At 44.0% G+C, this 123463-nt stretch overlaps 1 protein-coding gene and 1 non-coding gene across 2 annotated transcripts; both read left to right on the forward strand.

Annotated features, from left to right (window-relative positions):
• The first annotated feature begins 20191 nt into the window (after positions 1–20191).
• Positions 20192–117196, forward strand: LOC144481086 (uncharacterized protein C7orf57 homolog). Its single transcript, XM_078200725.1, has 7 exons — positions 20192–20291; positions 33892–34086; positions 52024–52126; positions 71117–71252; positions 82392–82489; positions 95507–95637; positions 117027–117196. Exons 1-7 carry the CDS (start codon positions 20192–20194, stop codon positions 117194–117196), a joined length of 933 nt encoding a protein of 310 aa, XP_078056851.1.
• On the forward strand, positions 40725–40923 carry LOC144481514 (U2 spliceosomal RNA). Its single transcript, XR_013495745.1, has one exon. It is a non-coding gene; the product is annotated as a U2 spliceosomal RNA (small nuclear RNA).
• Positions 117197–123463: the final 6267 nt, after the last annotated feature.

The following is a 123463-nucleotide window of genomic DNA, read 5'->3' on the forward strand; positions in this document are numbered from 1 at the left end:
TGTTTTTGTTTGATTCCAGCATCCACAGTAATTTGCTTTTATTTTAATTCCTGGTTTGCTGTGTATGAGAATACTTCCATGTGTTTGGCTGCTAAGCTGTTGAGAAGATCACCATTGCTGGACACCTGAAGATCCATTTGAATTAGGACTAGATTCAAACTAACATAGATAAATTAGAAATCTACATCACAGTGGTTGCTAGATCTTTGTGGCAGCTTTCATTCAAGGCAGCGATGAGACCATAAAAGTAGATGTCCCAAGTCTGTATGCATCAATCCATCATCTGAACTATGACAGGCAGATATTAAGGACAATCTAACTACATAATTTGTGGTTGATCTAAATTTTGCAACGTATTTTAGGAATGATCACTTTTTACAATGTCCCATTTACTGCAAAGGCTTGTGAACATTTCTCTGTGGGGGACTCCTGAAAAATAAGGCCTTGCTGATAAGGGATCCCTAAATCTACTTCCCAAAGAAATTGAAGCTATGCGAAGTAAAACTTTGCTAAAAATGTTTTTAAGCACTTAAGAAATAATTTTCTTAAATCACCAGTAGTGGAAAATGATCTGGTGAAATTGAATGAAATTTTACACCTCCGGAGCTCGTACAGAATGATATAAAAATACCTGAATTGAGAAGTTGTGTGTGGTCAGCACCACTCAAGAAATGTTGAATTCAATGTAAAATTAGATATGGGAAACAAAAATTAGGAATAAACTATCTGAAGGAAATTAATTTTCAGTGTAAGAGATGCTATTTTCTACCACTGTTAGAAATGTGCCATAACTTTCTCTGGCAAATTTGGTCCATTGTATAGGAGATACCCACAGCAGCTCCCTGCCATTTAGTGTATTTGGAAGGCAAGTGAAATGCTGTCATACAGCTTTTTGATAAGCAGAGCAACTCAGACATCAAGTTCCACGTTTAACTGCAGGGTGACTATAGTGATTGCAGTAACTATTGAGGCATTGCTGCGCAATGTGCTCGCTTTCCTTGACAACATGATGGGTAAGGTAAACTTTGATGGTGCAACTTCAGAACACTTGAGATCTGTAGTGGGGTCAGACAGGGTTTTGTTCTGGTTTATTCTCTAGCATATTCTCCTTGTTGTTGTCATGCCTTCAGGTCATTTACTTGCATTCCAGAACTGACGGAGTATTCAGCCTTAATTGCCTAAGATCCAAGATAAAGGTGTGCCAAGTCCTCAGAACATTTCCTGTGCTGACAATGCCACACTAACAGTCCATACGGAGGGATATTTGCAGTGACAAATGGACAGACTGTCATGCTTATGAAAAGTTTGGCTTGACCATCCATATCAGGAAGATAAATGTTATGATCCAGGATGTTGCTCTGCTGCCATTAATCAGCAGTGACGCCGCAGCCATTAATCAGCAGTGACAATCTGACATTGGAGGTTGTTGATAGTTTCACATATTTAATCTGCACAATCACCAGCAATCTATCATCTGATGTTGAAATTCACATACGCTTCGCAAAGGCTGCAGCTGTTACGTCCACATAAATAAAAGGGTGGACTTGACTGTGAACACCAAACTTAGCCTACCAAGCCTGTATTCTCAGTACACCTATCTACAGTGGTGAGACTTGGACAACATGTGCTAAGCAGGAGAAAAGGCTGAGCAGATACCACCTTTGTAAAAAGGCAAACAGAAATTAAAAGCCCAGCTCTTCCTCGGCAGCAAATGTAGCAGAGACTGTCTTGCCGGAGTGGTGTCCTAAGCCACACCAAGACATTGTTAATACACTGTTCACCACCATGGTGCAAACTGTCACCTTAGCCTTTTGGCTAAGATCAAGCCCAAGATGAAGTGCAATGCATTACCTTGTCAGCTTGGATCTTGTTTGTCTCTCTTGTGGGTACCATGAAATTTGAATTTGGAGCAAGCAAGAAAATGGATTTGAATCTGCCCGATCCATTCTGAGCTTTGGCTTTGTAACTTTAAGAATGGAGTAAAAAATGCAAAAAAAATAGTTGTTTGATTTCAAAGTAAAGGGTGAGAGCACTATATGTCTGTTACTTCTACTACCAGAATCCCACCTATTTTCAGTCTTTGTACTGTTGGTGAGCTTAAATTCTGCGCTTTGAAAGGTATGCAAAGCTAAATAAATGTAGGATCTGACATTACAGTTGCAGCTGCATAGACTCTGGTTACCTATCCCCAGGTAGGTAAGGCTGGGGGTAGGTAACCAGTTGGACTGGCCAATTCAACACCAACTTGTGTCAACTTACTCCACCCTGTCGCTGAGAAACTTGCCATAACCAACCCTTTATTGATGACATGTCCTCCTCGTGTTTTTTTTGTATATATAGTGGTGCTAAAGATCCAGTTGCAATGAGAATTGATTGAAACCGAGCTCGAGCTACCGGGTCACCACATGGCACCAAAGTGGGCGAAGAGTTTTCTGTTTAATCCTGCAGTCTGTTCTCACTCAGAGAGGAGACAGTGGGAGTAATAAAAGAACAAATACAGCACAGGAACAGGCCCTTCGGCCCTCCAAGCCTGCACCGATCATGTGTTCCTAACTAGACCATCTGTTTGTATCCCTCTATTCCCAGTCTGTTCATGTGGCTATCTAGATAAGTCTTAAATGATCCTAGCCTCAACCACCTTGCTTGGTAGTGCATTCCAGGCCCCCACCACCCTCTGTGTAAAATACGTCCCCCGCATATCTGTATTGAACCTTGCCCCCCCTTACCTTGAACTTGTGACCCCTTGTGTTTGTCATTTCTGACCTGGGAAAAAGCTTCCAACTGTTCACCCTATTTATGACCTTCATAATTTTATAAACTTCTATTAGGTCGCCCCTCAACCTCCGTCTTTCCTGGAAGAACAACCCTAGTTTACTCAATCTCTCCTCATAGCTAATACCCTCCATACCAGGCAACATTCTGGTAAACCTTTTCTGTACTCTCTCCAAAGCCTCCATGTCCTTCTGGTAGTGTGGCAACCAGAACTGGATGCAGTATTCCAAATGTGGCCTAACCAACGTTCTATACAGCTGCAACATCATATGACAACTTTAATATTCTGCAATAAAGGCAAGCATGCCATATGCTTTCTTCACCACCTTTTCCACCTGTGCTGCCACCTTCAAGGATCTGTGGACTTGCACACCCAGATCCCTCTGTGTCTATACTCCTGATGGTTCTGCCATTTATTGTATAGCTCCCCCCTGCATTAGATCTACCAAAATGCATCACTTCGCATTTATCTGGATTAAATTCCATCTACCATTTCGTCACCCAATTTTCCAGCTTATCTATATCCTGCTGCATTCTCTGACAATGTTCAACACCATCTGCAACTCAAGCAATCTTCGTGTCGTCCGCAAACTTACTAATCAGACCAGCTACATCTTCCAAATCATTTATATATATCACAAACAGCAGAGGTCCCAGTACAGAACCCTGCGGAACACCACTAGTCACAGACCTCCAATCAGAAAAAGACCCTTCCACTGCTACCCTCTGTCTTCTATGGCCAAGCCAGTTCTGTACCCATCTAGCTAGTTCACCTTTGATCCCGTGAGATTTAACCTTTTGCACCAGCCTGCCATGAGGGACCTTGTCAAATGCTGTACTAAAATAATGGGAGCAGCAGGAGCAGTAATGCAGTGGCAGTAACGGGAGCAGCAGGAGCAGTAATGCAGTGGCAGGAGCAGTGCAGTAATGCAATGGGAGCAGTAATGCAGTGGCAGTAACAGGAGCAGTGCACTAATGCAGTGGCAGTAATGCAACAGTGGCAGTAACGGGAGCAGCAGGAGCAGTGGCAGTAATGCAGCAGTGGCAGTAAGTTGAACAGCAGGAACAGTGGCAGTAATACAGCAGTGGCAGTAAAGGGTACAGCAGGAGCAGTGGCAGTAATGCAGTGGGAGCAGTGGCAGTAATGCAGCAGTGCCAGTAAAGGGTACAGCAGGAGCAGTGGCAGTAATGCAGCAGTGGCAGGAACGGGAGCAGCAGGAGAAGTAATGCACTGGAAGCAATGGCAGTAATGCAATGGGAGCAGTAATGCAGTGGAAGCAGTGGCAGTAACGGGAGCAGTCGGAGCAGTGGCAGTAATGCAATGGGAGCAATAATGCAGTGGAAGCAGTGGCAGTAACGGGAGCAGCAATGCAGCGGAAGCAGTGGCAGTAACGGGAGCAGCAGGAGCAGTAATGCAGCAGGAGTAGTGGCAGTAACGCAGTGGAAGCAGTAGGAGCAATGGCGGGTGGACAGAGCGCGGCGAGAGAGCGCGCGTCCCCGTTCCCATGGAGACGCTGCGTTTGGATTGTACACGGAGAGCTCGAGACCAACCGCCACCCCGAGAGAGAGAGGCGACAGGATCAACACACACCGGTAAGGAATATATACCCGACTCCCCAACACACACCGGTAAGGAATATATACCCGAGTCCCCAACACACACCGGTAAGGAATATATACCCGACTCCCCAACACACACCGGTAAGGAATATATACCCGAGTCCCCAACACACACCGGTAAGGAATATATACCCGAGTCCCCAACACACACCGGTAAGGAATATATACCATAGTCCCCAACACACACCGGTAAGGAATATATACCCGAGTCCCCAACACACACCGGTAAGGAATATATACCCGAGTCCCCAACACACACCGGTAAGGAATATATACCATAGTCCCCAACACACACCGGTAAGGAATATATACCCGAGTCCCCAACACACACCGGTAAGGAATATATACCCGAGTCCCCAACACACACCGGTAAGGAATATATACCCGAGTCCCCAACACACACCGGTAAGGAATATATACCATAGTCCCCAACACACACCGGTAAGGAATATATACCCGAGTCCCCAACACACACCGGTAAGGAATATATACCATAGTCCCCAACACACACCGGTAAGGAATATATACCCGAGTCCCCAACACACACCGGTAAGGAATATATACCCGAGTCCCCAACACACACCGGTAAGGAATATATACCATAGTCCCCAACACACACCGGTAAGGAATATATACCCGAGTCCCCAACACACACCGGTAAGGAATATATACCATAGTCCCCAACACACACCGGTAAGGAATATATACCCGAGTCCCCAACACACACCGGTAAGGAATATATACCCGAGTCCCCAACACACACCGGTAAGGAATATATACCCGAGTCCCCAACACACACCGGTAAGGAATATATACCCGAGTCCCCAACACACACCGGTAAGGAATATATACCCGAGTCCCCAACACACACCGGTAAGGAATATATACCCCAGTCACCAACAGACACCGGTAAGGAATATATACCCGAGTCCCCAACACACACCGGTAAGGAATATATACCCGAGTCCCCAACACACACCGGTAAGGAATATATACCCGAGTCACCAACACACACCGGTAAGGAATATATACCCGAGTCCCCAACACACACCGGTAAGGAATATATACCCCAGTCACCAACACACACCGGTAAGGAATATATACCCGAGTCACCAACACACACCGGTAAGGAATATATACCCCAGTCACCAACACACACCGGTAAGGAATATATACCCGAGTCCCCAACACACACCGGTAAGGAATATATACCCCAGTCACCAACACACACCGGTAAGGAATATATACCCGAGTCACCAACACACACCGGTAAGGAATATATACCCCAGTCACCAACAGACACCGGTAAGGAATATATACCCGAGTCCCCAACACACACCGGTAAGGAATATATACCCCAGTCACCAACACACACCGGTAAGGAATATATACCCGAGTCACCAACACACACCGGTAAGGAATATATACCCTAGTCCCCAACACACACCGGTAAGGAATATATACCCGAGTCCCCAACACACACCGGTAAGGAATATATACCATAGTCCCCAACACACACCGGTAAGGAATATATACCATAGTCCCCAACACACACCGGTAAGGAATATATACCATAGTCCCCAACACACACCGGTAAGGAATATATACCATAGTCCCCAACACACACCGGTAAGGAATATATACCATAGTCCCCAACACACACCGGTAAGGAATATATACCCGAGTCCCCAACACACACCGGTAAGGAATATATACCCGAGTCCCCAACACACACCGGTAAGGAATATATACCCTAGTCACCAACACACACCGGTTAGGAATATATACCCCAGTCACCAACACACAACGGTAACGAATATATACCCGAGTCACCAACACACACCGGTATGGAATATATACCATAGTCCCCAACACACACCGGTAAGGAATATATACCATAGTCCCCAACACACACCGGTAAGGAATATATACCCGAGTCCCCAACACACACCGGTAAGGAATATATACCCTAGTCACCAACACACACCGGTAAGGAATATATACCCCAGTCACCAACACACACCGGTAAGGAATATATACCCGAGTCACCAACACACACCGGTATGGAATATATACCATAGTCCCCAACACACACCGGTAAGGAATATATACCCTAGTCACCAACACACACCGGTAAGGAATATATACCCCAGTCACCAACACACAACGGTAACGAATATATACCCGAGTCCCCAACACACACCGGTAAGGAATATATACCCCAGTCACCAACACACAACGGTAACGAATATATACCCGAGTCCCCAACACACACCGGTAAGGAATATATACCCGAGTCCCCAACACACACCAGTAAGGAATATATACCCGAGTCCCCAACACACACCGGTAAGGAATATATACCCGAGTCCCCAACACACACCCGTAAGGAATATATACCCTAGTCACCAACACACACCAGTAAGGAATATATACCCGAGTCCCCAACACACACCCGTAAGGAATATATACCCTAGTCACCAACACACACCGGTAAGGAATATATACCCTAGTCCCCAACACACACCGGTAAGGAATATATACCCGAGTCCCCAACACACACCAGTAAGGAATATATACCCGAGTCCCCAACACACACCGGTAAGGAATATATACCATAGTCCCCAACACACACCGGTAACGAATATATACCCGAGTCACCAACACACACCGGTAAGGAATATATACCATAGTCCCCAACACACACCAGTAAGGAATATATACCCGAGTCCCCAACACACACCGGTAAGGAATATATACCCGAGTCACCAACACACACCGGTAAGGAATATATACCCCAGTCACCAACACACACCGGTAAGGAATATATACCCCAGTCACCAACACACACCGGTAAGGAATATATACCCCAGTCACCAACACACACCGGTAAGGAATATATACCATAGTCCCCAACACACACCGGTAAGGAATATATACCCGAGTCCCCAACACACACCGGTAAGGAATATATACCCGAGTCCCCAACACACACCGGTAAGGAATATATACCCGAGTCACCAACACACACCGGTAAGGAATATATACCCGAGTCACCAACACACACCGGTAACGGATATATACCCGAGTCCCCAACACACACCGGTAAGGAATATATACCCCAGTCACCAACACACACCGGTAAGGAATATATACCCGAGTCCCCAAAACACACCGGTAAGGAATATATACCCGAGTCCCCAACACACACCGGTAAGGAATATATACCCCAGTCACCAACACACACCGGTAACGAATATATACCCGAGTCCCCAACACACACCGGTAAGGAATATATACCATAATCCCCAACACACACCGGTAAGGAATATATACCCCAGTCACCAACACACAACGGTAAGGAATATATACCCCAGTCACCAACACACAACGGTAAGGAATATATACCCCAGTCACCAACACACACCGGTAAGGAATATATACCCCAGTCACCAACACACACCGGTAAGGAATATATACCCCAGTCACCAACACACACCGGTAAGGAATATATACCCCAGTCACCAACACACAACGGTAAGGAATATATACCCGAGTCCCCAACACACACCGGTAAGGAATATATACCATAGTCCACAACACACACCGGTAAGGAATATATACCATAGTCCCCAACACACACCGGTAAGGAATATATACCCGAGTCCCCAACACACACCGGTAAGGAATATATACCATAGTCCACAACACACACCGGTAAGGAATATATACCATAGTCCCCAACACACACCGGTAAGGAATATATACCCGAGTTCCCAACACACACCGGTAAGGAATATATACCCGAGTCCCCAACACACACCGGTAAGGAATATATACCATAGTCCAGAACACACACCGGTAAGGAATATATACCCGAGTCCCCAACACACACCGGTAAGGAATATATACCCGAGTTCCCAACACACACCGGTAAGGAATATATACCCGAGTCCCCAACACACACCGGTAAGGAATATATACCCCAGTCCCCAACACACACCGGTAAAGAATATATACCCGAGTCCCCAACACACACCGGTAAGGAATATATACCCGAGTTCCCAACACACACCGGTAAGGAATATATACCCGAGTCCCCAACACACACCGGTAAGGAATATATACCATAGTCCCCAACACACACCGGTAAGGAATATATACCCGAGTCCCCAACACACACCGGTAAGGAATATATACCCGAGTCCCCAACACACACCGGTAAGGAATATATACCATAGTCCCCAACACACACCGGTAAGGAATATATACCCGAGTCCCCAACACACACCGGTAAGGAATATATACCATAGTCCCCAACACACACCCGTAAGGAATATATACCCGAGTCCCCAACACACACCGGTAAGGAATATATACCATAGTCCCCAACACACACCGGTAAGGAATATATACCCGAGTCCCCAACACACACCGGTAAGGAATATATACCCGAGTCCCCAACACACACCGGTAAGGAATATATACCCGAGTCCCCAACACACACCGGTAAGGAATATATACCATAGTCCCCAACACACACCGGTAAGGAATATATACCCGAGTCCCCAACTCACACCGGTAAGGAATATATACCATAGTCCCCAACACACACCCGTAAGGAATATATACCCGAGTCCCCAACACACACCGGTAAGGAATATATACCCCAGTCACCAACACACACCGGTAAGGAATATATACCCCAGTCACCAACAGACACCGGTAAGGAATATATACCCGAGTCCCCAACACACACCGGTAAGGAATATATACCCGAGTCCCCAACACACACCGGTAAGGAATATATACCCCAGTCACCAACACACACCGGTAAGGAATATATACCCCAGTCACCAACAGACACCGGTAAGGAATATATACCCGAGTCCCCAACACACAGCGGTAAGGAATATATACCCGAGTCCCCAACACACACCGGTAAGGAATATATACCCTAGTCACCAACACACACCGGTAAGGAATATATACCCCAGTCACCAACACACACCGGTAAGGAATATATACCCGAGTCCCCAAAACACACACCGGTAAGGAATATATACCCCAGTCACCAACAGACACCGGTAAGGAATATATACCCGAGTCCCCAACACACACCGGTAAGGAATATATACCCGAGTCCCCAAAACACACCGGTAAGGAATATATACCCGAGTCCCCAACACACACCGGTAAGGAATATATACCCGAGTCCCCAAAACACACCGGTAAGGAATATATACCCCAGTCACCAACACACACCGGTAAGGAATATATACCCCAGTCACCAACACACACCGGTAAGGAATATATACCCCAGTCACCAACAGACACCGGTAAGGAATATATACCCGGGTCCCCAACACACACCGGTAAGGAATATATACCCGAGTCCCCAAAACACACCGGTAAGGAATATATACCCGAGTCCCCAACACACACCGGTAAGGAATATATACCCGAGTCCCCAAAACACACCGGTAAGGAATATATACCCGAGTCCCCAAAACACACCGGTAAGGAATATATACCCGAGTCCCCAACACACACCGGTAAGGAATATATACCCGAGTCCCCAACACACACCGGTAAGGAATATATACCCGAGTCCCCAAAACACACCGGTAAGGAATATATACCCGAGTCCCCAACACACACCGGTAAGGAATATATACCCCAGTCACCAACACACACCGGTAAGGAATATATACCCGAGTCCCCAAAACACACCGGTAAGGAATATATACCCGAGTCCCCAACACACACCGGTAAGGAATATATACCCGAGTCCCCAAAACACACCGGTAAGGAATATATACCCGAGTCCCCAAAACACACCGGTAAGGAATATATACCCGAGTCCCCAACACACACCGGTAAGGAATATATACCCGAGTCCCCAAAACCCACCGGTAAGGAATATATACCCGAGTCCCCAAAACACACCGGTAAGGAATATATACCCGAGTCCCCAAAACACACCGGTAAGGAATATATACCCGAGTCCCCAACACACACCGGTAAGGAATATATACCCGAGTCCCCAACACACACCGGTAAGGAATATATACCCGAGTCCCCAACACACACCGGTAAGGAATATATACCCGAGTCCCCAACACACACCGGTAAGGAATATATACCCGAGTCCCCAACACACACCGGTAAGGAATATATACCATAGTCCCCAACACACACCGGTAAGGAATATATACCCGAGTCCCCAACACACACCGGTAAGGAATATATACCCGAGTCCCCAACACACACCGGTAAGGAATATATACCCGAGTCCCCAACACACACCGGTAAGGAATATATACCCGAGTCCCCAACACACACCGGTAAGGAATATATACCCGAGTCCCCAACACACACCGGTAAGGAATATATACCCGAGTCCCCAACACACACCGGTAAGGAATATATACCATAGTCCCCAACACACACCGGTAAGGAATATATACCCGAGTCCCCAACACACACCGGTAAGGAATATATACCATAGTCCCCAACACACACCGGTAAGGAATATATACCCGAGTCCCCAACACACACCGGTAAGGAATATATACCCGAGTCCCCAACACACACCGGTAAGGAATATATACCCGAGTCCCCAACACACACCGGTAAGGAATATATACCATAGTCCCCAACACACACCGGTAAGGAATATATACCCGAGTCCCCAACACACACCGGTAAGGAATATATACTCGAGTCCCCAACACACACCGGCAAGGAATATATACCATAGTCCCCAACACACACCGGTAAGGAATATATACCCGAGTCCCCAACACACACCGGTAAGGAATATATACCCGAGTCCCCAACACACACCGGTAAGGAATATATACCCGAGTCCCCAACACACACCGGTAAGGAATATATACCCGAGTCCCCAACACACACCGGTAAGGAATATATACCATAGTCCCCAACACACACCGGTAAGGAATATATACCCGAGTCCCCAACACACACCGGTAAGGAATATATACCCGAGTCCCCAACACACACCGGTAAGGAATATATACCCGAGTCCCCAACACACACCGGTAAGGAATATATACCATAGTCCCCAACACACACCGGTAAGGAATATATACCCTAGTCCCCAACACACACCGGTAAGGAATATATACCCGAGTCCCCAACACACACCGGTAAGGAATATATACCCGAGTCCCCAACACACACCGGTAAGGAATATATACCCCAGTCACCAACACACACCAGTAAGGAATATATACCCCAGTCACCAACACACACCCGTAAGGAATATATACCCCAGTCACCAACACACACCGGTAAGGAATATATACCCCAGTCACCAACAGACACCGGTAAGGAATATATACCCGAGTCCCCAACACACACCGGTAAGGAATATATACCCCAGTCACCAACACACACCGGTCAGGAATATATACCATAGTCCCCAACACACACCGGTAAGGAATATATACCCCAGTCACCAACACACACCGGTAAGGAATATATACCCGAGTCACCAACACACACCGGTAAGGAATATATACCCGAGTCCCCAACACACACCCGTAAGGAATATATACCCCAGTCACCAACACACACCGGTAAGGAATATATACCCCAGTCACCAACAGACACCGGTAAGGAATATATACCCGAGTTCCCAACACACACCGGTAAGGAATATATACCATACTCACCAACACACACCGGACGGAATAAATACCCTAGTCACCAACACACACCGGTAAGGAATATATACCCGAGTCCCCAACACACACCGGTAAGGAATATATACCCGAGTCCCCAACACACACCGGTAAGGAATATATACCCGAGTCCCCAACACACACCGGTAAGGAATATATACCATAGTCCCCAACACACACCGGTAAGGAATATATACCCGAGTCCCCAACACACACCGGTAAGGAATATATACCCGAGTCCCCAACACACACCGGTAAGGAATATATACCCCAGTCCCCAACACACACCCGTAAGGAATATATACCCGAGTCACCAACACACACCGGTAAGGGATATATACACTGAGGGAGAATTTAGCATGGCCAATTCACCTAACCAGCACGTCTTTGGAGTGTAGGAGGAAACTGGAGCACTCGGAAGAAACCCATGCAAACACAGGGAGAATGTGCAAACTCCACACAGATAGTTACCCAAGCTGGGAATCGAACCCGGGTCCGTGGCGCGTGAGGCAGCAGTACTAACCACTGTCGCCACTGTGCCGCCCCAAACTTCAAAGGGGTATGCTCACACCCGCAGCTTCTGACACAGAGAAAGGGAAATCTTTGTTGCAGAATGGAGTACTACAGTGATTTAAAGACCTGTCAGGTGACTACTAGGCATGGAGATTAAAGTGACCAGACCACTTCAAATTTGTACAGCTGACAGGCAGGAATGAAGATGTTAATGGCAGAATTGCCTGAAATCAGCATGTCAGGGGTGATCTTGAGGTATGCCAGCGCTAGCAGGGGCAGTCCAGCCACCAGACCACATCGCGGGAAAGTGGAGAGGCCAACCCCTCACCTCCAACCCGAGCCCACCCACTGCAGGACCCTTGAGGGCCCTTCCTCTGCAGCCAGGCAGTGGCAGAGGGGCAAATGGCCACTGGACCTACCTCCTTGACCCCTATAGAGGTTGTGAGTGCCAGGGTGTCATTGGTATGGGGTCCAGCAGGCCAGGTCTATGGTGGTGATGACTAACACCAAAGCCCGTCTGGTGCGTTTCTCACTGGAGAGGCGGTTGAATGGCGGGGTGCGGTGACTGTCAATTATGATACAATTAGTGGATTTGTATATTAATTGGTTGTAGCCCCCTCTTGGCAGGAACTCAATCGGGGCCGATGGGGGTGGGTCACATAAATCTTGAAAGCGCTCACAGCCAGTGAGAATCCCGTTTTTAGCCCTGACGCCCAATTCAGCAGGCAATCAGGATTCCCACCATCAGCGAATGGGGCTGGTGAATCCTTCCTGAGATGCTTTAAGCCCTGATTTGAAGAGTTCCCAATTATTGATTAGGCTATTTTGTTAGCAATATCTAATAATTCAACATTTATCTACCACCTTGGTGTTGACAAATTTCTTAATTCTCTGATTGTTAAAAATCAAGAGATACCAGGAAGTCTGTGAAGACACCAAAAAAACTGGTGAAGAAGCAACCGCTGTACTGATTGTTAGGACTGGTAACAAAGTAATATCATTTTTAAATTGGGATAAGATTTCTGGAACTGGTCTAGTGGAATGTGTGTTCTTTAATTTATTGTAACAGTACGTGAACTGAAATTGTACTGATTCTACTAGTAAATCTCAACATTTTCAATGTTCTGTATGTTTTGACCACTGTGCTGTAAAATATCTTTCAAAGTCAGCCAAATGATGCATCAATTCATGTTAACTCAGACCATGTTTCAGAGAGATTAAAGGAATACATGTGCTTAAAACATGGAAATCCAATCTAGATCACAAGGGGATTTGTTGTAAGATTACCAAGTCATGTGCTGTTTCAGGACATTAAGGACTGAATTTTCACTTTGAGGAAAGGAAACAGGAGTCGAGACTGTTTCTGTGTTCTGAGGGGAGACAGCCACTCTTTGGGATTTTTATTGAGGCAGAGCCTTCATTGGTATGAAGACAGCTTCTCTGTCAAATTAAGAGAAGCAGGTGGGCTCTTGAAACTGGAAGGCCTATTAGAGGCATAAAAAGGGAAGCAACTGAGAGACCACTTCAACATGAAGCTGCCAGCAATTAAAAATACATCAAAGAAAAAACAGAAAGGCAACCATTGTGACAAATGGTTGTGCGGGGCAGGGAGGGGTGTTGGGATTGGGGCAGGGAGTTCTCTACAGGGCAGCAGACAGGGAAGGCCTGTAGGCCTGCCTGGAATTCTAGCACACTGGCTTGTACCTAAGTGCATGCCTCCGGACAGTTTAACTGCACCCACTCTCCCCCAGCTTTGTGTTGGAAACTGAAGGTTAACTGAAATATGCCAGTTGGCCTTCTTTGAATATTGTTAACAAGGTTTCTAATGAACCTAACTTTCTGCCCAGCTCATAGGGAATGCAGCGCTCCTCGGCCCCAAATTCACCTCCCTTAAAATGACCAGCATCAGAAGCATGGTCAGGAACCCTGCAGGTGAATTGACGATAGTATTTTTGGATCCTGTCTGCCTCTGTTCCTGATCTTAGTGAAAAATTTTCCCTGGGAGGCAACTTCCCTTAAAAACAGGCAACCAGATCCTAAGGAAGGACTGAGAGCTATAAACATGAGTAGATACCTGTAACCGACTTGAATTTGTATCTGACTAATTTTGCGATTATATACAACTTAACACAAATATGGAGGTTTGGTTAAAGTGTTGAAACCTTTGTATTGCTCCTCCACTGATACTTTGCCTTAGTCAAACAGGGAAATGGAGCATGTTTCCTTACAAGGGTAAACACAGACTACTGTAAAAATCTGAGGTAACTTACAAAATATATTTGGCTAAACTCATAAAGCAATGTTCTCCAAAAAATAATACCCATATTTTGTTCTCCAGGGTTACTTGCAAGAGACAGATGTCTTCCTCTAGCCAATACAGTGACTGCGGTAAGTCTTTTTCTGTCTTTCCAAACATGTTAAATTAGCACACACAATTGATTTCTTGATACATCCTGCCTTTTTAAAAATTTGCTTGCTTTGAATCTGTGGTAAGATGGAATGATCGAAAGGTTTATATCAATTATAGAGTACTTGATCACAGATGTGCATGTGCTGGAATTGGTGATGGCTCTAAAATGAACTAAATTGTGTGTGATGGTTGAAAAATCTAATTTCAACAGAAAGTTTCTTTATGGCTGTTTTTTTTTCTATTTTTGAAATGGCATCTTGTACCAAAGGTTTGCAGATTGTTTGATCCTGATATATTATGTATCAAGTATCCATTCTTGGCCCCCTCCCAATTCTCATTGACACGTTGATAATTGGTGAAAGTTTCTAAGTCTATTCAATAGCCAAAAATCGAGGCAGTGCTTTGTGTTCTTGTTGTCTTTTGGATTCCTGATGTTGGTAATAATCCACACTTTAAGCTGGGAAAGATGAGATCTATTTATATTTAATATTTACCATTATGCCTTGTACAGAAGAAGGGTTGGTTTGAACTGTTACATATCGCATGATTCTCCAGTGCAGCTATAAAATGTGACTCCCTGAATACCCACACATAACAGTTCATTCCTAGCTCTTTACAGACATTTCCAATAATACAACAATAGGCAGGGCTTTTATATTAAATTTGGAAGCTATATTTTTCTGAAAATTAATCAACCAGTATACATAAAATGTACTTTTTACACATGGGCTTTGCTGACAAGGCTGACATTTTTGTATGTCACTTTTACACTTTTTATTGTTATACATGGGGTACATAGAGAGCAGTACCTTTTGGGATGGAGCTGACAGGCTGTGCCCATATGCATATGGAAACATAGCAACCCTGCAGTGCAGAAGGAGGCCATTCGGCCATTGAGTCTGCACCGACAACAATCCCACCCAGGCCCTATCCCCACTTAGTTACCCTGCTAATCCCTCTAACCGATCATATCCCAGGACACTAAGGGTTAATTTAGCATGTCCAATCAACCTAACCTGCACATCTTTGGACTGTGGGAGGAAACCAGAGCACCGTGAGGAAACCCACACAAATATGGGGAGAATGTGCAAACTCCACACAGACAGTGACCCAAGTCAGGAGTCGAACCCAGGTCCGTTGAGCTGTGAGGCAGCAGTGCTAACCACTTGCCATTTTGCTGCCCCTCTTCCTTTGTTTCTGCTCCACTGCACTTTCACTGAGAATTTTCAATTATTTACTTTAAGTTTTGATACCTGGTTTCCTTTTGATTCACTGAGGTCTTTTTTACTAATATCTGGAGAACATGAACCAAAGAGGCACCAAGATTGATGTTCCCTCTTGAGCTGCTTGATACCAGTTTGATTGGCAGTATGTTCTGCAGCTGGCTTATTTGCTGTCCCTGGATTAGGCTGGGAAAAATCTGTTGGGATGCCACAGTTATTGTCCAGTGACACTCTTCAAGACAGCACTAGATAGATGACAGAATCAAATCTGGTTATGATTTTCCCTCCCCCAGAAACCTACTGACACTCCTGCTTACACATGAATTGTAGCTATGTGGTTATGAATTGGAACTGTTTCTCGGGAAGGAATTCAATGCGTTAGAATGGAAGGAAGTGAAAAATTGCCAAGAAATGACAACAAAAGTTTTTAAATGTGTCTTTCTTTTATTGCAATGTCTCTTTTGTTCTTCAATTTGAACTTGTCTGGGAATGGTTCTACTTTAAATTATGTCCTGATTGACTGGGGTAAACTCCAAAAGTATTTTGTTCACTTATAATGAAATTAATTATTTGAGCCAAATGAATAATTAGCGTGACTAGACCACACTTTCACACCATTTCTGCACGAGCATTTGAAAAGTCAAATTGGCCCAAGCATCCAACAGAGTAATTTTTGGCAGAAAATGCAGTTGAGCATGATGAAATGAGCCATCTTGTTGATAGAGCTGATAGGAGCCTGCCCTGTCCATTCTCACATAATGGGTATGACAAATTGCTTTAAAAAAATTCAATAATTGGATGTGGATGCCTCTGACAAGACCAGCATTTATAGCCTCTCTCTGATTGCCCTTGAGAAAATAGTGGCGAGCTACCTTCTTGAACAGCTACAGTCTATAGAATAGTGAAGGCATTTCCAGCATCCTGCTAGGGTAGGCAATTTTAGGATTCTGGCCCAGCGATACATTTCCAGGACAGAATGGTGTGTTACTTGGAGGGGAGCCTACAGGTGGTGGTGTTCTCATGCACCTACTATCTTTGTCCTTCTAGATGGTAGAAGTTGTAGGAGTGTTTGGTGCTGATGAAAAAGCCTTGATAAATTGCTGCAACATATCTTGTGGATGGTACACACTGAAGCCACATTGTATAGTGTTGGGAGTCAATGTTTAAATTTTGGATGGGGTACCAATCAATGGCACTGTTTAATTGTTCCGGATGGTATGTTTGAATATTGTTTAAGCTGCCTTCATCCAGGCAAGATTATTCTATCGCACTTGTTTGGCCATGTAGGTGACTATTGGAATCAGGAGGTGAGTCACTTCAGCCTCCTCTGGTAGTTGTAGTATTTATTTGACTGGTCCAGTTCAGTTTGTGCTCAATAGTGGCTCCCGGGTATATGGGATATTTGATGCTGATTATGCCATTGAATATCAAGGGGAGGAGGTAGTTAAACTCTGCCTTGCTGGGCATGGTTATTGCCTGATACTTATATGACATAAATGTTCCATGCTACTTATCAGCTCAAGTTGGGTGCTGTCCAGATCTTGTTGCATGTGGACACAGACTACTTCATTACCTGAGGAGTTCAGAGTGGAAGTGAACATTGCGCAGTCTTTGCTGAACATTTTTGACCTTATAATGAGGGAAGATCATCGATGAAGCGGGTAAAGATGATTGAGCCTAATACAATGCCTTAAGGAACTCCTGCAATGATACTGTGGGGCTAAAATGATTGGTTCTTAATTAATACAATCATTCTTTGTGCTAGGTATGACTCCAACTAACTGATTGCCCCCTTTTTCCCATCAGTTTTCCTTTTGATCCCCTTGGTTTTTTAGAGGGTTCCTTAATACTGCACCTGGTCAAATGTTATCTTAATATCAAGGGAATTCAATCTCATCTTGAAAATCAATCGTTTTCCTTGTTTGGACCAAGGTTATAATGAGGTTGAGAGCCTATAACAATATTGAGTTGCTATTCAGGCTTTAAACTTGCAGATTGTTTCTACATTTAGAAAGATAATAAAAATCCTGATTATAAATTGACCTTATACACAGTACAACCCTTCAAAATGACCTAGTAAGCCAGTCAGTCATATCAAACCAATATAAATAATACAAAAAATGTAAAAATGTTTAGCTGCTTGTTCCAGCTATGACACCTGTTGTGAATATTCTTAAAGATTTGAGGAAAAGATTGATGAAACACACAGTGAAATTATCTGAGGGTCAGTTGACTAAGACAACCATGTCTTGCATGGTTGTCTTGCAGTATAATGTTGAAGAGTTCACCAGAATTACTTATTTTTATATATTTGTCATGCACTCCAGCAGAATCCATCCATTGTTCACAGAATGTATGTTAATCACTACTTCAATGGGCATGGTACTAAGCAACCTCAGGAAAGACTCCAGTAAAAATCTCTATGTTCACCACCATTTCTTTTTTTATTTAGTGTAACAGTAGCACAACTCACTGTGAGAAATTACCCTCATTATGTCAAGTATTGGCAGTGCTGTAGGTTTTAGCGGTTTTGAAGTATAAAACCCTTTAACTTAAGTTCCAAATTCTTAACTTATGGCAATGTGATCTTTAATTGTACCTGACTTAACAAAGTATGAATAATTTGTATTCATGAATCAAGTAGAATTTATTAAGCAAGATGTAATATATACACCACAAAAATTAGCAAAGACTAACATGGAAGGTTTTACTCCTCAAGATCCTAGGATTCTACCTCTAAAATAATGGGGGGGACTCACCGATCCTCGTTTGCTGATGGCCATAATCCCGATCGCCCGCTGAATCGGTGTCAGGGCTAAAAACAGGATTCCCGCTGGGATTCACCCGACCTGCCCCGCCGGCCCAGATCGGATTCCCGCCCGGATCAGGTGGCAAGCTGATTAATATGCAAACCTGCTAAGGGAGAGCTGCTCTGAGTTCAGGGCTTCTTTGAGGCTAAGATTAGATCATACTCTGAGTACAGAATTGGTACAAGTTTACAGGGGTGCAGATGGCCTTGGTGCATATAGGTTTATATCGAGCTTATAGCAATGAGCTGAGAGAAGATACCATTTTAAGTACTATTGAAACAAACATGGATGGGGTACCTGCCAAACCTCGGAAACTGAATGAACGCGGTCTGCCAAGGCTTCCCCATTACAGGGGCGGGGGCGGGGGCGCCCCCCTGAAACATCACCCCCTTCCCTTTAACTCAAACCCCCCCCTTGCCTCAGTTGAGATGCAGAACTCCCCCCAGCAGTTTTTAAATGTTCACTTATCTCCTTGTTCCCCCTCAGATGTCTGCCAGGTCCCCGCTTTTGAAAAACAACACCAAATAACGCCTGCATGACTTCCGGCAGAGAGGCGGGGTGCATGGCTGGAGGACACTACATGGGCTGACTGGCCTGCTAATGACATTGAAGCAAGGGGTTTTGAATAATTATTGGGTTGCCGCTGCTCTGGGCAGGAACCCGATTGGAGTTGCTGGTGTAGGTTGGGCGAATCCTGATTGCCTTGACAGCTGTCGGGAATCCTGATTTTTACCCGACGCCCCAATCTATGGAGTATCAGGATTCCTGCAGGCCATCTCATGAGGCTGAAGAATCCCACCCAATGTCAGGAAATAAATTACTTTTTTTAAAATCCAGATTTCTGCCCTACAGTTATGATTAATCAATGAGGCATTTAGTAGGGGGCAATATGTTGAATGGTTAGCATCATTAATAGTAGTCTACACCACTTAAAGTTATGGGAGATGCATTGTAGCTAGCAGGTGCTGGGTGGGAGTGGTTGTTGAAGAGAATCTGATATGCAAAAGGATGAGGAATGATACCACAGGGGCTTCAAGGTTTTCAGATGCTACACAGGAGGCTTTGATGGAAGAGGTGGAAAGGGGAGAGATGGCATAGAGGGAAGCTCTCTAGACACACCATCAGAAAGCAATGGAAGTAGATAGATGTGGAAGCCACTGTCAGTACTCAAGCCCTGAGGACCTGAATGCAGTGCCCCAAGAAATTCAATGGTCTCACTTGCTTTATCAAGGTAGGTGAATGAATTTTCAAATGCCATATCCTATCAACTGCACCAGTAACTTCAGCCACTGATCAATTCACAATACCCCATCATACATCTAACAACAATATCTATCAATCAGGGCTCAAGCTTAACATTCATATGTATCACCTCACCTTCTCACACTTAGAACTGCTGCAAGCCCCACACCCACATTTCATAGATTGTGCACGCTGCTGGCTATTCACCCATGACAGCAAATCCCTCAAATAGATGGTGCATTACACTCAATGTACACCTCCCTCTCACTTGCAGGACAAGGTGGTGCACAATTGGAGGGAGCAGAAACTAACCTTGCATCCAATAAAAGTTAACCATATCATGAAACAAACATATGCATGGGAACACAGCACTAATAGTAATACAATTCAATAGGCTACAAAACAAACACATCAATACATGGTCAGTCAGCAAAGAAGAAGAAGACTGGTTCACATTTTGTTCATCTGCACTTCCTAACTTCCATGGAGGGGACCGTGGTGGCCATTATTGAGATACCCATTCCAGAATCCCTGGTGAGCAGTGAGGCTAAAACCATCAGGGATGATGGTATTGTCATACCTAATCTTCTTTCGCACATCCCAACCTTCTCACTTCCCGTTCATCTAACATTCTTGTCTGTTCTTTAAGCAGCAGATAGTTTAAATATGCACATTTTACTGCCTCACTTTTGAAGTCTTATGCTTTCTACTTTCTAATAGTCAAGAGGTGCAGCCTGGACAGGTGGAGGAGGAACAGTGAGTGATGACAGCATCATAATTTGATTTCACATTCACAGCCACCAGCTCAGAATAGAATTCTGACAGTGTGTGTATCTTGGGGATAAATTTGAGGCTGGATCTGCATGTGATGAGACACCAGATATGAATTGGCTGCAACCAGGGTAGGGGGAAAGGATAGAGTAGGTGCCAGTTTACCTGGGGAAGATTTCACACTTGAGTTCCATTGCAGAGTATGCAGATGACAACATTGATGAGACAGCAGCAGGAGATCACTGATGGGAATGAAAACCGAAATGTTCAATGGAAAGCTTGCCAGACAACTTGTGATTAATATCAAGGAGTATGAAGGCATCCAGCATCATACTGGCACAGAACTTCGCATGTAAATTAGAATCCATCATTGCCAGCATGGAAATAGTGGGCAACAGCATTTTGCACACTCTTGGATCCAACCGTGATGGTGGGTGGGTGGGACTTTACACACCCTTGTGGTGCGTTTTGTGGTGGCAGAGGTGGCCCACCATTGGCTGCCATTCTTCTGGTCCTCCGCTGTTAATGGGGTTTCCCGTTATTTGCACCCTCCCCAGCCAGGGACCCGCAGTAGTGGCTTGCCGTTGCCGGGACTGGGCAATCCTGCTGATAGGAACAGCCGGAAAATCCCTTCCATAGTGTCTTGTTGTAGCTGCCAATGCAGCATTAGCAGCAGCTATCCAGCATTTGGGTTCTCCAACGAATGTTCAGACACCTGTGATGCAAGATCAACTTGATGCTATGCAAATACAGCCTGCTGCCACCATGTCTGTGGATTATAGTATGCAAAAAAGTTTACAGACTGTCCAGCAATCTATCTTTTAACATACTACTAGGATTACTGACACATGACCTTGGGGTAGTGGTGCCTTGGAGCACAAACCTGTTGTTCTCTCCCAGGGAGACAACATTCATACTTCCATCCCTGGTATACCACCCACCTTTGCAGTTGCTCTGTCAGTCAGCCAGCCCAGACTTCTACTGCCAATGGTGAGAAGTAGAGTCTCCAGCCAGGCCTTCTAGGTCCAGAGCTACTCAAGTTTGTTCTCCAAGACCATCTGTAATCTCCTCCACTGAAAGTTAGCATTCTCCAGCAGCCATGCTCCAGCCAGTAGGGTAGCACTTTGTAGCAGCACTAGGACAGTCATGGAAAACAGGCACTAAGAGAATGTAGAGGTGTAATTTGTTGACCATTGTATGGAACATTAAATGTTTTGATTTATAAAGTTTGTATGGGACGTTTATTTTGTGATGGGTTGAATATTTGCATTGTAACCAAATGCATATTATGATGGTCAGTGATAGAGGGAAGGGAAGGTATGAGACTGTGAAAGGAGAATTGGGTTGTTATTAACAGACTTGAATATATTCTTCATGGGCAGTGGAAACAAATATTAGTGGAGGATGGTCTGCTGAATCATCTCAATGTTTTTACTGCTAGTTTCACCTGGCAGGAAAGCAACAATTGTTTCCCCGTTAAGGCCACTGGTTAAAATAACATTGGGTATTGATAATGTAATTGGAACCCAATTTTCACTTTTAAAGAAGAACCACACCAGATTCCTGTTAGTATCCTTGTTGTTTGCTTTAAGGGCAAGTTAAAAATAAAGGCCATGGCAAGGGAGCAGGATATCAGTATCATCTCTCAGGTGATTATAACTGGTCACTTAACCAATTTCTGCCAGGCAGACAGGGTTAACCTTTAGCATGATTTGTATATTGACTGACTGGAAAATAGCTAATTTGCTCATCTGTAGATATTCATGCTGCATTGTAGATCTCACTTCACTCATCTGAAATAACTATATTACTCATTTGTGACTTCATTACAGAAGTGCTCCAGCTGTGTGTGTGTCTCAGCTATGTTTTTGTCACTACTATGTGTTCCCCAGCTCTCTAATTTATGTTCTGATTCCTCCAGTAGATTTCTATTTTGACCATGTGCTTTTTGTTTCAGTGCTCCCCAAAACCTGTTTAAAAAATCCTAGCTGTATTTCTCTCTTACCTTAATTCTGTTGTGATCTATGTAACTATTTTCTAGTCTCGCTTTGTTTTGTTTACCATTTGTCTATCTGTTTTCTAATATCACCTATCTCTCTGCTAATGTACTTGCTGAATGCTATTCTCTTGGGCTGCCATGGAATGATTATAGCTTGTACTCACTTATCAGTTATCTTTTCTCTTGTAATTATTTCAACCTCTTGCCCAGTCTTATTTCCCAATGGTTTCTAAACATTTATGAAGCAGATCTGAACTCTGAATCATTTTTATCAGGCTCCACTTGAAGATGTGTGCTATTTTTACAGCATATCCCTACTGAGGGATAATTTAATGAATCTTCACCACTGACAAGGGTCTTGGCCATTGACAGCACATATCAGAAATTCGACTGCGCTCTGCCAATAATTTTTTAATCTTTAATTTCTACAGAAATTGAGCACATAATCTAGATTGATATTCTAATACCGTACTGAGGGATTATTGTGTTGCCAGAGATGGTGTCCTTTCAATGAAATGTGGTTCCATCTGTATTTTTCCATGGCACAAATGGACATCAAAATTCCATTGGACTGTTCAAGATAAAGCAGCAAGTTATCTTGATATACTAGCCAACATCATTCCCTCAACCAACATCACCAGAATTAAATTAATTAGTCATTGATCTCTTTGTGGGATTTGGCTATATGTGAAAATTAGTACACATCTGAATTTCTGCTAGGTTCTGCAGCTGAATTGGTAGCGCATGCTTGTAAACTGATTCCTCCAAACTCTACATTGCAGTATTGTTCATTAACACCCAAGTATTTTTGATTCTCCAGTATATTCAATGGCTCTAGTAATTTTAAAGATCCATGACACTGTACACAAATGAGTAGGAGGTTCTTTAGCGATCCTAACAAATGTTTTTCCCTCAACCAACACCATTAGAAGAAGTAAAAAATAAAGATGTGTTTATATAGTGCCTTTCACAACCTTAGGTCCTACCAAAGCACTTTGAGGCCAATGAAGTAATTTCTGAGGCACAATAAACATGCCAACCAATTTGTACCCAGCAAGCTCCCACAAACAGCGATAAGCCACTGGAACTGGATGAACTCAGGATCATTCGGGAGGCAGAGACAGCTATAGATAAAAGCTACAGGGAGGTAGTTACTCCTAGAAATGAAGAGACGTGGGTGACTGTTAGAAGGGGTAAGAAGCAGTCAGAGCAGCGATCCCCTGTGGCCGTTCCTCTGTATAACAAATATACCGTTTTGGATACTGTTGGGGGGGGGGTACTTAACAGGGGTAAGCCATGGGGTACAGGTCTCTGGCACAGAGTCTGTCCTTGGTGCTCAGAAGGGAAGGGGGAAGAGGAACAGAGCATTAGTCATTGGGGACTCCATAGTTAGGGGGACAGATAAGAGATTCTGTGGGAACGAGAGGGACTCGCGGCTAGTGTGTTGCCTCCCAGGTGCCAGGGTCCGTGATGTCTCGGATCGTGTTTTCAGGATCCTTAAGGGGGAGGGGGACCAGCCCCAAGTCGTGGTCCACATAGGCACCAATGACATAGGTAGGAAAAGGGATGGGGATGTAAGGCAGAAATTCAGGGAGTTAGGGTGGAAGCTTAGAGCTAGAACAAACAGAGTTGTTATCTCTGGTTTGTTACCCGTGCCACGTGCTAGCGAGGAGAAAGAGCAGTTGAACACGTGGCTATAGGGATGATGCAGGAGGGAGGGATTCAGATACCTGGATAATCGGGGCTCATTCTGGGGTAGGTGGGACCTCTACAAATGGGATGGTCTACACCTGAACCAGAGGGGAAATTTGCTAATGCTCTTCGGGAGGGTATAAACTTATTCAGCCGGGGGATGGGAACCTGAATTGTAGTTCCAGTGTACAGGAGGTTGAGAGTAGTGAGGTCACGAATAAGGTTTCAAGGTCGCAGGAGTGTACCTGCAGGCAGGAAGGTGGTTTGAAGTGTGGCTACTTCAACGCCAGGAGCATCCGGAATAAGGTGGGTGAACTTGCAGTGTGGATTGGTACCTGGGATTTCGATGTTGTGGTCATTTCGGAGACATGGATAGAGCAGGGACAGGAATGGTTGTTGCAGGTTCCGGGGTTTAGATGTTTCAGTAAGATCAGGGAAGGTGGTAAAAGACGGGGAGGTGTGGCATTGTTAGTCAAGGACAGTATTACGGTGGCAGAAAGGACATTTGATGAGGACTCATCTACTGACGTAGTATGGGCTGAGGTTAGAAACAGGAAAGGAGAGGTCACCCTGTTGGGAGTTTTCTATAGGCCTCCGAAAAGTTCCAGAGATGTAGAGGAAAGGGTTGCAAAGATGATTCTGGATAGGAGCAAAAGTAACATATACAGAACATAGAGACAGTCCATCTGAACATTATGAATTATGCAGTCATTTCATTTCACTTCAGAGAGGACTCAGCAATTAAATTAAATGTAGATGGCATGATTATTGAAAGTAACATGCTTAAGATTATGAACAATTTAGTTTGATTTCTCGGCGTCTTCCACTTTATGCATGATAAAGTTTAAGTGATGTCCAGGGAGTTTCTATTTCACACAGATTTCTTGCAATGCCTAGGTCTATTCAATAAACTGTGATGCTGAATACACAATATTGGTCACAGACATTTGCTGAACGCTGCATATAATGCACTGTGACTATCGGGGTTACTTTATTTGATTCATTTAATCGAAATAACCGATTTTATAAATTTCACATTTTAACCTGAAAAATAATTGTGGTCTGGATTCTGATGCTATAATAATTTCTTAATTTAGTTGGGATAATATAAATTTAATCCAAGAAACTTGATGTTGGATATTGTATTTTCGACAATGTGGAGTTGCCAGCGTTGGACTGGGGTACGCTAGGCACAATAAGTAGTCTCACAACACCAGGTTAAAGTCCAACAGGTTTATTTGGTAGCGTGAGCTTTCAAAGCCACTCACCTGATGAAGGAACAGTGCTCTGAAAGCTTGTGTTACCAAATAAATCTGTTGGACTTTAACCTGGTGTTGTGAGACTACTTACTGTATTTTCAATAGTTTAGTCTTATTGTCCTAGCCTGGCAATTACATCTACAACACTTCTGTCCCTGTTGAAATTACAATTACAAATTGTTGAAAAAATATATATGTTGGATTCATAGAAATCATAGAAACACTACAGTGCAGAAGGAAGCCATTTGGCCCATCGAGTCTGCACCGACCACAATCCCACCCAGGCCCTACTCCCACATATTTTACCCGCTAATCCCTCTAACGCATCCCAGGACCCGAAGGGGCAATTTTTTTTTAACCTGGCCAATCAACCTAACCCGCACATTTTTGGACTGTGGGAGGAAACCGGAGCACCCGGAGGAAACCCATGCAGACACGAGAAGAATGTGCAAACTCCACACAGACAGTGACCCGAGCCGGGAATCGAACCCGGGACCCTGGAGCTGTGAAGCAGCAATGCTAACCACAGTGCTACCGTGCCGCCCTTACATTATCAGGATAATACAGGCCATTTTTATCCCTCAGAATCATTCACTAATATCACAGCTCAATCACTTCCATTTATTAAGTTTAGTTATTAAATAAAATAATTTTGAATGGACTTGCTATAGGTACATATTCTGCCACAGAAATTAAATATTGCTCATATGATAACTTTTTAGAGCAAACTTGTGTGCTATTATATTAAAATGTTTATTATTAAAATCTGTGTGAAAAACCCTGGAATAATTTGATGTGCCATACTTTATGGAAGTGATCATTTGCTGTCTGAAAGTATCCATGAACAAATGAGAAAATATTAATAATCATTTGTGTTAAATGGTGCTGAAATCATGTTCTCAGAACAACAACAGAAGCATAGCAATAAAAAATACTAAAAGTAACAATGTTTGAATGTTTTTTAAAGAGCCATTAAAGCATGGGTGATCTATTTAGTTTGCCTGCATTACTTTACCAAGATATCAGCAGACTGAAATCCATTAATTAGTAAAAGTGAATGCTTCATATATATTTACATCTAACAAAGAACTTCTACATTAAAACAAAGTTGTATCTATCAGTATGAATGAGGGGGGGATTTGATTGAGGTATATACAATATAATATATAAAATACTCAACGGGATTGATAATGTAAATGTTAACAAAATGTTCCCCCCCTTCTAGAATAGTCTAGGACAAGATGCCATTGTTGCAGAGTAAGAGGGGGGAGGTTCAAGACAGAGATAAGGAGCAGCCACTTCTCAGAGGATTGTGAATCTATGGAACTCCTTGCCCCAGAGTGCAGTGGATGCAGAATCAATCAATGGATTCAAAAAAGAGCTAGATAAATATTTGATCAAAAGCGGGATAAAGGGCTATGGGGAAAAGGCAGGGAAGTGGAATTAGGATGAGATGGAGTTCAACCATGATCATATAGAATGGCAGAGCGGGCTCGAAAGGCTGAATTTCCTACTCTTGCTCCTAATTCCTATGTTCCTATGTTCCTCTGAAGGTGACGAGATAGATGTTGCTGTTGGCTGCTTTCAATTAAGACTGAAATACCACTCAAGTGAGAGTTGCCTCAAGGTTTGGGGTACATCAGTCGGGGGAGAGAGAAAAATTGAAGGGACCCAACATATAAAACTGTAGTCAGGTCCTCTTTGGGAAATTGAGTTAGTGTCGATTATCAAAAATGTTGGTTCCATGTTTACAACCAATCAGAGAATTCTTAGCTGATCTCTTGCAGGACCACAAGAATCCAGTGAGTGGCGCTGACGGAACATGGTACAGAACAGTGGGAGGCTGAGATCAGAGTGAGGGTAGGCTGCAGATAACAGCCCGGGAGTAAATCATTTTCAAAGTTAATTACATGTGTTGGGGGTGAGGTTCACTGGGTTTGCCTAGAGTTACAGATACACTTGTGTTGGCCCTGGTTAGAATTCCATCTTTTGTCAGATCTATCACACTCACCTTCCATGATTGGTCAGCAAACTCAGAAGCGAAATGCTAATGCCATGGGTGTGGTAAAGAACCACAGACCTACCTTCTCCCAACCCTGGGATGTTCTGCTATAGGCTTCTGTACCTGCTCTTGACAGGATTGCAGTCTGCCTTGTTGCTGTGGATGGAAACCCAACCAAAAAAACAGAAAACCCATTCTCCTGGGTTTCTCTACCTTGGAACAGACCCCAGATTAAAATCCAGACAAGTGCTAAATGCACTGTTGATTCATTTAAATGTAAATTTGATCCCCCCATCAGAGGCACAATAGGATAACATTTGATATTAGTGTAATTTGTTAGTGCAGTCTGCATGGTGCTACATTGAAAACATGATGCCACTTTAGAATTATGTATCTCTGACATTACATTCCAATCAAGCCATTTTTCTGCACATTACCTTTGTTTCCTAATTCTTGGATTGATCTGTTTCTGTTTGGAAAATGCTGTTCTAACACATTGATTTATAGGCAGCAGAGAAAGGCATATACAGGAGATTAAATTTTTGACTAATACTGCTCCTCAATCATACCTGTACATGATAATTCTCCTTATAGAGATTATGAATGAATACACCAGTGTGATAAAATGAATTAAACAAAACGCAAATGCTTCAATTTCACTCTAATGAGAAAAGTGTTGATTTTCAAAACACTTATTTATATTGCTGTATGGTTGACTTTGGGCCATTTGCATCCTTGCACAGATTATTAAAAACAGAATTGCATTAAGCTACAAATGACTTTCAAACATCACAGACCTCAGATGAACAATCAGCAATTCATCGTTTTGATTTTTCAGACTGTTAAATTATGACAAATCACTTTGGACTAGAATACTTCCTAGAAGTTATCAGATCGTACAGCATTTAAAAAATATTATCTAGCTTGACTAGTGTAGGGTAGTCTGATTGTATGTGTGGTCAAGGAACATAGTCAAAACGTTTGGTTCAATTGTTCATGAGCTAAAACTTAAAAACACATGAGTTGAGGTGAGTATGACGCCCTCAACATCAAGGCAGCACTTGACCAAGTGTGGCATCAGGGAAACTAAACAAAGTGGGAATTAATGGGAATCATGGGGAAGACTCTCCATGGGTTGGAATCATACTTAGAACAAAAGAAGATAGTTGTAGTTATTGGAGACCGATCATCTAGTGCCAGGTCATCACTGCAGGAGTTCCTCAGGGTAGTGTCTTAGGCCCAGCTATCTTCAGCTGCTTCATCAATGACATTCCCTGATGCAAAGTTCAACACTATTCATGACTCCTCAGATACTGATGTAGGTCCATATCCAGATGCAGCAAGACCCGGACGACATTCAGATTTGGGCTGATAAGTGGCAAGTTACATTCCTGTCACTCAAGTGCCAGGCAAGAAGAGAGAATCTGACCTTCCCTTGATTTTCAATGGCAATATCATCACTGAATCTCCCACTGTCAACATCCTAGGGATTACCATTGACAAGAAACTGAACTGGACTAGGGTTATAAATACTGTGGTTACAAGAGCAGGTCAGAAGCAGGGAGTTCTGTGGAGAGTAACTCACCTCTTGACACCCCAAAGCCTGTCCATCATCTACAAGGCACAAGTCAGGAATATGATAGAATACTTTTCACTTGCCTGGATGAGTGCAGCTCCAACAAAACTGAAGAAGCTCAACACTGTCCAGGACAAAACAATGCACTTGATTGGCACTCAATTTACCTCCTTCAGCATTCACCCCCTCCACCACCCATGCACAGTGGCAGCAGTGTGTATGGTATAGGTGCAGCATTTCACCAGGCCTCCTTCTTCAACACCTTCTTTCCTCCTTCTTCAACACTTTCCAAACCTGTGACCTCGACCATTTAGAAGAACAGGGTAGCAGATGCATGGGAACACCATCACCTGCAAAAGTTCCCCTTCGAGCCACATATCGTCATGACTTGGAACTATATCGACATTCCTTTACTGTCACTGAATCAAAATCCTGAAACTCCCTTGCTAACAGGTGTACCTCCACCGTATGGACTGCAGCAGGTCAAGAAGGTGGCTCACCACCACCTTCTCAAGGGCAATTAGATGAATGCTGGCCTAACCAGCCATGCCCATACATCCCGTGAAGGAATAAAAAAAAACTATATCAACAGTTAGTTAAACAAATGTAAACAGGACAGAAAATCTAAATATTAACCTCAGTAGAAAGAATAATGTACAGTTCATGATAATTAATGCCTAGAAGCAACTGAGCTGCACAGTAGGGTGCACTATTACATTTAAGTTGAATTAACCTCTTGGAGTTTCGTTTGTTTAATTTCAAGGTAACAACATTTTTCACAAGAGTTTTGCCTTAGAAATTTCACTTGTAGTTGGTTGTCTACTTAAAGAAATTAACTGGGTTGGCTACAGACCTCTTTACATGATCTGTGAATGGATTAACTGACCACCTGCTCTTTTCTCATTCTATGCTTTCCTTCCTTCACTTAAGGCATTCACTTGTAGAGAGGTAGTATTCAAGTTCAATAACAACTTGCATTTGTATAGCATATTTAACATAGTGATTATAGAGAAAGGGAGGGTGAGATTGTGGAGGGATTTGAACTGAAGGATGAGAATTTTAAAATTGAAGCATTGTTGGACTGAAAGTCAATGTATGTTGGTAAGCAAAGGTTCTTGAGATTAAGGTTCTTTTTACATTGAGTTTTTAGTCAAAATATGAAGCACTGATTGATTTATAAGCTCATGCATCTTTCCACGTGTGGATCAGTGAGATCTGACTGTAAATTGCTAGATTATTGGATATTAGTGTTATCATAATCCATATTGTGAAAACTCTAATAAAGTGTTCTGTGGCATTATTTTTATCGCTATATGTTCTTTCAATGGCATGCAAAGAGAAAATATTCCTATAGTGAGGAAAATGTGTAAAGGAGTAATTGTGTTCAACTGGCATGAGAGATTTTGTTAATATGCTTACTTCAAATTATGATGTTTTAGCCAGAATTTGGAGGAAATGCAGTTTATTATTGGAATTGTAAGGACAGCTTTGAAGTTTGTCTGAGTATACTGATTTGCTTCATTGACTGTGAATGGTTGGCAAAAATCAAGTCCAATACCTGTTAGAAATGTTAATGCTTGTTTGTATTATGATGGTGGGTTTGCAGATAATCTGCCTCATTATAATATAATTTATTTACACAGCAGTGTCCTACAATTTTGGGCAATTGAAAGTTAAGTGTAGGGAGGGCGATTCTTTGCTCCCGCTAGCCGGAGGGGGGGATTGCCACTGGCCCATTGAATTGGGCGTCAGGGCTAAAATTGGATCGCGTTGGGCATTAAACTCATTGCCATTTTACTGGCTGGCCCAATCAAGTTCCTGCCTAGAACAGGCAGGAATCTAATTGATATGCTAAAAAATGTAATTTGCCTGATATTACGAGTTTGAGTCTGGATGCTCCGGCCTCCTCATATGCTGCTACCCCCCCCAGCTTGAAATCCAGCGGACAGGATTTGATACAGGTCCTGACAAATGTGACCTAGCGCCTTGGACTCCGAGGGGGGGGGGGGGGGCGGGGGTGGAGAAAAGAGATAGATGCTGTGCCCATGTGCTCCTGTGGTCCTGCCAGGCTGCAGAGGGAGAGTCTCCCAAGGGACCTGGGATTTGGGTGGTTCAGACTTGGGGAGAAGGGGTTGATCTTGGGACTCTCTTCTGGGATGGGGGTCTCATGGCGGGACTGCCTCTTCCATCCCTGGTAAAGGTGAAGATCACTTTTAGAATGGAGATCTCAGGCAGCTTTCAGTTCAAAATCTTCATTCTTGTCTGTATACTGTGAAATCTTTGAAGTGGCCTGGTCATTTTAATATCCATGCCCCTTGGACACCTGGAAGCCTTCAAAGTCTCAGCAGCACTCCATTCTGCAGAAGGGATTGCACTTTCTCTTTCTCAGAAGATCCGGGTGTGAAAAGACCCCTTTGAAGTCTCTAACTGACAGGAGATATCTGCTTCACTGGGGGATTCCTTTTTGTTGCCTGAATGAACAGTAGGTGCAGCCTACTGCTCTGGTTGACATCTCCAGAGCAAATCAGACTGTTCCTTGCTGATGCAATTCAATAAGCCTCAAGAAGCTCCTCCTTCCATCAGACCTGCTCATTCAGCCCCATTCTGTAAACACTGCCTTTTTTGTAGGTCTCTGAACCTTCCTGGAAAGTTCAAGTGTCTCAAAAAGCTTTGTGTTCATTCAATTTTGTGCACCAGTGCCTTTAACTAGCTTTTGATTGACAGATTGGATCAGTAACATACCAGGCAGGAGCTTTGTTTGTTTTTCTTTCCCTTCACAGTTGAATGTATCTCAAATACTTGGTTTTCTTCCCAACTTCAATGTTTATAAACATTCTTATTCCGATTGACAGGTTGGATCAATTACACACCAGACTGGAGGTTTCGCTCCCTCTTTTCTGACGTTATGTTTTAAAAGTGCACCGGATCTTTGTGAAGCTGGGCTGGCCAGAGTCATTTGTGCAGTGCATGCTTTTACATCCTACCTGACAGGCACTGCTAACGCCAGTGGGAAACAAATGGGAAAATCACGCCCTAAGCTTTGTACACCGCCTTTTCAGATATTAAATCATTCCCCTCTTCTGTCCATCTAAAAGATATATCTAAAAGATATATTTAATTATTCAATAGCTTTGTTTTTTAAAGTTTTTGAAGAAAATTTAATAGCTAATGTGGCCAGGATTTAAAGAAAAATGTATTTATCTTGTTATTTGGCTTTTATATTGCATATTTTCAGGATTATAAGAATAAAATTCCAGAATCCAATTGAGTGAGCTTATTGCAGCTTTATAATAAGCAGGAAAATAATTAATCAAAAGTCATCTTACTGAGATTTGAATTCTTGTCTTTAATGAAGCTTCCAGTGATACCAGGTAAAATGAACAATTTTCCACAATGGATTTTAAGGTAATTATGAAAAGGGAAAGAAAAGCTTCCATCTATACAATTGATGGTCAACTTATTCTAAAGAGCTTTACAGCCAATAAAGTCACTGTTATGATGTAGGTAATCTGGCAACCAATTTGTGCACCACAAGATACCAAAACAATAATGATGATAATGATCAGAAAATATGTTTAAGTGATGACGGTTCAGAGATAACCATTGGCCAGTATACCAGGGAGAACTCCCTGTTGTTCTTCTTAATACTGCCATGGGATTGTTTGCATCTATCTCATCTGAAAGACTAATGGTGCAGCACTCGTTCAGTACTGCACTGGAGTGTCATATGAACATGTAATTTAGGAGCCGGAGTAGGCAGTTTGGTCCCTTGTGCTGAAGCTGCCATTCAGTAAGATCATGGCTGAACTGATTAGATTACCTTGTTAGTTAAGAATCTATCGACCTCTGCCATAAAAATATTCAATATCCTGCTCTGCCACTCGGGGGTGGAGTTCCAAAGATTCCCTCTGAGAGAAAAAAAATGTTCTCACTTCCATCTTAAATGGGAGACCCCTTTTTTAAAACTGTGTCCCCTAGTTTAGACTGTCCTACAAGTGGAAACATCCTTTCCCCACCCATCCTGTCAAATTCCCAACCTAGATTTTGTGCTCAATCTGGAGTGTGGCTTGAACTGACAGCTTTCTGACTCAAGAGGTGAGTTTGCTACCAACTGAGCCACAGCTGACAGAATAGTAAGATTATTTGTTGCAAAACATCACCAAAGCGGAACAATTTTTACGATAACATTTTGAGAAGATGATTTTCAATTTATTTCAAATTTGGAGCCAACTGGAAAAGAATTCTGACAACACTGTGCTACAATGTTCTAACATTCTTTACTTTTTGCAGATTGGTTTTACCACATTCCCCAGAAACCAACCAAAACAGACAAGAGTCAAGTACAGCTTCCTCCAACTTCACAGATCCCAGGCTTGAGTAAACTTGCAGAGCCTCACAAGGAGGCCACCTTTGCGAGCCGTAGATTATGGATTAAGGACTCAGACTCAGACTATGTAAAATTAGCCAAACAAGGAGGCAGGGCAGGTAAGAAGACATGCATTCTAAGGTAACTACAGATAAGAATTCTACTGTATTTTCTTTTTAATGACCACTTTGTTGGAACGTTATATGGTGATTCCTGATTAGAATTTGAAGGGTCTTTAGGCTGAGTTCTCCAGCCTCATGAGACAGCCCGCAGGAATTCTGATGCCCTGCAGAATGGGGCCCGGCCAAAATTCAGGATTCCCGACAGGCGTCAGAGCAATTGGGATTCATCTGACCCACCCGCCAGCCTCAATTGGATTCCCGCCCATAGCAGGTGGCAACCCCATAATTATGCACACCTGCTAATTGTGATACAATTAATGGATTTGACTGTTCATTCATCTGTCTCACCATGCACCCTTGCTCCCAGTGAGAACGGCACCTGTTGGGCTTTGGTGTTGCTAAGTCGGGACACGGTGTGAAGGACCCACCAATCCCTTGGAAATGAGGGGCATCTTCCCCCCACCACTCAAATCATGGGTTACCCATCCCACAACAGGATGACCCAACCTGACCCCTCCCTCAGCCCCTCTCCCTTCTCAGACCACCCAACACAGGCCTCTTTCCTCCTCAGATCCTCCATTATCAGGACCCCTCAGACCCTCCATGGCCCCCTTCTTCTCAGACCCTCTACATGGCCCCCTCCATCCTCAGACCCCCTACTCAGGCCCGCTCTCCACCCTCAGAACCCCACAGGCCTCCTCTCCTCCTCAGAAACCCCATTCAGGCCTTCTCCCCCATCAGATCCCAACTCAGGTGCCCCATTCACACTATGAGCCATGGCAATCACAATGGTGTACTCACCCTGGCACTGACACCCTGGCCTGGTGCCTTGGTCCCTGAGGCCATTTGCCCCTCTGCTGCTGCCTGGCTCCAGAGGAAGGGACACTCAAGGTTCCTGGAGGTTGAGTGGGCTCAGGCTGGAGGCAAGGGGTTGACCTTGCCACTGTCACTTGGGATGGGAACTCGTGGCAGGACTACCCCTTCTAGTCCTGTTAGACCTGAAGATCACCCTGGCAGGATAATTTCAGGCAGCTCTGTGATCAATATCTGCATTCCTGCTTGTCAGCTGTGAAAATGTTGAAGTGGCCAGGTCACTTTAATCTCCATGCCCCCTAGTCAACTGTCAGGCTTTTAAATCACTGCAGTACTCCATTGTGCAGAGATTTATCTTTCTCCTGTCAGAAGCTGCAGGTGTGAGCAGACCACTTTGAAGTGCTCTAGCATAGAGGAGATGTCAGTTTCACCTGGTGGTGTTGGTGGGGAGGGGGAGGGTTCCATTCTGCACAGCTGTGTACTCAGCCCCAATGTATTCACTCAACTTAGATTCAGTGTCTCTGAGGCTTCCTAGCAAGCTGAAACATTTGAAACCCTCTCTAGGCCATTGGAAACCCTTGATCTCTGTCAATTTCGGCATGCAGTGCTTTAAAATAGTCCTGCATTGACACCTTAATGGATTTCTACTCATGCCCAGTCAGCTGTTCTTATTTTCATTTCCCTTCACGCTTGAATTTCCCTCAAGTACCTCTATTGATCCTAACCACAATGTTTACGAAGATTCTAAGCCTCATTGACAGCTGTGGTTTCTTCAAAAGGAATAAGTGGTTAACTTCCTCTTTTGCAAACTTAAATTTATCTTGTGAGACAAGGAGATGCTGATAATAACCAAATTTAATAAACTGTTACCTCTCCAGCTGTCACAATACTAGTTAGCTAGGGTTCATTACAGAAGGCCCTGCAAATCACAGGGTGGAAATTTCCCAAAATCTGGCAGAGTGTCAGGTTCAGACTGAAAACTGGCGTGTATCTCTAGATGCAAAGCTGAGTGTTCACTCCAGATTTTCTGGCACCAGTGTGCAGAGAATCTGCATGGGAGCATGCTTTGCCTTGTCACTCTGGCTGGGCACAGTTTAATAAAGCCAGCAAGGCTCCACAAATATTGGGGCTCCATCTTTAAAGGGCACCCCGATCAGCACTATAAAATAAAATCCCCCTCCCACGGACACAAAGGACCCCCACAAACATTGGGGTGACCACTCCCAACTTTACAAGCATCGGGGCATTTCCCTACTCTCTGCCCTCCATCACGCAAGCATCAGGGCACTCCCGTCACACATCACTGACTGATGTGTCCAGAGTGCAGGAATAACTGATGTACAACACGAATGCATTGGGATTCATAAGTCTTAAAGAATATTTGTAAAAGAGTGTATTGCTGAACTATTGTTATGCTCACGCCATACGAATATATGAGCTAAATATGAAATGACGAAGTATAGACCTAAAATGGACACTAAACAAAATGCAGTTCAAATGGAGTCCAATGCACACGGAACTATAAAGACCCTGAGTTAACCTCCACATCTAGACAAGACTTGATGAACTTATTAAAATGCAAATGACCTTTCTGAACATATCTTTGGGAAGTCAACAAAAGGCAAGCTCCTTCCTGTGGTTATTGGCTGCATTTCTCAAACTAATTAAGGGACTGGTTTCACAATACTGTTTTCAGACCCTTTGATTCCAAAGTTGATAGCTAGAAATTGGGTGTAAAAGGTTCCAGCTTATCAAGATGGCATGTGGATGAGTGATACTGGAACACAATTCTCCCTTTATAATCCCTAGGCCAACCACTGCCTCTGCACCCACCCCCTCATATTTTCACTGCCAATCTAAGCAACTCCAACAATCCCCCAATACCTCTTTGCCCTATGCCCTTCCACCCACCCCAAACCTCCTTATAGCCCAATGCCAATTTAGTGCCAACTCATGCTAATCTATGCCCCTCACCCATCAATCTTTGCCCTTACACCTACCATGCCAGCTCATTCTGTATCCACCATATATAGACCTGAGGGTCCATACTGAGATTAAATAAAGTTCTTAAATGTCTATTGATTAATTCATCGTTTAAAAAAAAATCACTACCATTAATAAAAACCCATTCACAACATTTAACTTACTTTAATCTCTTTAAAAAAACAAGCATTGGAATCTGTGGTCTCATTTCAAAGAGTTTACAATGATTTAGAGCTATCAATAAAATGTGAATTGGCAGGCACCCCACTGTAATAAGGAAAGGTTGTGAAATCAATCATGTAGCATTAATCCTGCAATGATTGCCCTCAGGCTTATGTCAACAGACAGAGTGAAATAATAAGTACTGATTTGCTTCGCATTACATTCATTTTCATTTAAAAACATTTAAAGGGATTTTTAATGCTTTGACAGCTTGACAGCTCCCTTTGACAGCTCTCTTGGCAGCACCTTTGGATAGCTGTCATGGATCTGTCTGGTAACATCAGTAACAAGAATTTAACAAGGCATGCTAGGATGTTACCTGTCCCACAACAGGTAGAACTCTGTCTAGCAATAGCAGTAGCCAGCTTTCAAAAAGCATTTGAAGGATGTGATTTTCCAGTAACAAGATTAGCAGGCATCTAGCCACAACCAGGTGTAAATTGCCCTATTAGTAGGGAACAGCTTACCTAGATGACACAGAGATCAGTGGAGGCATACACATGCTCATTTCTAGAGTCCAGGAATTTGAGAGATGCAGACAGACAAATACACAGAATGAAGAATCAAAGAGGAAAAATTATATAATTGTAGGCACCTAAGAAGCCGCAGGCCAGTTTACATTTAGTAGCTAGAGGTCAGTCCACAATTCACAGCCAAAACTTCGTAAAGGCAGTTTAAATTTTTTCACTGGACCAGGAAAAGATATTTTCCCAAACTTGATCTTCAGTTGTAATGTATGGCAACTATAAGCTGAATTTGACTTTTAGATTTATTTAATTTGGATGTTGGTTGGGAAGGGGGAAGTCTTAAGGAGTTCAGGGATCATAGATATATTTTGGAACAAGGGATAATTTCCACATAAACAGGGTGTGTGTTTCATAATTCATATACTTAATTGTCTTAGAGTGTTGTAGTCTTGTTCTTGTGTATTTGGCTTTAATTTAATAAAAAAAATAGTTTTTAATAATTGTTAAAGGATGACTGGACTGGTTATTTTCACTGGGGTTTCACGTGGGTCCTCACACCATTCCAAAAACAGAACTATTCACACAATGAATGATGTTTCAAGTTGGGACACTCTCTCAGATAACATCAGCGTGGTTTGTGACAGAAAATTTGGGGCTTGAGTCCAGGATCCTAAAAAAAAGCTTAATTCCTTGGGGAATTTTGACTTTTTAAACATAATGAGAGTGAGGACCACGTGGAACTAAGTGAGAACGTGTTATTTAAAGGAAGAAAGCTGTCAGAAATAATGGTTCTTGATCTAGCTCGATCTTACCTGGAAGTAGACAATATAACTGTAGCAAGTTTGAAAAGTGTGCCTAAAACTAAATTGATGGAATTGGCAGATACATTGGAAGCAATCAGCTCCAGGGGCTAAGGAGGCTGAGATCATTGAAAACATAGCAACGTATTTTAATATACGAGAGGGGTTAGCCAGACCCATTCGTTTGAGAAGTGAGGAACTTGAATTAGCTAGGCTTCAATTACAAAGAGACATAGATATTAAGAAGTTAGAGATGCAGGAAAAAGAGGGAAAGGGAGGAAAGAGAAAAGGAGAAAGCTTTCCAACAGGAATGAAAGGAAAGAAAGAAGTTTAAAAGGGAAATGTAAGAAGCCATAAGGGAAGAAAGGGACAAAGAGAGAGAAAGACTTCCAACTTCACAAACAGGCAGCAGAAACAGAAAGGTTAGAGCAGACTGTGGAGTAAGGTGGTTCTAGGTGGGAAACTAGTGGGAGATGTTCAGATATGTACAAGCTCTCCCAAAATTTGACGAAAGGGATACCGAGACATTTTTTTGTGCTTTTGAGAAAATAGCTAAACAAATGAAATGGCCACAAGACATTTGGACCCGACTCGTACAGATTAAACATGTAGATAAGGCTAGTGAATTCTGTGCGTCCCTGTCAGAGGGATTATGAGAAAATGAAGAGAGCTTAAGAGCTGGTACGGGAGGCTCACAGACTAAAGTTTCGAGCTGTAAGAAAACAGGCTGGACAGACTTTCATGGAATTCGAAAGGGTTAAATAAACTCATTTTGATAGGCAATAAAAATAGAAGATAATTTTGTTGGGGGAATTTAAAGATTCTTTGCCTAGAATGATTAGAACTCATGTTGAGGAACAGAAAGTTAAAACTTCCAGACAAGCCACGGAGCTTGCGGACGACTATGAGTTGGTTCATAGACCCCAAAACCTTTCTTTAGACTCACTTTTAAATCAGAGAAAGCTAGAGACTGGGAAGGTGAGAGAGAGGACAGGTCAGCAAGAGAGGGAGTGGTCGGAAACTTGAAGGTGATTTCACGAAAAAATAAACCAGTGTTTTAGAGGCTGAGAGTTATGTAAAGGGTTAGATGCTTTCACTGTAATAAAATGGGCCACACAAAATCATTATGCTAGAGATTAAATGGTCGGATAGTTGGGGTTATTAACCTTAAACAGAAAAAAGTGAACTTAGACACTGGAGAACAAGAGAAGCCAGTCATATTGGTACACCAAGAATCATAGAATCATAGAAACCCTACAGTGCAGAAGGAGGCCATTCGGCCCATCGAGTCTGCACCGACCACAATCCCACCCAGGCCCTACCCCCTCATATTTACCCGCTAATCCCTCTAACCTACACATCCCAGGACTCTAAGGGGCAATTTTTAACCTGGCCAATCAACCTAACCCGCACATCTTTGGACTGTGGGAGGAAACCGGAGCACCCGGAGGAAACCCACGCAGACTCGAGGAGAATGTGCAAACTCCACACAGACAGTGACCCGAGCCGGGAATCGAACCCGGGACCCTGGAGCTGTGAAGCAGCAGTGCTAACCACTGTGCTACCGTGCCGTGTAGAAAGGGTTGACACTAGGGAAAGAAATGTGTGCACAGCTTGTTCAGGGGCTAGCAGGTGGCGGATGTGTTTAAAGATTTTGGTCGTGATTTTACTGCTCACCGTGTCGGTTGGTCGGTGGTGAGCCAGTAAGATTGTTTGAGGGGCCAGAAATCCGGTTCACACCAGGTGCGAACTGGTTTGGTCCCACAAGCAATCCTCCCAGCTGTGTTTTGATGGTGATATTTGCATGGATTGAATATTTTTCAATCCCTTTACTGTGTTCTGCACGGCATCTTCTGGCCTCTGGAATCTTCCCTCGCCGGCAAGAATCACTGCTGGTCTGAACCAGCGGAGAACAGGCACCATGACAATGCTGGGTGACCGGAGACTATTGAAACTCCTGGGTGGTTGGAGGCATGGTAGGGTGAAGAGAAACATCAGCTTAATATATGATAGGACCATTCATAAGTCTGATGACAGCGGGGAAGAAGCTGTTCTTGAGTCTATTGGTATGTGTTTTCAGACTCTTGTATCTTTTTCCTGATGGAAGAAGATGGAAGAGAGTATGTCTAGGGTGTTTGGGGTCCTTGATATTGCTGGCAGCTTTCCCGAGACAGTGGGAAGTGTAGATAGAGTCAATGGATGGGAATGGTAGAACGGGGTTAGCCAAGCATGATGTAGGTGTGGGTGGCACTGTTCCAATCAAACATCAATATAGGTTAAGTCCAGATAGGTTATTGCAGATATAAAAGGAAATTGAGTATATGCTCCAGAAAAAAAAATGCTCCAGAATGACGCTTCTCAGCCTTTTGGCTAAGATCAAGTGTAGTATCGACATGCTGTACTTGGTTGAAGTCATTAGGTTACATTTTAGCTTCATTTGAAACAATTTTTAAAAGCGGCATCTCGGCCTTTTGGCTAAGATGCAAATGAGATCAAGCCTTGGAGGAGGTGCAATGCCTACTCCAATCAGCTTGGATCATGTAGATCAAGCCCAAGACAGGAGATGAGAGCCCTGTCTTGTCAGCTTGGATTGGGAATGTCTCACTTGTTGAGACTCTGAATTGGACTTGATTTGATTGAATTGGATTTTTAAAAATGCTCCAGAATGACATTATTGAATTGAGTTCTAGTTATTGTCATGGTGCCTAAACCAAATAGAACCCAGAGATTGCGTGTGAACTACAGGTGGGTGAGTGCCGTAGCCAAGGGGGATTTGTTTCCTATTCCACATTTGGAGGACTGTATTAAAAGCATTGGATGGTTGAAATTCATCACCAAAATAAACTTGCTAAAGGGCTTTTGGCAAGCACCTTTGACTGAGAAGACAAAGAAGATTTCCACTTTTGTGATGCCAGAAGGACTTTATCAATTCAAAGTTATGCCGTTTGAGATTTACAGCATCCCGCAACTTTTCAGAAGCTCATGAACAAAGTGATTTGAGGATTGTGTCACTGTGCAGTTTAGATTGATGACTTAATGGTGTTCAGCCAGAGTTGAGAAAAGCATCTGCACCACCTAAAGAAACTGATTGCTTAGAAAAGTTTATTTATTAGCCACAAGTAGGCTTACATTAACACAAATGAAGTTACTGTGAAAATCCCCTAGTTGCCACATTCTGGACCCTGTTCGAGTACACTGAGGGAGAATTTAGCATGGCCAATCCACCTAATCAGCACATCTTTCAGACTGTGGGAGGAAACCGGAGCACCCGGAGGAAACACATGCAGACCTGGGGAGAATGTGCAAACTCCATACAGACAGTGACCAAAGCCGGGAATTGAAGCTGGGTCCCTGGCAGTGCGAGGCAGCAGTGTTAACCACTGTATCACCGTACCGCCCCAAGAAGCCAATCTTGTGATGAATCTAGCAAAAAGCGAATTTGCTTATTACCAAATTTCATATCTGGGACACATAGTGGGACGTAGTCAAATGGCACCATGAGATGCAAAAATACGGGCCATTTGGGACTTCCCGGAACCCACAACCCGAAAAGAAATTTTAAGATTTCTGGACATGAGCGGATTTCACCTCATGTTTGTGCCAAACTTTAGTAGTGCAGTCGTATCACTCACAGTGCTCTTAAAGAAAAACAAACACTTTAACTGGATGGAGGACTGTCAAACAGCATTCAACCATTTAAAAACTGTGTTGACGACAAACCCAGTGTTAGCAGTACCCAGTTACAACACAGTTTAAAATGGCGGTGGATGCTAGCAACATTGGTGCAGGAGCGGTGTTATTGTAACAAGACAAACTTGGCCTTGAGAAGCCAGTGGGATATTTCTCAAGGAAATTAAGTTGTTGTCAGCAGTAGTATTTGACCATTGAAAAAGAGACGTTAAGCCTGGTACTGGCATTGCAACATTCAAGATTTATGTTGCCAGCAGAGAAAATTATATATATGACCACGATCGTTTGAAATTTTTGGAGAAGGTTTGAGATTGGAACACCCAGTTATTCTGATGGAGTTTGCTATTGCAACCATTTAACTTAAAAATCTTTCATGTGGCCGAGAGAGAAAACATCATTGTGGATGCTTTATAACGAGTATAAAAGAGACTTTTGGGAACAGTGGATGTGAATTAACTGGGATATCTTCAATGTTGATGAATGCATGTGACTTTTGTAATGTCTAATAAGATAGAACTAATAAGAAAAGGGTTGAGAAATGAAATGTCTTTCAAATTAAATCATTTTATTTTTAAAAAGCGGATCTGTCTAGTAACCGCAGCAGTAGCCAACATTGAAAAAGCATTCAGCGGATGTGATTTTCTCAACAATGAGATTAGCTGGCATCTAGACAAAACCAGGTGTAAATTGCCGTATGAGTAGGAAACAGCTTACCTGGATGACTCAGAGATCATTGGATGCATACACATGCTAATTTCTAGAGCCCAGGAATTTGAGAGACGCAGACAGACAAATATACAGAATGAAGAATCAAAGAGGAAAAATTGTATTATTGCAGGCACCCTAAGAAGCAGGCACAAAAACAGAAAATGCTGGAAAACCTGGGTCCAGTTCTGGCGAAGGGTCATCTGGACTCGAAACGTTGGCTCTATTCTCTCCCCACAGATGTTATTAGACCTGCTGAGATTTTCCAGCATTTTCTGTTTGTGTTTTAGATTCCAGCATCTGCAGTATTTTGCTTTTAAGAAGCAGGCACACTAGTTTACATCTAGCAGCCCAGAGGCCAGTTTACATCTAGCAGTCAAGAAGCCAGTTCACAATTCACAGTCAGGAGGCTAAGCCTGCATCTAAGTCTTAGAGCCAAGTCAGTTCAGAAACCTTTGTAACGGCAGTTTAAATATCTTTGCTGGACTAGGAAAATACGTTTTCCCAGACTTGATCCTCAGCTGTGTTGTGTGGTAACTGTAAATTGGATTAGACTTGTAGATCTATTTAATTTGGATGTTGTTTGAGAAGGTGGAAGTCTTAAGGAGCCTCAGAGATTGCAAATATATTTTGGAACAAGGGGTAATTTTTACATAAGCTTTGTTTAGTAATTTGTATACTTAATTGTCTTACAGTATTGTAGTCCTGTTCGTGTATTTGTCCTTTATTTAATTGAATAAATAGTCCTTAATAATTGTTGCATGATGACTGGACTGGTTATTCACATTGGGATTACATGTTGACTCCTCACACCATTCCAAAAACAAAACTATACATCACCACGAACCAGTGTTTCAAGTTGGGACACCCTCGCAGATAACGTTACCATATCTTGTGACATAGCTCTCAGATAGTTCCTTTTGACAGTTCCAATTAGTTTTTGCTTTTTATGCACAGCTCTACTTTTAACAATCTTAAAGGGCAACTTACCCCTCCTAGGGGTAAGGAGGGAGGGGGGACCCACTTCGCACTCTGCACTAGGGATTGGTGGGGAGAGGGACAATCGAGTCCCTGCGGTAGCTGGGGAAGGTGCTTTGTGCAGGCCATGGAGGCTGGCTGAGAGCAGCAGAGGCTAAGTGACATGTCTCTGCTGCTACAGACCTGCACATGCGCAATGGCACCCTCTGCTGCTCTCAGCCAGCATTCTTAAGCCAGCATGACTTAAGCCCTGCCTCCTCCCTCTACAGACAAAAAAACATTTTTCTTCTTTTGTCATGCATTGAGTGCCTAACATCACGGATTTGAACTCGCCCAAAAAACGGATCTGAAACTCTCCTGTTTTCATGCCTATCCTGGACTTCGAATTTCTTTGGTAAGATCGCCCTCGTTGTCTTTGGTCAGCCAAGAGGTCAGCCTGTTATCTCTACTCTGTCTATAGCACTGTTGACGATACTTAATTTTGTTTTGTGCATTCACCCATGTTTTCAAATGAATTTGATAATGCACACTTTCATGTCTTAGCACTAGTTCTTGCATGCTTTATGTCAGAGACATTTATATCTGGTTCACACACTTTTGGTTAGGCATTCTAAAATTAAATTCTAAAATTAAATTCTAAAATAAAATTAAAAAAGATAATCCAGAAAATTCCCAAATCCAGAAATGCTTTATCCCAAGGATTCTGGACTGCAGAGGTTACAGCAGGGAATTTTCTAAATCTCAGAAGAACTGTATTTACAAATTAATTGAAAGTAGATAGACAAACAACTATTGAAGTTTAAACATAAAACTTAGGAAATTGCTATAATGAATAGGTTCTCTTTTGTAATGTGCAAATCTTTAATTTGAAGTTTGGTAAAGCAGATTTTTGGATGTTAAAGAAACAGGACCCAACTTGAATGAGTTTAATTGCATGACAGCTTAATGGTTTGCATCAATAAATTGCATGCATAATTTATGTGTAATTCAATTCATTGATGAATTTGAGAGGCAGTTTCTCTCTGCTATTCAACTGAGCTCATCTGAACAATAGTCAGTTCTGAGAATTTTCAGTGGCAAGGTAAAACAGCCTGAATTGACTGCTCGAATTTTCATCCTCATGGACAGCAAAAGTTGATCTATTTTGGACACACACCATCACCTAGTGGACAAAATTAAAAAGACAAACCGAAAGATAGGACCACAGGAGTGTTTTTGATAACTCAGCATTTAGTATGGAGAAATATATAACACACTGCCATACCACCAATGCATGAGTATAATACATGATGTGGAGATGCCGGCGTTGGATTGGGGTAAACACAGTAAGAGTTTTAACAACACCAGGTTAAAGTCCAACAGATTTATTTGGTAGCAAATGCCATTAGCTTTCGGAGCCATGCTCCTTCGTCAGATGGAATGGATATCTGCTCACAAGCAAGGCACACAGAGACACAAAATCAAGTTACAGAATACATAAGAACATAAGAAATAGGAGCAGGAGTAGGCCATCTAGCCCCTCGAGCCTGCCCCGCCATTCAATAAGATCATGGCTGATCTGACGTGGATCAGTACCACTTACCCGCCTGATCCCCATAACCCTTAATTCCCTTACCGATCAGGAATCCATCCATCCGCGCTTTAAACATATTCAGCGAGGTAGCCTCCACCACCTCAGTGGGCAGAGAATTCCAGAGATTCACCACCCTCTGGGAGAAGAAGTTCCTCCTCAACTCTGTCTTAGATACTGATTAGAATGCGAATCTTTACAGCTAATCAAGTCTTAAAGATACAAACAATGTGAGTGGAGGGAGCATTAGGCACAGGTTAAAGAAATGTGTATTGTCTCCAGACAGGACTGCCAGTGAGATTCTGCAAGTCCAGGAGGCAAGCTGTGGGGGTTACCGATAGTGTGACATGAACCCAAGATCCCGGTTTAGGCCGTCCTCAAGTGTACGGAACATGGCTATCAGTTTCTGTTCAGCGACTCTGCGCTGTTGTGTGTCGTGAAGGCCGCCTTGCAGAACGCTTACCCAAAGATCAGAGGCTGAATACCCGTGACCGCTGAAGTGCTCCCCCACAGGAAGAGAACAGTCTTGCCTGGTGATTGTCGAGCGGTGTTCATTCATCCGCTTTCGTAGCGTCTGCATGGTTTCCCCAATGTACCATGCCTCGAGACATCCTTTCCTGTAGCGTATCAGGTAGACAACGTTGGCCGAGTTGCAAGAGTAGGTACCGTGTACCTGGTAGATGGTGTTCTCACGTGAGATGATGGCATCCATGTCGATGATCCGGCACGTCTTGCAGAGGTTGCTGTGGCAGGGTTGTGTGGTGTTGTGGTCACTGTTCTCCTGAAGGCTGGGTAGTTTGCTGTGGACAATGGTCTTTTTGAGGTTGTGCGGTTGTTTGAAGGCAAGAAGTGGGGGTGTGGGGATGGCCTTGGTGAGATGTTCGTCTTTATCAATGACATGCTGAAGGCTCCGGAGGAGATGCCGTAGCTTCTCCGCTCCGGGGAAGTACTGGACGACGAAGGGTACTCTGTCCACCGTGTCCCGTGTTTGTCTTCTGAGGAGGTCGGTGCGGTTTTCGCTGTGGCACGTCGGAACTGTCGATCGATGAGTCGAGCGCTATATCCTGTTCTTATGAGGGTATCTTTCAGCGTCTGGAGGTGTCTGTTGTAATCCTCCTCATCCGAGCAGATCCTGTGTATACGGAGGGCTTGTCCGTAGGGGATGGCTTCTTTAATGTGTTTAGGGTGGAAGCTGGAGAAGTGGAGCATCGTGAGGTTATCCGTGGGCTTGCGGTACAGTGAGGTGCTGAGGTAACCGTCCTGAATGGAGATGCGTGTGTCCAAGAATGCAGCCGATTCCGGAGAGTAGTCCATGGTGAGTCTGATGGTGGGATGCAACTTGTTGATGTCATCATATAGTTGTTTCAGTGATTGTTCACCATGAGTCCAAAGGAAGAAAATGTCATCGATGTATCTAGTGTATAGCATCGGTTGAAGGTCCTGTGCTGTGAAGAAGTCTTGTTCGAAACTGTGCATGAAGATGTTGGCATATTGAGGTGCGAATTTTGTCCCCATGGCTGTTCCGTGTGTCTGGATGAAGAACTGGTTGTTGAAGGTGAAGACATTGTGGTCCAGGATGAAGCAGATGAGTTGTAAAATTGCATCTGGAAACTGGCAGTTGTCGGCGTTGGGTACTGAGGCCGTTGCAGCAATGTCATCATCGAGGGGGATGCTGGTGTAGAGTGCCAAGACATCCATTGTAACGAGGAGTGCTCCTGGTTCAACTGCTCCATGTGTGTTGAGTTTCTGTAGGAAGTCCGTAGTGTTGTGACAAAAGCTGGGGGTTCTTTGTACAGTGGGTTTCAGGATGCCCTCGACATAGCCGGAGAGGTTCTCGCACAGGGTCCCATTGCCCGATACGATGGGACGGCCGGGTGTGTTTGCCTTGTGTATCTTCGGGAGGCAGTAGAGATCTCCAACGCGGGGAGTACGTGGGATGAGAGCACGGAGGGTGCTCTGAAAGTCCGGATCAAAGGTCTTGATCAGAGTATTGAGTTGACGGGTGTGTTCTTTGGTCAGATCTGTGGGTAACTGTAATGTTCCTCGTTGTTCAGTTGTCGGTACACCTCTTTGCAGGAATCCGTTCTGTTCAGTATGACGATGGCCCCTCCTTTGTCTGCTGAAGAACACACCCGTCAACTCAATACTCTGATCAAGACCTTTGATCCTGACCTTCAGAGCACCCTCCGTGCTCTCATCCCACGTACTCCCCACATTGGAGATCTCTACTGCCTCCCGAAGATACACAAGGCAAACACACCCAGCCGTCCCATCGTATCGGGCAATGGGACCCTGTGCGAGAACCTCTCCAGCTATGTCGAGGGCATCCTGAAACCCACTGTACAAAGAACCCCCAGCTTTTGTCACGACACTACGGACTTCCTACAGAAACTCAACACACATGGAGCAGTTGAACCAGGAGCACTCCTCGTTACAATGGATGTCTCGGCACTCTACACCAGCATCCCCCTCGATGATGGCATTGCTGCAACGGCCTCAGTACCCAACGCCGACAACTGCCAGTTTCCAGATGCAATTTTACAACTCATCTGCTTCATCCTGGACTACAATGTCTTCACCTTCAACAACCAGTTCTTCATCCAGACACATGGAACAGCCATGGGGACCAAATTCGCACCTCAATATGCCAACATCTTCATTCACAGGTTCGAACAAGACTTCTTCACCGCACAGGACCTTCAACTGATGCTATACACTAGATACATCGATGACATTTTCTTCCTTTGGACTCATGGTGAACAATCACTGAAACAACTATATGATGACATCAACAAGTTCCATCCCACCATCAGACTCACCATGGATTACTCTCCGGAATCAGTTGCATTCTTGGACACACGCATCTCCATTAAGGACGGTCACCTCAGCACCTCACTGTACCGCAAGCCCACGGATAACCTCACGATGCTCCACTTCTCCAGCTTCCACCCTGAACACATTAAAGAAGCCATCCCCTACGGACAAGCCCTCCGTATACACAGGATCTGCTCGGATGAGGAGGATTACAACAGACACCTCCAGACGCTGAAAGATACCCTCATAAGAACAGGATATAGCGCTCGACTCATTGATCGACAGTGCCGATGCGCCACAGCGAAAGACCGCACCGACCTCCTCAGAAGACAAACACGGGACACGGTGGACAGAGTACCCTTCGTTGTCCAGTACTTCCCCGGAGCGGAGAAGCTACGGCATCCCCTCCAGAGACTTCAACATATCACTGATGAAGATGAACATCTCGCCAAGGCCATCCCTACACCCCCACTTCTTGCCTTCAAACAACTGCACAACCTCAAACAGACCATTGTCCGCAGCAAACTACCCAGCCTTCAGGAGAACAGTGACCACGACACCACACAACCCTGCCATAGCAACCTCTGCAAGACGTGCCGGATCATCGACACGGAAGCCATCATCTCACGTGAGAACACCACCTACCAGGTACACGGTACCTACTCTTGCAACTCGGCCAACGTTGTCTACCTGATACGCTGCAGGAAAGGATGTCCCGAGGCATGGTACATTGGGGAAACCATGCAGACGCTACGACAACGGATGAATGAACACCGCTCGACAATCACCAGGCAAGACTGTTCTCTTCCTGTGGGGGAGCACTTCAGCGGTCACGGGCATTAGGCCTCTGATCTTTGGGTAAGCGTTCTGCAAGGCGGCCTTCACGACACACGACAGCGCAGAATCGTTGAGCAGAAACTAATAGCCAAGTTCCGCACACATGAGGATGGTCTAAACCGGGATCTTGGGTTCATGTCACACTATCGGTAACCCCCACAGCTTGCCTCCTGGACTTGCAGAATCTCACTGGCTGTCCTGTCTGGAGACAATACACATTTCTTTAACCTGTGCTTAATGCTCCCTCCACTCACATTGTCTGTATCTTTAAGACTTGATTAGCTGTAAAGATTCACATTCTAATCAGTATTCTGTAACTTGATTTTGTGTCTCTGTGTGCCTTGCTTGTGAGCAGATATCCATTCCATCTGACGAAAGAGCAGGGCTCCGAAAGCTAATGGCATTTGCTACCAAATAAATCTGTTAGACTTTAACCTGGTGTTATTAAAACTCTTACTGTGAGTATAAAATAACCACATGATTGCTTCTTAACCAGCAGATGGCAGAATTGATCTGCCATAGTTGGGCTAATTGTCATCCCCACAATGAATATATACGAGCACCTACATGAAATGCAGATATTTGAGGCATAATTCATTGCTTTTCTTTCAGTTATACAGTAATTATTCAAAATATAAAGGGTGGGGAAGGGTCATATTTAAGCACCAAATAGTCTTAGGCACAATTATGTATGATCCTGATTTCTGCGTAAAAAGGGGATGTAGCCCTTTCAGTCAGTGAAGCTGCAGTGTCAGATGGAAAGGGGAAATCTGGCAAATCAGTCCTAAGGCACCTGGATGATTTAAAAAAGACATAGTGTAGATTTTCCAAGCCCTCGCTCTGGTGAATGTGCCTATTTCACCGTAAGTGCAATTTATAAATATATAGCCAGCATATCCATAATTTTCTGATCATGCTAGACTAGGTGCCCCGATGTGAGAGAAGCCACCAAAAATCAACCCTATTAGGATGTTTATAAAACTAGTTTGTAATTCCAAAGTTGTGTTTGGGAGAGCAGTGCTTAAATTTGGCTGCGCTTTGCAACTAATGAAATTAAAATAATCTATGTAGTTTGATGCAGCAAATAAGAATCTTTGATTCTTCAACACAAGAATATCCTTCTTAAGTCTTTACATATTTGAGTATGATTTCAACATGAAAATCTGTCATTCTCATATAAATACAGAGGCACAAAAACACAAGTACAGCGAGATGTCATTTATCTGAACAGTTTCAGAAACACTCCCAATTACATAAGTGAACCATTTAGTTTAATGATCTATATTAAATCAAGGGTAATACTGTAACTCAGCATAAAACCTGATATCCAGTATCTACCATTATACAATATGGATTACAATAGGTATTCCACATTGTATAATGGCATCACCTCCAAGCATTGGCTAAGCCTACCACCAAATTTCTGTGCAGCTTCTTAATGAGGGTTGGCAACAATTCCAGTCTCTTAATGATCATCCAGAAGGCATTGCTACAGCAAGCGTCAACTCCTTTTTCCAAGATGGTATTCTGCACTAAACATTGGCTAAACCTATATGCCATTTAATTCTCCATTTTGGAGGTTCTTCAGTGCCTAAGGGAAAAAAACATACCACTATGTTTGTTCCCAATATGAACTGTCCACACTCTTGCTATCTGGATACATGCTACTTGTCTGAGTCCAGAGAATGTAGACAAACATTGACAGAACCAAGGCTTCAGAGATCCATCAATTGTGGACAGGAACACTATTGGAGTATAATCCGTTGATAATGTTGCTACCTGCTGCCTTTTCCAGTTCATTCATTATTCATGTGCTCTCTGCCCAAAGGGAAGTTCTTGGCTTATTGTCTATTGATACTTCATTCTGTCCTATTTTCTTGGCATTTTTGTTGGTGGTGGTTTGTCATTGCCTTCCATTCTCAGGGCCAGGAGGCAGGTCCCAAGTTTGCCTCAACTGGAATGTGAATCAAACCCATGCTTTTGGCACTATCCTGAACCACATGCTAGCCACCTAGCTAACCAAATAAACTGGCCTCCCTCTTTTCCAGTTAGAACCCCTTATCCATTGAAGGCTTGTCTTTCAAGGTTTTCGTGGGCCAACTCAATGTTGGCAGATCTGCTTCTTCAGCATCACTGAGTCACATCAGATGGTCAATTATTAATAGTATTTTTGTACTCAGGACCTACCTAGTTCAAATATGAGACTATATCTTATACAGAAGTTTGTCTTGATTCCAAGTTTTTGTTCTTGCATCTATAAGTAGACTTAAGCCTTTTGAAAGAAAGAAGAAAATAGTTCATTGCACTTATTTTGTACCATTCATGACTTCATGGCATCCAAGTGCTTCACAGATAGTAAAATACTTTTTTTTACGGGTGTGGCCACTGTTGTAATGTAGAGCGCCATGCTAATGAGGAGACAAAATTCTCAGCCTCCTGTCTCAGATATCTGAAGCAACTTTCACTGTGATCCCCGATAGGGTATCGCAACAGGCCAAAGATAGATGAGTAAGGATGTCATAACTTCTATATCACTCCAAACATTTTGTCATAGTCAGAGTTTTTCAGACACTGATCTGTCTATTAGCGCTCAGAATTGGCTTTGATCTTGGATGAATAACATATAGCTGCCACTTCATAGGCATGGAATTACCAGTCTCTCTTAATGGCACTATATCCAGGCAAGAAGCAGCTTGGTGTCAGATGTGTACCCATATCACATTAAGAGCTGAAAAAGAAAGTTCTGTTGTTCCTAGGCTTGGGCCAGGGTGGAATACTGGATAGCAAAAAGTCAAGCAGGAAAATAATCTACTTAATCTCCTTTCCATTAATTAAATGGATGCAAAATTCAGCATGTTTATGTATAGGTGTATAGTTTTGTCTCACTGATTTTCCTGTGATCTCTGCCCGGATGATCCAATATGCCTAGGTGCATGATCCAGATTTCAGTTTGTTGTCAAAAACATCTCTGATCTTAAGTAGTGTTTTCATCTTTTAATTAATTGTTTGGCTTTTAAGCAAACTAAAAGTATTTTGTATTCTTACAAATGTCTAGATTTGCTGAAGCATCATTCCCCTCCCCCAAGGAAGTCACCCCCAGTTCCCTGCTCGCAACCAGAATGGTTTGTGCATGCACCACCATCTTCGAAGAACAAGGAGTAAGTACAAGTGTTTTCCTGTGTACGATCTTTGCTTTGAATTTGGAGAAATATGCAAGTTCAGAAACATTTTTGGCCTATTTTGGTTGGAAAAAAAATTAAGATCTAATATTTGGATAAATATGTGTTAATATTAATGCTTTATTTCAGATGACTGTGTGAAAAAGTACAACATTTAATCAATGCACCTTCAGGTATATGACAACCTAAGGGATGAATTATTCTGAGTTGCTCTTAAAGACAATTAACAAGGTTGTCCATCTATCTTTTTTTGTTGGAAAATAGTGCGTAGAGGGGAATTTCAAAGAAGAAGGAAATTAATAAATAAAAATGAGGACCTGGAAAGAACAAGTAACAGCTAAAAATGAATGTTACTTGTTGAAAATGTAAAATTTGAATCAGAAAATACTGGGAATATGCAGCAGGTGCATCAGCATTGTAAAGAAAATGCCAATTTAATTATTCCAGTGGAGATGTTTTTGCGGGTTTTTCTACTCATGATGCTTGATTAACTGACATAAAATAGGTGAAACTGATTGGAAAAATGGGAACACATCTGCCGCCACAGACCTCCCATTTAGTCTCCCATCCAATTTTATGCTAATATCAGAAACAGATAGTGATTGGCAATTAATTCTATTAAAATTAGCTCTCAATCACAACATTATGCAATTTCCAATGTCTACAGCATGCATGGTATTCAAGTATCTACCCACCCATATATAACGTGAACATCCAGGAGTGTAAGGGTGCATTGTTTCTGAGTATATGAGGAAAATAATGCCACAAAAGAATGACAATTCTCTAGGACCCGAAAGCTTCCATCTTTGGGTTTTAGGGGAGGTTGGTAAGAACATTGTCAATGTTCTAACTATAATCTTCCTAAATTTTTTGGATTCAGGACTGTCCCCTTAGTTTGCCATGCCAGTCTGCTATCTAAGGAAGGTGAAAGAGATAGGAGTCATAGAACCATAGATCAGTTAGTCTAACACTTATTGACTAGAAATTCTTAGAGACTGTAATTAAAGATAAAGATACTAAACTCTGAAACTTTTCAGCTGACCAGAGAGAGCTAATATGGATTAGTAAATGGGAGTCAATTCCTGATGAAGGTGATTGAATATTTTGAAGAGGTGACTAAAGTAGAATATCTTTGGACATTCTGGACATTATTTGTCCAGAAGACATTCAATGACTACTGTCATCAGAGAATATCACGTTGTGGCGGTGGTGGAGACCTGGAACTGTATTTTCAGAATGACGAGCACTTGGTGCTCGTATTCCCACCTGACTTCAATCGGCCTGCTGCCATTTCAGGCTGAAATGAGTGCTGTTTGACAACAGTTTGGACTTGGCCCGCACTTGGAAGGAAGTCCCTCTTTGGAGAGCTGTGGGCCAATCAGATTGGCTGACAGCTCTCCAGCCCATCCACGCAGTGGCTTGAAGAAGTACTACAGTGCCTTGCCTGAGGTGAAGTCCCGGGAATCACAATGCTGGTAAGTACCGGGGGTCCCAGAGAGGGGGAGGGGATGCCCCTGGTAAGGAGGGGGTAATCTCCCTGTATGTGTATTGGAGGGGGGCGGGGGGGGGGGGGTGGTGGTGGGGGGGGGGCGATGGTGGTGGTAGGCAGGATTGCAGGGAGAAGGATGAATCTAGAAAGTTCAGAGGGGAAGTAAAAAAATAAATGAGACAGTAAGAGAGTATGAGAACAGACTGGGCTAACATAAAAGAATATTCAAAAGTCTTGTATCGGCATATAAATAGTAAATGGGTAATAGGAGAAGTGGTATGACTAAGTAGGGACCAAAAAGGGAACCATTGAATGGAGGCAGAGGGCATAGCTCAGGTACCAAGTGAGCACATTGCATCTGTCCTTACCAAGAAAAAGATGGTGTGGAAATCACAGTGAAAGTGGAGTTGGTTGTTACTGGCTAAAAGAGAAAGAGGAGATATTCGAAAGGCTGGCTATAGCTTTATTTGAAATGTCCCCAGGACCGGATGAGATGTACCTAAGCATAATGAGTGAAGTAAGGATGGAAGTTCCTGAGGGAATTATTCAATTCTCCTTAGATTGAAAGTAGTGCAAGGGGACAGAGAGAACAGTAGAAACTTAAAGCAGTTTGTGAAGACAGAGAGAGCAGTGAGAACGTAAAGAGTTGTAACAGGGAGAACATAGAACATAGAACATTACAGCGCAGAACAGGCCCTTCGGCCCACGATGTTGCACCGACCAGTTAAAAAAAAAACTGTGACCCTCCAACCTAAACCAATTTCTTTTCGTCCATGAACCTATCTACGGATCTCTTAAACGCCCCCAAACTAGGCGCATTTACAACTGATGCTGGCAGGGCATTCCAATCCCTCACCACCCTCTGGGTAAAGAACCTACCCCTGACATCGGTTCTATAACTACCCCCCCTCAATTTAAAGCCATGCCCCCTCGTGCTGGATTTCTCCATCAGAGGAAAAAGGCTATCACTATCCACCCTATCTAAACCTCTAATCATCTTATATGTTTCAATAAGATCCCCTCTTAGCCGCCGCCTTTCCAGCGAAAACAATCCCAAATCCCTCAGCCTCTCCTCATAGGATCTCCCCTCCATACCAGGCAACATCCTGGTAAACCTCCTCTGCACCCTCTCCAAAGCCTCCACATCCTTCCTGTAATGTGGGGACCAGAACTGCACACAGTACTCCAAGTGCGGCCGCACCAGAGTTGTGTACAGTTGCAACATAACGCTACGACTCCTAAATTCAATCCCCCTACCAATAAACGCCAAGACACCATATGCCTTCTTAACAACCTTATCTACTTGATTCCCAACTTTCAGGGATCTATGCACACATACACCTAGATCCCTCTGCTCCTCCACACTATTCAAAGTCCTCCCGTTAGCCCTATACTCAACACATCTGTTATTCCTACCAAAGTGAATTACCTCACACTTCTCCGCATTAAACTCCATCCGCCACCTCTCGGCCCAACTTTGCAACCTGTCTAAGTCTTCCTGCAAACTACGACACCCTTCCTCACTGTCTACCACACCACCGACTTTGGTGTCATCAGCAAATTTGCTAATCCACCCAACTATACCCTCATCCAGATCATTAATAAATATTACAAACAGCAGTGGCCCCAAAACAGATCCCTGAGGTACACCACTTGTAACCGCACTCCATGATGAATATTTACTATCAACCACCACCCTCTGTTTCCTATCCGCTAGCCAATTCCTGATCCAATTTCCTAGATCACCCCCAATCCCATACATCTGCATTTTCTGCAGAAGCCTACCATGGTGAACCTTATCAAACGCCTTACTAAAATCCATATATACCACGTCCACTGCCTTGCCCCCATCCACCTCCTTGGTCACTTTCTCAAAAAACTCAATAAGGTTAGTAAGGCACGACCTACCTGCCACAAAACCATGCTGACTATCACCTATCAATTCATTACTCTCCAAATAACTATAAATCCTATCCCTTATAATTTTTTCCAACATCTTGCCGACAACAGAAGTGAGACTCACCGGTCTATAATTCCCGGGGAAGTCTCTGTTCCCCTTCTTAAACAATGGGACAACATTCGCTAACCTCCAATCTTCTGGTACTATACCAGAGGCCAACGACGACCTGAAGATCAGAGCCAGAGGCTCTGCAATCACTTCTCTTGCCTCCCAGAGAATCCTTGGATAAATCCCATCCGGACCAGGGGATTTATCTATTTTCAGACCCTCCAGAATATCCTGCACATCCTCCTTATCAACTGTAATACTGTCTATTCTACTCCCCTGCAACCCAGTGTCCTCCTCAGCTATATTCATGTCCCCTTGCGTGAACACCGAAGAGAAATATTGGTTCAATGCTTCACCAATCTCCTCCGGTTCCACACATAACTTCCCTCTGCCATCTATAACTGGCCCTAAACTTGCCCTAACCAACCTTCTGTTCTTGACATACCTATAGAACGCCTTAGGATTCTCTTTCACCCTGTCCGCCAAAGTCTTCTCATGTCCCCTTTTAGCCCTTCTAAGCTCGCTCTTCAACTCCCTCTTAGCCAATCTAAAGCTTTCTAGTGCACTACCCGAGTGCTCACGTCTCATCCGAACATAAGCCTCCTTTTTCTTTTTAACCAACAAAGAAACTTTTTTGGTGCACCACGGTTCCCTAGCCCTACCAATTCCTCCTTGCCTGACAGGGACATACCTATCACAGACTCGCAGTAGCTGCTCCTTGAAAAAACTCCACATGTCGGACGTTCCCAGTCCCTGTAATCTCCTAGTCCAACCTATGTTTCCTAATTCTCTCCTAATAGCCTCATAATTACCCTTCCCCCAGCTAAAACCACTGGCCCGAGGTTCATGCCTATCCCTTTCCATCACTAAGGTGAACGTAACCGAATTGTGGTCACTATCACCAAAATGCACACCAACTTCCAAGTCTAGCACCTGGTCTGGCTCATTTCCCAGCACCAGATCCAATATAGCCTCACCTCGAGTTGGCCTGTCTACATACTGAGTCAAAAAACCTTCCTGCACGCTTTGAACAAAAACTGACCCCTCTAACGAGCTAGAGCTATAACAATTCCAGTCAATATTAGTCAAGTTAAAATCCCCCATAACAATTGCCCTATTACTTTCACTCCTAAGCAGGATTGACTCCGCAATCCTTTCCTCAACCTCTCTAGAACTTTTAGGAGGTCTATAAAAGACTCCCAACAGGGTGACCTCTCCTCTCCTATTTCTAATCTCCGCCCATACTACCTCAACAGATAAGTCCTCATCAAACCTCCTCTCTGACACTGTGATACAATCTCTGACCAATAATGCTACCCCTCCCCCTCTTCTACCTCCTTCCCTACTTCGACTAAAACATTTGAACCCCGGGACCTGCAGCATCCATTCCTGCCCCTGCTCTATCCATGTCTCTGAAATAGCCACAACATCGAAGTCCCAGGTACTGATCCACGCTGCAAGTTCACCCACTTTATTGCGAATACTCCTGGCATTGAAGTATACACATTTCAAACCCTGCTCCACCCCACCTCTGCAATGCCGTGCATTGCAGTCCCCATCCATGCATCCCTCACTTTCAGCCCCACTACTCAGGATCCCTCCCCCCCCCCGAATCAGTTTAAACCTCCCTGCATGGCCTTAGCAAATTTACCCCCCAGGATATTGGTCCCCTTCTGATTAAGGTGTAGACCATCCTTCTCATAGAGGTCACACCTTCCCCAGTACGAGCCCCAATTGCTTAAGTACCTGAACCCCTCCCTCCTGCACCAGAGAGCAAGAGCGGTGAGAACCTTACAGAGGTGGGAGTGAGAGAGAGCAGTGAGAACTTAAAGCAGTGAGAGTGCGAGAGAGAGAGCAGTGAGAACTTAGAATCATAGAATCCCTACAGTGCAGGAGAGGCCATTTGGCCCATCAAGGTCTGCACCGACTCTCTGACAGAGTATCTTACTCAGGGCCTCTCCCCCACCCTATCCCAGACATTTATCATGACTAATCCATCTAACCTATGCATCTTGGAACATTAAGGGGCAATTTAGCATGGCCAATCCACCTAACCTGCACATCTTTGGACTGTGGGAGGAAACCAGAGCACCCCGGAGAAAACCCATGCAGACATTGGGAGAGTGTGCAAACTCTATACAGACAGTCACCCAAGGCCGGAATTGAACCTGGGTCTCTGGAGCTGTGAGGCAGCGTGCTAATCACTGTGCCACCATGCTGGAGGAGAGCGAGAGAGATGGTGAGAACTTCAAGAGGTGTAAGGGGGAAAGAGAGAAAGAGAGAGCAATGTGAACTTAAAATGCAAGAGAGAGAGAGTATGTGGTGAGAACATAATGCGGTGTGAGGGGGAAAGAGCGAGAGCAGTGAGCACTTCAAGTGTTGGGAAGGGGAGAGAGTGAGAAACTGGTGAGAACGTAAAATGGTATGAGTGGGAGTGAGAGAGAGAGAGCAGTGAGAACTTACAAAGCTGTGAGGGGGAGAGTGAGAGAAAAAGCAAGCAGTGAGAACATAAACAGTTGTGAGGGGGAGAGAGAGCGAGAGAGCAGTAAGAACTTAAACAGGTATGACGGGGAGAGAAGGATCAGTAAGAACTTAAACAGGCATGAGGGTGAGATAGAGTAAGAGAGAGCAGTGAGAACTTAAACACGTGTGTGGGAGAGAGAGAGAAAGTGAGAGTGGTGAGAACATAAAGAGATGTGAGGAGAAAGAGAGAGCAGTGAGAATTTCAAGAAGTGTGAGATGTAAGGAGAAACACAACAGTGAGAATTTAAAGTGCTGGGAATGGGGAGAGTGAGAGAGCAGTGTGAATGTAAAAAGTGAGGGGAGAGGGAGAGAGATAATGCAGTGAGAATTTTAAACAATGTGGGAGAGATAGAGCAGTGAAAACTTAAAGTGGTGTGAGGTGGAGAGAGAGAGAACAATGAGAATTTATCGAGGTGTGAGGGGGACAGAAAGGGCAATAAGAATCTAAAGTAGTGCGAGAGGGAGAGAGTAAGGTGAGAACTTAAAACAGCTTGAGAGGGGAAAGACAGAAAACACTGTGAGAACTTGAAACGCCACTTTAGAGGAGGGAACGGCAGATCAAGCAAGCAGTGAGAACTTAATGTCGTGCAGGAGGAGAAGGAGAGAGAGAGTGCCAATCCCAGTCTGTAGACCAACCAAGTTACGAAAAGATCAAAATCTGATATCACAGGGAAAGTTGATTGGTGGGTATTTTGTTTATTTTACTTAGTCTTTCATTGAAAGTTTGTGTAATTTATTAGCAATTGTGACATTTTATTACTTGCAGTATTAATGCTTATTGGGTGTAGTAGGGTATATTAATTATAAATTAATTTAGAAAATAAATTAATTAACACAATAACAATAGCAGGGCAGGTGATGTGTTGGAACTGCAGAATGTGGGAACTTCTGGGCATCAGTGTGTTCCAGGGCAAACACGTCGGCAGTAACTGTCTGTGGCGTGAGGAGCTTTGTCTCAGAATTATTGAGCTGGATGCCAACCTGCAGACTTTGATGCATCAACTGGGGGAAATTTACCTGGACATTTAATTCCAGGAGGTGGTCAACTCCCTTAGGATAGGGTCTTCTGAATTGGTTAGTGGTCAGGAACAGGAGGGTGTGACTGTGAGTGAGGCAAGTATAGGGACCCAGAAGGTAGGAATGGAGGGGTTTCAGTCCCAGTAATTGTTCAACAGGTTCAAGGTTCTTGCAGCCTCTATGGGTGAAGGCAAGAGCTGCAAGGTAGATGAGCAAACTGACCATGGCATCATGGTACAAGCCACCATTCAAATTGGGGGAGTTAATACAAATGTAGTGGTAGCAGGGGACAGTACAGTCAGAGGCATAGACACATTTCTCTTCAGCTGAGAGCCAGAGTCCAGACAGTTCTGTTGCCTGCCCAATGCCAGGATTTGGGGCATCTGTCTGATGTTGGAGTGGTATTTGCAGTGGGAGGAGAAAGATCCAGTTGTTGTGATCCATATTGATATCAATGACATTGATAGGATTAAGAAAGAGGTTCTCTTTAGGGATTATGAGCAGCTAGCAGTTAAATTAAAAAGCAGCATCTCAAAGGTAATGATTTCTGGATTATTAGCTGAGCCATAAACAAATCGGCATAGTGTAAATAAGATTAGAGAGATGAATGCATGGCTCAAAGACTAGTGTAGGTGAAATGGGTTTCGATTCATGGGGCACCAGCTCCAAATGGGAGCTGTATCTTTGGGATGGGCTTCACCTGAACTGTGGTTGGACCAATGTTCTGGTGAGTCACATAACTAGGCAGTAAGGGAGGCTTTAAACTCCGGTGCACTGCCCCCTGGCACCTTGGCACTGACGCACTCTTCTAGCCCCTTGGGGGCTCAATGAGGTAGATCCAGTGGCTATTTGCCCCTCTATTACTGCCAGGCTCTAGAGGAAGGGTCCCTCAGTAGTTCTGGGGGTTGGGTGGGCTCAGGCTGGGGGCAAGGTGCTGACCTCATCTCTCTCCCCAGGGATGCAGGTCTCATGGCTGGACTGCCCCTTTTCTCCCTGGCAGACCTAATAATCACCCCCTGGCATAGTGCTTTCATGATGTGGAGATGCCGGCGTTGGACTGGGGTAAACACAGTAAGAAGTTTAACAACACCAGGTTAAAGTCCAACAGGTTTATTTGGTAGCAAAAGCCACACAAGCTTTCAGGCAGCTCTGTGATCAACATCTTCATTCCTGCCTGTTAGCTGTGAAAATTCTGAAGTGGCTAGGTCACTTTAATCTCCATGCTGCCTGGTCACCTGGTAGCACTCCATTCTGCAGCAGAGATTTTCCTTTCTCCCTGTTAGAAGCTGTAGGTGTGAACAGACTCCTTTGAAGTCCTCTGTCAGAAAGGAGATGTTAATTTCACTTGGGATTTGTAAAAGACAAACTATTTATTCCTTTTGAAGAAACCACAACTGTCAATCAAGCTTAGAGTCTTTGAATTTTCACAGTCAATGGTAATTCCAGGATGTTAATATTGAGAGATTCAGTGATGGTGTTGCCATTGAATGGTTGGATTCTCTCTTGTTGGAGATAGGCATTGCCTGGGACTTGTGTAGGGCAAATCTTACTTGCAACTCATTAGCCCAAGCCTGACTGTTGTCCTGGTTTTGCTACATATGGGTAAAGACTGATTAGTATCTAAGGAGTTGCAGTTGGTGCTGAACACTGTGCAATCATCAGCAAACATCCCTACTCTGACCTTATGTTGGACGGAAGGTCATTGATGAAGCAGCTGATGACGGTTGGGCCGAGGACACTAGCCAGAGCAACTCCTGCAGTGATATCCTGTGACTGAGATGATTGACCTCAAGCAACTACAACCATCTTCCTTTGTGCTGTGTAAGATTCAAACCAGTGGAATGTTTTCACCCAATTCCCATTGACACTTTCATGCCACATCAAATACAGCCTTGATATTGAGAGCACTAACTTTCACCTCACCTTCTGAGATCTTTGGACTAAGGTTGTAATGAGGTCAGGAGCTGAGTGACCCTGGAAGAACTTAAACTGAGTGTCAGTGATCAGGTTATTACTAAGTGCCGTATGATAGAACTGTCAACAACACTTTCAGTCATTTTGCTGATATTCAAGAGTAGATTGATCAGGCAGTAATTGGTCAGGTTGGATATATCCTGCTTTTGTGGGCAGGCGATACCTGTTTTCCACATTTCCAGGCAGATGAAAGTGTTGTAACTGTACTCAAACAGCTTGACTGAGGGTGCAGCTGGTTCTTGGGCACAAGTGTCCAGCATTATTGCTCAAATGTTGACAGGATCCAGTGCCTTTAGCCGCTTCTTGATTCCTTGTGGAGTGAATCTAATTGGTTAAAGACTGGCATCTGTGGTGCTGGGGACCCCAGAAGGAGACCGAAATGGATCATCCATTTGACACTTCTGGCTGAAGATTGATGCAAATGCCTTGTCTTTTCCACTTATGTGCTTGACTTCTTCTTCATTCAAGGTGGGGATATTTGTGGAGCTTCCTCATCCAGTTATTTGTTTAATTGTTCACCACTATTCATGACTGGATGTGGCAGGACTGCAGAACTTAGATCTGATTCATTGGACGTGGGACTGCTTAGCTCTGACTGTTGCACACTGCTTCCACTATTTGGCATGCCAGCAATTCTGTGTTGTAGCTTCACCAGGTTGACACCTCATTTTTAGGTATGCCTAGTTTTGCTCCAGGCATGCCATCCTGTACTCTTCATTGAACTAGAGTTGATTATCATGCTTGATTATAATAGTAGGGTGGCATATGCTGGGCCATAAGGTTACAGTTAGTGGTTGTATACAATTCTGCTGCTGTTGATAACCCACAGCACAGCACATAGAATCATAGCATCTTTACAGGGCAGAAGGAGGCCATTCGGCCCATCAAGCCTGCACCGACAACAATCCCACCCAGTCCCTATCCCTGCAACCCCACATATTTACCCTGCTAATCCCCCTAACACTAAGAGTCAATTTAGCATGGCCAGTCAAGCTAAGCTGCACATCCTTGGAGTGTGGAAGGAAACTGCAACACCCGGCGGAAACCCACACAGACATGGGGAGAATGTGCAAATTCCACACAAACAATCATCTGAGGCCAGAATTGAACCCGGGTCCCTAGTGCTGGATCACTGTGCCACCATGTCACTCAGTGGTTGCCCAGTTTTGAGTTGCTATATCTGTTCGAAATCTAACCCAGTCAGCATGGTGGTAGTGCCACACAATACGATGGAGGGTTTCCTTAATGTGAAGATGGGGCTTCATCTCCACAAGGACTGTGCCTTGGTCACTATTATCTGTACAGTTATGAACAGATGCACCTGCTACAGGTAGATTGTTGAGGACAAGTTCATGTAGGTTTTCCCCTCTTGTTGGTTCTCTCAACACCTGTCACAGACCCAGTCTAGTAGCTATGTTATTTAGGACTTGGCCAGCTCTGTCAGAAGTGATGCTACCAAGCCACTCATGGTGATGGACATTGTCCTGGTGCTATGAGACTTCATGAGGTCTCAAGTCAATGTTGAGAATTCCCAGGGCAACTAACTTCTGACTATACCACTGTGCCACCATCATTTGTTGGTCATACCCAGGGATGGTGATGGTAGTGTCTGGGACATTGTCTATAAGGTATGTTTCCTTGGGTATGACTATCTCAAGCTGTTGCTTGACGAATCTGTGGGACAGCTCTTCCAATTCTGGCAAAAGCCCCAGATGTTAGGAAGGTGGACTTTACAAGGTCATCAGGGCTGGGTTTGCCATTTTATATATATAAACTACAAATGGTCATGAATGTAGCCCAATCCATCACACAAACCAGTCTCCCATCCACTGACCACTGTCTACACTTCCCGCTGTCTCGGCAAAGCAGCCAGCATAATTAAGGACCCACGCACCCCGGACATACTCTCTTTCACCTTTTTCCGTTGGAAAAACGATACAAAAGTCTGAGGTCACGTACCAACCGACTCAAGAACAGCTTCTTCCCTGCTGCCATCAGACTTTTGGATGGACTTACCTTGCATTAAGTTGATCTTTCTCTACACCATAGCTATGACTGTAACACTACATTCTGCACTCTCTCGCTTCCTTCTCTTTGAACGGTATGCTTTGTCTGTAAAGCTCACAAGAAACAATACTTTTCACTGGATACGAATACATGTGACAATAATAAATCCAATCAAAATTATCATTTCTGGTACCACAGTCCATACTGGATGTTCATCCAGTTTCATTCCTTATTTTAAGAATCAGCAAAGAATGACTTAAAAAAGAGGGAGAAAGAAGAGTTGAGAGAAAGCCCGTTAGTAATATAAAAGCAGAAAGAAAGTGTTTCTATGAGTATTTAAATAGGAAAAGGGTAACTAAAACTAGTATTGTTCTTTAGAGATCGAGTCTAGTGTTACAAGTCAGGTTGGGTACTTCAAGGTGTTCTATGAAGCTCGCCTGACCTGTAACATTTTACGTAGAATTTGGTTAGGATGTGCATGAGATGTTTCACTCCAGGTGTGATTCAACTGACTCACAAGGAGCTTTTATCAAAAACAAAGTTTAATTAAGAATATTGTTGACATATTTAGTAAGACAATTAGCAAGAACTTTTAACAGTTACAAACAAGAAACAGCAACCACGATACTGTATAACTCTTAAGGAAATATCTCCAATGTGTTCCAACCAAAACCAACAGCCAATACACAAAACCCTTCAAATAAACACAATACAGCATAGGTTAATGTCCACTTGTTACAGGAATTCCGCCTCCTGGGTTGAATGCTGAAAATCTCTTGTGAAGAAACTCAGAAGAGGTTGTAATCAAATCTGTTTCCCAAAACACAGCTTCTTTAAGGCAGAACCAAACAAAGAGGAAAAAAACAGGGAGAGGAAGAGACTGTTTCTTAGCTTGCTGCTAAACTGCTTCCAAAAACTCCCTAAAACGAAACTGAAAGCCCAAAGGAGAAAACCCCTATCACATGACTGCCACAAACGAAACTGAAAGCCCTATCACCTGACTGCCACAGCTTAGCTCCATCACCCAATGACATCCCTGAAGCTGTAAGCTGCATGATTTTTAAAAAAACTTTCTTAAAGGTACACTCACACAACACTAGGAATTGAAAATGAAAAACAAGGAAAAGCAAGAGATGTTGAACACATATTTTGTATCTGTCTTCACTGTAGAAAACCTCCCAAAGATATTTGAAAACCAAGACGTGAACAAGAGGAATTAACTTAAAAAATTCACCATCATTAGGGAAGAAGTGCAAGGAAAACGATTAGATTTAGAGGCTGGCAAATCCCCAGTGCCCTGCAGCTAAAGGTCTTAAAAGAAGTGCCTACAGGGATACTAGATGCAATGGGTATAATCTTCCAAGATTCCTTAGATTCCAGAAGAGCCCCAGTGGATTGGAAAATCGCTAATATAACATCTTTATTCAAAAAAGGAAAGAGACAGAAAGCAGGGAACTACAGGCCAGTTAGCTTAACATCTGTCAGAAAGAAATTGCTAGAATTCATTATTCAGGAGGTTGTAGCAGGATACTTAGAAAATCATGATTTGATCAGGCAGTGTCAACATGGATTTGTGAGAGGGAAATTGTGTTTAACTAATTTAATAATAACAAATATGGTGCATATGTTACAAATTAGGGAAAATTAGGATTAAAAGATGAAATTGGCATAAAATAAAAAGGGGGATTGTTAAGTGCAGCTGTCTGAAGGGGTGTTTTGATATGTGAATTAGCATACAAGTGGGAACAACTAGTGTTTACCTATGGCACTTATACGCTAAAGGCCAGATCCACAGGGTGAGTAACATCAAAGGAAAATAATGATATATCCATAGTACAATGACTGGAGAAAGGCACATAGTAGAAACAGCTACTATCACAGCCACACGCTGCTGCAGAAAACTGGCTCCCTTGAAAACAGGTTATTGCTAATAGGGCGCTAGTTAAAAGATGTGCGGGTTAGATTGTGAAAAGATGTCCAAAGATGTGCGGGTTAGATTGATTGGCCATGCTAAAATTGCCCCTTAGTGTCCTGAGATGCGTAGGTTAGAGGGATTAGTGGGTAAATATGTAGGGATAAGGAGTTAGGGCCTGGGTTGGATTGTGGTCGGTGCAGACTCGATGGGCCAAATGGCCTCTTTCTGCACTGTAGGGTTTCTATGATTCTATGAGTTAAAATCCAAAACTCGAATTAAGAAGAATATGCCTTCACTGAATCCGAAGACAATCATCCCAAATGTGGACAGATAACTTGTCTGTGGTAACTATCTGCTGGATTTAGCTCATAGAGTTGGATAACGTTAGATGTTGTTTGGGAAAAAGGCATCTCAGATTTCAGGAAATGTAGGCAGTTGGGAACAGAGGGGTAACTTCATGTGATACAGCCTATGTATAGCCGTCAGGGTAGTTAAGTGTACCGTTGTAGTGTATTATAGCACTATTTTTTTTTCTTTTAAGTTGATAAATATTCTTTATTAATTGGTCACAAAACGAAAAGACCATTCCTCCCTGGTTTGCACTTCTTTTCCCACAGTGTATCAAATTGAAAATATACACCATTAAGAACCGGTGTTCCAAGTTACCTTTCTGAGTTTTAGGATACCCTCACATTTAACATCAGCGAATTCTTAACAGATAAAGGGACACCTATAGATGTGGTGTACTTGGATTTCCAGAAGTCAAACAGGAAGTGGAGAGCAGCGATAAATGGGTCCTTTTGGATTGGCAAGCTGTACAAGTGGAGTGCTAGTGGGGTCAGTGCTGCGGCCTCAACTATTTACAATCTACATCAATGATTTGGATGAAGGGACCGAATGTCTCATATCTAAATTTGCCAATGACACCAGGAAAGGTAGGAAAGTATGTTGTCCAGAGGAGGTAGAGAGTCTGCAAAGGGATATAGTCAGGTTAAGTGAGTGGGCAAAATTTTGGCAGATGGAGTATATTGTGGGAAAATGTAAAATTGTCCACTTTGGAAGGAAGAGTGGAAAAGCAGTATACTATTTAAATGCAAAGATATTGAAGAACTCGGTGGGACAGAGGGATCTGAGTATCCTGGTAGGTGAATCACAGAAAAATAGTATGCAGGTACAGCAAATGATTAGGAAGGCAAATGAATGTTGGCATTTATTGCAAGGTGAATGGAATATAAACATAGAAGAGTTTTACTGCAGCTGCACAGGGCCTTGGTAAAACCACATTTAAAGTACTCTGTACAGTTTTGATCTTCTTATTTGAAAATCAATATAATTGCATTAGAGGCTGATCACTCAACACATTCCTGGGATGAGAGGCCTATCCTATGAAGAAAGGTTGAACAGGTGGGACCTATACCTATTGGAGTTCAGAAGAATGAGAGGTGATTTTATTGAAACATATAACATCCTGAGGAAATCTGATAGATTAGATACAGAGAAGATATTTCCACTTAGAGTCAGAGAGTCACAGAGGTTTACAGCATGGAAACAGGCCCTTCGGCCCAACTTGTCCATGCCGCCCTTTTTTTTAAAAACCCCTAAACTAATCCCAATTGCCTGCATTTGGCCCATATCCCTCTATACCCATCGTACCCATGTAGCTATCTAAATGCTTTTTAAAAGATACAATTGTACCCGCCTCTACTACTACCTCTGGCAGCTTATTCCAGACACTCACCACCCTCTGTGTGAAAAAATTGCCCCTCTGGACACTTTTGTATCTCTCCCCTCTCACCTTAAACCTATGCCCTCTAGTTCCAGACTCCCCCACCTTTGGGAAAAGATATTGACTATCTATCTTGTCTATGCCCCTCATTATTTTATGGACCTCTATAAGTCACCCCTCAGCCTCCTATGCTCCAGAGAAAAAAGTCCCAGTCTATTCAGCCTCTCCTTATAACTCAATCCATCAAGTCCCGGTAGCATCCTCGTAAATCTTTTCTGCACTCTTTCTAGTTTAATAATATCCTTTCTATAATAGGGTGACCAGAATTGCACACAGTATTCCAAGTGTGGCCTTCCCAATGTCTTGTACAACTTCAACAAGACGTCCCAACTCCTGTATTCAATGTTCTGACCGATGAAACCAAGCATGCTGAATGCCTTCTTCACCACTCTGTCCACCTGTGACTCCACTTTCAAGGAGCTATGAACATGTACCCCTAGATCTCTTTGTTCTGTAACTCTCCCCAACGCCCTACCATTAACTGAGTAAGTCCTGCCCTGGTTCAATCTACCAAAATGCATCACCTCGCATTTGTCTAAATTAAACTCCATCTGCCATTCGTCAGCCCACTGGCCCAATTGATCAAGATCCCGTTGCAATTGGAGATAACTTTCTTCACTGTCCACTATGCCACCAATCTTAGTGTAATCTGCAAACTTACTAACCATGCCCCCTATATTCTCATCCAAATCATTAATATAAATGACAAATAACAGTGGGCCCAGCACTGATTCCTGAGGCACACTGCTGGTCACAGGCCTCCAGTTTGAAAAACAACTTCTACAACCACCCTCTGGCTTCTGTCAAGAAGCCAATTTTGTATCCATTTAGATACCTCACCCTGGATCCCATGAGATTTAACTTGATGCAACAACCTACCATGCGGTACCTTGTCAAAGGCCTTGCTAAAGTCCATGTAGACAACATCAACTGCACTGCCCTCATCTACCTTCTTGGTTACCCCTTCAAAAAATTCAGTTAAATTTGTGAGGCATGATCTTCCACTCATAAAGCCATGCTGACTGTCCCTAATCAGTCCTTGCATCTCTAAATGCCTGTAGATCCTGTCTCTCAAAATACCTTCCAACAATTTACCCACCACAGATGTGAGGCTCACTGGCCTGTAGTTCCCAGGCTTTTCCCTGCAGCCCTTTTTAAACAAAGGCACAACATTTGCCACTCTCCAATCTTCAGGCACCTCACCCGTGACTATCAATGATTCAAATATCTCGGCTAGGGGGCCCTTAATTTCCTCCCTAGCCTCCCACAATGTCCTGGGGATTTATCTACCTTGATGTGCTTTAAGACTTCCAGCACCTCTTTCTCTGTAATATGTACACTTGTGGGGAAGACTAGAAGCAAGGGACACAGTTTAAGAATAAGAGGTCAAAAGTTCAAGACAGGTGAGGAGAAATCATCGAATTGTTTTCTCTCAAAGGGTCGTGAGTATGCTGAATTCTCTTCCCCAGAAAGCAGTGGAGGCTAGGTTGTTAAATTTATTCAAGCCAGTTAGACAGAGCTTTGATAGCCATGGGAGTCAGGGATTATGGAAGGTAGATGGCAAAGTGGACTTGACACCACAATCAGAGCTGATTTTATCCAATCACGGAACGGAGTTTTACCTGTATTTGGCAGTGTGTGACAGTGGGCGGGAAAAGTGGGATAAAGCCACCGGCACCAACAGTCGCTTTCTCTGCTGTATCATTGGGAACATTGCAGAAAAAAATGGCAAAGGTGGATTCCATGACATCACACTGGCGAGATGGACTCTGTTTGCACCTGCCCTGCCAACAACTTGTGGGGGGATTCTCCAGGCTAGTTACTGGCGAGAATCGTGATAGCCTGGAGAATAGGGCGTTGGTCAAAAAATGGGTTTGTGCTGGATGCCAAACTGATCATGATGCTCCCTAGCCCATCCTGCCAGCCCTGATCGGGTTGCTGCCCTTAGCAAGCAGCAACTCAATAATTGTGCAAACTCACTATCTGTAATACAATCCTTCTTCATAGGATCGCTCCCCCCCACCCCCCCCCCCCCCCCACTCCCCAGCCCTTGCTCCCCCCATCATCAGCAGCAGTGTAACCCCCCTGTGGCAACACAGATTACCAGCATCGGGGCATCAGGACCTTCCCGATGAGTCCCCTGTCAAACCCCTTCACAGCCCACCCCTTCCGCAGACCCCAATTTGTTGATCACCCACCACCTCCCTTGCAGGCCCAGCTCCTTCCCTCCCCCCCCCGCCCCCCACACCTTGCCTCCCCCTCTGTAGAGCTCCCCCCATTGCCTCCCCCCACCGCAGAGTTCCCCCCCTTGTCTGGCCCCCTGCGGACCTCCCCACCTTGCCTCCCACCTCCCCACCTGTCCCCCCCCCCACAGAGTTACCTCTCTTGCCTTCCCCCCCTGCTGAGCTCCCTGCTTGCCTGGCTAACATACAGAGTTCCCCATCTTGTTTTTATCCACTGTTATAGCCCACCCCCTCAGGCCCACCCTCTTAGCATTGTCTCCGGCGCTGTTACGGTACCTGGTGGGCACTGCCTGGGTGCCTGGTGGACAATGCCAGGCTGGCAATGCCAGATGGGCACTGGCTGGCCATTCCCTGACCACCCTATGGCTTCAAAAGCCACCGATCCCGACGAGGAAGGAAACATCCAGGAGGCCACAAATGGCTGTGCCATATGCATTAAGGTCATGTTAGTGATGACATTAATAGTTAAACTGGCTTCAGCGCAAAGCCGAACATGCGGTAAAACAGGGCCAGGAAGAGGGCTTTCAGTGCGAGACCGGTTCACACCCGGCACAAAATCCTCGCATGCTAGCATCAAGGTCTGGTGCGCCGATCAACCGGCACAGCGGGCCGGAAAGATCAAGCCTATCATCGTAGTCAATTATTTTTGCATCCACTTCACAACCTTGTATTTTTTCCGAAAGTACAGGCTCAAAAACAATGATTGCTTCGGTTCATCATTACCACCTTGCTTTTTACTCTGTACACCCATTTGTAAAAACTAGGATCCCAAACATTTTTATCAACTTGTTCTCCTCCTTTAAAAGATGTTCCTATGAACAAAATTATTATCACTCAGTGATACTTAGAATTTGTGCTAATTTTAAAACACAGAGCAAACTTAAGATACAGTATTTGGTGTCATTGCTAAAGTGGCTAAAGTAGGGGGGGTGGGGAGACCGATTTTCCATCCCGCTGCGCTGCTTCTTTAGCGCAGCGGGCCAGGAGACTCTAGCGGTGGCCGACTCGCGCTGGGCATCCGGGCCTCCACGTGTCTCCCAGCGCCGGATTTCCGGCGCCATCAGCTCCGCACTGATTACTGGCGCAGAGCTGCATAACGTATGCAGAGTCTAATTTTAACACAATTTAAATCCCATTAGAAGGCCGGGGACTGAAATCTCGAAGGCCCGCTAGCCTCTCTCCTCCGCGAGGGGTATTTTATCCAGCGGGGTTACTATAGCTCCCCACTTGCGGGAAGCTGGTTGCCCAATCCCGCTGGAGTGAAGGGGAAGGAATCGAGGGCCCCCAGAGAATTGGGTGCCGGGGGGATGGGGGGGATGTCACCTGGCATTGCCACTTGCAGCAGTGTCAGCCTGGGCCCCCAGCACTGCCTAAGGGGCAAAGTGCCAATGCCCAGGGGGATACGTTGGCACTGCTCATCGGGCATCTGGTAGTACCAAGGGAGCAGGGCCTAATAGGGGCAGGGCCTGATGGGGCAGGGCCTCTGGGGGCGATCTGTGGGGTTGGGGGTTCCCGCTGCCACTCTGCACTTTGGACTGAGTGACAGAGGGAGGGAGGCCAGCAATCGGGGCTGCCTGCGGAAGATGGTCGGCGGGGGCGGGGAGGGGGGGGTGCGGGGGAGGCGGGGCGGGTTCAGGAAGACCGGCAGACAGGGCATGAACACACTGTGCATGTGTCGATCCTAGCACTGACAGATCGGCGCATGCGCAGTGGCCAACTCAGCACTATGCTGCTGGCACTCCAGTGGGAATAGGCCCTGCTCACAGCTTTTTAAAGTGATTCACATCAGTGCACTCAGCAGTGCACAGTGTGTGGGAGGTTCATTTTCAAACTCCTGCTGAATAAACCTGCGTGATTTACTCCAATTTTTACGTGAATTCGACACTTAACATTTTTTTAGGAGAATCTCGCCCCAATGTTTGTCAAAATGTATAGTAATGGATAAAATATAATGCATCCATTTTAAAAGCAGCCATGTAAACAAGTTGAATGTCACTTTACTTACAGTGTTCCTAAATGGTATTTGCCAGAGTACATGGTTCATGAGGAGTTCGTTCCCAGCCCTCCTAGAAAATTACATGATCCTGATAAAACTGCATTGGAGAAGGAGGTAGAAGACAATGAGAAGGAAAATAAAGGAAAGGTAACCTAATAGTTAGCAAGCATAATAACTTTAATGATATGTACTTCTTCTTAGTTAAATCATTGACACTTAAGAAAGTGGAGTCTCCCAAACTCCAATGATCTAGGGATATAAATTGTTGAGTGGTTTACAATATCTGAATGGATGGTGGGACAGAATATGCTATTCTGGGATCTTAGCATGCTAATCTGACTTAACTTTGAAAATCTACTGCTGGGATGTGTCTGATTAAAGAAACTTAATGATCCAACATACACATGTTCAAAAAATTTTGAAGTAATATATAGATGGTTGATTGCAATTATGGTCTCCCTCTATTTGACGTGTTTTCTTTTCACTGTTCATGCAGATTTGTTTTTCAAAACTAGAAACAATACATTGGGGTAATTTTAATCCCCATTGAAGCTAGTGGGGTGTAAAATAAGGTGGGGTACAAAATAACTTTGCTCAGAGTTGAAAATATGTTCTGTCATTTGTAGGGCTGAATTTTTCAAATGAGTCCAGCACCAGAATCAAAAACAGGAGACAACTCCGCTCTGGCAGGCCCTGAGATGGTATTTTGCAGGCGACAGCCAAATAACAGGCTGTACTGGGTTTGGCATCCAGTTGAGGATGACAACCCATCACCCAGCACTGCCAACCCAATCAGACGGCCAACTGCTCAGCAGCCTCAGTAGTGCCATCTTTAGCGGTTGTGAATGCTTATGCTGGATCATCAGAAAAAAGGGCTCTTCAATGACAATCTGTGGGGCACGTGTGTGTGTGGGGTGGGGGGGGGGGCGTGGTGGAGGGAGGTGTCACTTAATTGAGCAATTAATAACCCAAATTGGCTGTCCAGTGATTGATTGCGCCACTAAGGTTACTGTGACTGGCATTATGCCATGGTCTCAAAAAGGAGTCAGAGTCCCCTCCTGGCACCTTACCACGGCACCTTACCATGTTTTATTGCCCTCTGCCTCCCAGTTTGTCTCCAAAGGGTTGGGAAATTCCTTTTTATCAAAGTAAGATCTTTCAGTCAGCTGTTTTGCACCTGCACTATTAAAATTATTAATATGTAGAAGTTGTGTTCACATTACCTTGTTTCCCAGAGGTTCTCAGGCAGTTAGACTTAAAGCTCAGGGCAAACTGATGATGATCACAAGGTCATCTTCCTGAAATAATGTTGAAAATACTTTATTTTAAGGTGCCACTGAGAACCTGTCAAACTAAGTATAGCGAATGGAATGGATTTTGTTTATTTTATATTCTACTTTTGACAATTTGGAGATGTTTCATATTTGTATCATGTTGTCACACTTGAAAATATGAAGGCTAGATATCCTCTAGTGGGTCTAATAAAAGACTGGCTGAATATAAGTTTGTTTTGAGAGAAAACTCCAGGGATGGTTTGCATGGATGGTTTTACTGTTTAATTATATATTCACTTGCTACATAAGTTAGAATCATATATAATAGAACAAGGCCACTCAGTCCATCATGCTTGTGTTCACTCTTTTAAGGAGCTATCTATTTAGTCCTACTCCCATGCTTTTTTCCCCATAGCCCCATAATTTTCTCTCCTAATATTTATCCAATTCCCTTTTTAAAACTACTAGTGAAGGTGCTTTCACCACCCTTTCAGACAATACATTCCTGAGCATAATAAGCCACTGTGTAACAAACAAAATCACCTTGTTTCACTTCTGGCCTTTTGAAAATTACCTTAAACCTGTGTGTCATCTGGTTAATAACATTCCTATCCTGCCAGTGGAAACAGTTCCTCCTTTCTTTTCTCTACCATAATCCTTCATGATTTGATTGCCTTTATTAAATCACCCATTAACCTTCTATGTTCTCAGGAGAGCAATCTCAACTTCTCTAGATTCTCCACGTAAACAAGGGGGAATTTTCCACTCCCATTTTTGAGGCGTGGAATCGGTGCGGGCAATCCCGTGGGAGTCCCAGAATTGATTTTACGACTGCAGGATTTCCCGTTGTGATTGTCCTCGCCCACCCCCCGCCAATGACAAAAGGATATTGGAACTTTATCCATTTGAATATATTTAAATATAATTATAAGATCTTTACACCTGATAGTCCCCCACCCTAAACTGTCCATTCACATCCGCATGACCTCACACTGATATAAATCAGAACAGGTCTCCCATAAGGTGCACGTGGCGAACAGAACCCACCAGAGGTGAGTACAGCCCCTGGGAAGAGAAGGTCATTCCCAGGCAGGAGCCTGGCACTGTTACTGGTACTATTCAGGCAGTGCCAGGGGCAGTATCAGGACAGTGCGGGGGATGGATTCTGTATCCATGGAGTGGGGGAGGGGGGATGTCTCTGTAGTCAGGGGCGATGGGGGAGTTCCATGGTGTGGGGGGGGGGGGGTCTCCATGGTGGGGGAGTAGGGGGAGGAGTGTTCTGTGGTTGGGGGCTCCATGGTTTTACTTATTAAAATCAGGGTAGATCTTTTCAAAACCTAAATTGCTGACAGGGTTGTCATGGGATCCGCCCCTTACCATTCTGTCGCTGAGTGCCTAAAATGCCGCAGAGGAAGCCATCCTTGGGGCCGGCGGCTTCCACATGGTTTTTCCTGTCCACTACGTCAGTCGAAGAAATGAGAAAATTCCACCCCAAAAGCATTTTGAATGGATTTTGAAGTAGAGATAGATCTATCTTTAAGGTTTTAACCCCATCCCCATTGGTTGCATACATGTTCCTCTACTTTACCTGAATAAAAATAAAAATTGAGCTATGATACAGATATTTCTTGTCTATAACATGGAACTTCACTGGAGAATTTATATTTTGATTGACCCTATTCATATACAAATTGCAGAGATGAATGGGTATTCTACAATTTATTTTCAGTACCTTGGGAGCATTATGCAGACATTTTGACCAGATAATTAAAAAGAGGTACACAGAGTATTTATATACTGATCAATGGAAAGAGTGAATTTGATGGATTAAATTGCTTTTTCCTGTTCCATAATTTGTTATGTCTTTACCAATGCATTTTTGTAAGATCACTGTTACATAAGATCACAAGAAATATATTTTAATAGTCATAATTGTCAACATCCTTGGGGTTATCATAGACCAGAAACTCGACTGGACACGCCAGTGGCTACAAGAGCAGGTCAGAGGCTAGGAATACTGCAGTGAGTAACTCACCACTTGACTCCCCAAAGCCTGTCCACTATCTATAAGGCACAAGTCAGGAGTGTGATGGAATACTCCTCACTTGCCTTGATGGGTGCAGCTCCAACAACACGCAGGAAACTTGGCACCATCCAGGACAAAGCAGCCTGCTTGATTGGCACCACATCCAAAAACGTCCACTCTCTCCACCATTGATGCTCAGTAGCAGCAGTGTGTACTATCTACAAGATGCACTGCAGAAATTCATCAAAGATCCTTTTATAGCACCTTCCAAACCCACAACCACTTCCATCTAAAAGGACAAGAGCAGCAGATACATGGGAACACTACCACCTGCAAGTTCCCCTCTAAGCCACTCACCATCTTGATTTGGAAATATGTCACCATTCCTTCACAGTCGTTGGGTCAAAATCCTGGAATTCCCTTCCTTATGGTATTGTGGGTCAAGCCATAGAATGTGGACTACAGCCTTTCAAGAAGGCAGCTCACCACCATCTTCTCAAGGGCAACTAGGGATGGGCAATAAATTCTGGCCAGCCAGCAATGCCCATGTCCCATGAATGAATAAAAAAAAGATTGTATTCAACTGTCTATGGAAAAGTTAAATTGCAATTGATCATTCACAGCTAGTGAGAAACGATATCTGTGGAGGAAATATGTCCAATTACTGACTGACATGAGCTCCCATGTAATACAGTGTCCCCCACTAATAATGGGCATGTTTGTGCAGACATAATCTGCCCATTCTATATATAATGGTTGGTATAATGCGATAAAGCTATATATATTTAAGATAACAAAATACTGTGAGTGCTAAAAATCTAAAATGAAAACAGAAAATGCTGGAAGCACTTAGGTTTGGCAGTATCTGTGAAGAGTGCTATATTATACATTATATAGTTCTTGCTCATCAGCATCCACAATGCCCTAAACCTCTACTTGATCAAACATATTTAATATTGGACCTGACACTTGACAAAGAGCTTGCTTATTTCAATTCTTTTTAACTTTCACTGGAGCTGTGGCTCTCCAGTGACCAAGAAGCATCACTCTATTGCTCCAAACAAAATCACAGCAAGGCAGTTTTTTCACTATCTTTTTGATGTCTTGCATCTGAAGGACAAATCAATACTAAACTGTGACAAATACTAAACAGTAATGCTTCAAAATCAGAATCACGATAAGCAGGTCCTTCACCAGGGCAGAGGAACTGAATCATATCAATGATAGGCATGGTGTCAAAACAGAAACCAACTTGAATAGTTTTTTTTAGATTTTGTTCTGTTTAATTTTCTAGGATATTACAAATAAGGTTTTACAACATTTGTCCTCCATGTATTTCCCTAATTATTTTATATTTGCAGATATAATGAAAAAATTGATCCATATATAAATATATATATACATTCATGCATACTTCGCAATGCAATATCATAATAAATACAGTTGTTTCTGCCCAAAATAGAGCACTTAAGATATTACAATCAGTTATTTTAAAATTGATATTAATGTAAATTGTTCTCAATTTTTGGTTGATATCTGCATCTATCTGTTTTATAGGTGGATATTTAAGTGGAAGAGGACTGTAGGTTTCTGGTCATTCATTGGAAATATTCTGGAAAATAACCTGTTGAAAGGCTAAATCTGGATGTTAGAATTACAATTAAATTGCCCTGTAATGTAACTGGATCACATTTTTGTGGAGGCCAGCTTCTCTTTTTGATATTTCAGGGCTCTTTGAAATACTTTGCACAATATCTTAATCAGTTGCATTAAAGGGAAGGTAATACAATATTCCTTGGATTCCCTTATGTTATGATTTGGAGACACCTGCAGCTTTCTATGGTACATTAAGGACCAGATCAGAAACTCCAAGGTATATTATGAAGTTAGCCTAGGTCCTAACTTTTACATTTGATTTTGGCATTAGGTGTTTCGCTTCAGCTATGTTTCAAATGACCCACGAGGAAGCTTTTATCAAAACAAACTTTATTTAGGAACAGTTAGATTATAACAAAAAGAATTAGCATAACTTTTACCAGTTAAAATACTTAAACATGACAAAGAATCATTCTTAACAGCTAGCTATCTCCATTGTTCCAATTTAGCAGTATCCCCACAGACATGAATCCCTTATTTAGAACCAGTTAGCATAGAAACCAAGGATGCTTACATAGGTACGAGATGTCCAGCCTTTTGACACTTCTGGAGAGTGATCCAGATAGACACCTGTCTTCTAATTCTCATGATGTGGAGATGCCGGCATTGGACTGGGGTAAGCACAGTAAGAAGTCTCACAACACCAGGACGAAGGAGCTGTGCTCTGAAAGCTTATGGTATTTGCTACCAAATAAACCTGTTGGACTTTAACCTGGTGTTGTGAGACTTCTTACTGTTCTAATTCTCATGCAGCACCGTCCAAAGAAAGCTTCACCCGAGACATTAGAATCTCAGAGAAAAAGGCTTATTTCTTGACAGATTCCAGTCTCCACTTCAAATACAGCAAAAGATACAGAGAAAGCAACGTCTCTTTAAAAATCCCAAAAGTAAACTGCCTTAAGTTCTCTGTGAAAGCCTAGCTGTACCCAGTCATATGACTTTACCTGTCAATCAACCTAATCAAACCCTACTCTGCAATCCCAGGGGGAAACCCAAAACACCAGAACTCTATTATGTTAGATTAAAACAAACATTGCATCCATTAAGATCAATTATGCTGCTGCAGAAACAATACAGTGCTGCGGGAGCCAGACAAAATGGCTTCGATAAAATGGAAGGAACTAATAAACATGTTCAGCACAGAAACATGACTAAAATACATTTTTTAAAGGCACAGTATCGTCACAAGTAGGAAAGGAAGAAGAGCAGAAAATCATCTGACACTCATCTTTATTCCTTACTCTCAAAGGAAAGGAAATCAGTCTCAGGGAAAAAATAACATTCAGCTGAGTGAGACTATTCATTCTTTATTGGTATAATCCAGGTGCTAGGAGGTTACTTTAAATTTATTCCAGTACAAATCTTGCACAGATCATGCAGTCCTGTCAGCTCTAGTCATTAATGGTGGTGGACAATTAAACAACTAACTGGAGGATGAGCCTCCACAAATATCCCAACCCCCAACGGTGGGAGAGCCTAGCACACCAGTGTGAAAGACAAGCCTGAAGCATTTGAAACCATTTTCAGCCAGATGTGCCAAGTGAATGATTGAACAGGGCTTCCTTGAGGTGCCCCACATCAAAGATGTCAGTCTTCAGCCAATTTGATTCATTCCATGTGGTATCAAGAAACAGCTGAAGGCACTCGATATTGCAAAAGTTATGGGCCCTGACAATATTCCAACAATAGTTCTGAAGACTTGCTCCAGACCTAACTGCACCCCTATCCAAGCTGTTCCAATACAACTGCAACACTACGTGCAAAATTGTTCAGGTATGTCATGTCCACAGAAAGCAGGACAAATCCAACCCAAGCAATTACTGCCACACCAGCCTACCCTCGATCATCAGCAAAGTGATAGAAGGTGTCATGGACAGTGTTATCGAGCAGCATTTTCACAGCAACGACCTGCTCACTGATGGCCAGTTTGGGTTCCCCAGATTCCTCCTGATCTCATTATAGCCTTGGTCCAAACATGAACAGAAGAGCTGAACTCACTAGGTGAGGTGAGAGTGACTGCCCTTGACATCAAGGTAGCATTTGACAGAATGTGGCATCAAGGAGCTCTAGCAAAACTGAAGACAATGGGAATCGGGGAGATTATCCAGTGGTACAGTCATGCCTAGCACAAGCAAAAACAGTTGTGGTTGTTGAAGGTCAATCATCTCAGTCCCAGGTGATTGGTGCAGGAATTCTCAGAGGAATGTTGTAGGCACAACCATCTTCAGCTGCTTCATCAATGATCTTCCCTCTGTCATAAGGTCAGAAGTGGGGATGGTCGCAGATGATTGTACAATGTTCAGCACCATATGCAACTTCTTACTTTCTTAAGAAGCCTACGCTCATATGCAGCAAGACCTGGACAACATTCAGGTTCAGACTGATCAGTGGCAGGTAACATTCGCGCCACAAAAGTGCCAGGCAGTGACCATCTCCAACAAGAGAAAATCTAACCAATGCCCTTGCCATTCAAAGACATTACCATTGCTGAAACCCCCATTGTTAAAATCCTGCGGAGGGTGGTGGGGTGGTTACCATTGACCAGAAACATAACTTGACTAGCCATATAAATTCTGTGGCTACAAGAACAGATCAGAGGCTCAGAAACCTGTGGCAAGTAGCTCACTTCCTGACTCCCCAAAGCCTGTCCACCATCTGCAATACACAAATCAGGAGCGTGATGAAACACTCTCAACTTACCTGGATGAGTAGCTCCAACAGCACTCAAGAAACTTAACACCATTCAGGACAAAGCAGCCTGCTTGGTTGGCACCCTACCACCTTGAACATTCATTCTTTCCAACACCGACGCATAGAGCAGCGCTATGTACCATATTCAAGACGCACTGCAGTAACTCATCAAGGTTCCTTTGACAGCACATTTCAAACACACTATCTCTACTACTTAGAAGGACAAGGGCAGCAGATGCATGGGAATACCACCACCAGCATGTTCCTCTCCAAGTCACACACCATCCTGACTTGGACGTATGTTACCTTTTCTTCATTGTCGCTGGGTCAAAATCACGAAATTAACAGCAACGTGGTGTACCTAAGCCATGTGGACTGCAGTAGTGTGAAGAAGGCAGCTCATTACCACTTTCTCACGGGCAATTAGGAATGGGTGACAAATGCTGGCCTACGTAGTAACTCCTACATATCATGAAAGAATTAAAAGAAGACCCTTCTTCAGACCTGAGCTTACATATTTTCTGCTGAATCTTGGTACTCTGCTCTCACTTTAGCTATTAATAACCTCTGATAATTGTCAATAGTATTTTTATTTGTTCACTGAACTGATGAGATCCACAGACTAAAACTAACTTATGGTAATTCAGTCATAAAAAACATACACTTTCATAGAAAAAAGCAGCATGAAAAATTTACAGCACAGAAGAAGGGTTATTCATTCCATTGTGTCTGTGCCAGCTGAAAAAGAGCCTAAACATGCTTTGCATGCCCCCTAGTTTACAGGGATTCAAGTGCATACACAAGCACTTTATAAATGCAATCAATGTTTTTGCTTCTATCACATTTTGGGCCATGAATTCCAGACACCCGTCATCCTCTGGGTAAAGAAATTGCACCTTAACACTCTTCTAATCTTTCTGCTAGTTGCTTCAAATCTATCCCTTCTGCTTATTAACCTTTCTACTAGGGGAAACAGGTCCTTCCTTTTCACTCCTTCATTCTCCTCATTATTTTATACACCTCAATTAAATCCTCACCCTAGCCTCCTCTGTTCCAAAAAAAACAATCACAGCTTATCCAATCTACGTCATAGCTAAAATTCTCCATTCCTGGCAACATGCTCTTAAATTGCCATTGAATCCCCTCCACTGCAATCATATACTTCCTGTAAGACAATGGCCATAACTCTACCTGTGGCCTGACTAGTCTTTTATACAGTTCTAGCATAACATCCTTACTTACATTCTATGCTACAAGCAATAAAATACAATATCCCATGTGCCTTCTTAACCACCCATCTACCTGTCCAATCAACTTCAAGATTCTCTGGGTGTGTACTCCTCTGTCCCCCTTCCCATTATCCTATCATTACCTTTGCCACTGAAGGTGGATGGAGGTAATATTTTTGATCCTGTTAGTCTCTCTGTAAACAATACATCCCAAGAACTTTCAACAAAACTTGGTACAGTATGGCTCAAGGAAGAGTTGATTAATGTTTGGCAAATTTGCAGATATGGATCCAGATGCTGAATTTTTTTTTTAAAGGACCCATCTGTTAACGTTGGAAAATAGGGCGGATCGACTTTATTTAAGATGTCATAGGTTGTTTGATTTGGAATGTTGTTGATTGTTTTGGAGTGTTACGGATTGTCTCAGTTGTTGTGGTATGTTTTGTCACAGTAGCACCTCCATCCCAAGGGACAGTGCTGAGATCAACCCCTTGTCCCCAGCTCGAGCCCACCCAACCCTGAGGACCTTTAGGGGACTCTCCCTCGACAGCCTGGTAGCGGCATAAGGGCAAAGCTTTGTTGATGCCAAGTTGGTGCTGGACTCCTTCATGCTCCATGGCATAATGTGCAGGCTTTCTGCAGGTTTTCACTGCATCAAGCAGTTGGTTATGTATGCCCACCAGCTTTCTTCTGTGACCTGGCTGATTGAAGTCCCTATCTGACCCTTATGCAGTGATGCAGTGAAGTAGTGTATGATCAGGCCCTGTAGCAAGCTAGCATATATGGCATTCATCATCCCAATCCTGACTCCTGCATATTTGTGCCTGGTGGCTACCATGTGTAGATCCCTTTTCTATCCTAGCCTCTAATCTATGAATAGTGTCAGGCTCTAGAGCTGGCAGTCTTTTAGCTGGTGACTGTAAATGTAGGATCAAGTTTCTCCATTTTTGTTGTTTTCTTCCTCTTCCTCCTCAAACTGGGAAAGTTCCAATTTTTGAGATATTTGAAATGAAAAAGGAATAAGGAGGGGAGGTGAGGGGGAGGATAAAATAAGAAGTGCTTAGTTACAACTTTAGCTTAATCAGGGCAGCACGGTGGCACAGTGGTTAGCACTGCTGACTCTCAGCGGCAGGGACCTGGGTTCAATTCCAGCCTCGGGTCACTATCTGTGCGGAGATTGCACGTTCCCCCCGTGTCTGCATGGGTTTCCTCCGGGTGCTCCGGTTTCCTCCCACAGTCTGAAAGATGTGCTGCTTAGGTGCATTAGCTGTGCTAAATTCTCCCTCAGTGTAACCGAACAGGCGCTGGAGTGTGGCAACTAGGGGATTTTCACATTAACTTCATTGCAGTGTTAATGTAAGCCTACTTGTGACACTAATAAATAAACAAAAAGCAAAAAAGAAGAAATTGTGAGGGATGGGAGATGTGGTAAGAGCAAAGGAGATTTAAGTATCCCTCATCATCCCTATAAGTGATCATGATCTTTAGGGTACCCTCTCCCATGATGGCCAGCACTGCGTTCTCCATGGGGTTTAAAAGATTCAAAGGTGCTTGTCATCCTCCAGTTCTTTCCTGTTGTCTCCTGCTACGTGCTATCTTTAAGTGAGCCATGGATGAGGTGAGTGTTTCAGTTAGTAGGATATGCCATTTTGAAATTGAATTCACTCAACTTGTGTCAGATCGTTAATCTTCTTCCTTCACTACATCCATGTTCTTAGAACAGTAGTTCTTGCATTGGCCTACATTGCCATTTCTTCCTACTATCTAGCATAACTTTAGAAGACCTCCTACCTCTACTGTCCTTTCTATACCTGGCACAAAGACCTCTAGATATACATTCCAGTATCTGCATTATCTACGCTCTCTCCTGCTATTGTATCCTAGGTTTAAGGTATAAATAAAATAGACTGTTTACATCTACATTATGGATTCCCTCTAATATTCTAATATTATAGAATATTATCTGTAAATATTTTACTCAATAAAAGAAGTTAAGCTAATCATTCTCTCTTTATTCCTTGAGCTGCAGAATTTTGTATATTGAGTGTGCATATCAGGAATTCAAACACATGCCAGTTCACAATTTCTATGATTTTTATCAGCAATGGAAGATTGTGAGATTGCAATTAAACAGATACCTAATTTCAAATAAGTACTCCTAACTTGCAAAGTTCTGCATCAGGAGTGCTAACAGTGATCTCACAGTGTTAGGGTCACTCGCTTTAATTTTAAATGCCCCTCAAATGCATTGCAATACTTGATTCGCCATGTTGATTAGCTTTGATTGAATATTTTCAGTGAACTGCCAATAATCATCCCTAAATAATTTTCCTTTGTTAACATTGCAAATAAATATACACTGCAAGCTACTTCCTCATAACAAACATTGTGCATAATTTGTACACTATAGCTGAAGTTGCCGGAAATTACAGACAAGAAGCAAAAGGACAAAGTGTTTACTAAGAAAACAGCACAAGAGGACAACTTGGAGAACAAATTTCCATCCATGTAAGTTGCACTTTACCAGATCTGGAAGAATGTTTTTCAAGCAGGACCTAAGATTTTATTATTTTTAATTCATGCCATTTTATTAGTTGGAAAATGCTTCAGTTTCAGTGTTATGGTCGCTATTTCACTAAGTAATTTGTTTTCAATATTAGCTTTTATTTGTAAAGCATTGCTGGCAATGGATGCTGGTTAGAAAATGAGGGATTTGGCAAGTTCAAGGGGTGAAAAAAGCATGGCTTCAGTCTCGAATTGAACTACCCTCCTTTATTACACTGACTGCAGTTACACCTCCAACTCTTCAGTATCAAAAGGAATAGTGCTGCCCGCATGTTTCCATTGTGCTATTAGTGATTATTAGTCCTCTCACCCACAACTCCATTGCCTATATTTTAACTTGTAACAAATCTCATTCATACACCATCCATGTGCTTCATAGAATCCCTACAGTGCAAAAGGACACCTTTTGGCCCATTGAGTGTGTCATAGAGTCATAGAGGTTTACAGCGTGGAAACAGGCCCTTCGACCCAACTTGTCCATGCTGCCCTTTTTTTTAAAACCCCTAAACTAATCCCAATTGCCCGCATTTGGCCCATATCCCTCTATACCCATCGTACCCATGTAAGTATCTAAATGTTTTTTAAAAGACAAAATTGTACCCACCTCTACTACTACCTCTGGCAGCTTGTTCCAGACACTCACCACCCTCTGTGTGAAAAAATTGCCCCTTGTCAAAGGCCTACCATGACCTACCTTATCAAAGGCCTTGCTAAAGTCCATGTAGACAACATCAACTGCACTGCCCTCATCTACCTTCTTGGTTATCCCTTCAAAAAACTCAATTTTCCACTCACAAAGCCATGCTGACTGTCCCTAATCAGTCCTTGCGTCTCTAAATGTCTGTAGATCCTGTCTCTCAAAATACCTTCCAACAATTTACCCACCACAGATGTGAAGCTCACTGGCCCGTAGTTCCCAGGCTTTTCCCTGCAGCCCTTTTTAAACAAAGACACAACATTTGCCACTCTCCACTGTGACTGTGTGCATCGACTCTCTGAAAGAACATCTTACCCAGACCCACCCCGTACCCTATCCCCGTAACCCTACACATTTACACTGCTAATCCCCCTACCCACATATCTTTGGACACGAAGCAGCAATTTAACGTGGCTAATCTACCTAACCTGCACATCTTTGGACTGTGGGAGGAAACCCACACAGCCAGTTACCCAATGCTGGAATTGAATCTGGGTCCCTGGCACTGTGAGGCAGCAGTGCTAACCACTGTGCCACAGTGCCGCCCACTGACAAATGCTCACTGACATATATTGACTCCCTGTCTGACAATGCCTCGATTTTAAAATTCTCATCCTTGTTTTCAAAACTCTCTATGGCATTTCCCCTCCCCATGCTGTATCATCCTCCAAACCCACCATCCTCCAAGTTTGCAGTGCTCCTCCAATTTTTGTCTTTTGTGTTTTCCTGAATGTAATTGTTGCACTATTGGCTTCAGCTCCCAAGGACTTATGATTTGGATTCCCTCCCTTAACCTCTCTACTTCTCTCTCCTCATTTAAAACAATCTTTAAAATCTACCCTTTGTCCAAGCTTGGAGGTGGAGGGCAGGAACTGGCCTGCCCTGGCAGAGTGGTGGACAGTGCATCAGGAGCAGCACAGCTGAATGGCAGAAAGGTTTTGCTGCACTCAGCTCAAAGTGTCTAGAGAACTGAGGACTGCCTCGTGCACGCCACTCATTAGCAATTGTGTTGATGCTGTCGTGATTTCCTGCTGGTGTAATGCAAGATTGGAAGGCTTGACAGGAAATTGGTGGGCAACTGTTTTAATGAGCATTCCTGATATGCAAATAAATGCAAATGGAATTCATGATGTTGTGGGGTAACCAAGGTGACCAGTACTGTTAAGAAATCTCAGACAATACAAGAATCACAAAGTTGGTGTTTTTTTAACTTTCAAGAATAACTTTAGTAAACCTGTAGCTGCCAGGAGATCATCAAAAGGTTAAGCAGCTCTGGTATAGACCAACGAAACCTCTTCGATAAATCTACCAATTAAAAATCAGATCAATTATAGATTTTTCTTATCAATCATTCCCGCCTTACAATAATTTTAAATCAAGATACACAAATCAACAATAATAATAGTCAAATACTCAGGCAAATTGCATTCTACACCTCAACATAATGGTATTTTATTAGTCTGTGAAATCTGGAAGCTGACTCCTCATTTGACTGACCCCTACACCCTGGCTGCCTAGAAACCTAAGATGGTGAGCCAAAGTTCAAATTCTCGTTCCCTTAGAGTTCACTGTCCAACCAGACAAACTTTTGACACCACATCTGGGCACCAGTCCATCTTGTCTGGACTGTGAATAAGCCCTATTCATAATGTGTGATAAAGTGTTCTAACTGTTCTCCCATCCGAAACTTCAGCTGATAAATCTTGCATATTTCCAAGGTTCAAATATTCTCTTGAAGTATGGCTTGCCTTAATGATCTTTATCTTGATGCCTCGTGGTAAAATGCTTTTGACCAAAGTGAGCAATATTCCTTAAAATTAATAATAATAATACATTTAAAGTATCAGCATTATGTTTTACAATCATAATCACTTATTTAAATCAGTCACTGCATCTCATATGTGTAAATCATTTTTGTTAGCTTGTTTTAAAATCACTTAACTGAATACTGCTAGTTCTGTCAATAACTTAACATGTATTGATTTTAAAAGAATCCCTAATCTATTTCCCCACTTCACATGCTATTAATGATATTTTATAGCACCTGGAGAGAACACTTCTTCTCCCCTTGACTTAAAAGGAGATCTGACAAGTATTTTTTTTTAAAACATAGGGCTGGATTTTCCAATAGCAATCACTGTTGTTATGTAATGCATCAGACAGTAAGTTCAGCATATATACAGTTAAACACACAAATCACACAGTGGTTAGCACTGCTGCCTCACAGCATCAGGGACCCAGGTTCGATTATGCCCTTGGGTGACTGTGTGGAGTTTGCACGCTCTCCCTGTGTCTGCATGGAATTCCTCTGTCCGGGTGCTCCGATTTCCTCCCACATTCCAAAAGTGTGTAGGTTTGTTGGATTGGCCATGCTAAATTGCCCCTTAGTATCCAAAGATGTGCAGGTTAGCGCGATTGGCCATGATCAATGCATGGGTTACGGGGATAGGATAGGGGAGTGGACCTAGGTAGTGTGCTCTTTTGGAGGGTTGAATGGCCAACTTCTGCACTGTTGGGATTATACGGAAAAATTAGAAAGTTGCTGTCCAATTTGCCTTGCTCCTCCAAAAACTTCACTAACAGTATTACTTCAAGAGAATTGACTTTCAATACATAAAGGCTGTGGCATTGCACTATTTACCCAGTAGAAACCCATTAAATACATGAGAGACTGCTGGGGCTTGTCCATTCAAGAAAATTTCTAATGCAATGATAAGTCATAATTGCTACCAAACAACATTCCTGGCACTGAAAATTTACTTTTACAAACACAAACTCTCATTCTTTCAGGTTTTAATTATTGGTGGATATTTTATTTAAAAAATAAAACAAAATGTGTTTTTTACCTTTTTGCTCTTTTATCTCTCTGTACATTCTTAGCATGTCTATGGGATCTTTTGCAAATACCTGAGAGAACAGAGAGGGTTTTGGTTTAGTGTCTCATCTGGAAGACGGCACCTCCAACAGTGTGGTACTCCCTCAGTACTGCATTTGAGAGTGCGCCTGGATTATGTGCTCAGATCTCTGGAGTGAAACTTAAAGTCATGATGTGGAGATGCCAAGTAACACAGATAGTGTGACATGAACCCAAGATCCTGGTTGAGGCCATCCTCATGTGTGCAGAACTTGGCTATCAGTCTCTGCTCAGCGACTCTGCGTTGTCGTGTGTCGTGAAGGCCGCCTTGGAGAACGCTTAATGAGGACGGCCTCAACCGGGATCTTGGGTTCATGTCACACCATCTGTAACCCCCACAACTTGCCTGGGCTTGCAAAATCTCACTAACTGTCCTGTCTGGAGACAATACACATCTCTTTAACCTGTGCTTAACGCTCTCTCCACTCACATTGTCTGTACCTTTAAGACTTGATTACCTGTAAAGACTCGCATTCCAATCATTATTCTGTAAATTGAGTTTGTGTCTTTATATGCCCTGTTTGTGAATAGAACTCCACTCACCTGACGAAGGGCAGTGCTCTGAAAGTTAGTGGTTTTTGCTACCAAATAAACCTGTTGGACTTTAACCTGGTGTTGTGAGACTTCTTACTGCGAAACTTAAACTCAGAGATGAGAGTGCTATGCGCTGAGCCACAGCTCAGAGCGTGAGGTAAACCTCACACCAGAGGTGCACAACTTTCTACAGCAGTGGGCCACTGAGTTACTTGGTGTCTGACTCCCAGTCACATACTCAATGAACAATCATCCAGTAGTCACTGGGATACTACAGACTTGCCCAACTAAGTCAGGACTATCCATTCTCCCAGAGGATTTATTCGACCCCCACTCACATTATGAGACATGGCCTGCCAGCCATCTCAGTCACACATCTATTCCCGGGACCCCCCCATAAGATGTCAGTGTGCATCAGCAAATGGCAGAATCTCTCCCCATCCTACCCACCACCCCCCTCAGCCCCCCCGAAACACTGCATGGCAAGACAATCACTAAAACTCATCAGGTCATTTCTCCCTAACAGATATTTAACTTACTTTATTATTTGACAGGTATAGGGCAGCGCAGGAAATTATTGTCACATAGTGCATGTTGCAGATGGACCGTTCCATACCATTGATGTATCAATCTGTGAGCCCAGCGTAGTCTACTTGCAACAAGGAGAATGTGTGAAACCCCTTCTTAAGAATGGTGTTATAGCCCATGGACAGTCAAGCGGGGGTGGCAATTTATTGAAGGTGCTGCTCTGTTGATGGAGCCTCAGCACAGTGCCTAGCCATTGTGGTTCCCTTATGCTGGGAACTATTGTCCATCATCGGCTCTCTCACATAATTCTCAAATACCTGTTCACTGGACACAATTCCAAATTCCAAAGCATAGTCACAGAATTGTCACAGTGCAGAAGGAGACCATTTGGCCCATTTTATCTGCACCGGCTCTCCAAACAAGCATTATGATTTAGTGTCATTCCCCTGCCCTTTCCCCAAACCTCTGCACATTCATCCGTAAGTCATATATGTCCAGCCTTTCCTTGAATGACCTTCCTTCTTAGGGACATTTTTTTTGGCTTCTTACTTAGGGAACAGCCCAGCAGAACCTATGGATTCATCATCATTGTCCTCCTCTTATTCCCATTGGGCAATGACCTGACATCCAAGCTCCCCTTGCATCCCAAACCTGGCTAAGACTAATTGTAGTGCCCCACCCTGGCTAAGGTTAATTATAGGACAGGCTATGTTGACTGAATTTGTACTCCCTTAAGTTTAGATGATTCAGGGATGATCTAATCAAGTTTAAGATGATTGAAGTTGTTGAAAGGGTAAATAGAGAGAAACTACTTCCTCTGGTGGGGAAAGTCCAGAACAGGGCGATATAATCTTAAAATTAAAGCTAGGCTACACAGGCATAATGTCATGATTTTACATAATATTAAATATTTTAACTTGCATTTCATAATTTAGAATCTGGGGCTAAATTAGCTGAAAATAGGTGTAGGGATTTTGCTGTAAAATTACCTAGCATTGATTGAAATACAGGTGACGCAGCAACTTTGTGCTGCCTGCTCATTTGAACAACCTCTATGTCCTGCTAATGCTAACTGTGCTGTTCATTGGCTGGGTGCATCAGCAGGGGTGGGGAGCATCATGGGCGCGATACCACTGGCCTGCTGTGCTGCTCGAGTAGTGCAGTGGACCGGGAAATATCAGTGGGGGGCCTGTAGCGGGATTCGAGACCGGCATCCAGCTGATCACAACTCTCCCGGCCCTTTTTTTTTAAGCGTAATCAGCCTCGTGCCGGAAATCGGCGCGAGGCTGATTACAGAATGGAAATGTCAATTTCTATATCATTAGTGAGCCCGGGTGGTATTGTCCGGGCTCACTAATGTCTCCCATCACTGGGAGAGGTTCCCACCAGCGTTCCCCTAGTTAATGTGGGATTGGGAAACAGTACTGCCCAGAGTGTGATGTAAAGGATCGCATGACCTGTGACTAGGGTCAGTTGTGGACTGTACAGAGAGCTGTGTAAAAGCAAATATTGAGTTAGCTCATAGCTTGATCACCCTGTTTATATCTATATGTATAGCTATGCATTATCAATAAATGCTTAATGTACAACCATACAAGATTCAGAACTTCCTTGTGAGACCTACAAAACACACAACATACAATAGAGTCATTATGGCTAATCAGGGTTACGCCAGGAATACAGTCAGTTGAATTCTCTTGCTCTATCCTCGTAACCCTGAATGTTCATTTCTATCCAATACATATCCAATTTTCTGTTGAAATCATTGATCATTTCTGATTCCATGGAAGCATAGGCAGTGATTTCCTGGTCATTACCACTCGCTCCATAAAAAAGTTCTTCTGCATATCCCCCCTGTATCTCTGGCCCAGATTCTCAAATCTGTACCCTCGTCTTTGTACCAAAGGGTTATTATGAATAGCCTATCCTTGTCTGTCTTATCTAAGCCGTCATAAATTTGTAAACCTTTAACAAACCTCCCCTCAACCTCCTTTGTTTCCAGCTTTCCAATTTTGTAACTAAATTCACTCATCTTTGGAACCATTCTGGTAAATTTCCTCTGCACTCTCTCAAGGATATTAAACATCTTCCTAAAATGTGATTAGAAGTGGATGTAATATTATTGTTGTTGCCTAATCAGAGTTTTATAAATGCAATGACCACAGCAGATGTTAATTGCTGAACAAGCCAAATCCCAGAAGGAAACTTGGCTTACGGGCCATACCCTTTTTTTGTATTATGAAACGAGAAGAAAACTACTGATCTCAACAGAAAAAAGTCCAGGAACGTTTGTGGGATTTTGAACATTAAAAGTAATATGTTTATTAACAAGACGGAAAAAAAACTTGAGCACAAAAGACTATACTTATACCATTAAAATTAGTTGTACATTCCATCCAAAAGACTTAATCAGACCCACAAATAAACATCTTGCAGGCAATACTGCCTTATAGATGTTTATCTATAAAAACCCGGTAATATTTTCCAAGGCAAAGCTGCTGTTGCTTTAATAACGTATACCACACAATCTCTCCAGCTCATCTCCACTCTGCTGTGGAAATTCAAGACTTCAGAACAGGACTGCTTTTTGCAGCCCATAGCTTTTCTGGCTTGAATGTATGGCTGATTCAAACTGCACCTCCTCCAGCCCAGAGCTATTGCTAGAAGATCTTCCTCATATAGCCAACTACTATACTTTCCACATTAACTCTAAATACCCTATGCCCCCTTTCATTCCAGGTTCCATTGCTCTTGCACCTCTTTGAAACTCAAATCATTCCATATGTAAAATCTTTCATGTTTCTATGTTGTCTCTGCATTTGGATCAATAAAATGTAAAATACACTCGTTTGCCCACTGAACTTGTGTAGGATGCAAAATGTTTCTTATCACCTCTGACTTACCTTTGATATTAAAATGAACTCTCATCTTATCTAAAAATGCAAATGTTTGATCCAGCCTATTTATTTGCACCTAAAACCCACCATAATATCTCATTACAAATGCACAAATCTAACACCTCTATCCTTTCATATCTTTCATATCCCAGGCAACCTGTCTAGTAACCTTTCCCAGCTAATTAAATCATTGACACACACACATACACATTTGTGCCTTCTTTACAAACTGATACAATGTTCACTAAAAATATTTTTAAAAATAACATGCATTTTCACGTAAAGATTCAGCATAACTTCCCTTTTTTGTACTCAATAGCTTTATTTATGAAGTCCAAGATTCTACATGTTTTACCAACAGCTCTCAAAATGTCCTGCCACCTTCAAAGGTGAGGAATATTGTGGCTGGAGCAGGTACTGGGAATTGTGATCGAAGAGAATGTGTCCTGGGAAAGGATTAGAAATGGCACAACAGAGCAGGGAACAGGCTCCAAAGCTTTTGGATACTGTACTTCATAGAAATCATAGAAACCCTACAGTGCAGAAGGAGGCCATTCGGCCCATCGAGCCTGCACCGACCACAATCCCACCCAGGCCCTACCCCCACATATTTACCCACTAATCCCTCTAACCTACACATCCCAGGACTCTAAGGGACAATTTTTAAACTGGCCAATCAACCTAACCCGCACATCTTTGGACTGTGGGAGGAAACCGGAGCACCCGGAGGAAACCCACGCAGACACGAGGAGAATGTGCAAACTCCACACAGACAGTGACCCGAGCCGGGAATCGAACCCGGGACCCTGGAGCTGTGAAGCAACAGTGCTAACCACTGTGCTACCGTGCCGCCCCTGAGGTCTTAATGCAGGAGGAGGGAAAGTGGAGAGTTGTCCGGCATCCACATGGAGAAAATGATATGAAGCCACTACAGTTAGGAAGGAGGCCTTTCAGAGATATGGGCCAGAGTACCCCGATATCATATGCCCTGCCACTGCTGCCAGCAAGAATGGAGAATTTGGCACTCAGCCAAATCTCCATTCACTGCAGCAAGACCAGAGACTCCCAGCTGCGGGGAGAATTCTGGCCATGGTCAATTGGTAGTGGGATTGGGAACAGATAGCCATGGAGGGCAAAGCCAGGTGTCAGGCCCTGAGGATCTGGATGCAGTGTCACATATCTGACCAATTCCGTCAGCCACTCTTTACATCAGAACACGCCATCACTCACCTACTAACAATCTATCAACCAAGCTTTCTACCTAACATTTATATCCTTCACCTCACCCTCACATACTTAGGGCCTGATTTTACCAAAGCTTCGCGCCCGTTTTCGGGTGCGAAATCGCAGTAAAGTTGGGCGTCGGGCCTTTAACGCGATCTGCACCCAAATCCGAGCAGATCGCGCTTTTACTGACACCCGATTCGGGCGCGGATCCAGTCCGCGCCCGAATCGGGCGGCCCGACGATTTAAATGAATTTGCATGAATTTAAATCGACTTAATGAACCACGCGCCCAACTCTACCGCCAAATCCCACTTTACCGTCTTCTGGCCCAATCCGCGTTCGCGCTGTAACCACGTAAATAAAAGTCTGAAGTCGCCGCTGCAGCCTCCGAAGAGCAGGGTCAGAGGCTGCAACGGCTCTCTGACCCAGGTCATTCTCTGGTCGGAGCGGGAGGGGGGTGGGAGGGGAGGGGGTGTGACGTCTCATCCTCTGGGGGGGTGGGAGGAGAGGGGGTGTGACCGACCATCCCCTGGGCGGGGGGGAAGAGAGGGGGTGTGACGTCTCATCCTCTGGTCAGTGGGGGGGTCGGCTGCCTGTCTGCGGCCGATGCCTCCTGGCACCATCACTGGTACACTACCAGCCACAGATTACTCTTCCCTGCAGGTGCAAGAGAGCGGGAGAGATGGCTGTGGCTGGTAGTGTACCAGTGATGGTGTATCCCGTTACACTGTGGAATCGGCCACTGTGGAATCGTCTGGTTCTGCTGAGGAATCGCTTCATCCTGAAGGTTTCGTGGGATGGCATGGCCGCACGTCAAATAGATCCACGCCTGGAATCCTCTTTGCAACGCGCCCATGCGCGTTTTGCCGGCTCCAGACCGATCCGTGCTGTGGGCGGGGCTTAGCGCTGGCGGACCGATTGGAGCTCTGAACTGCACATGCGCAGTTCGAAAAACATCTGACAGAGCGCACCCGGGCGCGAAAAAAAAAAGCGGAAAGCGGCTCTCTGACATTCATCCGCTGGTCGGGGGCAGGGGGTGTGGGAGGGGAGGGGGTGTGGGGGTGTGACCGACCATCCCCTGGTTGGGGGGGGGAGGGGGGTGGAGAGGGAGTGTGACGTCTCATGCCCTGGGGTGGGGGGGGGGGGGGGGGAGAGGGGGTGTGATGTCTCAACCTCTGTGGAGGGGGTGGGAGGGGAGGGGGTGTGACGTCTCATCCTCTGGGGGGGGTGGGAGGGGAGGGGGTGTGACCTATCATCCCCTGGGGGGGCGTGGGGAGGAGAGGGGGTGTGACGTATCATCCTCTGATCGGGGAGGTTCCGCTGCCCGTCTGCAGCCGATCCCTCCTGGCACCATCACTGGTACACTACCAGCCACAGCCATCTCTCCTGCTCTCTCGCACCTGCAGGGAAGAGTAATCTGTGGCTGGTAGTGTACCAGTGATGGTGCTAGGAGGGATCGGCTGCAGAAACGCAGCGGAACCCCCCTGACCAGAGGATGAGACGCCACACCCCCTCTCCACCCCCCACCCCCCCCCCCCCCCTCCCCAGGGGTTGATACGTCACAGCCCCTCCCCTCCCACCCCCAGGGGATGATCGGCCACACACCCTCTCCTCCCCCCCCAGGGGATGAGACGTCACACCCACTCTCCTCCCCCCCAGAGGATGAATAGTCACACCTCCTCCCCTCCCCCCACCCCCGGGGAATGAGACGTTATACCCACTCTCCTCCCCCCCACCAGAGGATGAGACGTCACACCCCCTCTCCTCCCACCCCCCCAGTGGATGAGACGTCACACCCCCTCTCCTCCCACCCCCCCAGTGGATGAGACGTCACACCCTCTCTCCAACCCCCCCCAGGGGATGATTGGTCACACCCCCTCCCCTTCCACCCCCCCCAGTGGATGATTGGTCACACCCCTCCCCTCCCACCCCAGGGATGAGACGTCACACCTCCTCCCCTCCCACCGGCCCCCCCCCCCCCACAGGGAATGACACGTCACACCCCCTCTCCTCCTCCCCTCTCCCGCCCCAACCAGAGGATGACCTGGGTCAGAGAGCCGTTGCGGTCTCTGACCCCGCTCTTCGGAGGCTGCAGCGGCGACTTCAGACTTTTATTTTGCAGGTCAGTAACAGCGCGGACGCGGATCGGGCCAGAAGACGGTAAAGTGGGATTTGGCGGTAGAGTTGGGCGTGCAGTTTATTAAGTCGATTTAAATGCGTGCAAATGCATTTAAATCGTCGGGCCGCCCGATTCGGGCGCGGGCTGGACCCGTGCCTGAATCGGGTGTCGGTAAAGGCGCGATCTGCTCAAATTCGGGTGCAGATCGCGTTAAAGGCCCGACGCCCAACTTTACCGCGATTGTGCGCCCGAAAACGGGCGCGAAGTTTTGGTAAAATCAGGCCCTTAGGCTCAAAATGGTAAAATTCCCCCCTTAGTTTTGCTGCAAAGCTTACACTCACATTTTATAAGTTATACATAGTGCCAACAATGCAAGAGTGGGGATTCAATGAAGCACCATCCAAGTGGCCCCAAAAATCTAAACAGAGACATGACAGAGCATCACCAAAAAGTCAGTTTAAGTTGTCTTACTGAACACAAAGGCATTGCATGAGTGCTGTTATTCAATAATACTTTATTTCATTTGTTCCATGATTCTGCACATATTCAGGCTGACACTCTTAAGATTCCTGCTCCACTGACAGAAGTACAGTGAAGCTTGACATGATTAATCATTGACTCTATCTCAAATTGTTAAGATGGGATCATTTAAATAATCAGTTTTGGAAAATGAACTTCAGGAAAATTGTTTTGGTTTTGGAAAGGCTTTAATGCAGATTCATCAGAATGATACCAGGCCTTCAAGGGGTAAATTTTGTTGACATGTTGTATTTGTTTTTGCATTTCCTTGAGTTTAGAAGATCATGGAGTGATCTAATCTAAACGGATACAATAGGGTAGATACAAAAAAAACCTGTTTCCTCTGAGTGAAATCCAGAACAAAGGATCATAACCTGAATATTGGAGCTAGACTGTTAGGACTGAACATTTTCACAGATAAGTTAGTATAAATCTCGAACATTTTCCCAGAAAAGGCTGTGCGTGCAATGTCAATTGAAATTTTCAAGGCTAAGATTGATAGATTTTTGTTGGTTAAAAATATGAAGGGATACAGAGTGGTAGTGAGAAAATAACATTGAGATACAGGTCAAGTATGATCTAATCGCAGAGAAGGAAAGGTTCTGGGACTGGAAGGCATACTGATAGCATACTCCTGTTTCATAGGAACAGGAGGCCCATGTTTGTAGAAGTACGGTAACGATGACTGTTTAATGAGCCTACTGAAAATCTTCCACTTGCGTGGGAGCCAAAAGGGACCCTGATAGGCCAAAGACATCTTTAAAACTGTTTAATTTTACCAAAGATAAAAACACTCCTTTATTAAGGAGTTAATTGATTGTCATGAGATTGATTTGAACAGTTTTGCAAGTTATTTGGGAAATTTAGTAGTCTCATATTGGGACTCAAAAAGTTCTCAGCAGGTGTGGTTTCCACAGAGCCAAAGAAGGCAATCCCAAGGTAGCCATCAGACATGCCCTCATAGTTGGGCTGTGGACATTGCTGGATGCAGGAACAAAATTTGTCTCTCGCTGTCCCTCCCCACCCGAGATCAGAATTTAGGATTAAATGTTGCTGGGACAGGAACCATGAAAATTCATGTTCCACAATAAGCTACTTCACCGTTCATAGGCAATCCTACTAGATGAGAAATTTCAACTCATTGTAAACTAAAATCACATAATTCACTATTCATTACAATTGTTTTGAATGTTAAGATGTTTAAATCCAAGCACTAATGCCTTTTAGAGGCAACATAGTAAAATGCAGTCCTGCTATGAAGCCTCACTAAATGGGAACACATATATATAAATTGAAACACTACCTGTCCATGCATGCCCAATGATTTGCAATCCTTTAATTTTAATGGACAGAGAGTTGTAGGAACTGCATGCCTGCATTTCTGATGAGCGCTGGGGCAATGGAAACTCCAGGTGAGAGCACAATTTCCTAAAGCCTTGCAAATAAAATAAATCCAACAAATAGAAAATTGCTTTAAAATGTGAACATCCTGGAGCAGAGTAATGATAACTAACACTTTCCTTTAGGCCTTTACCGAAAAAGAATGAACCTATAAACTTTACCAAATTAATTACTAATGGGTATGCTGAAGACTGGATCCAGCAGCGAAAGGAGTGGAAGAAGATACAACCGAATGTAAAGATTAAAGAGCCTGGAGGTAATGCTTTTCAGATGTGTTGGTGTTCTTATCATGCTATGGTAAGATATGATTTTACCCTCAATCAGCACACAGAGAGGAAGAGACTGAAGGTCAGATGCCTTCTTATTCTGGTCTACTTGCAATTTTTCTGTTGTCAGATAATAAAGTGATACTGGCAGGGACCTGAAGGCAGAACAAGAAAAATATGCAAAGAAGGAAAAATAAATATGTCTTTACTAAAATTGATATGTGACAGTAAAGTGAAATATGAGTTAAGATAATCCTTTACAGAAATGGAAAACAATAATCAAACAGGAAGTCAAACCTTGACATGAGTGGATTTCATGTCGACCAATCCAGTGGGGCCTAGGCATCAATTCAGGATGGACTGAACTATCTATCTGTAAAATTATAAAATTGTGTCTGCACTGGCATTCTCCCATAAGAACTGCACCCTTAAGAATTGCGTGTGTAAACCAAACCTCCATGCTTATGCCAGGAGCACTCAGTCTTCTGCATAAGGACTTCACTATTCCGTCAATTGGAAAAGATTGCACAGAATATAGTAGCATAGCTTCACATACTTCTTCAATCTGTAGAATTCACTCTATGAAACTATGCCTCTTGCATAGGAACATCTGTTATGAGAAAAGACCATTTGGCCCAGGAATCCTATTCCTTTTTTTTTAATACTTTTCCAATTCAATCAAATCAAATCCAATTCAGAGTCTCAACAAGTTGAGACATTTCAGATCCAGGCTGACAAGACAGGGCGAGCGACCAAACCACCCTGTTCTGGGCCTGATCTACATGAGCCAAGCTGATTGGAGAAGGGGGAGGTTCCTCCTCCAAGACTTGAGCATCTTAGCCAAAAGGCCGAGATGCCGCTTTAAAAAATTGCTTCATATGAAACATATGAAGCTTCAGTGTAACCTAATGACCTCAACCAAGTGCGGCCGACCATGGGCTGCCGACCATACTACACTTGATCATAGCCAAAAGGCCGAGAACATAGCAGAATATGCTCGAATGTTCAGTGACAGACTATTCAAACCATTTAACCTCTTGAGGAAAGCTGCTACAAGGTTCTTTTTCAGTCCCTAATGGATACATCAAGTAACATTTCAGAATATACACATGATCTTACATTATGAGCGGAATTCTCCCAAAAGAATTCTAAATGTTGACTTCGCGGGAAAACTGGAGTAATTTCAATGGGAGTTCAGACTAGAATCTCCCACATTCTGTGCACTACAGAGGCAACCAGAACGAATATCATTAGATTTCATGGGCGGGGCTTATTCCTACCCAGGAGGCTGAACCAGTGGCCCTCTGTGCATGCGCACTGGCCCCAAACTGTCAGCCTCCCGTTTGCTGGCTAGCTCGATCGCTGGCCAGCCCGGGACCCCCACAATTCCGGCCCCCTCTAAACCTCCCATGGCCTGACCATGGCCTCCTGACCATTCCCAAGCCAGACTTGAACCCCCCCCCCCCCCCCCCCCCCCCGCACCAGTTCCCAGATCGCCTCAATCTCCAGCCCCCACAGTGCCAATCCCTCCCACCCCATCCCCCCACCCCCGCAGTGTAGACACCCCCACAGGCAGACCCCCACCTCCCCCAGCAGCCTGCCCATCCCCCCGTCAGACTCCCCCTCCAGCTCATCCCAATCGCTAGCCTCCCTCCCGCCCCATCGATCTCAATGGCAGAGTGGCAGCGGGACCCCCCCACTCCCACCGATCACCCCCTAGCCTTGCCTCCAATTGGCCCCACCCCCTTGGCACTGCCCCATGCCTGATGTGCAGTGCCAAGATGCCACCTGGGCATGCGCACTTTGCCACTTGGGCAGTGTCAGGGCACAGGCTGGCACTGCCAGGATGCCCATGATCAAGGGCACCTCCCCACCCCCCAACCCCCTGGGGGCCCTGATTGCCTCTTCCTTTACCCCAGCGGGGTCGGGCTGCTAACTCCCGAAAGTGGGGAGCTAGTGTAATCTCCACTGGAGTGAAACACTGGCGGGGTTGGAGATGCTAGCAGGTCCAGAGACATCAGTCCTGGGCCCGCTAATAGCATTTAAATAGTATGATAAATACTGTTTAAATGCTGACCCTCTTCCCACCTAATTTCTGGCGCGGAGAAGACTGCACCAAAAATCCAGTATTGGGAGACACAAGCGCGGCGTGAATGCTCACGAGAACTCCATGAATCGACCAACGTGTGATTCTCCTGGCCCGCTGCACTAATAAATTAGCGCAGCAGGATGGGAGAATCATGGCCTATGTCTTATCCATAACTGACTAATGGCCATGCAGTTGTTGGGTGAACATACAACATCAAGAATGAAGACTTGTAACTGACTAGGAGAATTTAACCTCAAATCTGGAGAATACACAATCCTTCCACAGCTCAAGGCTGAGGTTAAAGATAATTTGCAAAACTAAACAGATGACTGGAAAAAGATAAAATGATGCTTTGGTCAGGGGGACCATCAGCTGGGAATGTCATCTACATTTTCAGCTAGGAACACTAACAACTGCAATTATATGCAATCAGGAAAATTTCTTAAGTTCCCAAAAGTGATAGATACTTCATTGTTCCCAAAAGATCAGGCCCAGAATTTTATGTTCCCCGCTGCAGGGTCTGACAGTGGTGGTGGTGGTGGTGGTGAGGGTTGGGGGTGAAATTGCATGAATGGATTCCCTCTGGGTTCCCACCCGCTCTGACCTGATTGCGATTTTAGACTTGAGTGGGCATTGTATAAACCTGCCGTTGCCCCAATTAAGGCTCCTACTTAAAGGCCCTTTCCTGCCCTAACTCGATGTTTAGGCTGGTGAGTGAATAACAGCTTGGGGGAAAATATGAAAATAAAAGTACTTGGATCTTGGGCAGGGGAGGGGGAGATGGAGCTGAGGGATTGGAGGAAGGGGAGTGGAGAAGTGCTCAGAATGAGGGAACGGACCAGCCAAGGCAGAGAATGAGGATAGCAGGAGTTGATGGGGTCTGATCTGCTGCACAATGAAGATTCTATACCTTGTGTCAGGAGGCAATGAGGGCCTCCCTTGTCCGATGTCTCTGTTGGATCTTGACTGCCGGATGCTCAGCTTCCTCGACATCCTCCTCAATTTCCTTTGTGCTTTTGTGGGAAATTTACCACTTCGGAGTCAGACTTGGAGGTTTCAACAAGACAGTTTTATTTCGGACACAAAGCTTCGGGAGAAGGCACTGGTACTCCGCAGTACTTGGCAGCTACCTTCTCAACTACAGAATGGTAGTTGATCATTTTTATACCTTTTAGACAATAGGTAGTACGGACATTAGCCGTTAACACATCGTTACAAGTTGAGTAGACAGATACGGACATCGATAGTTAACACATCGTTACAAGCAGACAGGTACGAACGTGGACAGTTAACATATCATTGTTCATAGAGTGGATACATTTATGCAGTTATGTCCTCTATCAATGACTGGTTTCGATCTATACATTCAGTGGCTGATCTTGTTGCATTTATGTATTTATGTCCCCATCTGTGGCTGACTTTACTATCAGATTCATTGTTCTGGCTCTGCTCTTATCTAAAGTGCCTCAAGCTCTGACCAGCTTCCTACAGTATTTCGGATACTGCATGTTTTTAACCTTTTGTGTAACTGTCTGTGCTAAAAGCCAGTGCCTGTCAATGTCCCTTCCCAGGTAACCATTTTGTGTGCCAGGCAACCATTTTGTGTCCATCACTTTAATTCCACCACAACAGCGCTGTCCTGGTTCTCCTCCTTTGATGAAGCTTCCTGTTCTCCCTCCTTCACCTTGTCATCCCAATGCTATGTGAGGTTGTACAGCACACAGCAAGTGACCGCAATAGGTTTCATCCTCTGAATGCTATATTGCAGTGCCCCGCTAGACCAGTCCAACCAGTGGAACAGCATCTTGAGGAGGCCAATGCACCACTCGATGATACTTCTGGTGGCAGAGTGGGCCTTATTGTAATGGGTCAGCCATAACCTTGGCAGATAGCTCATGTCTCCCATTACCGATCTCCTCGGCTGACAGCGACCCTGGAACATGTCAGGTATCTCCAATTGTCCTAGAATGTAGGAGTCATGCACACTCCCAGGATAGCATAGACAGACGTGCATAATGTTTAGGATGTGGTTGCATAGCAGCCTGATGTTCATGGAGTAGTATCCCTTCCTGTTACTGAAGGGCACCCCAGTATGAGATGGAGTTTGAAGGGTGACATGGGTGCCATCTTTTTTCTCCTGGACTTTGGGCATCCCAACAATGACAGAGAATTCTTCACCCTGGGCATCTTGTTGGGCCTAGTCCAGGCTGAAGGTGATGTAATTAGATGCCTGGTTATACAGGGCATCCGCCTCATATCTCGTGGGGCGAGGATGGGGGGGCACATGGCCTGCGGGTTTAGAAATCCTATCCGTTGCTCTGTAGATGTGGCCAGATTGAGCAGCTGCGGGCTGAGACAGAAGAGTGAGGTCCTTAATGGGGCCTTGAGTGATTGACTCAGCAAGCAATTCCTCTTTGTCACATGGGCTGACTGACAGAACATGGATTCAGCTGATATTGGCTGATGTGCTTGTTCACTTAACTCTCCTTGGCTGAACTCCTCCTTAACCAGGTCTGTAGCTGTGACTGAGAGGCATTGAGAGGCTTTGTCCGGGTTGGGACTTGTATGAGAACTGCTGTTCCAGTTGGGACTTGTGTGTCCTAGACGGCAAAACCCTAGAAGGCGACACCATGGACAATGAAACCCCGGATGGCATAACCCCAGAAGGCAAAGCCCCAGTAACTTAATTTATAATGGATTCCATTTTCATTGGAAGGGAGGATTTAGTTGCTGTATTAAGGAAGGTATATTTGCTGTTGACTGTTGTTTTAATAATTTATCATTGTGGAATTATAATGTCTTTGGATTGTAATGTATTTGGATGAATTGTTCTAATTAAAAGACGGAGAGGATTTGTACATGAGCCACAGTCAATCTTGAAAGGGCAAGATCCCAAATGTGCCTGATGACCTCACTAAATAGGAGCAGTTCATGGATGTGTGTCAACAGGTCAGGGTTGCTGACTGAACCATGGGCAAACCCAATATACCCATACATTCCTTTGAGAGTAATGCTGACTCGCAAATGGACAGGGTGCTATTATCACTGGGGAAGGAGACATCACGGGTGAGACATGCAACCAACACCAAGCTACATAATGACAGGTCAGTTGCCCAAGAGTGGAATTTTAGTGATTTCTCTGAACTCTTGCCCCACAGCATGTTGAAGTTCAGTCATAAGAACTTAAGAACATAAGAAATAGGAGCAGGAGTAGGCCATCTAGCCCCTCGAGCCTGCCCCGCCATTCAATAAGATCATGGCTGATCTGATAGTGGTTTAGTTCCACTTACCCGCCCGCTCCCCATAACCCTTAATTCCCTTATTGATCAGAAATCTATCTACCTGTGACTTAAACACATTTAACGAGGTGGCCTCCACTGCTTCAATGGGCAGAGAATTCCAGAGATTCACTACCCTCTGAGAGAAGAAGTTCCTCCTCAACTCTGTCCTAAACTGACTCCCCCTTATTTTGAGGCTGTGTCCTCTAGTTCTTGTTTCCTTTCTAAGTGGAAAGAATCTCTCTGCCTCTACCCTGTCTGGCCCCTTCATTATCTTATATGTCTCTATAAGATCTCCCCTCAGCCTTCTAAACTCCAACGAGTACAGGCCCAACCTACTCAATCCCTCCTCATAAGCTATCCCCCTCATCTCCGGTATCAACCTGGTGAACCTTCTCTGTACTCCCTCCAAGGCCAATACATCCTTCCGCAAATAAGGGAACCAAAATTGCACACAGTACTCCAGTTGCGGCCTCACCAGTGCCTTGTACAATTGCAGCAAGACCTCCCTGCTTTTATACTCCATCCCCTTCGTGAGTCAGGCAACTCCCATGTCTCGGGGTGGGGGCAAGAGGCGGATGGTGGAGGGGAGGAACCCCGAGGTCACCATCAAGCCACCGCTACCTCCAGGTGTTTTTTGAGAGCGCCCATTCATCCCAGTATAGCTTTCAAGTGGCGTCTTACATCCTTGCTCCCCCTCGGTGTTCTGTCTGCGAGGTCCCCGCTTTTCAGGGCCTGTAGTAATTCATGCTCACGTGACTTACAGCTGGAGGGGCGGGAGCATCTCGAGCAGCCATTGAATCAGCCTCCTAGCCCGCTAATGATATGAAAAGGAGGCCATTTGAATGTTTATAGGCTTTCCCCACAGTCTGGTTGGAAGCCCAATCGGGGCCAGCAGTATGGCCTGCGAGGGTCACAACAGGTTTGGCGACTGGCGCGGAATCCATTTTTCCGCTGACTCCCAATTCTTTGAGCCATTGATACTCGCCAGGAGCTAGCGGATCTGGAGAATCCCCCCACAGTTTTGTTGGCGGGTGGCATGTGATTTGCAGGCCCTGCCATGACCTCAACGGATCCTTGCTCTGGGAATCATAGTTAAACTGCACCCGCTCACAGGTCTTTCAATGTCTGCAGCCCAGGACTGCTCCAGGCGAGCGATAGCCCTCAAGAGTAGGAACAGTCCAACCCCAAGTTTAGTGATGCTTTGCTGGGTCACTTTCTGGGCTGTTGAGGCCTGTTGTGATCTTCTCTATCCTCAGGATGGCTGACACACTTTCGACAAGGTCATCAACGAGACATGGAAGGAGGTGTCTGACTGCCAATTGAGCCTGCAGGAGAACAACGATACAATGCCAGAAATGGATGAATTATCTTACCTGCACAGCAAAGGTAACTCTACCTTCTCAACCCTCCCACCTCACACTCTCACAAGCCCTTACACATTCGCAAGGTGACAGTCCACAGAAATCTCACAAAGTACCAACACAAGGAATATCACAACTAACTCTCCCATACATACCCTGACATCTCCGTCTGAGCTTAAATCCTCATTCCGTACATGGCTGCACTTACACCCACACATCTTTATCATTTGCTTTGGCATGCTTCCTTCTCATAATCTCTTCCATCTGTCTGCATGTAGGCCAAGCTTGCCCATTGTAAAAGAGAGAGGGTGCAGACCGGTGGCAGAATGCAAGAGATCAGGGCCCTCACCCAGTATGAGGGTTATCTGAGAGGACCAGACCGTGCTTGAGGTGACGGTGAGGTTCGTGGCGCATAACCACATGAGATGATCAGCTGATCCTTCAAGACAGCAAGACTATGAGTGCAATGTTATGTTTTGGAGTCTCTTGCCATGTACTAATTATCTCTACTCTCTCTCATAGACACCACAGCCAAGTGTCCCAGGGACACTGGGAGCAAACCCCTCATATCCAGCCCCAAAGACATCTTGTCTGAGGATTTCGAGGACCCATTTGTGGAAGACCCATCATAGTGCTCACCATCATCCTCCACCTGCACAAGAGACACACACCAAGGTAGGATCTCGATCTAAAGCAGGCTCGGTGATCTGGAATCTGGTGAGTACAGCACAGATTCTGGTCCACAGCAAACAGATTTAACCTAGTGTTGTGAGACTTCTTATTGTGCCCACCCCAGTCCAATGCCGGCATCTCCACATCACAGCAAACAGAAGCTGGGACATTCAAGATCACCAATATGCAGGACACTGCTGAAGACCAAGATTCTGCTGAGTCCCATTCAGATGACATGCCTGTGAACTCAGTTTTAATGAAAGCTAATAGCATTTGCTACCAAATAAACCTGTTGGACTTTAACCTGGTGTTGTTAAAACTCTTACTGTATTTACCCCAGTCCAACACCGGCATCTCCACATCATAACTCAGTTTTAACACAGTTATTGGAGGTGCAGCAACAGGCATGGGTATATCAGAATACTGGCAGGGTTTTCAGCTGCATTCCACAGATTGTATCATATGATGGAGGTGACTGTCTGCATTAAGTCTGAGGTAACAGTACCAGCATGCCAGCACACAAAGCTCAACATTGGTAGGATGACAACTGCCATGGAGACCTTGGTGCTCCTGCAGGAGTTGCATTCCATCACTGTAGGCATTGGTGGCATCCACCAATGGCTCTGCGAGAGGGGGCCAGGGCACCTAGATCTCATTCCAGATGCTCCTTCTCCCCAAGGAGTCAACTAGAGGCCCTCAGGCACCTACAGGGATGAGGGCCTGCAGCTGGACACCCCGGGCCATCTAGCCAGGTGACTCCAGGACTGCCCAGCTGATCCCAATCCCCTCTGCCTGAGATCCCATCACCTCCAGTTCTACAGGCTGAGAAGGGTATATCTGCCCCACAGCAGGCCACCCAAAGCAGGCTGGGGCCCTCCAATTCTTGGCTCTCCAGAGAATAGCTGGCAAAATCATTATAAACAACAGAGTATAGTAGTCAGCAGGCTGCCTTCACCTTCACTGCAGATGACAGGAATGCATCAAGATGTAGTAATAGGGTTAGAAAGATCAAGAAATATTAGGGACACAATGACAGCACGGGGTTCACCACATGTATATTCTTTCCACCAATAGAATTGCAATGATTCTGCATCCCCTCTTGCGTATGCCTCCTCTGTAAGGTGAGTTGTATTGTGCTTGATCAGATGTTATATATACCATGTTACGTCCCCTAATTATGACATATTTCACATCATGTGCCTCTGGTTGATGTTGTGTGAAGCCATCTCATCACAGGTGTGTCCCTTCTCATTTAATTACCGACATCAGTGATGCCTTATACTTAATATAAAGTGCATTTATGCAAGGCATCTATCGACATGCATTGTATGTTCAAGTGATGTTCATTCTTGGCTGTGTAAGATGGAAGCTCATCTGGTCCCCCGACTCACCTGCATTGTGGAAAGCTGAAGGTGTCATGTAGAAGGAGAGATGTGGATGCATATGGAGAAGAGTAATCTTGCCTGGAACTTCTCTGTCATGCGTGAGGGTTTGCAATCTGTAAGCCTGGACTCAAGAAGTCATGTGCGCATTGTTGACTCTACGAGAGTACGTTTGCTAAGTTGTGCAACAAGTGTATGCATCTTCCCACCTCCTTGTGCCAGCACTCTGTCCATCATGAGTACAGTAGCCCCAAGGCTATCATTAAAAAGAAGGGATGCTGCACTGGCCCGTTCATTTTGCTTAGCCTCTCCTCCCCTAAATGTGCACCAAGCTCAGCGGTGCTACATCCATATGCAGATGTATTGCGGCCAAATAACTGTTGAACATGATCTTGCTACTCATTTGTTAGCTTGATGGGAAGATGATGGGCTAGGACCTAGGATGCAATGCAACTGATCTGTGCTCTTTATTATCAACAAAGTGGAACCTTGAGGGCTCCATGGTGTATCTGCATTTTCAGGATTGCAAGAATCATAGAATCCTACAATGCAGAAGGAGGCCATTTGGCCCATAGAGTCTGCACCGACCACAATCCCACCCAGGCCCTATCTCCACAACCCCATGTATTTACCCCAGCTAGTCCCCCTGACACTAAGGGTCAATTTAGCATAGCTAAATCCACCTAACCCGCACATCTTTGGACTGTGGGAGAAAACTGGAGCACCTGGAGGAAACCCACGCAGACACGGGGAGAATGTGCAAACTCCACACAGACAGTGATCCAAGCCGGGAATCGAACCCGTGTCCCTGGTGCTGTGAAGCAACAATGCTAACCACTGTGCCACCGTGCCAGGGCCAGGGCTGACAAATATGGGAAACTGAAGGTGTCAAAAAGGAGACTTTTTCGTGTCTGACAGAAAAATGTGTGAAGATGGTTACCATTAAATGATCTATGTCCATTGAAAGGTCAGGTTAACTGAAGCCCTGCATCTTTAACTGAGGGTGTAAGGACTCAGTGTAATGGGGATTAAGGTAACACCTAGGACTGCATGTTTTGAACAAAGCGTTAACACCTGTTGAACACCCTTGCCTGCCTTGGTCCAAGTCTAGCCTCGCAGTATCACCTTCGAAGTGACACATAAGGTGTTTTTCCATTGTTGGAGATGGATCTCCTTGAGGAGCTTTGTCAGACTCAAGGTACACTGCCATGAGCCCTCTGATGACTGCAGTGCAATTCCTGCTTGTTGTAGGCTGCCTTAGCAACTAGAATGCTGGAGAGATGCTCAAGAGGCAGCATCTTCTAGCTTGTGAATGTGAGACCAGAATTATCTTCTGAAGTTGGTACTTCATTTCAGCAAGGGCACATTCACCCGAGGCTTCAACATCATTCAAATGGATGAGGACATGGTGGGCAGAATGTGTAAACATTCAATCTCAGAATAAAGAGGATGGTTGAGAAGACTAGCCATGATAGTAGAGATATAGGCCCATCTTTAAGGGCACTGATCTCTAAATAAGCAAGGGGCGAAAGGGGGATGAAATAAATACAATAATTATCATTGGAGAAAAGGTATTAGCGAAACTAATGGGACTAAAGGCCAATATGTTCCCTGGACCTGATGGGTTGCTTCCTAGGTTATTAAAGGAAGTAGCTACAGAGATAGTTGATGTTACGGAGTCTTGTAGTAGCAGCTGTCGATGTGAATGTGATACCAATGTTTTTTAGTGGGTTTGCGCATGCACGTGTGATGTCTTCGGCAGCGTGAGTTTTGGCTGGTTTTTGGGGTTTGCAAGAGAGTGTTCTGAAAGCAAGAGCTGTGCTCTAGTTGCTCCCATTTTCATAGTTAGAAACATAGAAGGTAGGAGCAGGAGGAGGCCATTTGGCCCTTCGAGCCTGCTCCGCCATTCATTACAATCATGGCTGATCATCCAACTCAATAGCCTTATCATGCTTTCTCCCCATAACCTTTGATCCCATTTGCCCTAAGTCCTATATCCAGCCACTTCTTGAATACATTCAATGTTTTGGCATCAACTACTTCCTGTGGTAATGAATTCCAGAAGCTCTTTGGGTGAAGAAATGTCTCCTCACCTCCATCCTAAATGGTCTACCCTGAATCCTCAGAATGTGACCCCTGGTTCTGGACTCCCCACCATCGGGAATACCCTCCCTGCATCTACCCTGTCTAGTCCTGTTAGAATTTTATGTCTCTATGACATCCCCCCTCATTCGTCTGAACTCTAGTGAAAACAATCCTAACCCTAGTCAATCTCTCCTCATACATCAATCCCGCCATCCCCAGAATCAGCCTGGTAAACCTTCGCTGCACTCCCTCGAGAGCAAGAACATCCTTCCTCAGAAAAGGAGACCAAAACTGCACACAATACTCTAGGTGTGGCCTCACCAAGGTCCTGTATAATTGCAACAACACATCCCTGCTCCTGTACTCGAAACCTCGGCTCTTACTGTTTGCTGAGTTATTGCTGTTTGTTTAATATATAAAGAAGGCTGTTCTCTTGACAATGCATTTGACTATCTTTATGGTGAGTTCAAGTTATCACAGTGGATACACTATTTGTAATCTTCCATGATGTGGAGATGCCTGTGTTGGACTGGGGTGGACAAGATGAAAGGTCACACAACACCAGGTTATAGTCCAAGAGGTTTATTTTAAATCACAAGCTTTCGGAGCACTGCTCTTTCATCAGGTGATGAAGGAGCAGCGCTCCGAAAGCTTGTGATTTTAAATAAACATGTTGGACTATAATTGGACTATAACCTGGTGTCGTATGACCAGTAATCTTCCAAGAATCCTTAAGTTCTGGAAAAGTCCCAGAAGATTGGAAAACTGCCAATGTAACACCTTATTCATAAGGCGGGGAGGGGGGTGCGGGGGGGACAAAAGATAGATAACCAGTAGATGTAATATACTTGGACTTCCAGAAAGTGTTTGATAAGGTACTGCACAAAAGGGCACTTAATAAGGTAGGAACCTATGGTGTTGGGGATAGTGTTATAAAGTTGGGTAGAGTAATTGTAGATTGGTGTTTGTAAAATTGTAAAATGCTATGGAGAAAGCATTGCATGGTCCCTTTAAAAGGTGGTGCTTTTTCTGTGCTTAGAAAGTTAAAAAAATGCAAGTACATAAGATACCCCAAATGGAAAGTTTGCATCAAAAGGCCAAGCGGCAGTTTTACCAAGGCAACAGGCTTTTGAATTCAGCCAATCAGCTTGAATTAGGCACTTAGATACCAAGAATCTATTAAATTTAAATCTGATGGTTTTGACAACCTAGGACCAATCCTATTGTGGGAAATATTGATGTGTCATCATAGGTTTAAAAGAAGAGGGCAGTGGGACAAAAAGGAGAGAGCAAATGTCACCTGCCACTGTTCTTAGCTCAAAGCACCATCTAAATAGCAAAGGTACCAAAGTAGAAGGAAGTTCCAGGCAGGAGAATCAACAGAGAAGGCCCAGAATATTCCAGAAGACACAAAACCTGGTTGTAATTTAGAGAGTAACTAAATTCTATTTTTTGTTAATAAGTGGGAATTGTATTTATTGAAGCAGCATACCATTAGAATCTTGTTTTATTGGTGTGTGTTAATAGTTTAGTAAATTTGTTCATTGTTAGATAAATAACTTGTTACATGTTGATTTTAGAGTGAGCGTCAGGGATTTATTTTGTGTTTAACCACTAGGAGTTGCTGAAGAGCAGGTCACACCACTTCACACACACCTTTTACAGATTATCAAGCGAGATACTCCTCTTTGGGTATTTTGGTGTTCGTTCTCAGAAGGGGGAATCAACCTCCGCTTTAGAACAAAAGTATATTTGCATGGTTATAAGATTAGCTAACTAAAGAAGAGTGCGGATTTGGAATAAAGGAGAATTTTCAGGATGGCAACCTGTAACTAGTGGAGTGCCACAGGGATCAATGCCGGGGCCACAACTATTTACAATATATATTAATCACTTGGGTGAGGGAAGTGAATGTACTATTGCCAAGTTTATGGATGACACAAAGTATCTGCAGAGGGATATTGACAGGTTAAGTGAGTGGACAAAAACTTGGCAGATGGAATATAATGTAGGAAAATGCAAAGTTATGCCCTTTGGTGAGAAGAATAAAGGAACTGAATATTATTTAGATAGAGAAAGACTGCAGAAAGCTGCAGCACAAAAGTATTTGGGGCTGCTTGTACATAGATCACAAAAATCCAGCATGCAAGTTCAGCAGGTATTGAGGAAGGCAAATGGAATGTTGGTCTTTATTTCAAAGGGAATGGAGTATAAAAATAGGGAAGTTTTCCTAAAACTATTCAAGACACTAGTTAGACAACATCTGGAATACTCTGAGCAGTTGTGATTTCATTATCTAAGGAAAGATGTACTGACATTAGAGGCAGTACAGAAAAGGTTCACTAGGTTGATCCCGGGTATGGAGAGATGTTTTTTGTGAGGAAGGGTTGAGTAGGTTTGGTCTAAACTCATTAGAGTTTAGAAGAATGAGAAGTGAGCTTTTGAGACATTTGGGATTCTCAGGGGGCTTGACAGGGTAGATTCTGAGAGGTTGTTTCCCCTTGTGGGAGGGTTGAGGACCAGAGGCCATGATTCCAGAGTAAGGGGTCACCCATTTAAGACAAAGATGAGGAGGAATTTCTTCTGTCAGAGGGTAATGAATCTGTGGAATCATTTGCCACAGAGGGCTGTAGAGGCTGGCCATTAAGTATGTTGAAGGCTGAAATAGACAGATTTTTAATCAGTAAGGGAATCAAGGGTTATGGGGATAAGGCGGGAAAGTGGAGTTGAATATTGCCATATCAAATCAGTCATTGTTTCACTGAATGGTGGAACAGACTCGATAAGCCAAGTGGCCTACTTTTGCCCCTATGTCTTATGGTCTGTGAACTTTCTACTCAATTTTACCTGTTTCTTAAATCCAAAGTATTTTATCCTAATACAACCTCCCTTCTCAATCGGGCCATCTGTCACTTTTTTCTTAAGTTTTGCTTTCACTGAGCTTTACATTTGTTCTCCTATTAACACATTCTACTATCTTAACTTAATGACACTATCAGCACCTTCCATAGTCCTTAACACTGCCATTAATACGTCCTTTGTCTTGTGCCCGAAACATCTTTGAATCATAGAATCCCTACAGTACAGAAGGAGGCCATTTGGCCCATCAGGTCTGCACCGACCACATCCCACCCAGGCCCTATTCCCGTAACCCCAGATATTTATCCTGCTAATCCCTCTGACACTTGGATCAATTTAACATGGCCAATCAACCGAACCCGCACATCTTTGGACTGTGGGAGGAAACCGGAGCACCTGGAGGAAGCCCAAACAGAAATGGTGAGAAAGTGCAAATTCCACACAGACAATGACCCGAAGCCGGAATTGAACCTGAGTCCCTGGTGCTGTGAGGCAGCAGGCTAACCACAGTGCCACCGTGCCACCTTTTTTTGTGCATTCTCTCCTAGCTCATACCTATCACTGACCTTCTACTTTGTTCCACCTACTCCACTCCTCCTACACAGTATAAAATCCATCTCATTTCTCCGTCTCTTAAGCTCTGAAGAAGAGTCATACAGACTCAAAACACTAATTCTGTTTCTCTCTCCACATGCTGCCAGACCTGCTGAGTTTTTCTAGTACTTTCTGTTTTTATTTCAGATTACCAGCATCCATGGTATTTTGCTTTTCTTTTAGGAAGCTGGATGATCTTTCCACCTTTTAAAATGGATAGCAAAAGCTCATCACATGCATGATGGAAAACATTCTTCAGAACCACAGCCTTCATGAGAACAATAATCTGATAATTGTTTCCAAACAACCTAGATTGTACCCAAATGTTAAGTATTAAAGGAATGAGATTTGTTACCATAACCTTTGCGAGTTTCTGGGGCTGCCAATGTAGTTGGAGGAGCAGGGGATTTGCTGGAAACAGCTGGCATCTCAACCAGCTGGACATCTGCTATCCTATGTAAAATGTGGAAGGGAACAATGCATTGCAGTTTTCCAACATTTGTTTTGGCCCAATCACATTTATGGAGACCACTAAAGGTAACCCTTTAAAAAGCTCACAGATTTTAAAGGTAGGTTTTTTGATCCTTCATAGGCTCTTGTTGTTTATTTTTCCTGCTGACACTTAGGATTTCAGTGGCAATTGTCATTGTTTAAATGCCCTAAGCTTTCTTTACCAGCACCAATAAGTTGACTGGTAGGAATACTCAAAGCTAACAAAGAATAGCAGCTGTAGAATGGTCCCGACCCAAAAACATTGACATTATTTTTTAATTCAATGTGCTCACAAATTATCAGCAATCATTTGACATCAAATGTTCTAATTTGGAATGAGTTTGTGTGCAAATCAGCAGCGTTTTGCCATATTTGACGTAAAATGACGAAGATGCTTAAAGACACAGAGTGCGCTCAAAGCTATCCTACAGTCAAAGCTATCCAGTGCGTTCAGAATTATCCAGCACATTCAAAGCTATCCAATGTGCTTAAAGCTATCCGATTCAATCAGCAGCCTGATTTGGAAAATACAAGGAAATTAATTGCTCAAATAATTTTGAATTTATTCTGTTTTTTCCGTTTAGACCAAAAAATCTGTCCACTTCACAGTACATGCATGAGAGCACACACCTGATCCCCATCAGTTCTTAATTCATTTTAGTCTCAAGGTCTATACTTTCCATACATCCACCTCCCAATCCCAGGGACTAAACACTCCCTCACCCCAGTCTCGGAGTCCAAATCCTCTCCTCCATTCTCCTGTCACCCCCCCCCCCCCGCCCCCCCCCCGCCCAGCCTCAAGATCTAAGGTTGATATTCTATCACTCCAGTCTCCAAACCCATCCACCTTCCCTCTCCCTCTGATGTCCAAACTCTCTGCCCACCCCTCCGGTCTCCAAACTCTCCCCCTTCTTCCTCTGGTCTCCAAACTCTCCTCCTTCTCACTCTGGTCTCGAAACTCTCCCCCCTCCCCAACAACCTCTGGTCTCCAAACTCTTTCCCTCCCACAACCTGGTGCCCAGACTGTACACGCCCCCCCCTCCACTCTCTAATTTCTTTTCTCCATCCACCCAATCTCTCATTCTAATCTCTTACCCCACACCCCCTTGCCAAATTCCAGGCCTCAGGTCCCTGCCAACCTCCAGGCCTTCGAACCCCATTGAACTCAGAGATCTGGACCACTGACTCTCTCCACCATCCCTCAACTCTCTCCACCAGCGTTCCCCCCCCCCCCCCCCCAAAAAACACTCTCCATCCTTTCTGAAATACTACCTCATTGCTCGTCCCATCGCTGCTCCCATGCCAGTTCAAAATTGCTTCTGGGCCAGCCTCACCGCCACTTCCACACATCGAGAAGTGAAAAGAGAAAATATCTTGTAGCATCACTATGAAATGTAAAAGCCCAATGTTAGCCATTCTCTGTTAGGTGCTTCAGCAACACTTAATCATAGCTTGCCATGCTTTACCCAATATTGCATCTAAGAAGTTATAGTAGTGCGGCATAGGGGTGGCACAGTGGCACAGTGGTTAGCACTGCTGCCTCACAGCACCAGGAACCAAGGTTCAATTCTCGGCTTGGGTCATTGTGCGGAGTCTGCACACTCTCCCTGTGTCTGCATGGATTTCCATCCGGGTTCTCCGGTTTTCTCCCACAATCCAAAAGATGTGCTGGTTAGGTGCATTGGCCATGCTAAGTTCTCTCTCAGTGTACCCAAACAGGTGCCGGAGTGTGGCGACCAGGGGATTTTCACAGTAACTTCATTGCAGCGTTAATGTAAGCTTACTTGTGACACTAATAAATAAATTCTAAACTTTAAAATTTTAATAAGGTGGCACTGTCACAGCATCTAATGTGCCTACAACCCATTTCTATTGGGAAACCTGTCTGGGAATGACCATAGGAAAGTACTTTCTCAGTTTCTGGGTTAGCAGAGGGGCTGAGGCTGAGCTTTATCTTCTACTATAAAGATGTCTACTGCTGATATGCAATTTAGAGCTTATATATATGCAGAGAAAGGAATGGATAACTATAGTTTGAAACTTGGTTACATCTTCTAGGAATATAGACTGGTTCATAGGTGTAGAAAAAGGTCATTTAGTGCTTTGAGCCCGTTCCAGCATTAAAGCAGATCATGGTTGATTTACTATCTCAATACCATTTTCATGCCGTATCCCCATATCCCTTTGATGTCTTTAATATCTAGGAATCTCCATCTTGAATATACTCAGTGGGCGGGCGGAATTTTACCGACCTGCCCTGCCCAACGATGGGCGAGCGAGCTGGTAAAATCACACGAGAGTCGAGAAATCAGGATCACCCCTGATTTCTCGGCTCTTGCGATTTTATGAGAGCTGGATTTCTGGTGAGGTCAGTCTTTCGCCGGAAATGGACGTGAGGCTGAATAATTTATTTAAATATATTGAAATTCCGATTTGCGTGTGTTTAGCGAGCCCAGCGCTCAATTGTCTGGGCTCACTTGTCTTTATGGCCTCACCAGGGGAGGTTCTCTCCGGTGAGGAAAACACCTGCTCCCCATGAATGGGGAACAGTCCTGCTGGCCTCTCGGATAGAACTGGAGGCCATTGAGGCCCCCTGGAGAGGCTGATGGCAAGGGACGGTGCCCTTTGGGCACTGCCAGACTGGCACCTTGGCAGTGCCACCATACTACCTTGGAACCTGGGCAATGCCCACCGGGCACCTTGGCACTGGGCAGTGCTGGGGTCAGGGCCTATGGGGAGTGGGGCCTACGGGGCAGAGCCTAAGGGGGCAGGGTATGAAGGGCCGGCTCGATGGGAAGAGGGAGTGTGGGGGGAGTGGAGCCTGCTGCACACTCTGCAGCGGGATCGGACCAGAGAGGGTGGAGGGGGAACCACTGCCGCTCTGCAGTTGCAATCGGACGGGGGGAGGAAATGTCCGATTGGTCTGGGTGGTGGGGGCTAGATGCCCATGTGTTGTAGGGCTCGTAATTGCGGGGTGGGGAGGGCTAGTTGAGGCTGCCTGCAGTAGCAGGGACCTGACAGCTCTCTGTTTGTCAGACCTCTGCTGCTGCTATTGAACATGTGCAGAATCAGGTGTCTGGACATGCACATTCACACCCTCTACAGGCTGGCTGGTGAATTAAGCCCAACCCACTGCCTGCAGCAGTTGGAAACACCATTTTTTCAATGACTAAGTGCATAAGATGGGGCATGAAAACTCGTCCAAAATACAGATCAGGAACTCTCCCATTTTCACGCAAGCTGGACACTAAGGCTGGAATTTTACCAGCACGCCCGCCCCGATTCTGGAGGCGGGCAAGGCTCGGAGAACAGCATTCTCCGTTGGCTTCAGGCGGGATTGTACAAATCTCAGGCGGACATGCCAGTAAAATTCCGCCTAATGACTCAGCCTCCATGTCCCTCTGGGAAAGAGAATTGCAAAGATTCACGACCCTCTTAGCAAAGAGATTTCTCCTCATCTCAGCCGTAAATGACTATCTCTTGCTTTGAGACTGTGTCCCATGCTTTTAGACCCCAGCCAGAGGAAATATCTTTCCTGCAGCTACCCTGTTGAGTCCTGTAAGAATTTTGTATGCTTCAATGAGATCACCTCTCATATTCTAAATTTGAGAGAATATGGGCCCAATCTCCTCAACCTCCCCTCGTAATTCCTAGGAATTAGTCTGACGAACCTTCATTGCACTCCTTCTATGGCAAATATACCCTTCCTTATGGAGACCAAAATTGTACAAAATACCCCAGGTGTGGTCTCACCGAGGCTCTATACAACTGCAGTAAGACTTCTATATTCCTGTACCCAAATCCTCTAAAGCCAGCATACCATTCACTTTCTTAATTGTTGTTGCATCAGCATATTAGCTTTCAATGACTTATGAACAAGGAAACCCCAGTCCCTTTGGACATCAACACTTCCCAGTCCATCCATTTAAGACATATTCTGCATTTGTTACTTCTACCAAAGCTTCACATTTCTTCACATTATATTCCATCTACCATATTCTTGCCCACTCACTTAGCCTGTCTAAATCCACTTTGCATCCTCCCCACAACTCAGATTCCAACCAAGTTCTGTGTCTTAAGCAAACATTGGTATTACATTTGGTTCCCACTTCCAAATTATTGATATAGATTGTAAATAGTTGGGTCCTTGAGGATCTTAGTCACAGCCTGTCAACCTGAGAGTGATCCATTTATTCCTACTCTCTGTTTTGTGTCCGTTAAACAGTTTTCAATATACGTCACCATATTCCACCCCCCACCCACCCTCCCCACTCCCCCATCCCAAGTGCTGTAATTTTGCCACCTCTTGTGTGGAATCTTATCGAAAGCCTTCTAAAAATCCAAATAAACTACATCCACTGGTCCTCCCTTATCTATTTTGCTAGTTGCATCCTAAAAAAACGGTAACAGGTTTGTTAAGCATAATTTTTATACAGACTCTGCCCAATCCTACCATTATTTCTATATATTCAGTTATTTATTACATGCTTTCTAATAGATCCTAACATTGCCCCTATTGCTGACATCAGGCTAAGAAACCTACAGTTGCTCCTTTTTTAAAATAGTGAATTTGCTACCTTCTAATTTGCAGGAACCATTCTAGAATTTACAGAATTTTGAAAGATGACCACCAATGCATCCACTATCTCTATAACCATTTTTTTGAACACTCTGCCACAAGATTTATCAACTTACAATCCCATTTGTTTCTCCAGTACTACTTTTTTCACTAATGCTGATTTCTTTCAAGTCTTCAATCTCATTTGGTTTTTTAGTATTTCAGAGAGCTTTTTTGTATCTTCCTCTGTGAAGACAGATATAGAGGATGGGATCCCACAACACCATGGGACCAAAATTTGTGCCCAAAATCAACAGACCTTTGACTGGTCCATCAAATTTTCCATCCTGCCTGTGACAATTCCCGCGGTGGACTAGACTGGAAAATTTAGGCCAAAGTATTTGTTTAGTTTCTCTATCATTTCCTTATTCTACATTATAGCTTTTCCTGTCTCTGCCTGTAATGGTCCCACATTTGTCTTTGCTAATCTTTTTCTGTTTACTTATTTATAGAAGCTTTTACAGTCTGTTTTTATGTTTCTTGCTAATTTACTTTCATATTCTATTTTCTCTTTATCAATTTCTTGGCTCTCCTTTGCTGAATTCTAATCCCAATCCTCAATCTCACTACTTGTTTTGACAACTTTTGACAATCATTAACTGTCAGCCATGGTCAGATCACTTTTCCTGCGTTTTTGTACCTCAAAGGGATGTAAATTTGTTGTCAACTATTAATTTATTCTTTAAATGCGAGCCATTGCCTGTCCTTTGTCATTGCTTTCAATGTAGTTTCCCAATCTATCACAGTCAATTTGTCCCTCATATCTTTGTAGTTCCTTTATTTAGATTTAAGATCTTACTTTCAGGTTGAACTACATCACTTTCAAATTTGATGCTAATTTCTATCATATTATGACCACGCATCATCCCTCAAGGTTGTTACGTGCATCTCTAAATACCTGATTTATGCTATGCTCTACATTATCACTACCATTTTGTAACCTATAAACAACTCCTACCAATGTTTCTTGCTGTTTCTTCATTCCACCCACACTTATTCTGCATCTTGCATCTTGATCTTTTGATCCAAGGTCTTTTCAATAGACAAATTTCCTTTATTAACTGCGATACCCCCCTTCCTTGCAGTGTTAATGTAAGCCTACTTGTGACAATAAATAAATAAACAAATAAACCTTTTACTTTTTGTCGAACCTTCCTAAATGTCAAATGTCCTTGAAGATTCAATACCCAGTCTAGGTCACCCTAACTTACTATCTTACAGGAATGCGTGGGTCAGACTGATGAGATGATGTTATGGAATGACATAGGGAAACCATCCTCACAAACATCTCGTGCAACACCTTGACTTCATCAGCCTACGTAGATGTTGGGCTGGACTGTCACTAGGCTGCAATGCCAATGTGCACCAAGTTATCCCTCCTGTCCATCCTTTCTAGTACTCTCTGAGTCAGAAGTGAAAACATTATTTCAAATCCCTACCCAGGACTCCAGGCTGACACCTTCAGACAGTACAAAAGAAGGTATTAAATGGTGGTCCCGTATGTCAGTTGAGATGTATATTTCCGACTCTATAGCATTCTTCAAAGAAAAGCAGGGCGCTTTCTCAGTATCATGGCAAATTTCACACCAAAAAGGAATCCTGTTTTAAAAAATTTTTTACTCCATTATTAAAGTTGAAAAGCCAATTCTCAGAATGGACCAAACAAACCCAAATCCATTCCTTGCTTGCTCCAAAAATCAAATTTAAAATCCAATTGAATCCAATTCATGGTCCCCACAAGGGAGACAAACAAGATCCAAGCTGACAAGATGAGGCATTGCACCCCATCTTGGGCTTGATCAGACGCTTGATCTTAGTGCCAAGTATTTATAGATGATGATAATCTCTGTTGCAAAATGTAGTGTGTATATGTCTTGTCTATGTACACAATGGGGGAAACGAATATAATTGGAAATACTATAAACGAATGAAAATTCTATCTGCAGACCCTGTTCCTCTTGACGAGTTCCAGGAGAAGTTAGAAAAAAAAGAGCTTCTTAGAAATACAAAGACACGGGGAAGAAAAGCTATTTCCACTAAAGTAGACCAAAATGTAACCTTCAGAGACCCTGTGAGTGATTCCAAGGCTAAATCATCATTTATTCTGAACAAGTAAGTCAGTCTTCTACCATGCTAAAACATTCTCAATTATCTTTTATAATTGCTGCTCTTGTTATTCTGGAATCCTGAGCATAGTTCCCACAGAACTGTCTTTGGGAGCTATTATGTTACTACAAGGATACACTGGCAGATTTTTGTGAGTTCTACATTAATGAAAGATATATAACCAGATATATTTTTCAACATTATACTATTTTAGCAAAGTAAGTAGTGCATTACCTCACACTTCTATATGCTAAATTCCATTTGCCACTTTACTGACCACTCCACCAACCCATCAATATCGTTTTGTAGATTATAGCTATCCTCTACACTATCTACCACTCAGTCAATCTTTCCAATCATGCCATCACGTTCACATCTAATTGTTAATATATAACGCAAACAGCAAGGGTCCCAACACCGAAGCCTGTGGAACACCACTTGAAACAACTTTACGTTCGCAAGGGCATCCATTGACCATTACCTTTTGTTTCCTGTTACTAAGCCGACCTTTTGCCACATTACCCTGTATCCCATGAGCTTTTATTTCTTTGACCATTTGCCACTCAGCTAACTGGTGTCAGCGCCTTATTGACATTTTAACTAGTCCACTGAACTTACAAAGAAAAAGAGAGAGAAAGACTTACCAATTCAATTCCCACTCAGCTCCATATGATTCCAGATAATGTGGTTGATTCTTAAATGACCTAGCAAGCCACTCATTTGTAACAAACTGCTCCAGCAAAGTCAAAAAGGAACAAAACTCGACTGATCACCTGGTATTGAGTTAGACACTAGAAATGACAACACACCAAGCCCTGCAAAGTTCTCTTTACTAACATCTAGGGACTTCGTCAGCTAGCCAATCGACTAATCAAGCAATAGCCTGAGAATCATACTCACCGAATCATACCTTACAGACAATATCCAAACACCATCATCAGCTTCCCTGGGCAGGACAGAGGTGGCCGACAATGGTATACAGTTAGGAAGGAGTTGGCCTGGGAATCTTCAAAATTGACTCTGGACCACATGAGGTTTCACAGAATCAGGTCAAACATGGTCAAGGAAACAACCTGCTAATTGGCACCTACCTACCGTCCTCCCTCAGCTGATGAATCAATACTCCTCCATGTTGAACACCATTTGGTAGGAGCAATGAGGGTGACAAGGCAACAAAATATACTCTGGGTGAAGGATTTCACATCTATCAACAAGAGTGCCTTGGGAGCACCACTAATAACAGTAAGAAGTCTCACAACACCAGGTTAAAGTCCAACAGGTTTATTTGGTAGCAAATACCATAAGCTTTCGGAGCACAGCTCCTTCGTCAGATGGAGTGGATATCTCACTCTATCTGATATAACCAGATATCCACTCCATCTGACGAAGGAGCTGTGCTCCGAAAGCTTATGGTATTTGCTACCAAATAAACCTGTTGGACTTTAACCTGGTGTTGTGAGACTTCTTACTGTGCTTACCCCAGTCCAACGCCGGCATCTCCACATCATCAGCACCACTAATAACAGAGCTGGTAGAGTCCTGGGTGACATACATGTAACAGGTTCTAAGGGAAACAAGAGAGAAAAACATACATGACCTCATCCTCACCAATCTACTTATCACAGATGCATCTGTCCATGACAATATTGGTAGGAATGACCAGTACCAACATCCCAAAAATAGTACTGAAGACTTTGTGCTCCAGAATCAGCTGCACCATTTGGCAAGTTATTCCAGTACAGCTACGAGATTGCCATCGACCGAACTATGTGGAAAATTGCTCGGGTATATCCTGACCATAAAAAGCAGGACAAATCTAAACCAGCTGGCTGCCACCCAATCTAGTTGCTCCTGATCATCAGCAAAGTGATGGAAGGGATCATCGACAGTGCTATCAAGTGGCACTTACACAGCAACAATCTGCTCACAGACATTAACTCTGGCAGGAACTTTGGCTAAAACAGATCTGGCTCTTACACAATAACAACTTGCATTCATACAATTATAGAATCCCTACAGTATAGAAGGCGGCCATTCGGCCCATCCAGCCTGCACCAACAACAATCGCATCCAGGCCCTATCCCTGTAACCCCACATATTTACCCTGTTAATCTCCCTGACACTCAGGGGCAATTTAGCCGGGCCAATCCAACCTAACCTGCACATTCTTGGAGTGTGGGAGGAAACCGGAGCACCCAGAGGAAACCCATGGGGAGAACGTGCAAACTCCACACAGTCACCCAAGGCCGGAATTTCCGGGATAGGGCCTGGGTTGGATTGTTTAAGGTGCAGGCCTGATGGGCGAATGGCCTCCTTCTGCCCTGTAGGGATTCTATGATTCTCTGTTCAGTTTGGATTCAGTCAAGGTTACTTGGCTCCTGATCTCATTGCAGCCTTGATCCAAATATGAGTAAAAGAGCTCTACTCAAGAGGTGAACTCAGAGTAAATGCCCTTGACATCAAGGTAGCTTCAGGTATAAAGAAGACTGGTAGAATTGAAGTCAATGGGAATCAGTGAATAAATCTCCACTGGTTGGAGTCATACCTAGCACATAGGAAGATAGTTGTGGTTGTTGAAGGCCAATCATCTCAATCCCAGGACATTGCTGCAGGACTTCCTAGGCCTAAGCCCAATCATCTTCAGCTACTTCATCAATTGCCTTCTCTCCATCATAAGGCTAAAATGAGGATGTTCACTGATGATTGCACAATGTTCAACATCATTCACAACTCCTCAGATACTGAAGCAATTCATGTCTATTTGCAGCAAAACCTGCAAAACACTGGGTTTGGGCTGTTAAGTGGCAAGTAACATTCATGTCACACAAGTGACAGGCAATGACCATCTGCAACAAGAGACAATCTAACCATCTTCTCTTGACATTCAATGGCATTACCATTACAGCCCGGGGGTATACCACTTACCAGAAACTGAACTGAACAAGACTGTGTTAGGGATCTGGAGCTGGAACTGGATGAACTCAGGATCATTCGGGAGGCAGAGACAGTTATAGATAAAAGCTACAGGGAGGTTCATACTCCTAGGAATGAGGATACTTGGGTGACTGTTAGAAGGGGTAAGAAGCAGTCAGTGCAGCGATCCCCTGTGGCCGTTCCTCTGTATAAGAAGTATACCGTTTTGGATACTGTTGGGGAGGACGACTTACCAGGGGTAAGCCATGGGGTACAGGTCTCTGGCACAGAGTTTGTCCCTGTTGCTCAGAAGGGAAAGGGGGGGAGGAGTAGAGCATTAGTCATTGGGGACTCCATAGTTAGGGGGACAGATAGGAGATTCTGTGGGAACGAGAGAGACTCGCGGTTGGTGTGTTGCCTCCCAGGTCATGATGTGGAGATGGTGGCGTTGGACTGGGGTAAACACAGTAAGAAGTTTAACAACACCAGGTTAAAGTCCAACAGGTTTATTTGGTAGCAAAAGCCACACAAGCTTTCGGAGCTCCAAGCCACTTCTTCAGGTGAGTGGGAATTCTGTTCACAAACAGGGCATATAAAGACACAGACTCAATTTACATGAATAATGGTTGGAATGCGAATACTTACAGCTAATCAAGTCTTTAAGATACAAACAATGTGAGTCGAGAGAGCATCAAGACAGGCTAAAGAGATGTATATTGTCTCCAGACAGGACAGCCAGTGAAACTCTGCAGGTCCAGGCAGGCTGTGGGGATTACAAATAGTGTGACATGAACCCAATATCCCGGTTGAGGCCGTCCTCATGTGTCGGAACTTGGCTATCAGTTTCTGCTCAGCGACTCTGCGCCGTCATGTATCGCGAAGGCCACCTTGGAGAACGCTTACCCGAATATCAGAGGCCGAATGTCCGTGACCACTCACATTGTTTGTATCTTAAAGACTTGATTAGCTGTAAGTATTCACGCCGCAGCAGTGGATGGAGTTTTGGCTGAGCACCAAATTCTCCGTTGTCACTGGCAGTGGTGGCAAATGACATCGGCCTCTGACCGCTGATTATATCAGCTACTTCCACTGAGGCCTGCTTGGTCTGGGAGGGAGACCTCCACCAGCCGTCCTCTGGGAAGAATACCTCCCTCTCTCTCTCTCAAGCCTCAAGACGCACCTTGGGCACTTGTGATTTGAGGGGCTGTCCTGCCCTAGGTTCCAGGCCTCTGCCTCTCCTGAGACATCTTTCCAGCACCAGGTAATGTCATGAAGCAGTAGCCACAATAAACCCAGGGGCATGTTTAGAATTTGAATCTTTTTGGTATTCTGTTCTGGCTAAAGACGAGCATTAGCTACAAGTGGAAGGAACATAGGGAGTTGCAGCTGCGTGAGTGCCACAGACAAGGAAAGGAGTGATATTTGACTTAATTTTACCATGGGAACTCCAAAATCAGGAGCAGGTGTATACCCCAAGGGTTGATTAGATGATCAATGTACTATTTTCCAAAATAGCTCCCAGCTTGTCTTGCTGTGTTCACAGATTTGTGTACATACACCCTCAGGTCTCTCTATTCAACCATAAACTTTAAAATTGTACCATTCTTGCAACCAAAATGAGTCACCTCACCTCTGCCTTAATGATTCAGTCATGTGTCTGCCCATTTCACCAGCCTGTCAGTTTTCCCCTGAAGTCTGTTACTATCTGCCTCTTTCTTTACCACTTTTCTTTTTTATGTCACCTGGAATGTTGAAATGTTGCTCTGAATAACTAAGTCCATATCATTAATGTGTGTCAAGAAGAGTAGTGGACACCGTACCCACCCATGTGGAACACCATTGTCTTGTTCCTTTCAATCAAAAAAATGATTTAACTTTCTGTCTCTTAGCCAACATTCTATTCATGCTATCACTGTCCCTTTAATTCCATGGCTTCAATGATATTCTGCAATTTTTGCACTGCTTTTTTCACAGACATGCCTTCACCTGTCAACCCCATAAACTTTCAGCAAAGGCTGGACTGAGTATATTAACATTCCTCCACCTATTACCTGGATCTTCAACTGAACTCCCACCAGAGCTATTGTTAACATTTCCCATGAAGCCTGCGTTTTCATGGCCAATGTTTAAAAAGGGAATATTTTGTAGTGACATTATCTATGGTAGAGTTAACTTTGTCACCTACAAGCCGATAGTTGATAGGATGTTTTTCCCTGAATGGATCAGTTTAGGTGGTGTTTTGAAGTATTAATGCGTATGGTAGCTTTTATCATGTCTTATCATGATATTTATAATACTTGTATGCGACAAAGTTGCCTTGCTGTAATAACGTAAGTGATGAATTTCCCAGATCCTTGTGAAGTGCATCTGTCACTTGATGTCCTCCAATTAAATATTGGAAAACCTGAAACCTTAGTTTTTGGTTCCTACATCAAACTCTGTTCCCTAGCTACGAACTTGATCCCTCTCTCTGGCAACAATGTGAAATTAAACCAGCCTATTTGTAACCTAGGTGCCATATTTGATCCTCAGATGAGCTCCCAATTTCATATTTGTGCCATCACTAACTAAGACTGTTTCCATCTCTGTAACATCACTAGACAGTTCACCTGCTGCTCAAACCCTCATCTATGCTTTTGTTACCTGTAGACTTGACTATTCTAATGTATCCTGGCTAATCTTCTATCCTCCTTAAACTTGAGGTCATCCAAAATCCTACTGCCCATTTCCTAACTTGCAGAAAGTCCCATTCCCCTATCACCCCAATGCTCACTGACCTACATTGGCTCCCAGTCAAACAACTTCTTGATTTAAAAATATTCATTTTTGTTTTCAAATCCCTCTATAGCCTTGCCCTTCCATATCTCTGTAGTCTCCTCCAACCCCACAACCCTCCGAGATATTTGCATATTTTAAATTCTGACCTCTTGCACATTGCTAACACATTTGGCAGACATGCCTTCAGTTGTCTAGGCCCATAAGCACTTGAATTCCCACTGATACTTCTCTGTTTCTCTACCTTGCTTAATTCCTTTAAGATACTTCTTGAGTCTACCTCATCTGACCAAATGGGGGGAATTTTACCATCTCGCTCGTCACGGGTATCGTAGTGGAGTTGCACGTCCTCCCCATGCCTGTGTGGGTTTCCTCTGGGTGCTCCGGTTTCCTCCCACACTCGAAAGATGTGCAGATTAGGTGGATTGACCATGGTAAATGTACGGGAATAGGGCAGACAGGTGGGTGGGCCTGGGTAAGATGCTCTTTTGGAGAATGCAGACTTGGTGGGCTGAATGGCCTTCTGCAATGTAGGGATTTTATGGTCCTATGGATTCTGTGTCAAAGGACATATTTCCTTTATTTAATT

Source organism: Mustelus asterias, chromosome 2 (assembly GCF_964213995.1).
Source record: "Mustelus asterias chromosome 2, sMusAst1.hap1.1, whole genome shotgun sequence".
Lineage (NCBI taxonomy): Eukaryota > Metazoa > Chordata > Chondrichthyes > Carcharhiniformes > Triakidae > Mustelus > Mustelus asterias.

What these genes read in the sequence shown, in the direction of transcription:
- LOC144481086 (XM_078200725.1), top strand. Translation starts at nt 20,192, where the DNA reads ATGGAAGTAGATAGATGTGGAAGCCACTGTCAGTACTCAAGCCCTGAG. An exon ending in CCATCTTCGAAGAACAAGGA is followed by an intron (nt 52,127 to 71,116) that starts GTAAGTACAAGT and finishes CTTTACTTACAG; the next exon opens with TGTTCCTAAATGGTATTTGC. An exon ending in AAAGATTAAAGAGCCTGGAG is followed by an intron (nt 95,638 to 117,026) that starts GTAATGCTTTTC and finishes TTCTATCTGCAG; the next exon opens with ACCCTGTTCCTCTTGACGAG.